The 144,179-nt window shown below is 42.5% G+C and overlaps 1 protein-coding gene and 1 long non-coding RNA gene across 7 annotated transcripts; one reads left to right on the top strand and one right to left on the bottom strand.

Annotated features, from left to right (window-relative positions):
• Positions 1-54,675: 54,675 nt before the first annotated feature.
• On the bottom strand, positions 54,676-96,406 carry LOC135447019 (uncharacterized). 2 transcript variants are annotated; one of them, XR_010439975.1, is made up of 7 exons: positions 96,319-96,406; positions 95,443-95,539; positions 88,822-88,954; positions 87,589-87,690; positions 58,067-58,144; positions 56,916-57,039; positions 54,676-54,858 (listed from the first exon to the last, which is right to left on the bottom strand). It is a non-coding gene; the product is annotated as an uncharacterized LOC135447019 (long non-coding RNA). The 2 variants fall into 2 exon arrangements; XR_010439974.1 differs by lacking the exons at positions 54,676-54,858; positions 56,916-57,039; positions 58,067-58,144 and adding an exon at positions 86,723-87,305.
• Positions 96,407-99,535: 3,129 nt separating this feature from the next.
• Positions 99,536-133,425, top strand: UGT8 (UDP glycosyltransferase 8). 5 transcript variants are annotated; one of them, XM_064711668.1, is made up of 7 exons: positions 111,785-111,985; positions 112,840-112,922; positions 114,456-115,279; positions 127,099-127,241; positions 128,794-128,870; positions 129,986-130,205; positions 131,141-133,425. In XM_064711668.1, exons 3-7 carry the CDS (start codon positions 114,458-114,460, stop codon positions 131,502-131,504), a joined length of 1,626 nt encoding a protein of 541 aa, XP_064567738.1. In that variant the 5' UTR covers positions 111,785-111,985; positions 112,840-112,922; positions 114,456-114,457; the 3' UTR covers positions 131,505-133,425. The 5 variants fall into 5 exon arrangements, with proteins under 5 accessions (XP_064567739.1, XP_064567736.1, XP_064567737.1 ...); XM_064711669.1 differs by lacking the exons at positions 111,785-111,985; positions 112,840-112,922 and adding an exon at positions 99,536-99,573; XM_064711666.1 differs by lacking the exons at positions 111,785-111,985; positions 112,840-112,922 and adding an exon at positions 99,698-100,062.
• The last annotated feature ends 10,754 nt before the right edge of the window (positions 133,426-144,179 follow it).

Below are 144,179 nucleotides of genomic sequence, written 5' to 3'. Positions count from 1 at the left end.
TTTGCTTTTCCCTGAGGCAGATCATCCTTGGACATGCGCTGGGAAGGAAATTGAACCCAAAAGCAAAGCAAAGCAGTAAAGCTGCCCTGAAGAAAAATAGTAACAGGTGCTGGCAATGCCAGAGAAAGAGGAAATGCCCTCTTGCAAGCAGCTCTTGGGCAAGACAGAGAATGATAGCAAGCAGAAAGCAATTCCCTGGCAGTTCCCTGACATAATTGTTCCTCTCAGGATTTCAGCAAACATCTCTTGGCTTCCTGCAACTGCTTGCAGAAACAGGAGCACTGCAGCACTTGAGCAGCTGCATGTCTACAGGATTGTAGGAAAGCTGGGTATAACCCTGAGCTTCCTCTTTTTGCTCTGTGCAAGGGAGAGTTTTGTGGGTAAAGGTCTTGTTTCTCTCAAGATCTATTCAAAATCACTTCTGTTTTTATTTCTAATAAAGCTGTTGGGGTTTGAACTGTAAAACCATCTTTGTCTCCTTTTAGGGAGTTGGTTTCAGTCTGTGAGTTTGCTTGTCACAGTGGATGACAATGGGAATTTAAAGAAATCCATGCAAGCATGGAGATTTTCCCTGTTCCTGTGTTCCCTGAATCCCCAGTGGTGTTGGTTTTCAGAAAAGCAACTGAGTGACTGAATGGAAATTGGTGGTTTCTTTTGGAAGTTTAGGACAAGAGTTAAGCAAATAAACAAATGCTGTAGACCAGAACATTTAAACTGGTGCCAAAATAAACCCAGACTAACGCTGGAGTGATTCAGTCTCTGGAATTGTACATACAAGAGTGTTCACAAATGTTTTCACTCTTTCACCAATAACAACAACAGAAAGTTACCACAGGCATGGAGTGAGCTATCTCAGAGTTACAATTTTCAAGTGGGAGCAGTGCCAGCCATGGCTGAGGTACCTTAGTGAGATGATGTGACACAGTCAGAGCAGAGCACATTCTCCAAGTGTGTCAGTCACACAGATAAAACAAAAGTCTCTACCTGGGCACAGCTTTGCTTCAAAGACCAGAAGTCCTTCCATCATAACAGATGCTTTTCCAACCCTCCTGGTGAGGAAACACCCTCATTTCTCTCCAAAACCTGAATGCCCAGCAACTCTTTGACATTCTGCATTTTTTCAAGGAAATACATTTACATTATGATTGTGAAAGTCTCTTTACTTTCTCCGTACCAGGCTAGAGATGAATTTCATATTCTCCCTTTTCTGCTTGTTTGGAGCCAAGTGTGGAGGAATAAACCCCTTGGGAATGACAATATGAGTGAGCTGTGGGAGACTGCCAGACTTTATTACAAATAAAATAAAAAGCCCACTCAGAGTGGGACAAGGTGCAATATAAACCAATCTGAAGTAACTCAAAAGGCAGCAATCAAATTTCTCTCAGATTCAAAACCTGTCTTGCCTTTTTTTCTCCCTCTCCTTTTGATTTTTCTGCACCTCTGTGTTTCTTAGGTCTGGTCATGTCTGAAAGCAAAATAGTGACTTTTGCCAAGAAACCTGTTGTCACAGGATTTCCAGTACATTTTGGCAGGTGCAAAAGATAGATCCCTGCATGTTTATCCAGTTACTGTGAAAACTCCAAGCCTTCAGAGATTCCTCCAGTGCAAGCTAGAATATAAGCCTAAAGCAATTTCCTTCCTTTTATATAAGTCAGGGTCACCTTTGAGTTAAACAGAATCCAGAAGGATTTTCAGCATGGGTTTATTTATTCTAATTTCTATTTCCTTAGTTCCCTTTCTGTGATTTAAGAATCCCAAAGGGAGCTACAGTTTACCGCAGCAGGAGGGCGCAGACAAATCTAAGAACCCATGTTAATAATAAAATTATTATGTGATCTGCTTTTTGTTGGAGGTGCCAGAAGAAATCAGTCTCATACATCTTCTCCAAGAACTGAGGATCATTAATCATAGCAATGCTTATTTTTCGCTCCTTTTGAATGTATGTGCTATTTCCCCAAGAACAGCAAAATGCACTCAGTTTTCCTGTGCTGTGGTGTTGCTATAGACTGAGTAAGCACCTGCATGCAGAAATATTCCTGAAAAAATACCACACTGAGTGAAAAAAAAAAAAAATTAAAGCAACTTGCAAAATGCATAATTTTATGGGAAACCCACAAGCCATGGATCCCACTTGACTTTAAAACAGTTATAAAACATTCTTTTAAAGGGGATTTTCCAAGCCATGATTTACTTGTTTTTGGGGTTTTTTAAATCTTATTTCCAATGGCAGAGCAATGCTTCAGAAATGTCCTATGAAGTTATAGTGATTGTCTTCCTGAACAAAAAAGGATATATGGTTTTTCAAATTTCAGTATGTCTCTGCTACTTCCAAGTGCTTTAGTAACCTTTTGAAGGACTCACAAAAGCAATCAATTTGTTAAGACGATCATCTACTGAAAAATAAATGACTCAACATTGCTGTCTTTGTTTTCATTCCTAAGAAGTCAGATTTTAGATATAATTTCTGGGTTTAGGTTCTATGCCTTGCCTAACTCAAAACAAAGATCTTAAATGTGTTATTAAGGGATGGAGTGAAGCACAACAGGACTATGTGTTGTGTGCTTTGCTATGAAATGAACCTGAAATGCTTTCACTGCCCTTTTTGGCTGGCTGTTGCCTATAATGTAACACTGTTTCAAATACCAATACCAGTCTATGTAAAATCATTTGAGAGATGCAAATGTAATTCCTGGAGGGTGCATGACAAAGTGTAAGTGTTACACTTGTCATCATTCAGAGCACAGAAGTTACACGAGGAATGCAATTGGGAACAATATTAGGTACTCCCTGTGAATCAGGGGTGTAGTAAAGCAAGGAAATAGGAAGGAGCATGATGGTTATTACATTGATTTTGTTCCATGAACAAAGATAGCTTTTTAGTCTCTGGGGATGGCAGCTGCCTAAAAGAACACAGATTGCTTGGGATGGCTTACACGGAACTGTATCACAGGGCAAACAATCATTTCACTGCAGTGGGTAGAGCAAGAAAGAGCGTGCATGCACCAGGAGTGTGGAAAAGGGAAGTTAAGCTGCAGAGCTGAGTGACCTTTGAAAGCAGCCCTGAAAGAGGCTCACAGCCTGCAAGTGCCAGAAACCTCTGAGGGTCCGGGAGCTTGATATGTCTGACTCCTCTGTGCTCAATCTTCCAGTCACCAAACCTGACCAAGAATGAAACCTGAGCTCCAGAGCCTCGTGGTTCTTTGCACCCTGATCACAGCTGATTTTATTTCTACCCTCTGCTAAGAAATCCATGCTAAGGACTACGCTTGCATTTGTGAAATAAAATTTCAGGTCTCTAAGTTTCATGCCCCAGCAATTTCCCTGAGCCCTAATGTGTTCAGGGATGTGGCAGAACCACACCCCTTAAAACACAAGTCAAAAAATGGTCAGAAAATTATTAGGAAAGCTTTTAGCTGCCCTGGAAGATTCCAGAAGAACCCTGGTAATTAAATGAGGAGGTTAATGAAGTAATAAAAATAACTGGTCTGTGTTGAAGCAGACTGCTAGCCCAGTGTGGTCTTTTGAAAATGACAGTGAACCTGCAAGTGGATCCAAACCCACCCTTCCCTTTGTGGCATCAGCTGGGTGGAGGCTTTTCTATTCAGACCTGAGCTCTGCCACTGTGCAGCCAGCAGAGTTTTTGTGAAAAGACAAAAGGAGAGGAAGAAAACAAACTGGGTGTAACTTCTTGGGGATTTGTATTTTTCTGGGTGGTAAAAAGCTGAGGGCAAAGTGTGGACAGTTGGGAAGCAAAGAGAAAGCTCAGCCAAGCTGTTCCTCTGCTTTTTAAAGGAGAAAAGAAGAAAGAAGAGTTTAAGCTACTGCTATGAAGCCAAATTGAAGTGTTCAGATGTTCTTCTTGAAGAGCTTTAGGGAAGGTCTCTGAAATGGCAGGGACAGTCAGAACTTCTGCCACCACAGATGGTGGCTTTCACACTGCCACCTTCTCCTGCATCAGATGGATGAATGTGCCAGTGCCAAACACGGAGGACAGGCACACGGTGGGGAGGAAGGAGAACTTCCCTGTCAGCAGCAAGGAACACTGAGATGAGCTCAGCAGCCACCTACAGAGTTCCTGCCTTGGTGGAAATCTCCCAGAGAAACGAAAATGCCTGTGTGCCTCCGACAATCCAGACCAAGCCTCAGGACTCCTCCTGCTTCCTGAAGAGCCATGTGAGAAAGTGTTAAGCTCAGCTGAAATCAGAAACAAATCTGCCTCAGAAACAGAGCAGGCTGACCCACACACAAGCATGGAAACTACACATAAAAAAGTGAATGGACCTGCAGAGCAGTTTAATAAAACATCTCGGGCTCCACTGATTCATAAGAGAGAGAGAGACAACTTACTCTGACACGTTACTGTACCTACTCCTCTCTGCTGTGAGAGAGGTTCAGAGAGGTTCAGAACAGTTGTACTTTATGCAAAGGTATTTTCCTTTATTTCAGTGGCAAGATATGCAGGGATTCTGGAAAGGGAACAGTGTTAGATTTTCACTCTTGGCCAGGACACACCAATTCAGAGTACCCAAAAGCAAAGGCTGTTCCTTCAGCAGAGACATCACATGTTGGTTTGGCACATATTTGAACAATTGATTTGAAATTCTCCTTCCCTGAAGAATCTAGGCTCCTCTCCTGCCCTGGAACCCCAAGGATTGTTTGCCATCACACAGCAGTCCCAGCCAAAATGAAGCACCTAGACAGATTTCTGATTTTCATATAGCAATGTGATCACTCTGTAGTCATTTCCTGACTCTGGTGCACCAAAAAGAAACTGTCCCAGTTGTTATAGAGTAATTTGAGCACTAGACATATTGTCAGGTTTGAAAGGCAAAATATGTGGCAAGACTCATGGGCAAAATTAAAGCTGGTGGCTAAATTTCCATTTTAGCAGAATGGCTTGCTGCCATGTCAGATGCAAAAAGTGCAATTATTTTCATCTTTGAAAAGAAAGACTTACCATTTAATTAACAGAGTGCATGCCCACTACACAGTCAATCCATGGGCAGTGAGATCCTTGCACAGGCAGAAATGGGGTGAGCTCTGAGAGACAGAGCCAGACCTTAATGACAGGAATGTTTCTGGAATGTTCACAGTGGCAAGTTGCTTATGAAAAAAGCAAACCACACTTTTCACAAGTTCATAAGTTTTTTCACTTTGTTGTATCAAATTGGATTTCCTTGGATTTGGAGCAATTGAGTCACATCACTGGGAGATTTTCAATAGAGCAAAAAATATGTTTGAATCAAAATCACAGGAAAGGGATTTTGGCTGAAATACTGACTTCAAGAGGTAGAAACAGTTTGCTACCATCTCAACATTTGTATAAGAACATTTGACATGCTCATGTTTGCCCTGTTCTGACCAGTAAGATCAAGCACAAAAAAGTCGGATCCATACATCCCAATTTGTTTCACCAACTATTTATTCATGAGCAGGGTGTAGTCCAAGGTAGAACAATGCCACAAGATTATCAAAAGCAGCATTTGCCTGGATCATCCATTGCAAATAATATTGTTTCTGGTTCTATCCCTCAGGCTAAGAGTTCTGCAACTTTTGGGAAGATTTTTAAACCCAAAAATATCACTAAAATATTTCAAGAATATCTTTTTGCTTTCAATCATCCCTGTTATGTACTTGTTCTTAAATATATCATCAAACAAAAATAAGCAGATTACGCCTACCTATGGCCCATGAATGTCTGGCAGTCAGACATTTATTTTAACTAGGAGTTTGTGATTGTTAGAAAGGTATTGCTGGAAGCAATGAACAATGAACAAATGTCTGGCTTTATTACAATAAATATCTATGAAACCTTTCTCAAAGGGTTTTCTCTGCTCTTCTCAGTGTACCCTTGCTCATATTTTTAAATAAGATTTTTTTGCTGAGATGTAGTTCATACCATGGAACTCGGATGAAATCATGCTCCTTACAGCCCTAGCTCTTTTCCAGTTCGTGACTGAGGCTGAATCACTATTATTATTATTAAAAGGCAGACATTTAAGACATAATCCAGCTTGGGCATTTCTGTAGAAGCACATTTCACTAGGAAGTTTTTACTTTCTTTTCTGCAGCCAACATTTAGTTAAAAACATCCCTATACTACTGATATTAACCAGCTTTTTCTTTATTACCACTGGCAAGCAGTAGCATCTTATATACCTCAGAAAGCACTGTGAGGCAGCAGGAAGAAAAACTCCCATGTGTGTGTTGAAGGGTGGCTGGGAGAGAAAAACAAAGCAGTGCAAGACAAACAGCACAGAAGGAAAAATTGTAAGGGAGATTATAAACTTTTGTGAAGCCTTGTAAGGACAGTGACATTAAAAGAGAAAGATTTTATGATTTTAAAGATTTTAAAGACTTCCTTTAACTTCAGATGACAGACTATGTGGTATCAGGAGAAATTTCCAGTGCCAGAAAATGGTCTCAAATGCTCTCCCATCTGAGCCAAGTATAGCCTTGAATAAGTGGTCCTGTGGGGTAAATGCTACAGACAAAGGCACCCTAGGAATGAGCAGCTCTGGGAATTCCTGCAGCTAAAAACACTGTGCAGAAATCTTACACATCTGTATGTCTGCTAAAACCAGCTGCTATTTGTCCTTTTTCATTTATGATGATAATGCACCTTAGAATAACTCATCATAAAATGTCATGGGGCTGGAAAGGACCTGGAAACTCATCCAGTCCCACTCCCTGCTGAGGGCAGGGACACTTTCCAGTCTCCCAGGTTGCTCCAAGCCCTGTCCAACCTGGCCAGGAACCATTCCAGGGATGGGGCATCCTGTGCCAGGGCTCCCTGGCTGTTAGGAAGGCAGAAGGAAACCTCGGCCAAGACGCTGGGGAAGCTGCTCTGCACACATCAGAATGAGGGGAATTGGCAAACCACTGGCAGGAAGCTCACGGTTGTGGCTGCCCACATGTGGCTGCGCTGTGGGAGCCTTGGGGCTCCCTTGCCCAGCCTTTTGCTGCTGGGTTCATGTTATGAGTAGAAAAGTCACCCATTTATTTAAAAGGTTGCAGAGTTCACATTTTGGGCCAATTGCTGCCAGGGTGGAGTTCTAACTGTTTGTTGTTGTAATGGCCTGTCGTTTCCATGAACTACACCTTGTTGCTGGTTAAGAATTCCCCCTTTTGTCGAGCGGCACCCTGCTGCTTCCTGGAGGAAGGCACCCGGATGGTGAAGAGGAGGGGACATCGGAGTTGCCATGCAAATAACGTTAAGGTTGGCATGCAAGTGAAGAAACCCCTTGCCAAACCTAGCAAAACCCCCTAAAAACAACAAGCCAACATGGAATTAACGAATTGAAGTGATGTCTAGACATGAGGAACAGAATCCAGTATACGTTGAGACCCTTTTTTACCCCTCACCCTAACCTCAAAGATGTTGGCCAGACAGAGGACCTTGAATGTCAAACCAAAAAAGGGGGAATGTGCTGGTGCTCTCCTGAGGACCTCTCCTGAACCCTGCCTGCAGACCAGCAGACAAAGCTGTACTTTTCCCCCTTCTCCTTGGCACTTCTGGAAGCAGCGGCGGTGTGAGCGCAGACCCATCGGTTCTTCCCACCTGGGCTGATTTTTAATAAAGGCATTAAAAAAGGAGAAAGATCTCCTGCCCTGTTGATTTCAGTTCAGGTCTGGGAGAGCTGGGGCCCTCCTGTGCTCCCAGTGCCAGCCCAGCATGGGGTGAATTCCCCCTCTTTTCCTCTGTGGGGAATCTGAACCACACTGACAGCGCTGTTCCCATTTCAGGGATGCACCACCTAAGGCACACACTGGGGCTGGGTACAGAGAGCTCTCAGAGAAGCCCAGTCCTCCTGCTCCTCCTTTTCTTAGCAGCAGCACCACTAAGATGTGTGCTCTGCTCTATGAAGCTGTTGTACTCAGTCTTTTTGACAGCAGGAATGGCACATTGAGTCAGACATTTTCTATTATGGGCTATCTAGCTCTTTTTGGAAAACTACTGGAAGCACTTGTGTTCTTTAGTGACTTCATCTTTTTCAGATAATAAATTACAGAAAATTAATTTCAAATTCACATTCTCATTACTAAGCTCTAAACCACCAAATACCAAAGAACATTTGTTTTTTACTCAGTTACTTCTAAGCATATATTCATGGCTTATGATTATCTGCTAATTAATTAGGCCTGGGTCCTACACCACCCACTGATTACTGCCTGATGTACAAGAGTAAGTCATTAAAAATCTTTAACTGAAGTCCTATCAATCATTCTACAATAGCTCTTCACCAACTTGTAATTTATGTTTCTGCATAAACAACTTGCATCTTGTGTTCCTAGGTAGGAAACTTGTAAGAAGTAGATTTTATTTCAGCACCAGTCTACTGTAAGGACTCAAGCTTACAGACTCCAGTCTTCAGCAAAAAGAATTGGACACAATCATTCTAACTTCTACTGTGTCTGAGGTGTTTTAGGAATTGCCAGACATGGAGCAGGACACATGTACCTTCTCCCAGAGTATATGTACAAGCAAAGAAAAATTAAATGTAAGTAAATATATGGTGATAGCTGTGAGATACAATCAGTTCCAAAGTTTTACCTACTGCTACCTGTCATTTAAAAAAAAATCTGGGATATTTTGTAGAAATTACAATGAGTGATGTTTCTCATTGCAGGGTGAGCAGCACTGTAGGTGGCTGCATTAAATCTCATTTTATAAATATAGCTCCAGCTTCCCAAAGTTCCAGATGGCACTGTAGGACCTCTGTGTCCTACCATTATTTCCCATTCCAATGTCCTTGGCCCATTTTATCAGCCATGGCTCAGTGCTCCCAGAGCATCGCTTGGCCTGGTGGCTGTTCCTGCCCACTTTGCATCCTGCACTGCCACAATTACCCTGCCTGAGCTGTTGAGTTGGAAGCTCGTTCTTGCCATTGTGTTTGTTTATTGGAACCAGGTTTCATTAGCATCTCTGCAAGACAGAAGATTGCATCAACAGATTTAAAAGCTGCCAAAACCTATAAAATCCAATCAAGAAAACAATCCCTAAGGGAGAAAATGATTGAGTGCCTCTAAAGGTACCAAGTTCTTTCACCCAGATGGATTTTTTTTTAATAGAACTCTGCTCTATGAAGGCACTTAGGGTGCAATTCTGGCACCATTGGGTGAGGCCTCATTATCTGGGAGATAACAGGACTGTTTACAAGGAGAAGGAGAGCCTAGGGCCACTGAGAGTGTTAGAAGAGAGTTCCATTTGAGAAATGTCAGGTCAAATTGCTTCCACTTCTTACTTTATCCAGCTGTGAAAAATATTAGTATGCATGCTAGGCAGAACAATGTGTCACAGACATCTTTTGTGAAAAATCCTTTCTTGGGATTTTTCCCCCTTCTGAGCAGCTGTGGCCTCAGCAACAAGATGTAAACAATGGTTATCTGCTGCTGCAGGATGCAACAGGTGGATCCGTGATTGGTCTCCTGTGGATGTTTGGATTTACTGACCACTCATGGCAGAGCTGCTCTCGCTCCCTGCCGAGACACAGATCTTTGTTATTAATTCTTTTCTATTCCTAGCTTAGCTAGCCTTCTGAGAACCTTTCTATTCTTTTTAGTATAGTCATAATGTAATATATATACCATAAAATAATAAATCAAGCCTTTTGAACATGGAATCAACATTCTCACCTCTCTCTTCACCCGCAAACCCTTGTGACCGCCATCACAACAATAGACTAAATAAATAAAATAAAAGTTCTCTTTCAAGCCTGGGCGGTTTTTGCAGTATTTGTGATTAGTAATTACAACAGAGAAGATACCTCTAGGAAAACCTTTCTCATTAAAAACCAGACTTAAAGCAAAGTTGGAATGAGTGAAGAAGGTATGTAGCTGTGGCCAGTCACGCTGTGCAAACACAGTGTGTTTGCAGGGTTGAGACAAATGAGAGGGAGAACAGGAATATTCTTGATAGTATTGTAAATATTTATGTTGCAGCAAAGTATCCTTGGCAGCTTAGGCAGAAGTTTATAAAATATGAAGATAGAAAAGTGCAACCTTCTACCAGATGGGGTTTGGCAGAACACGACCAAGTAATTTACAGATTTATATACAGATATAAAGAGATTACCTGACTCATTCTAGGAGCACAGCAATCTGTGGGCTGAGTAGAGGCAGCCCTAGAGATGCTGCAGGTTCTTTGGAAGAAAGGAAAGATTCACTTGGGGGGAAAAACATTGGTTAAGTGCTCCTCTCTTCTGTACAAAGTGCCCTGCAGGCTGTGTTCTGTTCCAGCCCCGCAGATCCCCAGCAAGGCAGGATGCAGACACAGGTACATGTTCTCACTGGCACCATATCCGGTGTGTGCTGCCCAGTCTGACTGCCCAGGTTACAAGGGGACAGCCTGAGTAAGGGGTCAGAGATGCCAAGGAGCTGCAGGATAGAGAGGGACACATCTTCCACTCCTCTCCACATGCAAGGAAATGCTGTCACTGCTTGTAAGTCAAAAATCTGCTATGGAATACCCACTTCTGTGAATAAAGCTATTTCTGAATGTTTACCTGTTGCCTTTGCTCATTTGAGCTGATGGTTCAAACTTACTCAATAAAAGAATGGAAGTTCTGTAGTGACCTCCTCTTGCTCCCTGGAAATTGCTTTGGTGAGCAAAACCTCTCTGGGGAAGCCTGACTCCTGATCTCCCCAGGAAATTAGCAGGGCAGGGAGCCAGTTATGGCTGCATTCATCGTGCCAGCACAGCACAACAAAAGTACACACAAAGGAGTTTAATAATGGTAATTGCAGTAAATCCACACTCTGGGGAGCAGGTATGTGCTTTTTGGATAAGCGAACCCCAGCGGGGAAGTCTCTGGCTGTAAAAGCCCAGGCCATTGCAAGCAGGTGAGAGGAGGAGCAGAGGAAGCTGTGGCAGTGGCTGCAATTTCCATTAGGAGCAGGGTCCGGTGTCCCAGGGGTGACCCCGTCCGTGGTCAGACTGAGAAGGCCACAGAACAGCCAATATTTTGCTGCTGTGTTAGCAGCTCTACCCAGGCTGGCTAGCTATGGAGAGCTCAAATAACTGGCCTGAGGCAGCAGCTTGGATCAAGGGTAAAGAAAAGATGATAATGGTTTCTGAAGACTGTGTGTATGTAAGGAAAAATACCCTCAATTTTTCTCAAACTTTTTGCTAGGGTAGATTCATTGTACCTGTCATTATTAGATTTTTATGACAACTCTTTACATTCTCCTTTTTTTGCTTGAAGCCACCAAATTATTCAGAATATATCAGCTTACTTATCTTGGGTTTGGTTCCTCATGATAAATATTTCAGAAAATTCTGATTTCTCATTATTATTATCACCTTTAAGCCTTGTCAATCCTTACTTTTTCTTTTGGCATAAGTGTGGGAAGCTGCCAAAAGGATGAATTTTGACAGCTCTAGCTCTTTTTTGTTTGTATTGATGAAAACTATCTGTGCAGAAGAGAAAACGTTCTTGTTTTGTAAATGATAATGAATATCTGGGTATGCAGATGAGCATGTGGGTACTGTGCTGCTGGAATAGAGAAAACAGGATGTTCTGTCACTCAGAGCTGAGCAGGAACTGCCTACCTGGCAAGGGGAACTAGCACACAAACAAGTGACAGTTTCTGTGTGATTACAGAGGTTGTACAATGTGAGAAATGGAAAGATAAAAACTACAGATACAGGAGGGATTGATCTGCAGCCTTGGGGAGCTTAGACTGATGTAAAAATAAAGCACACAGACATTAAGTAGAAAAATCATAAACTTATGTTTCTATAGTTGTAAGGAAGAATAAGCCTTAAGTAAGTGAGAAACTGTATTGATAAGATGGTGAAGGGTTTATAATGTAGGGGTGTGGTTATATAGATTAAGCTAAGAGTTTAGAAATTCTAATAGAAACATCTGTGTAGATGTGTAACAAAAATCCTTTAAGCAAAAGTATCTGCAATGCAACAAAAGTAAAGGTGATAGGTTAAAAAAGCAAAATAAGCCTTGTAGCAACAGTTTATTCAGTTAGAAAATTGTATATTGTCTTATAACAAAGAACTTGTTTAGCCTAAACTACTTTAGGCTATAACTGACTTACTCCTTTAAAATCTCACGACCTCTGAGACTGAAGTTTACCTGAGCAATAAATCGTTCTTAACCCAACGAGAGTCCCATTCCTTCATTAAAAAACAGTGATAATAGCACAGCAAGGTTTTATACTTCCCAAACTAAGCTCTCACTGCTGCACGACACAACCCCTCTCTGAAAATCCATTTGGTTTGGTATTTCTCCTCTCCAGGAGTTCAGAGAGCCATGCACTTATGTGTCACCACATTTCTCTTCACAGAGAAAAGCAAGGCACAATTCTTCCCAAGAATATTTCTGAGATTCACATTCTCTGAACCTCAGGGAAAGGAAAAACAATTCTCATCATTTGCTGTGCCTAATTTGTGCCAAAGTAGAATGCATTATGGAGATTGTTTATCCAAAGTGATGGGGTTTTGCTTCCTTGGCCTATCAGAGCCAGGTGTCTGTGTGTGTGTGTGTGTCAGGACTGTGGGCTGACAGTCACAAGATTCTGTGCAGTGTGTGCAGAGTTGAGTGCTTGGCAGATTCAGTTTAGATGTAATGTAATATAGTGTAATATAATACAGAATAATATGGTATAATAAAGTAATTAATTAGCCTTCTGATATCAATGGAGTCCTCCTCGCCATTCCTGCCTTTGTTGGGGATCCCTTCAAATTCAATACTTACGCCTGTTACCCTCACAAATGAACTGGTGTATTTGAAAAGTACCTTTTCCAAATCTTTTCATGAGCATAATGCAGCAAACTGCACAGATTTTAGAGACCTGATGACACACATTTCATGTTATCATCTCCATGAAGGAAACCCCCCCCATTGCTCTAAAACCTGAAGGCAAATCAGCCAACAGCAGCAGGTGTGCAATGCCAAAGTCAAGCTCCAGGGAATCAGGATGCCATGAGAGCTCTGCCAAACACAGGGAAACAAAACACAAGCTCCACAGAACAGAAGCAGTACAAATAATTCAAGCCAATGCAGTCTAAGGAGAAAAAAGTCACTAATAAGGCAGCTAGCTCTCAATCATACCATCTCTGGTTTGGATGTGGAGGTTGCCCTTCAGAAATGGGCAAGGGGAGGGAAACTGCTCTTGGGATTGATGTGCCAGTTCCGTGGGCCATGAGGCTCTCATGTGTACGTGAGAATCCTCTCATTTGTAATTCCCACTGCACACAAGGAACAAGCTCTCCTTTAAAAGCCTCTACATCATTTCAGCCTCAATTCTACCATTCTCTGGTTTACACTTAAAAGCCCTGGAAGGCCACCCAGCATTTTTGCCAGGGTACATACAGAGGGCTGCATTTTCTTCTTCCCCTATATTGACACAAATAAACAGCAGTGCTATTTAATACAGGGCTAAATAAAAAACAGAACAAACAGAACTTCCAAAACAAAAAGGAACAGCATACTTTGTGAGGGAAAAGAACCTCAAATCTAAGAATGGATAAGGAGGGACTCTGTTCAAGGGACAGAAAATTCATGCTAGCATGAATTTGTGAGGGAATAATTATGCCAATTCAATTTACTTGCAGAACAGTAAAACCTGGGATCACAAAGAGAACACAAGTTATCATTGAATTTATCATAGTATCACAGTGTTCATGAGACACATTAAAAAATCTTTGAAGCTAACACTGATTAAGCCTGCAGTAGAACATTATGATCAGTTCGGATGCTGTGTTTTAGTAAAAACTTGGAACAAGTGGATAAAGTTCAAAGGAAATCAGCAGAAATTGTAACAGGCCTGGAAGACATGGCCCAAAGGAAATAATAAATGCTGGATTAGGATTATGCAAATGTTAGTGCTTTCCTGCCCACCTAATAGAAGCAAGTGCTGTGAAATAGGAGAGAGTGTTTCTCTTTCTTCATGTATGTGTTGGATAAGACAAGGAAAAAAGGATTGAATTGGATCAAGGAAGATTTATGAAAATCTTCATATTATAAAAAGCCCTGCAACAGCAAGATTGGTTCAGGAGGTTTTGGAACATCAGCACTGGAAAATGAAGAAAAAGCCTGACAGCTGTGTCAGGAATGACAAATACATTTGGTACACTGTTGTGGGAGAAAGGGAATGGACTAAATGATCTCTTGAAGTTGCTTCCAGCCTTGTGATTCTCTGATTTCATGGTACATTCCTTTATACCACAGAGCTACATGTTTAACATTGTACTGTTTAGAGCATTTCTCTCAGGAATTATATAATTTTCTTTTATTATTTACACTTATTATAGTCCATTCACTTCATATTCAGTATAAATATTGTAACACTGCACTCTCCTAAGTGAGTTTTTTTATTTCATTAAACATTTCCCTCTGTGAAATACCCTCTTCAATAAAGCATGGCAGCAATAATAAATGACCCACAGCAAGAGGAGGAGTGGAATGGGAAAAGTCTAACAGGAGGAATTCTCCTGTTTCATAGACATTCCATTAATTTATTTCCAGCAGGAAAACTCCATTTCCCTCTCAGGAGTGTAAGCCCTGAACTGTGGCTCAGGAAACACTCTGATGCTGGAGGCTCAAATAAATGCCTCACAATTTTCTACTGACACCTCCTCAATAGTTCAAGTGGTTCCTCTGCCAAATGGGTAAAGGCACAAAGTTCACATTAAATATCACTATATCCATCAGCAAGAAAATGCAGAGTTTCAACATTCTGGGGTGTTGATGGAAACCAAAAATTTTTTGGTGAGATGTAGTGGCTGCAAGCTGAACAGGTGACACCAGTGCTGGAAATCCAAGGAACCACCCACTGCTGAGTCACCCCCAGGCACTGCCATCACTTCCTAACCTGGACAGCATTAATAACACAACATTAATCTCTTCCAAATGCTCTCAGTGTTTAGCTCTGCACCTCACTTCTGAGCTGCTTCACAGCCCCGCTTTCCACCACGGAAAGTCTCAGGCCCAGCCCCAAACCTGTTGGTCAGCACTGAAAAAGGGAAAGTCCTCCAATATTCTCCTTTTACAATTACAGTATCAACAGATCAGGGAGTGGAAAGTGCTTGACTAATATTTATGAATGAAGGCTTACAATGCTTTTTCCTTTTCCCCAGGCACAGATCACTGACAAGAGAAAAAATCCAAGAAGAGGTAAGTGATTTCTCAGAGTTATACAACCAGCTTGTGGGAACACAGTTTTAACCACTCTTTGCCCAAACTCTGCAATTCCTGCTACAGCCCCCACTAAACTCACTTCCCCAGGATTACCAAAATGTCTTTAGGATGCAAATCCTTTTACATTTGCCATTTTTAATGCAGATGTTGTTTGCCTTTACTGAAATACCACCTATGCTAAAATGTCTGAGTCCTTTCATGTCAGCCTGTTCCCTCATTGCTGGACTATGTTTTCAAGGAGAAACCTTTACCAGTCCCTACTGCAGAGTGTCTCTTTAAAAGGAGCTGCAAATACCTGTTTTCCATGGTCTTTTTGAACATGCTCTTTCATTCCAAATCCAATTTGGATTCTTTCAGATTCTGGAAAGATCCCTTGAATTTTATGCTAAACCCTTTATCGCAGTAGGGCTAAGGACTCCCACGGAAAGGAAGCACAAATAGTTTGCTGTAAAGAGGGAGCCTTTTACAGACCCATTTTCCAGGTGAATATTTATGTACAAAATACCAGTTCAAGACTCAGGCTTTCTTAGAGTGCTGTAGCAGAAAACCAGAAGTATTTTACTGTATTTCAGAACTTGGTGTCCAAAACTGGACAGATCTCAGGTGCACAGGTTCTTCTATACATTTGCCTTAAGATCCTCTCCTTGCAGAATTGAGTCCTTTTGTGTTTTTACACAACAATGTCTGTTTAGAATTTGGGTAATCTCAAAGCAATGAGCAATGAGCAATCAGTGTCTATTCTGGAAAATTAACTTGGGCAGAAAAGTGATGAAGATGTTGGCCTTTTTCCTCTATCAGGAGGTGCTCTCTGAGCCTGTCATTTTGCTGTCCACAGGGAAAAAGAGTGAGATCTCCATGTAAACTTAGATCTTGTGATTTTCATCAGCTACATCTCTGGTGCATCTATGAGGCATTTAAGACTCCATGTCAGCTTTGGTATATTTTTAAAAATCAGTGAAGTGGTAAGTTCAAAGCAGCTTCTGACCACACTGTGCTTCAGAACATTTAAGAAAGCCTAATAGACCATTGAGTCATTATCCTGATATTTATAACATTAAGAATAATAACATCCTGAGGGATGAAAGGCTACAGAGAGCATGTACAGTCATCCTCTAAGAGAACAGCTTCAGCAGAGGAAGATGCTGTTAGAATAATCTTCCTGATTGCAGTCAAGAAAGGACATAAATTGCAGAACACATTGCATTCTTCCCTCAGCCTTTTGGGAAAGTGCTGACAAATCCCACATGACAAGCCCTTTGCAAAATGTGAGCAAGAGATCCACAAGAAGATGTCGAGTTCAAATGAGAATGTCAATTATAGACAAGCACCCACTCAACGCTGAGACCTCAATTAGCAGATTCTGTATGGAGTAAGTAAAAGCAGCAAGTGAAAACCTGTGCAGGTTTATTTAGGTAGCCTGTGGTAATGGAGTTTCTAATGCATCTGTGTTATATTGTTTCTCTGAGCAGTCAGTGTTGCCTTACTGGTTCTTCATACTCAGCTTCACATTTCATTATCTCCTACTTGGACAGTGAAATTCTGTGTAAATGCATTTCTATTGCCATTCTCTGCACTGTGTGACACAGCTGACCCTGAGCTAGAGCATCAAGGGGCAAGTAATGCAAATTTGGAACCTTAGAAGGCTGTCTCAATCAGACACAGGAAATGCATGTTATTTCAATATTCAATAGTTTCCATCACTAAAGCTCTTCTGAGGCCACCATAGCATCCTCTGTCTGCTTTTCTTTTTAATTATATGTATACAGTTTATATCTCATTAGCCACATACCTGTCTCTGTTCAGAGACAGCAGCTCAGTTCCTGACTCTTTTCCTTAAAAGATGTGCCAGGAAAGGGCATTTAAAGTAACATTAGTACCACTGGAATTTCCCAGGCATTGTGTAAGGGGCCCTGGAAAAGAATTCCTGCCAGACAGCTCTGTTCTTTTGCTGCGTCTGCACAGATCTGCTCCTGGCAGTGTCACACTCAAGGATTCTTTATGTCAAGTGCCCTAACTGGGGAAGGGAGGGGGGGGGCAGCCAAAAGTTCTTGAAAAGCCTCTGTTCCCAGCACTTCACATCCCGTTTCCAAAACACTGAATTTAAATGTCACTTTGCTAATCCCTTCATACATAGTTATTCATCGTAGAGCCAAGAAAGCAATTCTAATCTTTGCTGGTAAAGAATGAAAAAAAGCACTCAGAGCTGACTGTTTACATGACAACAAAGGTTTCCCAAAGCAGCTGCCTTTCCCCAGGCTGCCTGAGCAATCCTCGCAGCAAGAGCAGCTGCGGATGTTACAGTTCCCAGCTCAGTAAAAGGAAGTCAAGATGAAGGAAGGAGAACAGCAATCTCCAGGATTGAAAAGCTGACTTTGGAGCGCAGGTAGAGGAAGTGTTAACACGACTGAGCTGAAGTCTGTTTTCCTGCTTGCTCTCCAGGACAGGAGACAGCGCCAGCATCCCCGCCGGCTCTGTGAGAGCCTCCCGAGCCCGGCGCAGAGACCTGGCCGGCCTGCAGGCAGCCAGGAAAATCCAGGAGCCCTCCAGCGGCCAGAGCTGCCTCAGCTCCTGTTCCGTTGCTTTCCCTCCCCCGTGCAGAATTTGAATGGAAAGATGTGCTATTTTTACCCGTTTTGACGTTGTTGATGGATGGAGTCCCTGACAGGAGGCAAAAGGCTGCTATTTTCTTGGGACTACTCCTTGGCTTTCAAACTGTCTTGTCCTGCTTTCAGATAACCCAAATCTTTTTACTAACCATGCATGTTGGAAAGTATTGGTTTCCAACAAACTAGGCTTTTGGGGAATAAGGGAAATGATTTATTCTCTCATTGTTTCAATAAGAAAAGAAATAAATTACATTGGCAGAAAACTTTAGTACCTTAGTAGGATTTTAAGTTTCAAACCAAGTAATTAATGAGGTTCACGTGTACTCTTGTAGCCACCAAACTACCTACTCAGAACATACTGTGCACTCTCTTTTTTGTGATATAAATGCAATTTTCTTCTACTGCAATGCAAATATCTTTATTCCATAGGTATAGACCTATTCCATAGAGGAACAGGTCTATAAGGAAGACTGAACACTTTGCAGTGTACCAATCTCTGTGGTGCTCAGGGATCAGGGTACCACTGACCTGCAATAACACATGGCCACTACTTGCGGGGCATTAATGGTCTCTCAATGTTCTTTTACACTTTGAATTGTGCTCTCCTCTGCAGTACCCTTGGATATTCCACCAGGTTACTTAGTAAGCAGAGCCCTACCCTTGGCAAGACAGAACTTGCTGAGACAACACACACAAAGCACAGAGATGAAAAGAATCCAGCTTCAGCAGATTTTATCAAGGCACGGGATAATCACCAAGTGAAGGAGGAGCTGTCACTTGTTCCCCTTTTCTAGAGCTCCAAGGGAAAGCAAATCTCATTCCTGCCAGCCAGCCTTTTCTGTGGCATCCTTATTGTCAAGTGGACACCCAGTAACGAGGAACAGAATTGCTGCCCAGGGTTTTGGCATGACAGTGACCAAACACTAAAGTCCCTGCATTTCTCTATGAAGACATGAAACTCCAAGGCAAGGTGTCATACTTCAGACAGCCTTCAACTGGTGATGATGCATATTCTTTGGAGAACTTAGGGAAAAGCAGAGGCAATGTTATGTTATTTTTTCCACATTTTGCTGCTGCATTACTTTCAGAAAAACACCCCACATACAGATTACAGATTATAGAGGCAACATCTGTGTTTTCCCCAGAACCACATGTGGCTGGTTAACTCTTCCAGAGGAGCTAACTGACTCAGACAACTTTATAAATGGCTGTAAAGATGCAGTTACACCTTTCCACCTAACTACACATCCCAGCTGCAGAACCCCAGTCTGGGACACTCTTAGGTCTCTTGAACACACTTTGGGCCAGGTTCTCAACTCACAGTGAATTTGCCCTGCTTTACCAAGCTATATACCCAAATTAGTGTATCCTGTTTAACAGGAGATGAGCTTTAGGAACTACAGTTGTTAAGTTTTTGAAACCAGAAAACTATTGCCATATTTTTGATATACACATCACTTATACGTTTCTTTTAGCTGAGAAGGAGTAATGGATCACTTTCACTCTCCTCACTTCAAATTCTAATTCAGCCTCATGAAAATCACTGATTTTATACCATTGCTGAATTTGCTCTGTCATAATTTGAGATAGTAGAGAGGCTGAAGAGGTATAACAGGTATTCTTCCTCAAAACAATCCACATCTGCCCTCCTTTTCTTGTTAATTACCATTTTATGAGATACTAATTCTTGGTCCAGATGACATATAGATACAACCACAAAGACTTGGAAGAATTGTTCCTGCTATAGAAAGACTGACTTGAGCATTTTTACTTGCTGAAATAATTTTTAAGCCCTCATTTCACAAAACCTGCAAAATGCTATTTCAATAATAGATCTTTTAGCTCTGCAGAAGAATGTGAGTGTGTTATAAATAAGCTCTAGCTCTCTCCTGCTTTATGGCATGTGAAGATTAGCTTTTTCCAGACATTACTTACTGTGAAGTAAATATATTGGTGTCCTGCTGATAAGACCATTATTTCCTTATAGCTGCAAATAAAGCCGGTTCCCCTTATAGATACCTCTGACAAGCTCCTGAAAATATGCCTCACACAGACACTGCCAGTGAGTCACCTACAGTAATGCTCCAAGGGTAGCTGAAGCCTCTGTACTTCCAAAAGTGTTCCCAAAAACTCAGCTCACCTCTGCTCTTCACAGCCTGCACCTGAGGAATAAAAAGTTTGATGGACAGTTCATAAACCTCTCCAGCTGTTGCCCAGCACTGGGAAGGGACTTCCAAAGGTGTGTGGCTCTTTCCAAGAGAGCCTTTCCCAACAATCTAATTTTAAATGAAATGTCTGTGGATCCCAACTGTGAGGGCAGTTCATGCAATGTGTCACTACTCTGGAACCCTGGGGAATGGCTGGTTCTGCTCCAGAGTTATGCACTTCAGCATGGACACAAGGAATTCTTTTTCATGGCCCCAGGTGCAGCTGGGAAAGAAACAAAGTTTGCCAAGAGTGCAAGAAATGTCAAGACAGCAAGTGCTGCAGGTGGCTCCTGACAGCAATTCAGCAGGGGCATCTCTGATTCAGGATCAGAGCTGCTGCGCCTGGAATTTGTCAGCAGACAGCCGACATACTCTGAAACAAAAGTGGGATAGATCTTTCCAAAGGTGAATGATGAAATTTATTTTACTTAATCAAGGGCTGCAAAAGAATTAAGCACACAGTGCCTAAAAGCCTGAGGAGTCTGTTGCAATGCTTGGGGGCTGGAAAGATCCTGTGATTTCGGCATGCAAAACCAGGACTCCAAAGAACAAGAGAAGTTTGCTGCATATTCCAGTGGCCAGCCTGGGGCTCTTCTGCTAACAGAGGAATTGTCATGCAAGGCATGGAGCTGACCAGATAATCTAAATTCCTGGGAACAGCAGTAAGTGACCAAAGGGGCTGCTGGAACTCCATGGCCCATGGATAGGTTATGATCTACTGACTGTCCTGGACAAGGATTCTGTGGGAAGAAGGTTCTGGGGCCTGGGGCTGCTGGCATCCAGGACCCCTGAAGTCCTGCTGTGTGAGGCTCTCAGGAGTACAAACAACAGAGCTGGTGGAGAGGAGCATTTTAGCCATCCTAGCCATGTGAGCCTTCACTACCCAGGCAGCCATTAACCACCTCTCCCACTGACATCAGCCATCCCTCAGCTCTCTCTGTACCTTCCAAATGGGATTTTTGACTCCAGCTCTTTGAGTAGTGTCCATATGCTGAAGGGAGAGGGAAGCTGTAAGTAAATGCAGTGATTTTTCACTTTTTCAACATGGAAAAGCATTGCATGCCAAGAAATGTCCTCTTTGTACTTGTTCAGACAAGTTGCTAATGTCTATATTGCAAGATTCAAGAGATAAAATAATCTCCCTTCTGTGTGCACATGTGGGAAGGAGAAGGGCTAGCAGAATGTAAATTTTGACTCTGTTGAAAGCACAACCCTGTGGGAATAACTCCCTACCATGCTCAGCTGCAGTGAGGAAACACTGCTGGAGAGAAGAAACAGGAGAATCTTCATGAGTGTTGCCTTTTCCCCTCTGTGCCTGGTGGTATTTAGCAAGTCTTTCCCCACAGTCTTATTGGTGGAGTTGGGAGTGATCTGCTCTCCAAAGGGGTGGGAAAGGATAGCTCTTTATTTTAAACACATGGCGAAAAAGCTGAATATAATGTTGGGAATTTGCAGCTGGGAACCGGAGAGCAAAAAGGATATGAATTAAAAAAAAAAAAATCCCAACAATTAAATCATAGCTCAAAAAGAAGTAAGCAAAATCTTTGCAGCTGGAAGAGGGCAGGAAGATAGAATGGATTTGCACATTCAGGTTATTTATTATTCCAAAATAAACTGAAAGGCTTAGAAGTACAAATGGGCAACCCAGCAGTGGAAGGGTGGGCCACGGTTGTACAGAACATTCTTTAAAGATTAGTCACTTCAATGTGCCCATATGTATCTTTGAAAAATGGACCAGATTCTCTGTGGGTGTAAAAGGCAGAAGTTCATAGAACTCAATTATTTATACTAGCAGATAATCTAGATAATGTTTCTACTCCTGGCAAACATCAAAGTATGAAAACTTGACAAAAATACACACAGAACAGCAAAGGGGGGAAGAGTAGACCTTGCAAAAAGTGCTTCTCTTCCTGCTAAAAATACACATTAGATTTTCCTTTTAGTTTAAAAAAGATTTTGCTCTAGAAGTCTACTTTCTCTAAGCTGTGCCGCTAATTTTAGTGGCTTCCACGCGTCACAACACTAAACAATTGTGCCAGCCTGCCCACTCCTAATGGGGGGCATTTATCTGTTTGCTTTTCAAGCAGTCACCAAGGTGAAGCTCATCTGGCAATATTCAGCACACTGAGAAGAGAAAACCAGCTCTGATGGCCATAGATCATCCTGGGTGCAACTTTTGGAGGGGAATGAACTCAGCCAGTTCCTGTTAAGAATATCTCTGAGAACTAAGCGTGTATTTGCAAACCCAGCTACCCTTGGGTTCTTGCGTCCATCTCTGAGAACTAAGCGTGTATTTGCAAACCCAGCTACCCTTGGGTTCTTGCGTCCATCTGTGTGGTGGTTCTGGCCTTTTCTCTGTTTTGTGACCCCTCCCTTGTTAGAATGATAATTAATTATCACAGTCAGAAAAGAGACTCAATCTAGGTTGTACTAAAAGCAAAAAAAATCAAAATGCCTCCCTACCAGACTGCAATTCTCTCTTGCGTTTTTGCTGACAGTGGCAATGACATTTAATCAGAGAAGGGGCAAGTTCAAGCTGAGGAGTAGTCATTGATGCAGAGCTGTGTGCAACTGGTGGGAAAAACTTTGGCATTATTCTTCACCATTTGGAATTTCACATTCCTGCTTTTAAACTCTCTGTTTAAAGATAACTAGTGCAATTCATTTATCAAGGGCTTTTTTAGCCCAGCTCACCATTTACCATTAATCCACCCGTCCTGGTATGAATCTTCTGCTCATCTACTTTTGGCATAACTCCCTGTTTTTCTTCAGTATTTTTTTAGAAAGAGGTTGAAAAGGTAAAGTACACATGTTATGCTTAATACACACAAGCTGTGACTAGAGTCTGACCCATTTTTGTGTTTTCCAAGAGGGCAAACAGGGAATTTTTAATCCATAATTTGATCAAACACAAAACTGTGAATTTTCTCTTTTATAACACACCAATACAAAACTGGAATCATACAAATGCCTGAGAAAACACTTCTCAAAAAAAACCCATTGTAAAGGACAATTCACATTTTGCAGTGGTATGAAGTAAACTTTTTACGGGACTTAGACCTTTTGTGCCAATATTTACCAAACAAACCATCACAAGCCACACAATGACCCAAATTCACTTGCCATTTACAGCCATGCAAATCCTACTCAATTATAAAGATCTATAGTATTTCAAAATAAATCTGGCATTAAATAAAGATGTGAGATTATCATCCTGCTTGAGAAATGAACATTATAACCTGAGAGAAAGAATTCTTCTAAGCAACTGTGACATGGTATTTGGACAGCTGTTTAATAACAACATAAAATCCTGCTAGCTGAATTCTATTCTAGTTTCTTCTTGTGCTTCCAGCTGGCCTCTGCCTGGTCTAAGGGGAACAGAGACCAGAGCCAAAGATACACATTGCTCTGTGCAAGAATCAGAGAAAGGAAAGGCTGGGAGCCAAATCAGCCCCTCTGCTGCTGGGTGCTTTGGGCTGGAATTCACACCAAGACCGGCCAGAACTGGCCTGGAATCCCATCAAGCAATGCAGACGCAGATGTCACACTTCCACACATGTGCTCCAAGGCCACTGCAGTCTTTCCACGGCTCCTGGGTCTGACACCCTGACCAGCCTCCTTCTGGGGATGAGGTTCTGACCCCTCTGGAAAACCCAGCTTTGCAAACTTGCCAGGCTTTCACCAGAGCAAACGGCTCCGACGTCCCCCATAGGAAAGCTGGGCCCCGAGCCCATGACAGCAAAGTGTAGCGATACATTAGAGCTCATTCATGCTTAGATACGTGTAATGTCATTGGGGAGGTGAAACCATCTGAACAGGAAACGTCAATTCATACAGCCTGCTGCAAAAACAGCACTGGAAGTGTGTTTTATCTGAATATGCCAACCTATTCAAATCAAAACTCTGAGAATGCATGGTTTTTGTCTTCTTTTGTTTCAGCAGAAAGCAGAACAATAGTTAAAATATGTCACTGCAAATATGAAGTGATTTTGTGTTTAAAATACCAAACATTTTTTCTTGGTAAAGGATTCTGAAATGCTAGCATTTTGTTCTACTCCCCAGTGTGACCAGACTTTGAAATTTATAAAACCTCCCCTGAAAGAAACTCTGGTTTTGCACAGCTCCAACATTTAGATTGCCAGCTCCTAAAGCCTTTTATGAACTGTGTCCTGCAACTATAATAGAGGAGAAACAAAGACTCTAAGGAAGCCTCTCTTATTTCTTGTCCCAGTCTGACAGCCTCTGATGGCTTTCATCCCTAAAACATTGCTACCACACCACAGAACTCAGTATCAGTGCAACTCCTCACTTCTTTTACATATAAACCCTCAGTACTGAGGATGCAGTGAGACAAGCAGCAGAGTCTTTAACTCCCCATGTTTTAATGTCATGTGTTAGCAGTCATGTAAAACCTCAAAGTAATTTTGCCCTAACCATGAATCAGGGTCTGTGCAGACTGAGGATGCCAAGCAGCTGATACAGGAGCTTTGTACACAAAACTTCCCTTTTCCCATTGCCCCCCCATACTGATTTATTCACAATTCTGCCTGAATGCATTTGCCTGATGTGAAGCCTCTGTGTGATGCCCTCATCTTTAATCAGTGTTCTACAGAACCTGCTTTCCTGCCTGGCCATCACCCAGAAATGGCTCTTGGGTAAAATGAGAAAAGATGCCAAATAAGCATTTAATATAGATCAGGTGGGATTTGATATGCTTCATATGGAAAGCTCCTCCTTGATTTAAATATGTGTCAGATCAAGTGTATTAAGTATTCTGCATCAGAAAGCAGGGAGCTGGGAATGAGTCCCTGAAGATCCTGCCCCAGCTGCAAATGCTTAGGAGCAGCCTCTCCTGGAATCACTCTGGGTGAATTAATTCATGCTGGGCAATGCACACTCACCATAACTGTGTGCCTACTCCTCCAGTTCAATGTTTTATACAGAGCACTTTCTGTTCATTTGCAGGAACATTCAAAGAAACATTTTGCTGAAGCAACTATTAGATTTGTCATGGGTTAGAAAAAAGTCATGGTGGTTCTCATTTTTTGTTCCTTCAAAGTTTTTTTTACTATTAATGGATGGATTTCCCAATCTACTCAATTGTGCCCACGAGCAATTTTTTACCTAACTAAACTGTTCCTAATATCCACATTTCAAAGTCCTGAGTTGCATATTTGCCTCAAGGTAGTGTAGATTAATATTAGCACCAAAAACCTCAACAGAACTGGAGGTACCAGGCATACAAAGGGATTGTTCCAATGTGTGTCACGTTCTGTGGGAAAGACACCAAGAAACTCTGCAAGCTGGGATGCAGCAAAGATTCCTATCCAGCTGTCAGTCCAGCCATTCAGATGTAGGTGCAGGAAAATTCACTACAACTTCACAACTCCCTCCTGAATTTAGTTCATTCTAATATATTAATATGCAATGTCCTGGATAGAAACTATATGATTAATTAATCACATTTCATTTTACCCTGTTAGCAAAAAGAAAAAAAAACAACCAAACTTAGTTTGGTTTGCAACACCACCTTGCAAGATAGAGAAACTAATACTCAATTTCATTTCATTCAAGACAAGAATTCCCATGGTTTTTCTGTGAAGCACCCTTGGTTTGCCCAGATCCCTATCACCCTGCAGCATAACTCCCTACTGTTATGCAGTTGAAATGAAATATGGCAAGCCAAATCTAATGCTTTTGTACTTTTAGAACACCTACTTCCTGCATTTATCTGCATCTGAAGAAATAGACTTATTTCTTACATATACAAAAAAGAGAAAGAAGAGAAAATGGAATTTTGGGATAGATTTAAAGTGACACCATAAGCATTTAAATTCCAGCAGTGGATGACTGCTAGCTTCCTCACCCAGCAGAAAGCAGTATTTAGGCCAGGAACCACTGGACAAAATCTCCAGTAAATTAAGCAAGACATCAGTTTAGAATATCCAAGAGGCTTCTGCCATCAAAACCCTCTAAGTCCATCTAAACCTTCCATTTTCTGCTTGCACTCAACACCTTTTCTAGTGCAGGCTAAGGTGGCACATTCAGGTAAGACCCTGTGGTTAAAAGGAAGAACACAATTGAGATAGTTTTGCTGTTTGCTCACACATATGGTGGCACCTTTCTGAGTAGTGAGTATCTAAATAAGAAATGTTAATGACACCTTTTGAAAGATCACAGTCAGGCCTGGACTGCTTGCAGGAAGGCTGTGATTTTTGCTGGGGAACAGAATTTGGTGTTCAGATGATGGAAAATTTCAGTGAAGTGGCAGGATAGGGGTATGAATTAAAACAACTGAGCTAATGCAGAAAGAAGGAAGTTTGAAGTCAGTAAGAATAATGGACACCACATGAGCTGACTGGTATGGTTATGTAATGAAATTAGAATATCTAGGTAGGAGAGAAGGATTTTTACATCACCATGAGATGATGAGATGATTAAGCCTGAAGGTCTGGGTGAATATCTGAGCATCACAGGTCACAGAATGACCTCTAAAACATTGGAACCCATTAATATACTCATGTCAGTACCAGAAGCTGAACAGTAAAGCCTGGAGTGTTCTTCTCTCTGCACAATTAGCAAAAGCTCTTGTGGGATAGAATCTTGTCTTGCATTTTGGTATTTTTATCTTAAGGTATGCATTGGCATGCTGGGCAGACTCTTCAGATGACAAAGGGAGAAACCAGGAAACTCCTTAGGGAGGCAACCTTACTCAGAAAGCTCATGTGCTCACCTGCCAACCCCTGGGCACAGTTATGAACTGGCAGGAGAAATGGATCTGTCCCACAAGGAACTGCAGGAGCTGGCTGAAGAGCAAGAGAAAAACACAGCTACAGGATAACAAGGTGATTGAGAATCTGGTGGTTCTCCAGGGTCTGTGTAACTAATACCCATGAAACAGTTTGCTTTGTCAGGGACCATGGCTGGCCAGGAACTCACATTTAATTGAAAAGGAGATCCTCTGCACTCTTGCATTTTTTTTATATCATTGGCAACATCATCTTGTTAAGCTGGTACCTGTGGAAAAATGCAACCCTGATTCTTGGCCTGTGGGGTTTTTTTTGCTATTTCACTCCAAAAAGAACTCAGCAGGCAAAACATGACACCTCCCTGGTAATTCTCACACCTCAAACAGGCAGCGATATTTTTCTAATACCATACATTTCTCTATTTGCACTTCACTCACCAAATGTTTCTGAGTCGAAGGTAGCAGATTCACATTTGTAATAAACTCACTGCAGTAAGGAATATTCTGTGATTCTGAAGGACAAGAACATCCCTGAGATTGGAAAAGTGCAAAGACAACCCAACCCACCACAGAGCCTGGTACTGAGCTATTTGTGAGGATGTGAGGAACTGAAGGTGAAAAAAGCTAAAAAGCACCTGCAAATTCCAGTGGTCTTTAAAGTCTATTTTTGGAGCATTTGAAAAAAATGCTTACTATTAGAGCAAGGCAGAGGATACTGAAATTACAACAGCAAACCTGAATGCAAGCTGGGCATTAATTGTTGCACCATTTCTTGCTGCCCTTGAAGTGAGCTGCACCAACACTTGCATTTACACAAGTTACTACCAAATAACCAAATCACACTGAATGAACAAAGCAGTGTCATTTATTGAAATAGGAAAGTGAAGCATCTTGACCTAAGCCATGGGACTCGGGTGTAGTCTCCACCCCATAGGTGCACATCCACACTTCAGCTGACACAGGTAATCAATCGTGCTATTTATTAATGGTTTCTATAATTCAAAGCTCTCTGGCACTCCAATCCCTTTTATTTTAGAAGACAGCATCTCTATTTTTTAGCAGACACTTTACTGGCTCTTTTCTCTCAATGCTTAAACAGATGCTTCATATTGTTTCTCCTATACTTCTCCATGTATTAATTTCAGCAGAAATTATTCAGGAGTTTAAAATCAGAATATATTAATTTCTCTTTTCTTTGAGCTGCATTCTGCCTTTGAAACAATCTGAAGATCTCTTTTGATTGAAGGCATTCTGCCATCATCTGACAGAACAAATTTATGTAGAACAGAAGGTGCTGAAGGTGGGTGTATTTGACTACTAAAGAAATTGGCAGATAATAGTGACATTCATGAAAGATTTGTCAAATTCCAGGTTGTACTTGTTAAAGTTTGTTGTTCCTGTGAACCTTCTGGAATAATGGAATACCTACTTGTCAAAAAAAAAATCTTTGTATTTAGATCCCTTGAAATCCAGGGAAAAAAGAATCAAAACATCACTCTTTTGCTTAGAAAGGTCTTTCCTACATGCACCAAAAAATTGCTTTTCCTTTCTAAGACAAGAAATCACAGTGGCTAATAATCAACACTGCTCAATTATTTACACCAAATCGTAATTTATTACTATGACTCAATGAGAGGGTAATTTAAGTTGTTTCACTACTGCCTCATGAATCGTCTTGACTTACATTGCTAATATGGCAGATAACTAATTTGCTTCATGTCATTAAAGAATTTTAACCTGGAACTGTATTTAGGATTTCACTTAATGCTTTTATATCAGAGTTCAAATAAGTAAAAGCAATAAACAGAGATGTAAATTGATTCTAGCCTGGTTGTGTTCACTGTATCCTGGGGTGTGTTTATATCTGATTTAAAACTGAAACAGTAACAAAATAACTGAAGCAGAGAAAAAATGAATTCTCCATGTCTGTAGTTCAGGAAAAAACAGACAGCTGTCAGCATGAATCTATCTTGTAATTTATAAAATAATCAAAGATTGTTTTCTGTGGTGGAAAGCAAAGGAAAAAAGGGCTAGTCCAGGGAAAGCTCTGACTGATATTTATCTGTGGAGAGGAAGCAGAGAAGGTTGGGGTGTCCTTACACCCTTGGGATTAGCAGTTTCTGGCTGTCCTTGCGTGCTCTTAGCTTCACATCTCTCCTCATCCCCATGCTGAGAGTTCCATGTTTTCCCTTTTAAAGACAATCCTTGTGCTTGGCAAGGAAACCTTTTAGGGACAGAGCACTAGAAAGGAAGTTTCAAATCTTTAAGAGAGCTGAGAGGAGTTTTTACCCATTCCCTAGGGATGGATGTGTCAGAAGCCAGGCTCCTGCTCCCAGGGGCTGCCATCCATCCCTACAGCACAGGCAGAATCTTCCCTTTGAGCTCCTACCCCACACCTGACCTCCAGCACAAAGGGACCAGAGGCAGAAAAACCTCCAGTGCTCCCACAGAGGTGGAAACCAGAGATTCCAAGGGCAGTGCCTATGTTCCTACAATAGCTCATGGTTATTTTAAGGACTAGGCTGGATTAAAGAAGCAAATTGAGCTGAAAAACCCATTAGTTAATTTCTACTAAATATACTCCAACAGAGAGGAAAACTCACTTTTAAGAGTGAGTTAGCTGGTTGCTGTCTGCTTAAAGCTTGACCCCAACTAAATTAAATGCTCTCCATTCACTGACTTGTAACTCAGTGCCAGAACTCCTGGAGCAATGAAACTTTTCCTGAGTCAAGAGTTCCTTTAAGGAACTCTTTGCACCACTCTTTGCACCAGCCATCCTTATCTGCTCAATTTATGAGCCCATTTGAAAAGCTCCTGCAAAACCCAGAGCATTCTCAATACTCAATTTGGAATGCTCATAACTCAATCCAATGAAAACCAATTTTCTCCAGAGAACTCAAAAGCCTTTCTTCTTGGTGAGTGCAATTTCCAAGCAGTATTTCAAGTTTCAGCTCCCATCGGTTTTGGCTGTAAAAGTGTTTAAAAAGAGTCTCTCTCTCTATAAATATAAATGCATATAAATATTACACTTCTATTTTACTTTGGTATAGATATTTTTTAACCTCTCAATTTCATCAGATACAGGAGCAGCTGAATGCCCTTCACTCAGGAGCTTCCAGGCAAACTAGGATTACCACAGGTTTCAGGAAGAGACAGGCTGAAATATTTAGGAACCAAAGGTGAAAATGCAGAAGAAAAACTCAAGAGTAACAGAAATCTTATAGTTGTTTGTCTTGCTTTCCATGGATCTCCAGAGTCCCCAGAATTCCTGCACTGAGCTCAAGACTCCTTGTACTTGTCCCTCTGCAGGAAAATGTATATTAAGAAATAATTATGCCTCAGTAAGAACCCAAATATACACTATTAATGGCAAGAGAAGGAACGGAACTGAAATCAAAATCCCAATAAACCATCCAACTCATGTAAGTCAACAGTTCAGCCACAAACTAAAGTCAAGCCTCCAGCCTAATTTTCCTGTATTTTAAATCAAGTTATTACTGTTAATCACTTATTTGTTTGCCTAGCAAAATTTCAGTTACTGCTAGTACACTGCAGGCTTTGTTGCCAGAGATCTGATGCTTCCATGCCTTACTCCTTCCATATTTGCCTGCTCTCTTTTCCAGTGTGCACTTGAATTGTTTCTATCCAGTAGGAACAGATTTCAGCCGATCTCTTGGGCAGCCAAGAGATTTAAAAACATCCCCTATTGCATTTCTGCAAAGGTTGAGAACTCAACTCCATTGCTTCTCCTATTGCAATAACTAGATGTGGAGATCCCACACAGATGAATCCTGGCTTTCATATACCCCATTAGAGTAGGAAGAGATGTAATTTTGTTATCTCTGAACATTACAGAAAAATTGGTTTTCTCACTTCTTGTGTGTGCAGAACACTGGAAATCTCAAACTGTTACAAGTCAAACTCCCATGCACTTTTGGAATAATTTGAAGATTTTCAGTTTGAATAAAACCACTGCAAACACATCACTATTTTTGTTATCATTACCTAACATTTCAAAACGAGGACTTACTCAAATAATAAAATAAACATCCCAGATTATTTTTCATACTGAAGACTGCAAATATTTTTTCTGATAAATTAAAAATCTTCTGATTGCAGAAACTTTCCCCCTTATTCCATTGCCTTTGCCTTAGTTTTTGCTTCAACAAATTTCAACAGTATCCAACCCATTGTGCCCTCACGGCACTGAGATTCTGCAATGCTGGTTCTCATCCTGCAATTAAATTTTTATGCAATCTAAATGTCCTTGCTCTGCCAGTTTAACAGATCCAGCATATTATTTCAGTGGATTTTGGATCTGATAAGCACTGCCACATGCAAACATGAAGTTAACAACCGAATCCTGATTTTATATCTGCAAAGCAATGGCGAGCATTCAGGAGTTTGATGTAATAAAGGTTGGGACAATATCAGAAGCCACAGCTTGGTTCACTTACTACTAAAATTTCCTACAGGAACTCTGGTCACTTTGACAGCTGATGAAATATGAGCCTAAGCAAAACACATCAGCATTTGTATATGTTTGAGAAGAGCAATTTATCAGAAATACAATAAACGCCAGCTGTAATTCTCTCAGAGGTCATTAGAACTAGGAAGTTAAAATTTACTTTTTTTTATCACAAGGAGAATTTACATTGGATTGAATTAATTTTTGGTATGTCCATGAATCATTCAGTTTTAATGGAGTTTTATCAATTTATAGCAGCAAATGATTTATGCCATTGGCATGAGGCCCTCATAGGTTTCAAAACTGCTGAAATTAAGTGTTGGAGCATTCACTTTGGTTATTGTATCATTTTGAAACCTTGCAATGTGTCTGGATCTCTTGGACAGAAAATCACGCAGCAGCATTTCTTGCAGCCAGGAGCCCAGGCTGGAGACAGACCTTGCAGAAAAATAGGTAGCCTAGCTGAAGTGTCTGGCATTGCAGCTGAAATGTCTGGCATTGCTCAGAGACCTACCTTTAGTGCACAAAAACAAACACGTCTGAGATGGTATTGCAGGATTCATTGGGTTCATTCCTCCACTACCACACTTACCTGTTCTTACAAACTGCAATAAAACATTGCCTTATAATAACACATTACACTGACAGCATTTTACATGGATTAACTTCCTAGAAAAAACTTCTAAAATACCTCACCAATTTTGTGGTTTTCAGCTCTGCTTTTCTATTTCTGATTATTTCTCAAGTTTTCACATGTTTTTGGTTCTAAATCTTCTTTAGAATATATTCAATAAAATGTTACACCGACATTAACACACTTCCTGTACACTGCAGACAATTATGTATGATTCAGCTTGAGTGGAAAAGAAAAGGGATACTGTAAGCATGATGATTTCATGTGCTTGCTAAAACTAAGGCTTGCTGGTATTTTCACCAACAAACTTGGCTTCTTCTTCCCAAGAGTGGGCTGGAAAGTTTTCCCAAATTCTACTGTGCAATACAGTTGATGAATACTTTTTTCTTAGCACTCAATATTCCATAGACAGCTAAGCTGGAGAATTATCCAGGGCGATGCTTTCCAAGGCAGCTTTCATTCACCTTGATTAAACTATTTTAGGAAAAGTTCTGCTCTCATGCCTAAAAGACTGGGCAGCAAAGTGTTGAACCTTGATTTTATAGAGGTAACTCCTTTTTGTTTCCAACATGTGGAGTTTCTCTGTCTACACACAAGCACCAATGAAAGGGAATGCTCAGGTGAGTAAGAACTGCAAGTCTTCTTTTTAATTAAAAAAGCTGTGCTACACATAGCACAAGATCATCCCACAAATTTTATCTCAACTGAAACCTCACACATGCATATAAAAATAACCGTAAATCCACCTAAACAAGCATGACTCCATAAAGCAGTGGGAAAACATCTTGACCTTTTCTAGACATCTCTTGAAAAGGTTTTCAAGGATTCCCAGGCAGGCCTTACCTAGGTGGTAGTGCCTCTGATGATATCCTAACTGTAGGAATGGTATTTACTGGCATAACTCTTGTGCATTATCTGAGCAGGGTTGTGTCTCTGCAGCAAACACTGCACAGACTGATCTCCCAGACCCTGCTAACTTGGAATCAATTGCAGCACACACTTAGTGACAACTTACTGTAGGAACACGGAGTTTGTTCCTGCTTCATTTTGATGGGTGAATGTGTCTGGTATTTTCTGCAACACTTGACAGCAAGATGAGATTGACACCATTGGAAATGACATGCCTTTATAAGCTTTGGAGTGTATTTCTCACCCAAGAGCACTTGCAGCTCTCAGAGTGCTCTCTAGGAGCACTTGCAGCACGAACCAGCTGCCCAGTGTAAATTGTAGAGGTGTTCTTATTGACCTAATCAATCCACACTGGTAGAAAGAGGCAGACCATGCTGAAAAAGCCTCCTCTCAGTGCACTTGTTAAGGAAAGATTAATGGGACTGACATCTGTGAGAGCAAAGATAAAGCTGAAAGCCCAAAAGAAACAGATCAAAACATGCAGCAGCAACCCAAAATATATCAAGTATTTTCCTCTATACTGCCTCATTCTCTGTCCAGAACTACAGATTTACATGAGACGTTACCTAAAACTCACTAAGACAGAAAAAAAGCAGAACCTCTAACAAATACTTTGACTTTTTGGGTTCAGAGTTGGGACTTCCTGCTGGCAGAGATCAGAAAAGAAAGAGTGGTACAGAAAGAGCAATTAAATTTCTCTGATTGAGTTTTGACACTCAAAACTGCTACTAACTTGTGGGTGACTGACAGCAAAGTGAGAACTGGCAGCATTTCCTCTAAAGAAAAATCACTGCATAGCCTAGTAAAGTAATATTTTAAGATATGACTTCTCTTATTTGAAAAACAGGATTGACGAATGCTATTTCTGTCCTGGATCCATTTTGAAGTGTTTCCACTTTTTAGCAGCAACTTCAGCTTCAATCAGAGTGCTTGCTGCTGGAGCACAGAGGCAAGCAATGGTCTCAGGAGTATGGCTGCTATTGGCCACTTCCTGTAAGCCAAATCCAAGTATTTTTTACTGATAAATCTAAAACTGGTTTTGAGGTCACTAGGATACCTTACTTAGATAAAGTTGGTGGGCCACAGATGCCTTTAGAAGAAATACCTGCTCCCACTGAAGTCAGCAGCATTACCACTAACATCAGCAAAAAATTCAAAATTTCCCTGTGGTATGAGCACCTGCTTTTCTGTACCTTGTAGGTTCTTACCTTAAATATCACTGAGCTGAAAAGAGCAGGGAAGTGTTTTAAAAACCTCTCTTCAAATGGGTGTCTTTGAATGGAAACACCATTCTCTATCCTTTGCCCTTGTAACATCACTAAACAGAGATGTTCCACAAAAATACTAAATAATAAATTAGTTCTCTTTTGCTAACAGATTAGATGAATTAATTAAAAAGCCCTTAAGCTTTGAGAAATGCATATACATTTTGCATAATCTCCTTGGATGTGTTTTAGCAAATTAATAAATGAAGGTTTATGATTTCCTTTCCCCTGTACTTCCCAACTAATGTGCTTATCTATAAAATTCAGCAGTGGGAAAGGATAATTATCCTTAATAGCTGGATGTGGAGAGCAAGACAGGCAGAAAAGCCAAATGTCTGTGTAGAGACTCTGCTGCAGATGGAACAGAGTTTGGTGTTCCTGAGCTACAAACCTGCCAAATATAAAGCACTTCCAGGCTGGGAATGCCACGGTTCCCCAGAAGTGCACAGCACACAGGACCTGGAGGTTGCTCACAGTAATCACAGCAAGGCCAAAAACACAAGCACCAAGTGAGTCAGCTTGGGTATCTGCAGGCCTCAAAAACACAGCCCAGGTTTTCAAGGAGTCAGAACAAAGAACTGATCCAGGTCACCCAGATCCCCAGCTTGTGCCATGAGCCTCAGAACAACTTACTTTATAGAGTTTAAAAGTTCACATCTCATTGGATTTTGGGTGGATAAGGGCAGTACTTACAGCACTTGGAACTTCTGCTCAGTACCACTTAGGAATTTACCATTAACCTAGGTTATTAAAAAGCATGATCCAGCAGGGAAGACTTTGAATCCAATATCTTTTTCATTTCAATATTATTAATTTTTAATAGGTGGCTTTTGAACACTGCAACAATCCATAAAAGAAAATCATTCATATTTTTAGTATCTTTAATTTAAACTGTTGTATCTTGAGACCTCTGATCCTGTGCAAAGAGCTTTTTGAGAGCAGTTTGTTTGGCTTAATGAAATTTCTGCTGAGGAATCAGCTGAGGAGTTCCTAATGTATCATTTTACTTAATGGTCCTTTTTTTAACACAAGAAGCAGCCAACTGGATTTCTCTTTGCTTTGGCAAGCTTTGAGCACCTAGCCTTTCATCATTCTTTCATCTTGAACTCTTTCTAGCTCTTTCCCCATATCATGCAACAAAAGCCTTTGATGTCCCAGAGCTGTGCCACAGAAGTCTCACCACAAGCTCATTAACCCACTGCAAACTGCACTGCTGTGCCATGTAAAAGTATACAGAGTATTTCCATTTTTGGGTAGCATTGCCCAAAAGACTGTAAAAAGGCATCACTACAAATTGGGGTAGACATCTCAATGTTCATTTTTAGTTTATGTGGCTTTGGTAGTTTCTCACATCCTTGTTAAAAACCATTAATACTATGTATAAATATATATCTACACATGCATACATGTTTTGTGAAAACTTTTACTTTTTAGATGCAGCGTAGTAGGGGAATATTATATCTTTAGCACAAAAAGTCCTGCAGCACTTTAGAAACCACTTTGAAGATGGAATGTAACAACCCATGATTTATCTGACAGATGTTTCATATTGTTTGATAGGGAGAAATACATCCAAGATTATAGCTTACATTTATAGCAAGATATTAGTGTAAACTCCTGGATGTAGTGCCAGCACACTCCTGGCAGCCAGCAGTCCATCTGGCCATGCCTAGTGCGAGCTAAGACCTCCACAGCCTCTCTGCTTGTCTCACTCACAAGGACATCACATGCCCTTACTGAAAGGTCCAGTAACCAAACAGTTGAGAAGTCACAAGGTTTGATTTTTATGTTTATGGACAGCCCCTCAAAACCCAGAAAGCATGACAATTCAATAAACGACTGTACCTGACAAATCACAGCATTAGCAGCAGACAACAGCAGCGGGCTGATGCAAATAAATCCCTTAGGAATTTCTGTCATTCGCCAGGGAATGGTAGCATAAAAGCCTCAAATAGAGATTAGCCAAAAGAGCTGACCCCAACAACTGAAGATTCAACAATTAATTGAAAGCTGCGTATTTGCTGATGGATCCAGCACAGTTGAATTTGTCCCATGATATCCCATGGCTAACAAAAAACTGAGAAGCCCAAAAGCAAAGCTGAAAAGCATTTTGTTTGCAAATAAACAGTATAAAAAGAAACATGCTGGCAAAATCATTCACTGAGGAGGAGAGAGCAAGCATGCTGGCAGCATACTCTCACCAAAATAAAAAGAAGACAATAATTCAAAATTATTTTTTAAAGGGAAAAGAATATTTCACCTGAATTTAGACTTTTGAAAGATTCTAGAAAACTGTGCAAATAAATTCAAATCCTGGATTCTTCTGAGAACACAAGATATCCTGGGAGGATCAGCAAACATATTTATTTCTGATTTCCCTCCTATGCTGTGCTCCCTTTCTTTCCTGCTTAAGTGACAATGCTCCCAATGTTATTTCCACTTAGTGGATCTTTAGTTGTTATGTAAAATGCTTTGAATGTATTTGTGGCAGATTTTAACTTAGCATACTTTGAAATGTGAGAATAAAAGTAAAAATCAATAAAATATGAAAAGCTGACTCTGGTGTGAAAGGGGAGATAAATGGCAGATACCTCCTCACTGCTAATTCTCTTCCCTGGACATCTGACAGGGCAAGCCCTAATTGTGTGCATTCCACATACCCGAACCAGGATATTCCAATAGCCAGAACTTCATTTTCCCTCTGAAAATTCTTGGAGAATCATTTTTAGTCTTCTTTTTCAGGCTTCAGTGAATTCTTAGTTCAATGGTTTCTGGAATTTTTAAAATACATCTATGTTAGCATTTATTGATAAGAGTCAGTGAAGTAATTTCTCTCCGTTATACTCTGAAAAGATAATTATCTGAAAACATAATTATGACCATGCACAGCAGAAAAACATTTTGCAGCTTTCTTAGTCTACCTGTAGACTTTTGAAATGTTTTCATATCCTACAAACTACTGTTATGCCTATTAGTAATTATGAAAGAAATTTAAAGTCAAATTAATGGGATTGGGTTCTTATACCTTCTGTAGTCTTGTACACCTTCATTGATGTTTATAAATTTTAAAAGTTACTCAAAAAAATACTTATGGCACATGAGGATTACTTTGTAACATCTAAATTTTTAAACACTTAAGGTGTTTCTATCTGCTAGCTGTAACTTTACCTACTTTTAGGCAAAATGACCAGGTTTCTAATAATTCAGTTGCTTTTAACATTTCTAAATGGTTTTAAAAGCAGTTTTATATTTTTATTGCCTTAGCCAATTTAGAAAGAAGTTTCTGGACCTCAACTTTATTAAACCTACCATTCACCATCATAGGAAATATAAAAAACACTGCTAAAAATTGCCCAGAAAAAGAGCTACAGCCTTACATAGTTTGTTACATGAGAACAAACATAAAATGCATTTTTTTTAAATAGTCAACACAAATGGTAAGGTTCCTGTTGCAGGCAACAGGAAAGTAGAGGGGTAAAATAAAATTTAGTCAATCAATGCCACCTAATATCTGGAGTTTAATTACAGAAATAAAGCAGAACACAGTCATGCCAATTTTCATCCCAACAGAGATATTTTAAAACACAAGCAGGCAGTTCTAAAGTGACCCACAGACACATTATTTCATTCCAAGGACTTTTACTTTTAATTGTGACACACAAGGGAAGTACAGGAGGATTGCAACCAGACAGAAAGTACACGAGTAGCTACATCTCCTACCGTGACTGAAATGAAGGGGTCAGTGCAGGATTTAATCAGGAGAATTCCTAATTAAAGGCAGCTGGACAAGACAGCCACACATACAGATCCCTGACTGCCAGCCATGGGCACATCCATTGACTGAGCTGAGAGGTGAAACACAAAGTCTGTAAGTCACAAAATGATTTGAACTGGAAGTGACCTTACAGCCCATCCAGTTCCATGGGCAGGAAGAAGTCACACAAGTAAACCTCTACTACATTTTTAAAAATATATTTTGATTGGAATTTCTAAGGGAGAAGCTCTACAGAAATTGCCATTGAAGCAACAAAACATTCAGAGAAGATTGAGAAACTAAAGTAAATGTAATAGCAAATCTGAAGTGCTGGGTGTTTTTAAAATAGCAATTTAGAACTGAAAATATGCTCAGATAATGGAAAGCCTACAGAAGAAACAAAAGCCTACAAGGTGCTTATGACTCTGCGCTACATTAATGGCCCTGCCAACCTAACAGTATTTTTGCCTTTAAAGATCTTGTCAGAACACTTCAGTGCATTTTTATTATGAGGTTTATATTATTCAGACCCTTTCTATTTCACTTGGTGAAATAACTTCCATTACAGACTTTCAAATCAAGGCAGGCAGGGATTTTGAATTGGAGCTGTAAGCACAAGAATCCATAATACTGAGAAAGTTTACTTAAATGAATTGGCCTTAGTCACTGTAATTCAATAAGAACTACATTTTTACAACAGAACTCTGCCTCTGGAAAGATGTGAAAGGTAAAGACAAGATCTATACTCACATAAAGGACAACTTTTCAGCTTATTTATGTTTTGTGAAGGATATGACTTCATCTCTTCCCATCATATATCTTCTAATCATGTTTGTGTGGTATAGGGCAGTACAAGCCCCCAGCGCTACATAAACAATGGATAATAACTGAATGCACAAAATCCGTCTCCAACAATTTTATTATGATTTCAGGAGTTACCTGGAAACCACCCTGAAAACATCTGTGCAGGAATACAGTGAAAGAGAGACATAGAAATTACATTTCCTTTTCTTCTAATTAGACCTATCAGAGCCCCATCTCTTTTCCAGAACATAATGAAGTATCATTAGCTGGAGTGGGATGCTATCTGACAGAACTGTTGAATTCCTTTTGATTTATAGCATAGACTGTCTGCTGCATTTATTGTGAGCCTGCCTGGTTTTGTCTGCCTGCCTTCAGAGCCAGGAGGAGCCCAGGAGGCTGGGCAAGCAGGGACAGCACTTCCAGTTGTGACACTTGAGGCACAGGAAGGAGCTCTCAGGATCCCTGGAGTCTTCTCTTGTCCAGGCTGAACCTCCCCAGCTCTCTCAGCCTTTCCTCATGGAAGACAACCTGCAGCCCTCAGGGCCTGCCCCTCAACTCACTCCAGCAGCTCCAACAACAAACCTTGCTTGGTTTACAGGGACATGACTGTGAAATGGCATTTCACAAGGCCAGATCCAACATCTAATTACCTGCTTTTACAACTGGATGGCAATTACCTAGTTTTTCAGTGCTCTGGCTGAAAGGGTGACTCAAACAACAGTTTAAATAGGCCCCAGCTCACTGGAGGAGCAATCTGAAGCCAGAGAGCAGCACAGTGCTGTGATGCCCCTGTTCAGGGATATCTGGGGTTGTGTGAGAACAGCAAGTCTCTGAGCAACACGGCCACATGTTCAAGTAAAAAGCAGTGTGCCAAGTCTTACTTATGTCACATACTCATTGACAGGGCCAAATCTAGTCCAAAAGTCTGGCTTTCTGATCACTTCTAAAATATTTCAGCCAGCTACAAACTGTCAAACACTTCCTCCGGGAAGCAGAGCTCCTGGAGACATGACTGAAATGTTCGTGCCTGTGGGTCATTCTGCCACTATGTGGCATTTACTACCACTGTGTGCTGCCATAAGAATCTCTCTCAGCTTGGGAGACCGCAGCACGTTTCCCCAAAGTTAGTAAGCATTCCAACAAATTTCCATGGATCAAGTTACTTGAGGCCAAATGTTTATATTTCACTGAAGACCAAATAAAACGTGCAACTGCGAGCAGAGTAGTAAGCAGTAGTAGGAATACGAGGCAAATACTTGACTTCTACATCAACCTGAGTCTAAGTTTATGCCAAAGTCCTTCTCCTGGAGTGAACTGATTGGGAATCACTCCAGACACAAGGAATTCTGTGTGAGCTCCACAGGCATTGCTCTCCTCACATGAAGGACAAGATGGCCATGGGGAGAGCAGCTCCCGGGCACCTTAGGAATAGCCCAGAGGTCAAACCACAAAATGCAGGTGCATAACCCTCATGAAGGCAAAATATGTACGAGTCCTGGGGCCATAGTGTCTCACCAGTACACTCCACACTTCCTTGGGTTTGGTTTAACCAATACACTCCACACTTCCTCCTAGGGTTTGGTTTAACCAACATCCTCCACACCTCCTTGCGTTTGGTTTAACCAATATCCTCCACACCTCCTTGGGTTTGGTTTAACCAACATCCTCCACAGCTCCTTGGGTTTGGTTTAACCAATATCTCCAAGCCTGTTGGTTTAACAATCCTCCACAGCTCCTTGGGTTTGGTTTAACACATCCTCACACCTTTGTTGTTTACCACATCCTCAGCCTGGTTGTTAACAACATTCCCTCTGGGTTTGGCTTAACCAATATCCTCCACACCTCCTTGGGTTTGGTTTAACCAATATCCTCGACACCACCTTGGGTTTGGTTTAGAGCTGCAGCAGTGGGTCCATAGCTCAGCCTGTGACAGCATCAGCCATGAAGCAAACAACTGGAGTGCTCTGCTTGTACTCATACAGCAGACCCAGCTTCATGGAGCCTGCTCATTAAACAATCATGTAAAATTACAGAAGTAAGGTAAGAGAACTCCATAGTATTTGGAAGACAGACTTGAATACATTTTGAAGTTACTTCTCCAATTTGCATACAATATTGCTGAGAATAAAGCAAAGGCTCTGAGTTGCATATTATTCCTCTGTCTCTGTACAACATTTCAATCCAGCCACACTACAAACCCAAGGACAATTAATTTCCAAACTGCTGATACTGCTACTCCCACAAAAGTTCATATTTTAAGGCAGCTCAGCTCATATCTATCCATAAACTCATATCTACCAAAGGCTAAGATTTTTAAAGCTCAATGTCAAGTCCTAAAAATATAGTCCCCTTCTGGTTTATTGCATTGGTGACACATGTGAAATCAGCCTTATAAGACAAGGATGAGACAAACTCCCAGGATTTTTGTGGAGGTCTGACAGGTAAGGACTTGCTGTGGTGTGTTCTTAAGTTCGTTAGCTTGCTCCCCCCATTTTCTGTATTACTTCCTGCTGCTATGGAAATGAAACTGCTCCTCCCTTGGTTTCTCTTATAAAGTGAAAGTTGTTTCCTCCTTGGGGTCAGTCAATCACTCTTTTTCTCCTCCCAGGTTTCGAGAATTTTCCTTTCTCTGGGAGGTATGGTTGGCTGTAGCCCCGGAGCCCCTCCTATGATTTATAACAGTTGGTTACTTTAGTGTATCAGTTATGTTTCGTACCTCCAAATATGTATTTCTATTGGATAGCCGGGTTTCCCTGCCTTCTTCCCCCCTTTTCCCTTAAAACCCTCTCCTGCCCCTTGTTCGGGGCCATTTGCTGGGTGTTTCCCCTCCTTTGTTGGTTCTTCTGTAATAAACCGACAGTTTACCCCCAGCAAGTGGTCGCCTCCTAATTCGTCTCTCACCGCGCTGCTCCGAGCTAACACCCAGCTCAGCCCGAGGCCAAAGCCGCCGAGGGGGGCTGTTTTCTGATGCGCAGGGGCCCTGGCCTTCGCCCCTCACCAGATAGCCGGATTCCAGGGCCGTTCACGCCCCCGCGCAAGGACTGAACATATTTAGGTTATTCTGCTCTCTGTTGCCCTTGAGGAACATGGGACACGCTGTCTCAATTATTACTGGTTTTATTATTATTCCTTTTGGCTTTTGTGATCTTGTTAGACTGTTCCTCCTTTATAAGGGCAAGTGTGCTTAGCAGAAAATGATGGCCTATAGTCCATTCACCTCCTAAACACCTGCTTTGGGTTAAATTGCCACTACTCATCGAGCTCAACACACTGAATTTACAGTATAAATAAACACAGCACAAGAGGAACAGAAGGGCATAAAAAACACAAGCAAAACAGTGGAGTTGTGTATTTATATTATATTTGTTACACCTGCTTTTATTACCTTTGTTATGTCTTCTATTTCAGTCCCCAATCCAGGTACTGAATTTTGAGAAACACTGGACTCAATTTTTGATGTACCAAATCAGACAGCTAAAAGATTAGCCAGTTGTGGAATGCCTCAACAGCATCCCCCTGCTTATCTAAAAAGCTGCCCCTCAGACTCTGGGGATGGATTTCCTCCCCTTACAGAGAATATCAAGCAAATGTAACAAATTCAGAGCCACCCCTGTTATTGTGGCCCAGCATTGCTGTGAATAAGGACAGGTGGGTTATGTTACCTAGGCTGTTTTTTCAGGTATTCAGGAGCTCACTGGATCTGAATGCAGAATAACAGCAGCCACTCTCCTGCAACTCCAAAGGCACAAAAGTCCCAGGGCACCTTTTCTCTGTCTGGGGACAGATCTTCCTTATTTCTATAGAAAATGGAGTTAGCTCTCAATTTTACACAATCACTCATACCTCAAGTGAACAGACAAAGCACTTCTACTTTCCTGGTCTATTGCTCCTGCAGCGTTCCAGCTCTGCAATCAGACTAATCAGGCTGCTAAGAACTTTCCAGGGAGCACAAATATCAATAATCCTTCTCTGGCTCCTCAGCTAAGAGAGCTCAGCAGCTCTCAGCCTGCACAGACACACTGCAAAGTACTAAACCTCCAAAAATGGCTCTGAAATGGGATGTGGCGCAGCACAACTAGCCCTCTGAGGCTTTTAGCAGCAATCTGTCTAATGCCAAGCTGTGTAAAATACAGTGGAATTCAGAGTGCTCCTTTACCAGAAAGAATAATTAATGCAAGCAGTTATTATGAAAGAACACAGCCAATCTCATTTGCATCAGTGGTACTCTGCCAGACTCTTTACATTTGTGATAAATCGTCATTTCCAGGCCATTTTAGAGTCCCTTTGCATGAGCAGTAGGAAGGGCAGAAGAATAAATAAAAAATGAGAAATATAAATTCATTTTAATGGGAGGATTTGGACATTTTTAGGTACATTAAGTTTCACATTGAGCATGAAAACACCAGAAGAACCTCTGAAATTTTGTTCTGGTATGATTACTGTGTAAACCTTGTCTCAGGAAAGGTCTAAAAATAATTGATGCTGCAGCTACTGAAGATTTGTCCATAACATAATGAAAACCATTTCATGAACTTTCAGTTTCTCACAGCTGTGTGATCAAAGTGAGCTAAATCATTAATCTGCTTTTGTAAGGAAATGTGTGAGACATCTGCTGGTAGCACATTCAAAAACCACCAATTTTTTCCCTACTAGTTAAGGCAAGGGCAAAGACTAAATCTAGTTCAAAACTCATTAAGGCTAGTAGAGTCAGTCCTATTAGCTTCAGTGGTTTTTTTAAAATCTGATTCCTGATATATAAAAAAAGTTTCAGAAGACAACAAATCTGCTTGTCCTTTTTTTGATTTTTTTTTCCTCTTTTTGGGAGGAAAAAAACCTCCTGCCCTCCTTGCTGTGCAGTGCTGAAATGCAAATTGCAGTGCTCTCAGAATGAGGCAAAGATAAACAGCTGAAGAACACAAAAGCAAACAATTTTCCAAAGGCACAAGCAAGAACTTGGAAAATATCTTTCCAATGTATATTTTAACTATCTTACCCTACAAAGCACACAAGATGCACATTTGGGCAAGGGACACTGGCAATATTGGCCCTTATGGATGACATATCATCAGGCTTCACCCAACAACCTCCAATTCTTGCGGTTTTCAAGTTTGTTTTTCTCTAACCCCCAGAAGCTATTACAGTGGAAAACAGAGCTGATCCACTGCTACTGTGGGGCACCATTCAACTTGAAATAAAAGATTGCCCAATTTTTATCTGCTCTCTACATCCATGCTCAGGTGGAGTGATGCTGACATATCTAGATGGAAGTAGAGAGAAATGGAAACAAACCACCCAGTTCTCCCCACACATTTCAGCTTTCTGGCACACTAATTTGAAATTAATTACTGTTTGCATAATAACAAATGAAAGGTTTCATTAATTCTTTCAAAACCACATCAAATTAAACACACTGTCTATAGTCTACATTCTGCATGTGAAAGGGATACACTGAGCACATGGAACAGGGTAGAGGAGCTTAAGTCTACCAGAAACTAGTCACTGAAATGCTGACCAGGTGTTTTACTGGAGCTGCCAGGTAAAAAGTTCATAAAGAGAATTTTTTCCTGTTGGCAAACAACGGAAAACCCTGCATGCAGCCACCTAGAATTATCTGCCAGAAGACTTCACCCTGAAATATTTTCTCTTAGGGTTTCTCACTCCTTGTCCTCTGTCCTTAAGATGCATTCGAGGCACATTTTCTCAGATTTATTAACACTATAGCAAATAAATTTGCTAAGTTTGAAAAGTTAAGGCTGACATAAGTGTTCTTGAAAGACAGAACCCAGGCATGTCTGTCAATATTAAACCTGCAGTGTTTCTTTCATAATTTCAGTGGAAACCCATCCTTCTTTCTAAAGAGATGCACTTCAGGAGCAACATCTCTTGGCAGCAGAAGATGACATTAAGTACTGACAGATCAAGATATGATAATAGCAACAATTGTGATGAGTAAAAAGGAAAAATAAAGCTAATGATCCCTACAACCTGCGTTTCTCTGTTGAGTTGCCACACAGGCCATGCCACTGGAAGGGTTGTCGTCACTGTGCTTTGCTTTTAAACGCAAGAGAAACGAGCAGTTCCTCCTCACCCTTTATATAATTCCCAGTAAATATCCACAGTTAAGTAAGGTTTGAGAGGCAGTGACACACAGAACACAATGAACTCCAGCTCTTCCAAAGGCCTTTCTGCAGAAATGGTGACTTTTTACAGCTGAATCAAGGGTGCAGCTTGGACAGGGTGAACAAAATACTCATGGAATATGATGATGTGCAAAGGCAACCTGTCAAGAGCCTCTGAGGAAAGAAACCACATCAGCTCAGAAAAGAGCTGTATTCCAAGGAGTAATTACAAGACCCTGAGTTTTCAGTTGTTCCAATTATATCTACAGCTGGAAAACTCTGATTTGCTTTCTGTTCAGAAAATAATTAACTGGCTTCACAGGACTGTTTAGAAGACTAGCAGAGGTCCATTAAACACAGACCTCCCTCAGGACCAAATGCAGACAGTGAACAGTCAGCTGCCAAGGGCACTGGCATCTGTATTATCAGTATTATGGGCAGCCTTGGACACTGAGAGTGCACAAAACCAAAAATCCCCACTTTCCCCACACTGAGAGCCACCACCACTGCCACTCATGCACACAGTGCTCACAGCCAAACACCTCAGGCACTTAAAAATATCACTTCCATAAAGAAAGTGATGTGAATGCTGCATTTTCTGGGGGAAAAAATAAAATCTAACATAGGTAAGATTTTTTCCACAACTGCCTAATGTGTACAACTTAAGGGTACACAGAAGGGTGAAAAGGAGTAGGGGATCAGGATGAACTACTTGAGACAGTTAATTTCAGTCCCAAACATGCCCTACTGGAAAAGGCTGACAGAACTCTTGGATGTTCCATAAAACAGAATATACACTGAGAACCTAAGTCAAACTCTTTCATATGTGATTGTAGAGTGTCATTTTTCCTTAATTTCCTGCTCCAATACCTATCTGTTTGTACAAAATAACTACTGTTTGATAAGAGGCTTACTTAAAATACTTCAGTTGCATTTGAATACACAACTCTGCTGTGCCTAAATGGCAGCAGAGCTGTAAGCACAGGCCTTTCCCATTTCAATTAAGAGTACATACCACCACACCAATGGAAATGCCACTTGTTGCCAACTCAGTCACAAGCTTTTCTCTCAGCTCCACTGCCTCCACCATTGTGCCTTTCAGCTCTCAGTACACATCTGCTGGAGCAGATCTTGCAGGCAGATACAATAATAAAGGATGATAAACCCTTTTAAGACAGGCTATCTTCATGGGTTTAGTGTATATGAACTGATTTGGATCATGTTCACCCTGGAGCAGCACATGGTCGTCATCATATCAAGACTGAAACCATTACAGAAAAGAACCATTCCAAATTCTTATACTTCAAACTCCTTCATAAAAGAGCACATAAAACTATCAGATTTGCCTCAGCTATTTTTTCATGCTGTGCACGCTTCGTGCTTTTTTTCAATCTGCCCTTCTAATTGAAGGAATTACATAATCATGACTGTGAAGAGCTTTTCCCACTTCAGCCAGATACAGCAAATGAGCGGGCAAGCAACAGGGCTTGAATTCCACAGGGTGGCTCCTCCAGGAGCCAGATGTGCTTCAAGGACAGCCCTCATGTTGGAGCCCTGCCTGCACACACCCTTGGTGTTTGAGCCTATGACCACTGTGCCAGCTCTCCTCACGCTGAGCACTTGAAAAGCCCTCCTGGATTTCACACATCACAGTAACAGCACCAGGAACAACTTCAAGCGGCTCTGCTGTAGACCAAGAACATTCCTATTAAGAAAGAAGTTTGCCAGCTAACTCCAGTGGGCTGGTGAGTAGAAGAGCTGAGCTGGGACTGACAGAGAGGTGTCCAGCCCTGCTGGCTGCTCTTCCACCTCAGCTCTGCAAGCAGTGACAGGAATGTTCGTGAGGCTTCAACTCTTGGCAAGCTCCTTGCTGCCTGCAGACAGGCCTAAAACTGCAACATAAGCAATTCTCACTTGTGCCTTCCTGCAAAGAGCCATCTAAAAGCACTGCCTCCAGATGTTCCAAGCAGTGTTTTCAATTTTCTCCTGCTCATAAACCAAACGTGTCTCAGGGATGACTCGTGCATCCCCTCTACGCTTTTACATATGACCTACTCCATACAGATTGCTATTGCGTGAGGAGTGCTTTGCCAAGAAGGTTACTCTCCACATCAGAAATTAAAAAACAGTATTCCAGGCCAATTTTGAACAACTTCTACCATAAAAACCCCATTTCCTAATTATTTTTTATACACAGAGTGCTGAGAAAGCCTCAAAAGCAGGTTTCCCAGGACACTATGCTGATAATCGGTTACATTTTTGTTTTAGCAAGTCATGTTCTCCACTGAGAAGCTGGACCAGTTCAGTCTCCTGTCCTGTCCCAAGGCTTTGGTGCAAAGAAAGCTTCCCAGATGTACCAACCTGCCTTTTCCAGCCCAGACAATGGTTAAACACAATCTATTTTACACCTATTTCTTCTCTAAGTAAAATCTGTATTTGTAGGTTTTAGTTAAGAATTTCAAGTTCTTAATTAAACACAAGGCATTACAGAACTCTTGACATCTAGTGATAGAGACTGAAAGTAGGAGATAAACAAAAATAAGAGATGAATTTGACTTTTCCTCAACTTGACAGCATCCTGACTTGTTTGAGAATGAATCTGTTCTCTAATTAAGGCTTGGGGATGCTCTGGGAAGATGGATTTTCCCAGAATCTTTGCTGACTAACAGACTAACCTCATCCCTCAGCTTTGACATGACACAAATTCTTGATGAGCTTTCCTGGCACACTCTGCCTTGTGCCAGACACTTCTGACTATGCAAGTGATGCTGGCTGCACACTGATGGACTCTTCGCCAGGCACTGAGGTAGCAGGGGAAGATGAAAGGCTCTAGGATGTGCCACTGGAACTTAGAAACCAACTCCCAGTCCAGAAAAACAAAGGGGATGGGACTTCATCCAGCCCAGCTGGGGAGCAGAGAGAAAACAAATTCAATGTGTAAGAAATAATAATTTTAAGAAGCAGATCCTAGGATCAAAGGGGCTGGTAAATTAAGGCCACTCCATAGCAGTGGAATAAATTAAGTATCATAATGCAACGATATTTATGAAGATTCCTGTAGCAGAAGATCTCTCTGTATCCCAAAACCTGAATCCAAATCATTAAGAGTTAATATTAATCATTCTTTTTCAGAGCTACTGTTATGCTGCTGCAGGATTTTGGCACACATATCAACAATCCTATTTCATCTGCATGGCCACAGACCTCTTACTGGGACACAGACCAGGCATGCTTTTGGGTGCTGGGCAAGTTAGAGCTTTCAGTAACAGCCACAATCTTCTCTGATGACAATTCTGAGCTTCCCACACCTGAGATGAAGACCAAGGCAGGTTTATGCGGGAAGCCTCACTGATTTTACCTAGACATGAAAACCGTCAGCTTCTTCAGGCTGAGAAGCCAGAGACAGCCCATAATGGCTACCTTTCTTTTAGGAATAGGTGGAACATTGCTCCTGAAAGCGAAGTCAGAAGTGAGCTATCTTTCTCAAGTTTCAGAATTAATTCCTACCTCAGCATTGCTCAGCCCTACAGGGTGGATCCATACACCCTGATAAACTGCTGAGATTGCCAAGGATTTCATGCAGTCAAACAAAACACTACCAGGGATGCAGTTGCTACAAACATTCTATACTTTTTTTTGCTTTTTATCTTGAACTGGGATTTTTTCCTCTTTCAAACTCTAACAGTTTAACACCAGGTACAACCTCATGTGGATCTCGTTATCACAAACAGGCAATCAAGATCATTATCTAAAACAAGGAAGTAGCTGTCAGGTCCTCATTTTTCCCCCCTTTCCTAAACAGGTTTTAGTTTTCTTATACCAAAATATTGCCTGGAAACATGACCAACTTTTGAGTGCTTTGTGTCTTATTAGGGATAAGAATACTGACTAAAGAGAAGGGAATAAAGCAATAAAATATTTAGCCAACTTATGAGCTTTGCATGACTCAACTTCATTGGCACTGTCCCTGAGTTTTCCTCACTTGAAGGATTAATTGTATTCACTTTCTCTCCCTTCAGTTACTTAATATAAATGGAAGAGGAATAAAATAATTTGAATTAAAATGTTATTCCAACAGCCTTTAAACTGAAGGGGTGGAAAGACAAAGTCCCATTTTCTTTCACGTGCTTGAATCAGAGTTGCTATTGAGGCCCACAGATACTGGCAAACTTGCATATTGTAGTTTTATTCCTTCAACTCCACACACATTCTGGACACCCTTGTCCAGTATTTTATATGTGTAAATCCAGAGATATGGCACGAATGTTGAAGTACCAGTAGAGCCTGGTGTGAGAGACCAGAGTAGTAAAGATGTGCTAAGTCAAGGCAATATCTTATACCAGCAGCTAAATTTGCCCAGTCTCACCTTCCTATCACACTCATTTATGACATTTGGTAGTAAAACAGCAGGGAGAAAAATCAAATGCCTCCTACTGCTGACAGGGATGATGTTGTGGTTGTGCCCCATAAAAGATTTAAACCAACTACCTTTTGGGAAGGAAGCACCACATATCTGGTGTTACCCAGGAAATCCCAGGTAAACCATAAGGCTCCCAAGTGCTACGTACTTGAAGCACTTGAGGAATGGGATGCCATCTTTTCTTCCAACAGATTTCTGAAGCAGCTTGTATTTGAAGAGCAGATGTCTATTTTCCCTCACTTTCAGACCTGCAATTTTGATTCCTGTTACACAGCTGCCACTTTGAATTCATTTCTTGTACCTGACAGAGCTACTCTGAGGTCAGTGATACATTGACTGTGGTTCTGCCAACTCTTCCAGCAGCAAACCAGGAACTTGCCATGCCTTGTTCCTGTCATGAGAAGCTAAAAGGAAGGAAACTTGAAATGGGCTGCAGTTGATATTGATTTTCAGCATCAAGCTGAGAGGACACAAGACCACTTTCTCACCAATTCACTACAGGCAGAGTGTGTAAAACATGCTCTAAAAAAATGCAGATGCAAGGAGAAATAATTATCAATTGACCCTTGATAAGTTTAGCCTGGAAATTAGGAAATATGAAATTATTCAATACATGAAAATTTTTATTAAGCTTTCACAAAGTTTCATCGGAGTTCAGAGAACAAAAGCAGACAGCCAGTTCAGGTACAGGTAAAAATATAATAATCTTCTAATAAAAGTATTCTGAGGGTCTTCCACAGAGTTTAGCACTGTTCTCAATCCCTTAGCTACTAAATGGAATAGTGGTAAGGGTAGTTTATAAAGTTGATCATTACGTGACTTAATATATATAATAAAAAATAATTTTGCATTAAGAAATTGTATTCTGGTGGGTAATTAAGATATAAATAGCGCATTTCTCAATGAGCATTCCATTTCGAAAGCGCCCCGAGTCCCCCGCACGGTAAGGAAGGAGGGTAAGGAAGCTTTGCCTCTGTCCGCGCTGCTGGTGCGCCGCCTTGTGGGCACTCCCTGCAAGTGCACCCGCATCGGCTCTACGGCTCTGCACTGAACAGCCAGGGCGCAAAGGGAAAACACCAACTCCACCCATTTCTTGTCTTCGTGAGAACAAAACGGCACTTCGAATTTTTACGTTGAAGGCGGGAGTCCCTCCGTGATCTTAAATCAACTTTCACATCTGTGATTGCACCTGCAATGTCCAGCTTTCAGCACAATTACATGAAAGCTCACGCTCACCTCACTGTTTGATCTCCTTAGGACATGAAAGCCAGATCATGTACTTGGTCAAAATGAGCTGCTGCACATTTTGACACAAAGTCTCTGCTACGTCTCCTCAGCAAACCAAAGAGCCTGCAAACACAACTTGAGAACAAAAGCCCTCCTTTAGTTTAGCAGGACTGACCCAGGACTTGCCCACGGCGACCCTACCTTGGCCTTTTCTGTGACTCTGAATAGCTGTGATGCCTACACACAAATTACACGCTTCTTTTTCTTCTTTTACAAGACTGAATGCCCAAGAATAGAAATCACATAATTTGCACCCTGCATCACCAACAAAAATAATTACATCACTAGATCTCAATAAATTTCTTTTCAAATAAATATTAAATGAGAGGAACCTGGATTGTCTGTGGTCTCCCATTTCTCCATCAATACACCTGCTCAACTGTAACATGACATGTCCTAGCAAAGGGACAAGGCACTTGGCAGCTGATTGCCTGCTAGAACCTGACTGCTTTCACAAATGAAGTGATAGCAGCTGCCCATATTTGCTTCTTAGCCTCCTCTTCTTCTATTATTTCAGATTATCAGTTACTTACCAAATACAAAATATTCCCAGTTGTGCTTTCTAGAGCTCAACTCAAATCTTCAACAGGCAATTAAATAGCCATGGAAAACATGTAAGAAGCGCAACCAAAGAAGACTCACTTAGAAATAGTTGATTTCTTTGTCAGTAACATAGTCCTACAAGAGTATTAGATACTTACTCTGACAAGAATAATTTGCAGACTTTAATTATCTATTTCAGTAGGGTTTGGCTTAATAGCTGTAGAACACTGACATCTTCAGGTGGAAGAGCTACTGAAGTACATAAATAATAGGACAGGTTGAATATAAACCATTCAAATATGAAATAATTCTTGAAACAGGTTTCCCTTCCAAGATCTACTAATTTGGCTCTTTTCTCTTTGAAAGAGTTACATGGCTCCAGAGACAGTTCCATCACGTTAGCATAGACATGAAAATACCTGCAGCCTTTCCAATATGTGATTTAAGTAATGCTTGAAAAATGTCAAAAGATATGAGGGTTCCTCACAAAATATCCTATTAAGTTTCAATGAAACCTACAGTTCTTTGAGACATTTTCCCAAGGATTTCATTATTATGGGAAAGCCAACAATTTCTAATCAATTTATAGTCTCGGTACAAGGGAGCAAAACACAGCTTCCTTTTAGTTTCTTCATTTGTTTCTAGCAGCCCTTTTGCATCACACGGACTCTCAATATCTGGATTAATTTGACTCAAGGCAAATAATTAAGCTAATTCTGAACTTACAATCATGACAAAAAGTACTGAAGTTCTGTGGTCCTGTTGATAACTTCACTATATCCATGGAACAGTTAATCTACTTTTGGCACTACTCAGCACACATATGACATTTTGAGCAGTTGTTAGTAAAGAAAAATGATTTTTCCTAAAAAGGGCTTTTGCTGATTTTTATTCTGGAGTTGAAGGCTATAATTTTATTGGTTATTATATGATGGTTCTCAGATGTTGCAGTAACAGGTGATTCAAGCAATGTTAATCTATTTGAGAAATTAACTTACCATGCCAAAGACTCTTATGAAGTCCTTGTAATTTTAAACATTTTACTATTTAATCTGTTTCTCTCCAAGTCAAAGTTAGAGCACAAACAATTTTTATTAAAAAACTCATCGAGCAAGTGCTCATTTCTCTGAATAAAACCACCCCAACCCAAACACAGGAACATAAGGATAAAGATATTGCAACTACCTGGTTAAGCAAAAAACTGTTAGTGAGGACCTCAAACACTCTCCCTGTCTGCAATCAGTTCAGCTGAAATTATACCTTTACTCATGTCATGGTTTGACCCGGAAGGAGTGGGAATTCTGGGGAAACTGTGGTCAAACCAATGAAGGTTTTGGGTTTCATACTGACACCTGGTGTAGCCAGTGGGGTTTGGACACACCTCCGAGAATACACAGGGGTTAAAAGCAGGGCACTGCCCTGGCATTTCCTCTTTGGACCTCGTCGGCCGAGGAGTTCAGACCTCTCTCCTCGCCCGGCCCGCTGCTGCTGGGCGGGGGAGGGGCCAGCCACGTGGTAGGCCCGGGGCCTGGACAGAAATGGGGTTGAGGGGGCTTCGGGGGGGGCTTCGAGGATGGAAGGGTGGAAGGTCCCAGAGAGTCAGCCCTCGGGCAGCCAGCCCCCCTCTCTCCCCCCCCCAGGAGAGCAGCCAGCGAGAAGGGGGAGGAAGACTGCCCGGCCGCAGCGGCAGCGTGTGGGCAGCATGCGTGGGAGCCGCTCCGGGACCGACAGACAGAGACTGAAAACTTTTAACCCTTTCTTGCATGATTGGGGCCTTGCAAAAATGCTAATCCTCCTCGAAGCTGAATAAGAAGGGAGATGAGAGATAAGGACTTTGGCCCGGAGATTGTGGAGATGATTGGATGGGGAGAGATGATTTGGAGTGGCCTTTTAGCTGGACTTTTCTTGTAGCCATGGACTCAGTTGTTCCTGTGACACAGACTGCATTTAGGGGGAGGCAGTGCCTCAAAACCAGGAGGGTTCATTTGTGAGGACCCCCCGGCCCCAGGGGGTTGGAAATATATGGGGGGGACAGTTGTCCCAAAAGCAGAGACTGTGCCTTTTTGGAGTGAGACAAGGCATCCTTGAAAAGACCACCCTAAAAGCAGCTCTGGCCATGTCTTGGTGGTGAGAGCACTGAGCATGGAAGGAACATGTCACAAGCGGCAAATGGACTTTCCGGGCGGTGCCGAAGTGACAAGGAAGCATCCGGGATTTCAGTGTGTTTTCCAGAAGCCTATGGAACAAGAAAGACTCCTTTTCCTCTTCATGAACTGCAGTTTGAGTATACTAAAGTGTCGTGCCGGGCTGGGCAGTTGGTATTTTTAAGAGAATGTATTGGATTGGGAAAGTTAGGGAGTGGGGAGGAGGAAAAGTGGTTTTTTTTGTAAGGTTTTCAATTTTTTTTTTCCTTTTTCTTATAGTCTTTCCCTCTTTTTTCCTGTAGTTTTAGGTAATAAAGTGTTATTTATGTTTAAGTTGGAGCCTGTTTTGCTTATTCCTGGTCACATCTCACAGCAGACACCTGGGTGAGGCATTTTCATGGGGGCACTGGCTCTGTGCCAGGCTCAAACCATGACAACTCATCATGAATGAGACAAAAGGAATAAAATGGCAGAAAAAATATTTTTAAAAAGCAATAAAAAGCATATGCATGTAACCAGTGCCCCTACTGTAAAATGAAGGAGTAGAAAAAAGCATGTTAAAGACCAAGAAGGAAAGTCTATATAAGCATTGCTGATCCTCTGTGCAATGCAGCAGCTCCTACTCCTGGGCATTCTGCACAAATGAATCCTTCTTAAACCCCAAGGCTGCAACAAAGGCTGGCATGTTATTAAATGACACATGCACTTAGGTGAGAATGGCTATTATGAGTTGCAACTTGACCAAAATCAGGTATTTACTGACAAGACAGTACATTTTAGTCATATGTGAAGATGGATTTCAAACACCAGTGCAGGTTGTCTAGCACCCAAACTCTTGGATAATCACTGTATCAAGGAAAATTATTACCTGTGTGCGCAGACACTTCCATAATTAGAAAATAAACGGAAAGTTCCTGTAAACCCCTAAACTGTAAAAGTCAGGTTTTCACAAGAAGACTAAACTGATGTAAATACAAAGCCTTTGAGCACCTATCGATTTCTTGCAGGGATATTGCTGTGCATGCTGACCCAGTGCTACAGGAACTCAGGACAGCAAGGAATGACCATTTACTGCTTTGGCTCTCTAGAGGTCCTCCACGAGCTGTAAATGCCTTATCCGCAGCTTCTGCAGGCTCCCTGCTGCTGAGCGGCGTCGGGACCTGCAGCCTGGATTCTCTGAATAACCAAAACACCGCCCCTCTCTGCTTTAACCTAACAGCTGCTCACACTGCATTTAAATCAGTGGCAGCTCCAGGAATGTGGTGGCAGTGACTGCCACAAGCATGTCCCAAACTAGCAGTTGTCACTGATACAGAGGAGTTAATTAAGCTTGAACAGTGAGAGGAGCTTTCTGGGCCTGCCATGCATCTTCATTTTTGGCAATGACAGCACAAAGCAGCCTCTGCTTCTGTCAGCCTGAAAGCACAGCCCCGAGCCAGGATGCCCATGGAAATGCCTGAATGCAGATTGTGGTGCTACCTTACATCTACTGAGGGAGGAAAAAACCATGGTAAAATGGAAGTTTTACTGGATTAATTTCAGCAGGACTACTCGAGAGTACATGCAGGAAAGACAAGGGGTAAAGCGTGCATTGGGCAATTTTATTCTCCCTAAGACTGTAAAGCAGAATATGGGAAATACCTCCAAGATATCATCAGGTAACTGCACTTACTTGGTTATCAGCAGATGACAAATCCCTTTTCTGCCACTAAAACGCAAGAACTAGAACAGTACCATGGGCATGCTGCAGCAGCCATCTTTTCAACTTCCTTGGCTTTGTTGCAGACCTCTTTCCCTAAGTGGAAATGAATAATCATTATGAATGCAGCTCCATTAACTTATGTCTGCTGATTTAAAAAGGTCATATATCCAACAAGATGAGGAGAAAAAAATTAAATGTGGGAAAGCAAGGCTTTATGTATGTGGACATTCCTGAGCAGTACTAATTTAAAGTAGCATTTTCCACTCCAATTCTCTGGAGTTCCAACCTCAAAGTTCTCTTCCTTCCTCACTGAAAGGCTTGCCTCTCTCACAGCTGCAGGGCAGGAGTCCCAGTGCAGACCTTCGAGTGCCACTTCTGAACTGCCATCAGAGCTCCTGCTCAGCAGTACAGCTCTATGTCCCCAGGAGTAAGAATATGGGATCTCCTTCCTGCCATCTGCCTGAGAAACAGCAGCCTTGGAGGAGCAGTGAAGTCCTCCTTGGTCAGCTGGTGGCCTTTGCATCAGACCCTGCTTGGTGGCTGGTGGGACAGACCTTGCTGGGCCTGTGTTTGCCAACACTGCTGATAACTGCAGGCTTGGCACCAGGGTAGCCCAGCTGGATGGTGCTGCCAATTACCCTTATCCTCCATCTCACCTTCCCCACCTGCACTGCATCACTGCCAATTAGCTGGGTGGGACCTGAAGGCAGGCACCAACTTTCTCATGCACATGAACCTGCACACCAGGGACCATTTGTGGGTGTCACTGCAACACAAATGATAACCTTGGCTTCTGATTACTCTACAAAACACAGCCCCTGCTTAACAAAGGTTAATGAAATGCTGTTTACTCCATGTCAAAGCATGTTCATACAAAGAGTTTGATTTTCTTTCTTTAAACAGATAACTATCAGATTCTCACAGCTTTTTACTTCCAAGGGATACACAACTAGTTAATGAAGGACTGAAAGTGATAAAATATTACTCAAATAATAGATATTATTTCCTAATCTTGTTTCCTTTTCTACTCAATTCTAATATATCCTCCACTGTTACACTAGAAGATTCTAGTCATAAGAACAATTGCTACAAGACAGTTCAGTATAGCCCAAATGCCTTAATGAACATGCCCACAAGGACTCAATTCTGCATTGCATCCTTATTACAGCACTTCTCCAAGAGCCTTATTCCAGTTTACCTGTGTTAACAACGCTCCCCTCCCTGTTTGTGGACCCCCCTAAAGAACACCACCACAGTACAAAAACAACTCCAGAAACAGAAGGCAGGATTGTTTTTTCATCATTTCATCATTCATTCAAGATTTCTTTCCCTTTTCTTTGCCATCTGGTTGACTTCCAGCTCGATCAGGGAAAGTAGCTGAGCTGTGTTTTTCTGAAGCTGTTCTATTGACAAGAGCACCAATGTATATTCAACTGAACCTCTAAGTATATAAATAAATAATAAAATAAATACACCAAGTGTTGACTGTAGCATGCCAAAGCACAGTAATTCAGATGATAACATTGATAGATTGAAAGATTAGACCCCATAGATGCAGAAGTGTGTGAAGGCCATGTTTTATATTATCTTCAAGTTTTCTAATTGTCTGGCCCACACTGCCCTGAGCTGCAGTATTCTGTAACAACAGAGAATTGTGAGTTACTTCCCTCAATAAATACTCGGAAATCTCTTTTAACTGTCCAACATACTCAGTTGCTATCTAAAAGCAACTCTGACAAAGAATTCTGATCCAGTTTTCACTTGTTCTCTTGGGAGCTTCACTTGCACTCAGAGTTAACCTCGAGGACACGCCTCTCTTACCTAATCAGCGCACAAAGGAGCCAGAACCTCATTCTATATTCCTTTGAAGTTCATTATCCCTACTACTTCTAAGAACAAAACTTTAGTTTACTAGAAGTCTTTGTTATCCTGGAATATTTTGACTTGCTCAATTATTTCTGAATTACAGAATACCTAAAACATTCCGAGACACAAATGGTAAGACAAAACCAGTTCTCCTCACAAAGAGCCATTTTTTTCCCATAGCATGGGGGCGTAGAATATTTGTGATGTTGACATTTGTGACTTGGTAAATACCAGAACGTATACTTTGTACCAGACAAGCCTACTCAGCAAGAACTCATACATACCTGACTGTTCACAGGGAGCTGTAAAAGGAGCCATCCCATGTCAGAACTGAAAACTGAAATCAGGGCAGGGCAGCTGAATCCAGATCTTCAGGAGTAACCTGAGTAATGGGGTTGTACAAGAGAGCTGTAAAAAATAGCAACAGAAAACAATTAGAAGTGATTTTCCATTAATTACAGATGAGGACTTGGATTTTACATATAGATTTTAATGCCAGAAAACAAAGTGCTCTGAAACATTGACTTGCACATGTCAAGCATTTAAACAGTTCTGATTAACTGACCAATCAAAACTTGTATTATTTAAAACCCTGTCCAGAAGTTACCTTAGGGAAAAGCCTAGTATCTTCAAAAATACAAATATTCCTTTTAGTCCAGAACTTATCCCATGCCTAAAAGAGTATAATTATACCCATTTTCCCAGATAATCTGGGAGATTGCATCTTCATGCATTAAAGGAACACAAATTTCTATATTTGTTTCTTCCCTGTGAAATCAGTAAGCAGAGAAAGCAATAAAGCTACTAAATTAACATAATTTTTGTTATAACTCCAAAAGTCACATCTGAGGAGTGCCTGTGCATTTGAGACAACACTCATCTGCTCTTGCATGTAAGGCAGAGTTGTACTTCAACCAAATCCACAGATGTCTGAGGTTTCTGTTCAAGCCTATTCTTCAATACTGTGTAAACTGGCACACATTCAACAGTGCTACTGCAGATGAATATGATAGTCATACATTCCTCTTTCTGGAAATCCAGGAAAAGGTATTCAAAACAAGCACTTAAATAAATGAAAAGGAAAACACTAGATAAAACCAGTTTCCGCATGTTTTCAGGATTTTTCATTAACAGTTCAGGATCTAATCTGCCTTGGCCAGTGGTGGGTTCAGGAAGGTCTATTCCCTGACATACAGCTGCAGGCCAGAACCTTTCCTCATACATATAATGCTTTTGGGATGGTTTATCACCAATTTTACAACACTCACGTGGGATAGTGTTAGTACATTGGGTGCTTCTACCCTTGTCCCACCTGTACATAAATCAATCTTTACTCATGGGCAGACACAGCTGTCCCCATTCCTTCAGGCTGCTCCCTGACACAAGCTCTCCTGCTCTGACATCTGCAAACGCCCAAGACCTTCTGATACCTCACCCATGACTTGCTGGTCTGCGTCACCTGAGCACACCCATGGAGCACGTACACATTTCTGGCACTTCCAGCAACTTTCTTCTAAAAGGAAAAAACATCCAGGTTAAATGTGCATTGGGAGGTCTCTTAGTCAGTAACATACAGAACATTAAACACATGGTAATTTGTTTTGGTGACTTAACACCATTTTTGAGGCCTGTCATTCCTTTTCTATGACACCATTTAGATAAGGGAATTTGGGAGGGCTTGCAGATCCCGGATGCTGGATGCACACCCTTACTTGGTGGTGTAATCTGACCTCATCAATTATTCTGTGCAAACAAATGAGCACCTCTCCAGACATGCAAAATAATGGAAGAAACAGCCCTTGGCAAGTGTGAGATGTGGATGAGCTGGGAACTAGAACGTGGTTCTACCACAGAGCACCCCTGTGGACAAAGGCTGATAGACCCTAACCTCTCTCAAGAGCCATTCAACACTGCAGGTTGCAGCCCATAAAAAAAGAAATCAAAAGATAGAGAGCAGCAGTGCTATTACGTGATGATTTTAATTCTTATGTAGATGCTGGTCATGGATTATGACTGGGTTTGATTCAGCCACTCCCTACTTAGATCTAAAGGTATTGCTTGTCATTTCCTCAAGTGTTTGCAGTAAAACTGACATCCCAACCAGGAGAGACAGCATGCCAAACTACAAACTGGTGTTTTACTGCAACCTACTCTTTGATCCTGTCAGCACACTTGTACTTATTTTCTTAATATGCACTTAACATGGGGCTTGCTATGCAAGTTGCATGGTTTTTTTTCATGAAGCAGCAGAACCAGCTGATGATCTTACTGACTGGTGAGCTAAGTGATAAAAGATGCTAAAGATCAATACAAATACTTGATTTGTATATTGTATTTGTTCCTGTTGTAATTAGTTTAAGACCAGCTGTCTCAGAATTCAGACCAAATCACTGCTAGTAAAACCTTGGCCTTTGTTTGACAAGGCAGGAGAGTATGAAGGACAGAACAGAAACCACAATTTAGTATGGCACTACTGGGTCCTTGGGGCCACTAGTCAGGGTCCCTAAACAAATAATCAACATCTAGCATTTTTTCTTTCTGCCCCTATTTCTTGTGGGTTTTTAAGGCACAATCAGCCTCCGTCAAGGGACAGAAGTAATAAACTTGATAAGCAGGCTCATAAAAGAAAGCAGAGGACAGACACCACTGGCTCCATGTCACCCAGCCAGGGTGACAGCAAAGGTTATTTCCAGCAATGCAGGAACTGGGCAGCTGCAGAAACAAGCTGCCCTACCTCACCATAGTGAGGTATGCAGAGGCAGGTGTCCTCCACTTGTTGAAGGACTAGATAGGCACAGACTGCCAAGATTCAGATTTTCCCAGGGAAATAGCAGGAATATTTATCTCCTCCCCTTTGCCTCTCCCTCCTTCCCCCCCATCCCCTTTACCCATTTCAGCTCCCTTGCCATTCTTATCACTTGATTTCTTAATTCTCTAATCTTAGAGAAGCAAATGGAATCTAATAAAAATGTTCATTAAATCAGTGGTTCAGAATATTCCACCCTGCTGACAGAAGAACAACTTATCACTTTATGTAGACAACAAAGCAACACAAAAGGACTAAGAAAACCAAAACAAAACCTCAGATGACCATGTGGCCTACACACATTTTTTTGAGTTCATTTGCTCCACTCTGGACACTAGCAGAGAGCTGTTTTCCAGAACACCCACTCATTTTTTTGTATGGTGGAACTAAACAATTAGCTCAACCTCCACCATATTTAACATTTGTTTCAATAAGCAGAAGAAGCCTTTCACAAATGGTTAATACTGACTAGCATTGAGCTTCCCTTCTACAACTACAGTCAATTCCTTTCTTTCTTCCTATCTCTTCCCCCTTTTTTATTTCCAAGTTCAAACAAACACCTTGAGCATACAGGCAGCTGTTTCTGGCAACTATAGCTACTAAAAGGCATTTTGAACAGCACCAGAGAACACTGTCCAACACTTGTGACTTATGGATCAATAAGTCTGTCAAGATACCACAGAGCATACCTGTTCATGGTCTTAGAGGAAACTATCAAGTACTGAAGAGAAAAACACTCCCTCCATAAAAGCAAAACTGCCTGATTATGCAAGTTGTCCCCAAAGTGGACATTGTGTACTGTTTGGAGGGTAAGGCAGCAGGGGAGGTCCACCGACATTCCTATAAAAGCCCACTCCCACTGGCTGGGAGGGAATGTGTGTTGCTAGGACATTCTTCAGGCTTCTGAGAGTCAGCATCATCTGCAGCCTACTGCAATGAAGTGCAGAAGAATGACAAGCATCTCAGTAGAAGCCTGTGTGTGCGTGTGTGTATGCACGCCTGAATCTGGAAATGCCAGTGTGGTCAGCCCGATGGTATTGGAGATCCTGACCAGAGCTTCCAAAACATTCAGGACCCATTTCTTTTTCTTAGGGATAGAATCATACATGGCATGGATGCAGAAAGAGTAGAGAAAATAATTTCTGTACATGCACAGTCAGCTGGTTACAGTCTCACATAGGTCATGGGAGCCTAAATTCACAGACTGGAGTTTTCTGCAGAAATAGAGACCCACTTCACAGCACAAATAATTTCAATACCTTTCCCCAAAGGTATTTCATTTGGTACTTGTGTTATGGAGAGCACTAACCAACTCCCAGAGCTAGAACCACAGTGACTGTTCAGATGCTGTGGCGACCCTACAAGCTCTGCAGAACCGAGCATGCCGCGGGACCTCGGAGCTGTTTGTATCGCGAACCCAACGCGGGCGAGCCCTGTCATTTCACATTAAGTGCAAGCGCTGCTTTCTGCTCCAGGAAATGCTTTCTGCAGAAAGAGGACAGGAGTGCAATGTAAATGCCACAGAGTCCCATCCTTTACACAATAAGACTTCTCCAGAATGAGTGGAAAGAGACAACATACAAACAGAAAATCAGTGACTGCTCCCGAGCATCCCATTTACATCCCGGCAGGATCAGATCTGTGCTGTTACCCCATGAGCACCCGGTAACAGCACAAATCGTGCCACTCCGTTCTGAGCGGGCAGGGTCTCACTGGCACCACGGCTGCTCAGTGACCCGCGCAGAGCAACACCCCTACAGCAAGGGCGATTCCAGCAGCCTTTCATCACAAGCCCAGGCTCCCTCTTGGCACAGCAGCCCCAACTACTGCTGCCAATGACAGCGTGTCATCCACAGAGGGCATCAAGTCTATCAGCCCCTGCTCACCCTGGTTTTGGCTGAGCATCGCGGGGGGTGTGAATCACCGACCTGTCGCAATTGCCCATCACAGTTAATGAGCTGGGAAGAAAAGACCTTGCAACAAATCTCTTTGCTGAACGCAGCACCTTGTTCATGGTCTGAGACAGCTCTGAAGGCTCAGACTGACAATGCAATTACAGCATATAGAAATTTGCTCTACATTTTTGCTTGGCCTAAGCACATGAATACAATTTGGCTGCAGCCTTTCCAACCCATCTTTAAGTGTTTATCCCTTTCCCATGTTTTCTCACCTCCATGCTGGTTTTGACACACAAACTTACAACATACAACTTCTGGAGTTTCACCATCATCAATTCTGGCACTGTACTTGACATTTCGTAAAACAACTCTGCAAACAGGACATGCTGCAAGAAGGATTTCAAGCTGAGCAACGAACAAGCTCGTCATGAACTATATTCTCCCTGTGAATGACTTATGGCTGGAAGAGGGTATATTCCTATAAACCATGGCTGCTATTTCTCTTAAATTCAAGTAACTAACAAACTTGTCTTTTGTTTTTTTTTTAATCAGTGCTTCTTAAGGCATAACTAGCATCCCAAAATAATTAAAGCAAATGACACACAAGGCTTAAGGAGCATACATGCAACTCATTTTTATACAACATACTCGTGCATTGTAGGGGCTTTTCATAATCTTTTCAGTGTACACAGTAGCTAAGAAATCACCCCAAATTCTTGTTGCAAAGCTGCTGAGTTATGAATGACAAATGCCATAGCTCCCATCTCCCATGACTGTACCACAGAGCACCAAGAACTTGGATCACTGCACAGGAACAGGAAGGGCTATCTTCAAGTCTTCTCCCCAGGCCACGTTGGGAATCCATACAGACCTCCGTGCTGGGATGTGATTTCACAGCCCACATGATAGGACAAGTCTGTGTGGAGGTACATGACGCAGAATTTCCTTGGCAAATTCTCTCACCATGACATCAATGAGGGCAGCAACTGCAACTCCACAACAGGGAGTTGATGACAATCAAGTCTAAATACTCATGTGCTGCAGCAACAGCAACCACAAGGTTTGACTTCTCCCACCCAGGGTACTCAGACATGACTGGAATATCTGGCACACACGGCAGCAAGAGAAGTGTGATAAGTGTGATACTCTGTGATAAGTGACATGTCATAGCTCAATAAGCTCATGGCTCAATCACGAGTGGTGTTCACCTGATATCGAATCAATCTGTGGCTTACAGAAACACCCAGCTATCCCATCCCTAGCTGTGACACATACCCCAAATCAGGCACATCACCTCGGGTGCAGCATTACAAACAGCAGAATTGTCCCAGCCCACCTGTAAACGTCAAGCATTGGTTCATTTCCCCATTCACACATACCCCTCCAATGTGCATTACAATATTCAAACATTCCCAGTCATGGGGACAACTCCCTCTCTTGGTCACTGAAGCTGCTATTCAGACCATGAGAGGAAGCACACTTGGGTGGCTCTGCATTGCTAAGGGCAGGCCAGCAGCCCAGGCCGTGTTCTCCACACCCCACTCTCAAGGGTGACTGTGGCAGTGCTCCACTGCTCTGGCTGCCATCGTGGCTCGGCAGCAGCTCGTGCATTTCCGACATCTCCCTTGCTGATATACAAGGAGCGGTCACAGATCTGCATAATGCATTCCAGCAAGTTCAACGGGACACAACAGTGTAACAGAACACCATGGAGGGTGGTAAGACAGGGACACAAAAGAGCCACATACCTCTCAGAAGAACAATTCCAATTCTTTTGGTAGCTACAAAAAAAAAATTTAAATAGTGTATATATGTTTCCAGGTGATGACCACATAAAGCTAACACTGTCAGTGCCAATGTAAAGATGTGCCCTGCACTACCTTTATCCACCACTCCACTATTCTGACTTAGAGATTTCATTCTCGTGTCCTTGGGAGCATCTTGCAGCTTTTCTTGCATCTGCCCAATTCATGACGCCATTTTCTGCCTTGTTTTTAATAAAATTGTCTTTAATTCAAAGGCAATCAAAGTAACTCAAGCAGTCTTATTCCCTACACTGTAACTTCTCACCAGATAAGCATAGCTGGAAACTCAGTTTTCCATGCTAAGTGCACACTTCAGCTGTGGATGTGGCTAGCTTCATAACGTTCCTTAATTTTTATCATCTGAGTCTACTGGACATAATCCTTACTCTAATTTTCAATTCTTGCTGTCCCCTCTTGTCATCCAGGTGTCAGGAGCAAAGGTGCAGTATAACCTCCCAAAAACTATATAAAATCTCTTACAAGAGCACCACACTACTTTTATATCTTAGACATTGACACCAATCTCAGAAGAAAAAAAAAAACTCTCCATGCAGTATTTCAGTGGTAAACTTCAGCCACAATTAAAAATACAGCACTTCATTCATACTTGGAATTTCTAACATTCCCAGTTGATTATTCCTACAAGCTTTGTCTGGTAAGACCATGGTGGGATACAATTACTGGGCATAGATGGTGAGTGTTTGGAGGATCCTCATAATTTCAAGGAGATGACTTTCTGTTCAGTGTACCAGCTTTGGAACATGAAGTCCCCAGGTAGTTAATACAGAGAAATCTTGGACCTTGTACATTCAGGAACTTGACTTGCTACTGGATTAGTTGGGATTTGGAACATCACAGCACACAGGCCTGTAGGGAACAGCACCAGAGCTGCAGACAGTGCAGCAGCAACAAGAACAATCATTAAGTGTCACCCATTATATGCTGTGACACACCCTACAGAGAAGATTTTCCTTAGTTAAACCACGTCCAATAAAATCCTCTCTCAGAAGCAGTGACAAATCCCTGTGACAGGCTCACTCCATAATTGCCTTCTTGTTTCTCCATTTGGAAAAGAAAAGGTTTTTGGCACTAGTTTCCTGAAGATAATTGTGCCAATTTATCAGTAAGAAAAGCAACAACACCAATAATAACAGGGAAATACCACAACCCCTTCAAGTTCTTCTGTTTTTTTCCCCCAACAACTCCCTCATTTTCTTGGAATCACTTTCCTCAGTAAACTAATGAGAGAGCAGAACCCTAACCCTAACCTGAGAGCAAACAAGTATTTCTGCCACAAACTAGTTAAAGGAATGTTTTACAAAGCCAAAGATGAATAATAGAGCAGTGAAGTTCATTTTGTTCCCTCATATGCAAAAGGCACAGCAGAGTCTTCATTTACAGGCAGAAACTGATTCCAGGGGATCTGTGTTCCAGAAGCAATCAGTGCCACAATCACCTCTGCCTGTCAGGGGATCCAATTGCAGGAAAGGGTTTTTTAGTGACTGCAGTCCTAGGTGTGGTGAATACAGCACCCAGTCCCAACAGAGTTTAGCTTCCACACTCTCCAAGTCTCTCCTTGGGCACTTTTACATCTACATGGCAAAAATCTGTCAAGTTGGACAGATATATTGATATTTTTTCATTAAACTATTTCATTATCACAGAACAAATTCCTGCCTTCCAGAACAGAGGTAGTAAAGCTTGACTGATTCTCAACATCTCAAACCTACACTTTGGCAAAGCAGGATATTTTTCCTGATCCCTCTTTTCAAGTGGCCTTCATATCATATCCAAAATCATGTCATTACAACACTGAAAGAGCATGGAAAAAATCCCTATTCAAGCTCAAGAGAGAAAATACTATAACATGCTCTAAGACAGAATTTTAGAATACAAAGCAGTTATAACAACAGATGGCACCATCACTTTCCTCTGTAACTAATACTTATGATTTACATATATTTATGATAACATTCAGGACAAAAATATTTAGATTTTTCATACACTTATAAATTTTATCTTGCAACACAAAACACCTACACCATCTTTGATAAAGGATTACAGAGTTTACTTAAACATAGCTTAAGAAAACAATTTTATGAAACAATTATTTTGAAAACCAACTGGTGCTGAACAGTATAAATCAGCATCAGAGAGAAAATGCAGCAGAACAGTTTTCAACAGCCAAGCACAGCGAAGGCAAAAAGACAGTCAAAACATTTCATGTTTGACTGATATTGAAGTGAAAAGGAGCTTAAGTTACAGCATTCACCTAAGTGATCAAGCAGCCTTCCTGGCACAAGCCCAAAGCGAAGTCAGAATCACCTGACACGGAGCTGGAAGGCTTTGCCTCTCCTCATTAAGGACTCACATTTCCTGTTCTACTGAAAGCAGCACCCAAAAGTGCATTCCTCAGTGCAGATGTTAGAGATAGGAGTTGGCATTGCTTTGGCGAACATCCCTAAAAACATAAATCTAACTGACACATTAAAATATGAGGGAAGAATTGCAAGTTGCAGAATTTAGTTTGGGAAATAAAGTGCCAAGCACCGGAGAACACCGCCCAGTGACAGGACAGAGTGGCAGGGTATGGAGGAGACCCATACAGGTCACAGGTTTGCAGTGGGTGTAACAATACAGGTCCCAATAACCAGACACATCATGCTTGATTTCAGACCAAATTCACAAAAGTCATCAAGAATTATAAAATACCCTTAAACACACTTCTTTTCTTCATTGCTCCTTAAAAACAAAATAAATGCACACTCCTCATTCCCTAAAAAGCCACTAACCTGATTCTCACCCACTTTACCTGATGTAATTTCACAGATAATTTCTTGCATTTCTTCTGCTGGTGCATTTTTAACAATACCTGATGTATCTTGTCATTGGGTTCTTTTTCTCTAAAACTGTGACTGTGCTAGTTTGAATTTGAAAAAAAATAACTTCATCAGAACACAAGCTCTTTGCTAACTTCCTCCTGAATGATTTTAAAATGCACCTGTGCTCAAACAGAACCACAGCAGTACCATGGCACCTCTGTTCTCCAGAGGCAAGCTGTAGCTCACGAGCTAGTTGGCAAATCTGAAAGCAGCCCACAACCACAGCACAAGTGCTCGTGGAATCCAGTGATGAGGCATCATTCCATGAAGTAAGAAACGCTCATGACAAAAAGTCTCAGATCCCATGAACTGTAAAGCCAAGTGCCTGTGGAAGTGCCTCTGACTCTTCTTTCAATCAACTCAGTATTTCTTTATAAGCAATCCAATCAGTCTTTTGATATTTATGCTGTCCTGCTGCTTTGGGATCACCCAGCTTGGCATCATCTGCCCTGAGACAGGAGAAGCAGGCATTTTGCACACCAACCAAAGTAATTCCTCTTCTTATGTTCTTCCCATTTGGTAATGTAAACTACTTCCTGAGCTGGTTGCTCTCACTGGGGCCCTGCCAGTTCTGTCCCAGGTATAAAGGACTCTCCATATGCAGGTGTGTCCAAGGTAGGGCTCCACAGACCAAGGCAGGTGTCCCTAAGCTGTTTCCAACGGCAAGTGAGTGAGAACTGTTCTGTTAGCCATAGCAGAGGTCAGTCACCAGGTTAAGAGCATCCTCACCATCACTGTGGTCACCACTTCCCCTTCTCACTGCAACACTCAGCAAAGGTTCTAGAGGCTCACAGCTTCAAATTTATTTTCCTCCTCTGTCAAATCAAATCCATCAGTGATCTTTAAACTCCACAGCCCCTTTCATTCTACAAGCTGAATTTTGTTTGTCCTTACCCTGTTGGCCTCTTGAAGCCTTTTCCCCAATACTTCCATTATGAAAACAACAAAAACCAAAGGTCACATGATACATGTGTCTATTGCATTTCCCAGGGCAAAAGTACACTAGGAAACCTACTCCAGTATATAATTTGGTCTTGAACCAAAAGTTGATAATCTTAATGAAAAGCTAACCCTAGTAAGAGCAAAGGAACCAGCCAGGAGAGGTGAACTAATTGACTCCAAAGTTATATCATCAGATGGAGTTATTCCATTTCTACCCCACTGACTCACACTACAGAAACTCGAAAACGCACAGCCTTTCTTGAAAATCACTCAGCAAACAGAACTAGCAAGTCACCATCATCTTGATTCTTCTGTTTTCCTATTACTAGGTATCAAAAGCTCCATAATGTGGCAGCACCAAGCCTACTGGCTGCAAGTTCAAACCTGCTTTTTGTCTGCATTCACAGCTGGAAAAAAACATCAGCTGTGCACCTTCACCTGTGCCAAATATCTTTTGTAAGCAAGCCAGACAAAATGCAAGGCACAACCATGGAAGTTTGGTAGCCTAATTACTAGAGCAAATCTCTCCTTGTGCCTCGCTGCAGAAAAAAGAAATGGAAAAATTCAACCAATAGAACCACATCAACTTAAAAAAAAAAAAAATCAAAAATTCAATCATAAGCCCCACTAGTCCCAGTGACAGTGGCTTACTAAAATAAAAGTAAGTAAAACTTTACTTAAAGTAAAACTTTACTTCTAAGTAAAAATTACTTAGAGGGTGAACATGAATGTGTAGATATGTAGCAAAAGATCCATCTCAAGGCAGTGTAATAAAATAAGGGGGGGAATATCAAAGTAATCTTAAAGCTTTTCAAGAAATAATAAAAAAAAAAAGAATTCCATTACCTAGTCCTTTAACTCAGATACAGCCTAAATTTAACTTTTGCCCATTAAAGTAAATGTAGTTACAGGCTGGGAAATTTAAACTGTATTACCCTAAGAGAGCAGAACATCAGCAATAAGCACCAACATCTCATGTGTTCCATTGGCTCATTTCATGACAGAAACTGGGCTTCAGACATACACATCACATTTACAATTTGGTCCCCATTAGCAACATAACACAGCCCAGGTATAAGGCAATAATTTAACCTCAGTGCACAATTCTCTGTCTCTCATGGATACACACAAGAAAGAGGGATGTACTACAGCAATAGGCTCTTAAGTAACTCATAACTTGTGTGACTGATGCCTAAATAACAAATAACACTTCTGTCCTCCTTGCATCAACTCTACTGCTTCAAGCCTGATTTGCAGACTGAATCCCATTAGGCAAAGAGTAGCAAACAAATGCAGACTGTCATGGGGGAAGAAAGCTACCCAGTGCCACAAAGCTGTGCTAGTGCTCACACCAGAGGGAATGCAGTAATTCCACTAGAATAGGACACGTCCAACTACTTCAAAATGTTTAGGCAAACACTATCAACATGGAAATTGATGTTAATTACATTACCCTATGTATTCCACAATTTTTAGTGCATTAAAGGATTGCAAAGAAAAGAGCTATAAGAAAACTCTTTTTGGCAATGAGTTGCACTATTTTTAACAACTAACAAGAAAATCCTTGCTGTAGGGGAACAGCACAAGAAGTTCATCCATCTGCAGGGTTAGGTACACACCTCACTGATCTACAGTGCTGCATTCCCCACTTCCCACCTCAGCAGTGCTCCTTTTTTCCATTTATAACAAGTAGCACACTGGTAAAGCCCATTTGAGACAAACTCAAGTGTTTCTTATGGCATTGATTTCATACCAGACAATACAAGCACACAGGAATGTCATGGTCACCTCTCCCTCAGCAGTACCCACATGGCAGGAACTGCTACTGTGCTTGCTCACCACAGCTTCCTGAGAGACAGATGATGGTCATTCACAAAGGAAGTTGCATCCACTTCTGCTCCACTGTTATGCTCATCTATTGCCTGTTACTCAGGAATTGTTCAAAGGACATGCTTACCTGTCACACTTGCACTCGCTGATCCCAAAGAAGCACCCTACAGCAGTGTTACCTCTCTTCCTGTACTTAAGTTCACATTTGTAACGTGTGAATTGCAGCAAGTTACAAATGAAAAGGCTTTCAATCAAACTTCTCCAGAAAACAGCTGTAGGTGAAATCCAGCACATGAGCTCAGACCAGAAAGGGATTTAAGAGGATCATCTTCTGAGATGTAAGCTGTCATGCTTTTATTTGCAGTGATGAATGACATCCGAACTGGATTGTCTATTGCTGCAGTTGCCATAGGGAAGGGACCTGCTCACACATAGCTTTGTTTGAATTACAGCACACCAAGCAGAGCATACAACACCAACAACAACGCAGCCCTGTAAATAAAAAAGTTAAGTGTGAAAGGGAGAAGGAAAGAATAAAAGAAAACTATCATTTCACGTTCAGTCTGTTTCTACCCTTCAGTGGAGGGCATGGATCTCTGTGCTACTTGAATGCTCAGCTACCATTTTCCAAAAGCAATTGAATGAATGCTGAAGGACAAAGGTGTCGTTCTGGAAGACACAGCTTTTTGCAGCACAGTAGCCCTGAAATGTTGATTCAGTGTCTCTTCAGCTCAGATGAGTGATAGGAAATCCATCTGTCAGCAACTCTGTGACTTCATCTGTACTGCCAAAGCAAGGAAGGGAGGTCGACAGCATCTGAGTGGAACCCATGGACAGTCCACATCCTCGCTACTGAGGGTACAACCAGAACAGGATACACTACTAAATGAGGTAAAAAGCTCTCATACCCAAATTCACAGGCTGCAGTCTGCTTTTGCTTGCTAAATTGTGCTTTTGAAGGAAAACTAGAGGCTGACTTCCAGCTGCTTTATTGTTTAGATGACCCAGATTGTGTTTTTAAACATTTGCTCAGCTGAGCTATGAACTGGTTTCTTTGGGAAACAAGAATTATGCAGAGCATTAAGACCGATTATAAGACACCTCCTTTCATTTCAGAATTCAGAGAAGTCCCACAATGTTAAGAAAAACTGGTCATGAAGATCAAAGGAGAAATGAAGGCAATTAACAGATTGTTTCTTTTGAAGAGGGATAAGTGCCAGTTTCCCAGCTTTTGTTGATAAGAACAAGCAACAGCCATATTTCAAGGGGCTCATAGGAAACCTCTGCAAATCACAGGGACATCCGTTTGAGGACTGTGAAAAATTTCTGCATACTCTAAAATCTGAATTTGTGTGAAATATTTGCCTATTATAGCGAGGCAAGAAACTCAATATTCTAATGAACATATACAATGCAAAAACATCAAAAGGGCAGTTCAGTCTGCACAGACTGAGTTTGGAAGGCTGACACTAAAGAAAGGACATAGTAGGCATTGACTGCTACTTTCCACTGAAAGTAAACCAAATATAGTGAATTCCATACCCAGTCCATCTTGCTTGCAGTACAGATAAATATGTTTGATATTGAGGATTGCACTTATGCCTGAAGATGCATTTGGCAATGAGTCAGACAAGGAGGGCTTACCTGATTTTATACATTCTATAAAGCAGCAAAAGCACTCCAGTTGTTACTGGAAGAGAGAAGAGCTGCAAAGGCATGTAGTGATTAAACACAGGTATTACAGAATGATAAACCAGGACAAGGTGCAGAACCAGAAACAGCTGATAAGAAAAGTCTTGTTTGAAACATCAAGCACCAAGTTGTGGCCAAGGGTGTTGGAGGTAAAGAACACCAAGACATGACTGGGTATCCCACAGGGAAGTTTTCTGGGTGCAGGAAATCCCAGCTAAAAGGGAACAGGACAGTTGTAGCTTGTGCTGTTTCTGCACTCTCTCCTCAGCACCATCAGATGAATGACACCACAGCCAGGAGGAAATCTTGGCTGACTTTTAGGCTATACTCAAAGGATTTAAAAATGTATTCAGCCAAGCTAAAATACAGCTGATTCTGTAAGACAATATGCAAACTGAAGCAGAAATGCAACTACCCCTTAGTAGCTAAGTGCTCGATCTTCAAACATATGGACAGAAATGAAGTTCCTAATTATCTTTTTGACTTTTGTCTCCAAGAAGAAACTTGTGGATATACTGGATTGAAAAACAGTAAGAAAATAGGTGAATTCATTATGCAGGAAAGGAAAAGGCCATGTGGAATACAAAGCTGAAGTTGGCACTTGCTATCTCAGGCACTGAAAAACATCATACATAGGAGAAGACTTTTGGATTTCAGTTAAACATATATCTATGTAACAGAAAAGCAGATAATAGAATTTGTGACACTATGTGAGATAGAGAAGAGTACTAACTTCTGAAAAACGTTATCAACACAAAGCTAGAGTTAATAGACATCAATGGCTAACTTTCAAAGTAACAAATTCACCTACAACTAAAGCACAAAAAAAGATCACAAAGGCTATGGGAGATGCACTCCAAGTGTTTGATCCAGGGTTTCTCAGAAAGGATCCCTAACAAATTGTCAAAAAGCTCCAAAAAACCAACTAGCTACCCAACACAGGAACTCACTCCAAAAATCCTCAAACCAACAAAACCAGTCCAATTCCAGCCACACTGCTCTTTTGTCCATGAAGTTGTAAATCAGGGCACAGTCCTTCCTTATTTATTTGTATAGACTTTTAATGCACCCTGATGAACAGCAGCTTTTCCATTGGGTCACCAGCAGAGCAGCTTGTGCTGTCACATGACAAAAAGCACTGCTGCATCCACTAGGATGACAGATCTAACACTGTGCTCCCAGATTATCTGTGTAATGCAAAGGGCAGCACCAAACCAGGGGATCATACAACAGAGTAACCACTGTGGGACAGGTGAGGTGCCAGGGCCAGGTTTTTTGACTTTGATTTTTGACTTTGACTTGTGAGAAAAGTTAAAAATCGAGAGGATGTTTATTTTCACGTCTTTACCTTAGCAATGGCCAGCAGCCTTTGCAGCAAGAGAATTACATGCAAGGGTAGAAAAGGGCCCAGTCATTGATGTCTGAGACTGATTCTGACTACTTGACTGGCTTCAAAGATCACAGCCTTCAAGCTGCTGTTCTCTTCACTCCCACTGTTCTCCCAAACTGTCACAGTTCTGCCAAAACCATCTGAGGTACAAACACATACGTTTTTTGTTTAATATGAAAAGTCACACAGGCTCAGTTTGGGCAAACAATCTATACTGTCACAAAAAAAAAAAAGGTCATGTAACTTGTTCCCAGCAGCGCTTCTCTCCTCTTTCCACGCAGTAACTGTGGAAAGCGTGCAGAGTCATAAATCAAGGACTCTTCCAACTTGGCACAGCAGACTCACAACACAAGCACAATATCCCACAGCACTGAAAGCAAACAGGTGATGTTCCATGGGGTTTGAACATGAAATACATTATCTGTATGATGTTTCACTCAAATAACTCCATCAAAACACCTCAACCACATTACTGGTAACCAAGAACAACACTTGCATTTTGTTGCTTTGAGGCATTAGTAGCAACATGGCTGAAAATGCACCTAAAACTCCCAGTTTATGGAAAACAAATAAGGTCTCCAACTCCTGGCCTATTCTAGGCAAAGTGCATTTGACAGGGGAAATCCAAATAAATATATTGATGGACAACTGGCCAACATGCAGTTGTTAATCCAGCTTCATTTCAGGTGTTACCTTCTCATCACAAATGAGTTCAGAGCAAATTTAGGTTTGGAGGCCCACACTAGAACTGCCCAGATATGAAAGCTACAATACATAATAAAAAATTTAGCACCCCACTTATGTCGTAGGGCCCACACACCTACAGGATCCATATAATTTGCATGTGTTGCTGAAAGTGGTCTTTTCAGTTTAGGTATCTGGTTTAAGGATCAGGAGACAATTAACAATTGATGAGCAGCTCAAATAGCTCACTTGATATCTCTGTCTCTGAGCACACTCCCACACTGTCAGTGTCTCAGTTCACTCTCTCAGCTACACTGAACAATAACTCCAAATCAAAACAGAGGCAGCTGCACCAACAATGTCAATAAGAAAACTGCTTCAGTACTGCCTTAAAAAACACAAGCAAATAAATCAGCATTTATTGGCTACATTTCCATTAACCTTGAAGCCTTAAACACATACTCTTATAAACAAGTTATTAGCAGTAGATGGTGTTCTGCAATGCTTGTGAAATGCTGCTTAAATGCATTTTAATAATTGAGAATGGAAAATTTTGTCACTTGTCAGGATGTAATGCTGAGGAGCCAAAATTTGCTTTAGTTTGGTGTTTTATTTTAGAATAAGAAAGAATTCTAGACCTTTAGTTTCTTCTAATTGAATTATTTAAACTAGCTAATAGGCTTTTTAATTTTTTAAGGGCAATGCACAAGGTAAGCAACTTGTTAAAAAAAGGCCAAGTCGGTTGCCACAGAAATGACATCAGGGACAAATGCAAAGGCAATGTGTACATCCATCGGAGGCACAGCTCAGGAAACAGCAGACTGCAGTGTGCCAAGCAGCTTGGAGGCCATGGCATCTCCTGCATACACCTCTTCCCTCCTCCATGGCAATCAGTGTGTCTCACTTACTGAAAGGATGCAGCTTTGTGGAACCTGAGCACCACATTTCTAGAGGAGAGGTTCAGAACCAGCTCTCCCAATGGACAGAGGTAAAGCACACAAACTGCCCCTGCTGTACAATTTTTCTCTCTTCACCCGTCATCACTCAATAAAATTAAAACACAAGTAGTATTGATGTCAGTGATCAAAAAGAATTTAAAAACACAACCTGCTCTGATAATTAAAATTCCTCTAAACACATACCCACTTGGCATCTCCCATTTGTTTTCCCTTCTGCAAGCCGCAGATACCTTCCCTATGAGTCTTCCTATTTGATAAGGCAAGAGTCATCCCTTTTAGGAAATAAATTACAAATAAGAAATGCTTGGATTAACCAGGCCTTACTGACCTTCCTTCATGAATAAACAATGAGTTTTTCCAGAACTGTGAGAGAAATGCATTCCATAAAATGAATGTGTTTCTTTGTTGTCAGACAAAAAAATAAATCCAGCACAGAACCAAAGCACTTTGTTCTAGGCTACTTGCACTTAGCATGGGTTTTAAATCCTGAACTTCTGGAGAGAGGAATTAACCCTGCCACACAAAGAAGCCTCCACACTCATCACACAGGAGTCTCAAAAATGACACTGAAATCAGCTACATGGAGCCAATTTACCTTGCTGGAGCTCTGAAATGCAGTGGATTTAACCAAAAGAGGAGTACACTTATTTTTTCTCTCCTAGCTTTGGAGATTTTCAAGAAAGCTCAGAGCCTTTTGCCTTTTTTTCCCCACCTGAATTAAAGTGGGAAGGTGTTAAAACTAAACAACCCAATTATATTCATGACTCAGAACCTTGGATACAAGTAATGCAAAACCCAGTAAAAAGAAAACACAAGAGTGCTTTGGCTGCTTCTGTCATTAATAGGTTTTAGGCTATTTTCTAGTGTAAATGAAGTTGCTTATTAATTTTCTTCTCCTCTAGAGTATTTAGAAAAAATTGTTGAAATCAACTTCTCGCACAACTGCAAACAATTTTTTCTCTGAATATTTCTCTTTCAAAATAAAACTGTGGTAGAGAGGCACTACCTTCTCTGAAGTAAAAAAAAAAAAAATCACTGCTTAGCAGAAGGTGCTTTTCATGAAACAGTGAAACAAGAAGTGGCCAGCTCTTTCTCTATCAAGTCCCATGGCTACAAACCAGCTGTGATTCATGGAGCAGCACTGACTTGCAGTGAGGATTTAGTCCCAAAGGACACAAGAAGGCCCACCTCAAGGACACCCAGCAGGATATGCAGAAACACCCCAGGGTTAGTCAATGGTACAGCTTCCATAGCCTCACCCTCTACCTCCATGCTTGACATGGATTTTGAGGAGTCCTTTTTGGGGAGGTGTAGTTGGGGGGTGGCAGAAGGAGTAATGAACAAGTACCATCCTGTTCTACCAGCACCTTCTGTTACTCAGATATTCCCATCATCATCTAAGGAGCAGAAACCAAAATCCCAGCCTATACTTAGTGCTTGAATCACAAGCATCACTCAAATGATTAGACAGAGAGAACTGCATCAGGGAATATCAGGATGAACCAGCTTCTTGCAGAATTCATCTTCTATTTAATTCATATTATTCAGAGCTTGACACATTTTTACTCCTAATAAAGTAGTACTGCTGACATGCCACGCTTCATGAAACTCTTCTTCCATAATTACATGGTTGTGATAAATACAACAGGGAAAGAAGACCAACTGATTTTGTATCAGTAATTTGAAATGTATTCATAAGCAGTGCTGTAAAAAATAGATTCTGCAAGTTCCAGGGACTAAGTACATAATTCTATACATAACAGTTCTTCAGTTAATAAGCTATTTTTGGACTATGCTGGTCCAAGTTACAACAGGCATAAAAGGCAGAAAAGGACAATCTATACCAAGATATGACTGATTAGAAATCTGTTTGTCAAATCAAAGTAGAATGACAGGCAGCACATGTGCCAGAAAAACTGCACACCAGAAAGCCTACCTCAGGTACCCCCCATAAGTAACAGCAAATCTAATCCCCAATTTCTATGGCAACAAACATGCAGCTTTCCTTTCCCATTTCTATCTGCAGGTTTTCTTTCCCAGGGCCATTCACTACACGTTTCATCTTAGGACTCCAATTTCCTCTTGACGGATCATGAACCATGAAGAACAATTCTTGGGTCCTGGCCACTGACCATTCTTAAGTGCACAGTTAAAAACAGCACTGGGAAATCATTGGGAACTAAGGTTACAGCTGATTCACTTCCCCATTACACAGGGGCATCTATCAGCAATGGGCTGAGACTCTGGCTGGGAATTCCAGGCTGATGCTGAGCACACTGAAGCTGGGTTCAGTACTTCAGTGCTTATGGTATAATGGCATTGTTGCCAGAACACACTTGCACAATTTCAACTATTGCTATGGCCTGTACACAATTAGCAAGAGACCATGAATTATCTTGGATGGAATATGAGTCAGAAGAACACAAGTGGGCTTCCATTACAGCTCAAGTAACTTATCAGTTCAAGAAGTAACTATTGCATAATTTTATCTATGGTTGTCTAGTTTTAAATGTGTGATGCCCAGCAGATTATGCTTTTCCTTATAGAAATAGCAGCTTAACATCTTCATTCCTGTCTTAGCTTCCTTTTAGAATGTACAGACCATGTTCTATATGATGTATTGTTATCTCTAATATTTTGTGTACACAGACAGAGAAGTACTTGTGCATACAACATTACCAGAACACAGCCCCTTTGGAATGACAGTCATTTTCCTATCCAAGAGGCAAAAGCCATAGAAATGACAAGCTGTTATTTTTAACTACAATGCTAACTCCTATTCCCCAGCAGCCTCTATTCCATCTGAGTTAGGCTGGAACAGATTGCATCTTAAAAATGTAGTTAACGCACGTTTGCTGTGGAGCACTAACAGTGCAACAAGCTCTTTGGGCCTCCTTGACTTGCTGACTCTTCCACTGCCAGAAGAGAAGGTAGACAATACAGAGCATCACTTTTTATCAGCATGTCAGACATTGTGTTAAACAGCAAGAAAATCTGAGGAGATGCCGGGTTTTCTCCTTTTCACAGCCACATAACTTGCAGTTGGACACCCCCATAAGGATGGAGAATTATGGAAACAACATTTGCACAGGAGCACACAGCAGTTTTAGCTCTGGAATGACCACATACTTTTAGGAAATAAGAACTGTACCTGCTATTAGTGCAATGACAACATTAATAAGATGCAAGCCCAAGAAACATGCTACAGAAAAAAATAAACCAAACAGCTAGTAAAAATAATTAAGTCTTGAACGTTTACATTGATCAAGTACTTTGTATCCTAATAACTTGATCATATTGCCTCAAGCCTTCAAGTCTTAAATGTGAACTAAGTATGTTTATTCCTCAAATAACATCTTTTGCTGAAAAAGGAAATTAAGACAAACATCATACCTTTGCTTCTCTAAAATGGATTAGTTATTGCTCTCATTTGCGTTTTCAGACACTCCCAGAACCCAGATACTGCTTTGCTAAGATACAAAAACACAGTTGAGAAGAAATGCTTCTATTTTAGGGTTCAAATTCTACTTAATAGTGCAATACTGGCTACTTAATGACAGGAAAAACAACTTCCATGTAATTGTTACTTTGCAACATTCTAAGTCCTTAATACCACATAATAGCAGAAATAATTAAATGCAATTATGTCAGTGATTGTTGCTGATAGATACAAATCACACAATCACAATTGTGACCAATCCCAAGTACCTCACCCTGGACACCACGGCAAAGTTTATAATTAAAAGAGAAAATCCAATTGCAGAAAGGCAGCCCAGAGGCTGCACAGAACAACTTGAGGTCCTTGGAATCACAGAATGGTTTGGGTAGGAAGGGACCTTTAAAGATCATCTCATTCCAAGCCCCTGTCCCGTGCAGGGACGTCTCTGACCAGATCAGGCTGCCCCAAAACCCATCCAACATGGCCTTGCACACTTCCAGGGATGGGGTATTGACAGCTTATCTAGGCAACATGTCTCATCACCTTCATAATGAAAAGTTCCTCCTCATATCCCACCTAAAACTATTCTCATGAGTTTAAAACCATTGTTCCTCCTCCCCATTCCCACAGCCAGCCTCTTTCTGCTCTGGAACCACTGATACACAACCCTCAAGGAAGAATTCAATTTTCTGTATAAACAGTTTTTCTGAAAACTAATAAATTTCTCAATTGCTATTAATACAGACAGTACAGAAAAGCTTGCATACACATCATAACTCCTCGGAAGAAAAAGCCCAACCACACAAATGGTGCTGTGAGACCTTGAGGAGTGACCTCGAGGCTGCTGCAATGCTGTGAGCAATTGTGCTACTCAGGCTGTTCAAATTAGGCTCTTCTTGCTGTGACAGCAGTTCCCAGGGCATGCCTGACTGAGCTTTCAGAAGGCATCTATTTGTTGTTTCAGTGTGGACCCTTTGGAAACATCCAGGACTTCCAAATCCAAAATGCATCATTTTTTCACTAATCTGCACATTGCTGCTGGTGCTTGGAACCAGAGTGCAGCTGTACCTGTAATTTCCTAATAACTGACCTACACTGGTTTTATAGTAACTCTGCAATAGTAAGAAAAATTTCTGAACCATAAATCAAGGACCACAGCTCAGAAGTTGACCAACTCACAACAGAGAAAATAAGGCATTTTTTAGTATTTCTGTCTGGGATAAGACAACAATTTCTCACATATGATAATTTAATATATTCCACAGAAAGCGCTTCTCTTTCTTTCCCCAAACTAACCAGTAACAAAATACAGCACAGCACACACAGGGCGTACATTCTGTGATGTGATCACCTGGATCTGCCATGTTCCTCAGGCTACTCTTCCAAACAAGAGCAAACACCTGCATCCCCTTGTACCAACACAATATCTGTATATGGAACAGTGACCTCTGTCACTATCAACTGAATTCTGGTTGGAGACTGAGGTTCCCCAAAACTGAACATGCTAGGCATCTGTGACTGTAGAAAAAGATAACACTTCTGTACAGTTATTTTGCCATTCAGAAACCTGTTTTGGACGAACACAGAAGTAACTAAGCTGATCAATAAAACTAGTATCAGATCAGAGACTCAGAGCTGCCATACATAAAACCAGGAACTGTATTTTGATTTTTAACTGAGAGATTATTCTCTGCTGATAACCATAAAGTGTACAATAAATTACTCACTAAAATGAGATCTTACATCTCAGGTGTAATAACATCTCTACTCAACTTCTAAGCACTAACATGGCTGGGAATGCAAACATCCCTCTGCTAATAACCATAAAGTGTACAATAAATTACTCACTAAAATGTGATCTTACATCTCAGGTGTAATAACATCTCTACTCAACTTCTAAGCACTTACATGGCTGGGAATGCAAACACCCCAAACTCAGCAAGTACCAGAAAAAAAAAATCCAACATTAAACTAACAAAGTAGAAACAGTTTAGTTGTGTCCCAATAAGTCACCTTTAAGGTTATCTTGTCCTTTTACTTACCCTTACACATGACCTCCCAAAACCACCCCATCCAATTCCCCTAACCCCAAGGAAAAAGTTGACAACTAAATCTATGCAGTTCATCAAACAGATAAAATGCCTTTCGATAGCTGTATGGGCACCTGCCTGAAGCACTGCATCACTTCACTGCATCACTTTCTACCCCGTGATTACAACCTTGATTTTTTTCCCCATTTGGCTGAAACGAAGCTAAACACATGGCTTCCCCTGTGGAATAAAACTCCCTTTTAGGAGGAGGCTGTCTTTGATCTGCCGATAGCAGGAGTGCAGCAGCAGTGCCTGCAGGCATCTCTAGAGTCTCATGCCCGTTTCTCCCAGGACAGCCCAGAGGGCAGCTCTCGCCCTCAGCCGGTGCCGGCGGCTCAGGCGGATGCAGGGATTGCCCAGGCTGCATTTCCGTGCCCTGGAGCCCCGGGTAACACTTGCTGCTCCGTACAGACTGCAGAGTGTATTGCAAGCGCCATTGGCTCACGCATAAGAAATGAACTGGTTTTTTTCTCAGCCTCACCTTCTGCACTGTTGTAGCGTTGGAATCAGCCTTGCCTCATCTGACAGCAAGCACAAGATAGCACCCAGGTAGTGACAGGGCAAGCCAAGCTTCATACCACAGTATTCTGACATTTTTAAAAGCAGCTTGTGGTCCCAGGAGGGGTCACTACGGTTTTAACAATGGACCCTATTCACAGGAAATAGACCCAAATCTGGTTACTCTCCATGGACAGGGAAAGGTAGGACTTGCTGTCATCCTTGCTTATTTAATTCTACACCTCTATTTCCCACAAAATGATGCCTAAAAGGGGTACTTGCCAACAGCTTGGGACTCTCAGTGAGGCATCAGCACCTCCTTGGCCACTGTGGGAATTGTGTAGAGGGGACATATTCATACTTCCCAATAGCAATAGCAGACAAGGAAATTACTTCTATTGCACAAATAGTACCTTTTGTTTGCGTGGGGCAAAGATGCAAAGTGGAGGTATATTATTCAGAAGAATCCCATGTTTATAGTGCAACTTCTTTTACTAGATGTGACTGCCCTGCTCATCAGAGCAACACTTTTTATAAACATCTTTTCAGGACCACATCAAAGGACAACAAGCTGATAATATTATTGGTACTTAGAGGTCTAGCAGCAAAACACTTCAAGCCAAGAGCACGTTAAACTTTTCTGCTTAATTGAAATCTTATTCTGCTAATTGAATTCTAAGACAATCTAATTTACTTCATAGCAAAGCAGGAGCACAGGAAAGCTCTGTACAACTTGGGGCAATACCAAAACTTCTAACAATGTGCGTGGATCTAGCATCACCAATATCTACATTCCCATCTTTATGTTACTATATTTTGGTAATTTTTAAAAACGATTTTTTTAACCATTGGGACAACTCCTCATCACAGCTACCTATATTCCCAGGTTGGTGTTTTTACTTCCAACTTAGTATCCCCCAAGCCTGTTACTCTTTTAAGAGGAATGTGGGCATGCTACAAAACTTTTTCCTGAACATCTGTAATACTTGAATTACAAGGAGACATGATCATAAAGACCTCATAAGAAATCAACTTGCTGGGGAAAAATAAACATTTTCTTATTTTTAAACTAACCTGTCAAATAATTTGAAATTCAACAGTCATTCAGTTACAAAAACCATTTTACTGATTTTCCTTTAGTGGATTCAGAGTATTTGAGACTAGAGTAGCGAAATCTGTATCTATAGAGGGAGAGAAAACCTTAATATCAACGTTCTTAGAAGCTTCTCCATACCACAATGTTCAAACAATATTTAATGCAAGGCCAGAGACACAGAGCTGTGAAAAATCACACAGCATAGGCCTAAAGAAACCAAAATCTTCAAGATGATTTAACACCTTTGCCCCTGATGAGTTGCTGCTAAAACTGTGTCTAGAACAAATGTGCTTGTGGTCTTGTGGGCACTGTACACCAGTCAACTAAAACCAGGCAGGCTGCCACTAAATATCCTGAAAGAAGGGGAACTCAGTGTAATAAGGAAAATAGATGACAAAGTCTCAGTACATTATGTGGCCAGTTTTGTGGTCATAAACTCTCTTCATAAACCTGATTTCCCCATTGCGTAGATAACAAGTCACCACTACCAAAGCAGCCAATGGCTTAAGTTGCTTGAATCTCACCATCATAATTCACTTCAGTTTGCACTGGAACCTCCTGGCAAGCTCAGAAACAAGGAGAAAGTAGCAATTTCAAGTACTCGATCTCTGTTTTAATTATTCGTCCTCCCACTATGTGTGCCTTTCCAACTGAAAAAATTGAGGTGCTGCTACCTCATCTGTATTTACATCCATTTGGAAATCTTCAGGGCTGCTACTTTACAGATATTACACAGAAAGATTTTATTGGATCAGCTGAATGACTTGTCACTAATAATTTCCTAAGGTGACAAAAAAAGCCAGAAAAGAAACCTCGTTTTTTCCCATGCTATCTGGATGACATAGTGCTATATAGTCTCTCCTTTGCAGAAGAGATTAAATCACCATCAGTTTGGGATCTGTGCAAATATGAAGCACCTCCTGTAAGCAATGTGCAAATAAAGCTCCTTGACTTCCCAAGTTGGTAACATACAACAGAGAAATCTACTACATAAGAGGCAATATGAGAATGAAATCACGAAGCCAGGCACCTAAGGCAGCACCACCACAACCCTCCTCAGACAATAATTGCCCTAAGAAAAACTAAACAGCAGTCTTCATTACCTACAAACAGCCTGACTAAATAGCCCATTCTGAGGGGTTTCTGATCAGAGTAATGATAATATCTATTATTTCACCTAATTAATATGTATTATTTCCTATGTTTGCAAACATACTCAAGGTTGTAGTCTTTATGTAATAACCTGTCCCTTGCCAGGCACAAACACCAAGAGACTGCTCTGTAGAGCCCTAGCTAAGGTAAATTCAAGTTTCTTAGAGTCCTGCTTAGGAGAAGTAGTGCTGGGAAAACGGCAAGTGGCCTTTTAATGGCTCATAGGACTGGTTAATGAGTGACATTTGAACACATCTGTTGTTTGGAAAACCTTGAGCAGTGCTATTTCCTTGTATCTAGTAAGGAATGCAGTGTTCAACAACATAGTGAAGAGACCAGACAGATACAACAAAAGCCTTTCAACTAAACTAAAAAAAATCCCATTGAGTAGAAAAATACGAAATAGTATGACAGATGGAATTTTAGATTTTGATTGCACATTGGATTATACTACTCTTACAATTATTCTTCATAGGCCTAAAGACTACATACAATTAACAGCAGCAAAAAGAACAAAGAAGTCTCACAAGTTAAGAAAAAGATTGCAGACCTCCAGACACAAGTCCTTTGGAATCCCCTAACAACAGCCCTCTTCACCCAAAAGAACTTCATTTTTTGTCTGATAAGCATCATTAGAAGTGTGTTTCCATAAACATACAACATAACTGGGTGACAGATTCACAGAAGTGAGCCAACTTGACCACACATTCCCAGTCCTAGTACCATTTTAGCTATAGGTAGTAGCTAGGTCACAATTTCCTACACTAATGCATCAACTTAGCAGAGCTATGGCAGAGTCAGATCTCAAACCTTCAAAGCATAACTGATTTGGTCCTGTGATGCCCCTGTTCATGAATCATTAACACCATCACAGGCTGAAGCTGGAAGGGAACTCCTAGAGTTATGCTCTGATGCCTTTGGAAGGCACCTGCTGCTGTCCCAGCCTTGCTCTCAGATCTGGCTGTGACTTAGTGGATGCCATGCCTCTCTGGCCAACCTGCGCTGGTGCTCGATCACCCTCACTGCAAAACAAATTTCCTCACATTCAGAGGAAAACTCTCCTGTTTCATTTTGTGCCCAGTGGCTCCGGTTCCAGCACCAGGCAGCAGAAGTGGCCAAGTTCTGTCTCCTCTGTACCCTCCCCCTCCAGCTGTTTATCCACTGATGAGATGTCCTGGAGCCTTCTGTTCTGAGATACAGAAGCACAGTGCTCCCAGCTGCTCCCTGCAGACAGGATGGTGCTTTTCTTTGAATACCTTCCTGGCCCTAGGCTGCACACTGCTGTACCTCCCTATCTCTCCTGTGCTGAGGAGCCCACATTATCCAATGCATGGTCCCACCAGTGCTTACCACCTTGAAAAAACTGCTACAAGGTCAGGAACAGCTCTGCACAGGAAGTGTGCAAAACTAATCCAACTTCTCTTAAAGCATACCAGCACACAGAAGGTTTCCTGATACTAAAGATTACCATTGTCTGACATAGTTTTACGATTTCAACCACATTCCAGATTTTAAATTAGAAAAAAAAAAATCTATCCTTAACGTTATAGTTCAATAGAGAAAGCCCAAGATGTAATATTTTAGCATCAAGTTGCTTTCCAATAAAAGAGTTCTGAAAACACCCTGGATTCTTAGCTTTGGCCACCTTACATTTTAAACAAATGTCATTTAGCACAGAAAACATGAAGTTACTACATATTTAGAATCTCCTGATGTTGAAAGCAGACCTCCAAAAGGTCTATTCCATAAAGTTTACATAGCCTTTGATTTCTGGGGATCTCTTCCTGTTGCACACTGACAAGAATAACTATGCAATACACAGATGATGATACAATCTCTACTTTTGGCATTTGTCTCCTCAGTAACTTTTCTGAATGACACCACAAAGTTAATAGCACTCCTTCCCAATCCTACTAAAGAGAACATCTGAAATTAGTCATTATCTTTTATGCCTCCACAATGGCTGGAAAAAGTTTAGGGAAGAAATAGGTGGGTTTATGTTAAATTCCAAGGCAGTAAATTGAGACAGTGAAAGATCAAGTAATCTGAATGAGTCACAAAAATGAGGCAAAGGAAGAAATTAGAACTTCATTTCCTGAGTTATGACCTGAAGCCTTTTGAACTTAAGCTACAAGCTTGTTGATTTTACCATCTGTATTCCAAATGCAACACACACAAAGACATGGAGTCAGCAATTTGAATTGTGCATAATAATGTAGCTTCTACCAGAAACACATTAATGCTTTCCCAAGCTATGATTGTACTGCAGCAGCACTTCAGGCTTTTCTCTAAGTCCTCACCACGCTCTGGCACACAGACAAGCGGCTTCCAGAGCTGACCTGTGCACGAAGAGGTGCAGATGCAGGCACACACTGCTGACCCTTGCCCTGCAGCTGGGCTATGAATGCAGCAGAGGTGCCAATTGCTGCACTGACATCCCCACACCCATCTGGGGCACAACCAGCGCAGGCACTGTGGCCACATGGGCACTCAGTGCCAAGGCAATTGCCAGCCTTTGACACAACCCAGCAGTTCTGCCCAAGAGGAGGCACCTCAAGCGTGAAGATGAACAGAACCACATTTAGCATGCTTCTGTTCCCATACCATAAATGAAAGAAACAAATATTTGTCCAGAACTTCCTTGTGATGCACAGTGAGTTTCCCCAGCAGACTGGGTGACAGTTACTGAAAAGCCAGAGCAATGTCTGTGGTACCCAGTGCCTGATGTCCTGGAACATGGATTGTACAGGCAATCTGAACACCCAGCATGGCTCACAGGAGCTTGTTGCTGTAGTGTTCATTACACAGTGTCACATATCAGCCCTTGCCTTCCCCTGCAGAGCCTGAGAGATTTAAAACAATGGATTAAGGCAGTAAGTTTGCCTCTGGCCCAAACCAGAGTTAAGCCCACATTTAACCCTCACTGAAGCCCTTGTGGGATCTCACAAAAAAGTCACCATCAATTTTAGGATTCTGTGTTGCAATTCTCATCCTAATTTCACTCACCAGAAGGTTTCAGAATGAAGGGAGAAAAAGACTGAACGTTTGTGTCCAGATTTTCTTAAATATATACATATACTGATTCTTACAAATAATTATAATTTGTAACTGATAGATAACTTATAAATTAAAATGGAAGCAGTAGCAAGATGGGGTGAGCTGGAAGAAGAACAAACAGACCAAGTAAAAAGCAAGTGGCACAGAGATATCTTATAATAAAGGGGTATCTTTATTACCACAGAGAAGAATAAAAAGAGGAATTACATAGGAATGGAGAAACCCCATAGATAATGCTTCACACATTTCACAGCATTCCTCTTAAGGAGGAAAAGAACAGATGAAGATATTTTTCTCATTTACACCAGGATATTATCAACAACTCTGACTGGAGAACTTGTGAAAAGAACCATTTAGCATTTCTTTAGTACATCTAAAAACATGTGAGAGAATCACATACTAAAGACAATGACCATGGACCTACAAGCTTACCCTGAAGAATTACACGCCGGAAACTCCTGCACTAATGAATCCATTGTAGAGTTCTGTTCCTCAAATTACTGTAAAGAGCAAAGTGCATTCCCAAAAACCAAACCAATTTATGCTGCCCCAAATCCCTTGGTTGAACCTAATAAAATTTCCAAGTTAATTTTTGCGTTCTCCTTAATTGCCATGAACTTGTAAGGCAGTGTCTCAGACAGCTAATGGAATCTTCAGATCAAGATGTGCAGAAACATGTCCCAAAAGCTGTGCCAGTCAAGGATTTTCACAATAAATTGAGATAGTAATCCATAGCTGTGATGATCTGAGAGAGGTCAGGCTCATAGGGACAGGCAGTCTGCTTAGGCAAACCCTTGGGCACACAGTCACAGAAAATTCAGTGAAAGGTCACCTTGGTGAACTCAACTGAACACACTGAAAATCAGCAGAATAAGATGACTGAGCATGCAATGAATTCTTGCCTAATGTGAAACTTAGTAGTAGGGCCACTTGTGAAGTCTGCTCTGTATGTAAAAAAGAGTATTCATGTCCCATCAGCATTACAATAAAACTACAGATGCAAATGTTCTGGAAGCTGGAAAATGAAACCCTTTGCATACAATGACACACATGCAAGATATCATCTATCAGATGTGGCTTTTGGGTACAAAACCTGAGACTGCTTCAGGAGCCCACAACTCAAATGATACTTTGCTTACCAATTAACTTCTCATGGCACAAACGCTGCTTTCTTGCTGCTCACGTGTTTTCAGTGCATTACATAGCAAATAGCCCCAAGCTATTTCTAGAATTCACCCATTTCTGAATAGAAATGTATAGATATATTGCATGACTGTGCTTTGAAATATCAATACATGCACTTTTTATGTCACTCCAAACACAACCACGACTAAAAACTACATTTGGGAAGCCCTTTGCCAATAAATCCACTGTTCCAAAAGCTGTCAGGTCCTACAGCCAGATTAGTGGACAGTCAAGACTTCTCTTAGTCCAGCTGCATTGTAGTGGAACAAATCAGGGGCACGTGTCACATCTTCCCTTCCAAAAGGAGATGAGCAGCATTATGCAAAGAAAATAATTTGACAGCCATTACACAGAACAGTCCAAGAAAGGAGATGAAAAAAAACCCAATACACTGTTGTCATCATATTGCAAAAGTTCCACACCTTCTCTGTGGTTTCTCACGGACAGCTCCTGGCAGCACTGGTTCCTCCTTCACAGCACAGCCAACCAACTCCAACTCTCCCCTCACCCAGCTAAGCCACCCTTTTGTAGCACCCATCTTCTTATTGGACACAGCTGTGGCCTGTTAAGGGCAGGCCTGCTCCTGATCTTTGGGGATTGGTACAGCCACAACTCCTCAGGGTGAGCACTATTCTTTTACATTCCATCTCTCCACAACACACTAATACAAGTATGATTGGGAAACTCATTTATTCATCAACTACAATACCATGGCCAGTGAGATACTGAAAATTCCACCACACAGATGAAATTCAACTCAGACTAAAAAAATGAAAAAAAAAATCATTGATTGACTTGCAAAGAGACATAACCAAAGACAGCAGCAGTGATTGCTTCACCTTATTGGCATAAAAGGCCTTAAAATTACTTGTTTTATTTAGTCTTTAACCTGGTCAGAATCAGCAAATAGATCAATTGTTAGCTAGAAAAAGTAATTCCACCTTACAAAGCAAGTTTTTCTGGTATCTTTGGTGGGTTTTTTTTGGTTTTTTTGTTTGTTTTGGGGTTTTTTGATTAATTGGTGGTAGGTTTTTCAGTTTGGGTGTTTTTGGAGTTTTTTTGGGTAGTGTTTGGGTTTGTTGGTTGGTGGGTTGTTTGGTTTTTTTGTTTGCATTTTTCTTATTTAGGATTGGAGTGTTTGTTGTTTAGAGTTTCTGCATGTATGTGGTGTACCAAGAGCAAAATACCAGTAGAGGTCCTTGGTTTTCAGGGCTAACCTGCACTGCTCCAGGCCCCAGATGTTCTCATGCTTGACCAGGTAAATATAACCTGTATATAACAGGAAGTCCCAAGTATGAACTGTAACTTCTCATCTCACGCAGTTGGTATCTAAATCAATACATTTTCTCACACATAACTTGACACTGCATTATTCCATGACCCTTTCATTAATGTAAATTGAATCCCACCATATCTCCCAGCTTTTAGCATGCATTTCTTTCTAGTTGTGTCACTATTTACAAAATGCTTTATCTACCAGGATGTTGCAATTTTGGAATAGGAGCTGGTAACTTTTATTTTGGCAAGCTTCACATGCTTCAAATTCACTTACCTCAGCAACCTTCTAGGAGCGAAGCATTTCCACAATTTGCCCACTGTCCTTGCTGTTCCAGTATGTAGAATTTCTCCTCCTGTGTTTCCTTCTGGGCATATACTGTCACAATATGGAGTAAAACAGGATGTAATTTATGTTGCTAATGCCATGCATTAAGTGGTGGTACTGCTATGTACCACAGACACAAAAAATTAGTTCTGTTTCACCTTCATTATCAGTCTGTAGTCATTCCCTCTATAGTCAAAACAGCTGGTCCCTCTTGCTTATTAAGTGTATCTTTGAAGCTAAGCTGCCTGTTTAAAAACCATCTCAGCTCTCTTGTAACCAGGAGCTTCATAGGGAAGCCTAACTCTGACAAGCAGCTTGTTTCCTTTCATTTCTAATGGTGGATTTTATCACAAACCTCATATCAATTCGTTGAAAACTGAATGAAGTTAGGCCAAAAATATTTCTAGAATCAAAAACATTAAAGGCATTTCCATCTTGGTAGTTATAGGTCATTTTCATGGGCCAAAAACCACAGGACTTCAAACCCCTTTCTATTTAAAGATACTCAAATTCAGATTTTGCTCTCAAAATGCTCAAACAAGCAGGCTGTACCACCCTACAGGGCAAGTCTTTTATGATGGATCTGTAAAGATGCCACCCTTACATATTCACATATTTACTGGGCATCAATAAACACTTTTTCCTTGATACTTTTAAGGAAATTCAAAGATGCCTCTGCTGCTCTATACTGGGACACTAAAAAGGGCAGGTAGTGTTAATCTGAGAGGGAAAAATAAATTTTCTAAGATTTTCCCATTATTAGTCACAAAGTGTTTAATCCAGGCAAGACAGCAAGGTGTGACACCATCTGCCCATCACTGTGGTTGTCAATGGTAATGAAATTTAGCTGTTCATGAACATTTCTTCTGTTTTCTAGAATGAAATATGAATCATTTTACAGCGCTGCATGTATTTGTGTTTTGTTCAGTGACCAGAACAAATAAGTTATTGGCACAATGATGTCCATCCTGTTCAACCCAGGCTGTCATATGGACACAACACAGCAACTACTGCCAGCCCTGTCACCAACACATGCAAGTCATTTCACAAATTCTTTGATGACTTATCCTGACTTCTCAATGGATTCTTCACACTGTTGTATTCACTGACTTCTCACTCAGATTCTCCATGATTTACTGCTCCTTCAGTTCCTCAATTTCCAGCTCCTGGTCACTTGCATACCTGTATCCCATGGCATTGCCTGCTCTGCAATGGGTGGCAAAAGCTGTCTGTCTCTCTGCAGCTGCCTTCCTTGTCCTTGTTTCACACCCTGCTTAAGCGTGCACTCCTTGTTCCTTCAATGCCATCCTTCTTCCTGCAGAGAGGGCAATATCCTCCTTACTACCTGGCTGTATCCAAAATATGCATAAACCCCTGGGGGAAAACCCCAAACAGCTGGAAGAACAGCAGCTCTCCTCCACCGACCCCTCCTGCAGACTCATCTCTGCCTCTAGAGCAGACCACAGTGCAGTACCACCTGTTTCTCTCATACAGCAACCATCTCTTTTACTTATCATTGATCACTTCTTGGAGATCAATCCATTTGATTTAAGCTCCTGTCAAAAAAGTTTTTAAAAAGGCACCATAAAGGTGGAAGGATGCAGCCAAATTTTTCCAAAAGTGAACTAGGCTGGAAGGCAATCTGGAGAAATGTGCTTGAGCTTTATTTTTAGCAAAGGCAAAACAAGAGACCGATTTACCCCAGAAGGAAGCTACATAACCTATTCCTTAAGGAGTTTGTACCACTAGATGGTGCTTTCTAGAGAACCAAACAAATCAAGTCAAAGCAGCAGACAAGCTCAACACACCAGAATGGAGAGAAAAAAGCACAGCAAATCAAACTACAAACATTGCCTTATGGTATTAAACTTGTGTTCTAGGCCAGGCTGTGGTTCCCTGGCAGAGAAAGGGAGCCTGCACACACCCTGCCATCACAACAGGGACATGACGAGCAATGACATAGTAATAAATATTCCGAGCTCCCAACTGCTTCCAGCAGAGGATACCAGGGCATGGAGAGAAGAAAATAGACTGGAGCACCCTCTGGGCAAGCAGATGTCCTTTTCAGAAAAGAGATGAATTACACTCAAAGTGACCTGAAGCCATCTCACTTACCACCTGTCACAGTCCCTCCAAGCGTAAGACTGGATCACTGGGCTCAGCAGCCCGAGAAAAAAAAAAAAGGAAAAAATGTTGGTGTTTGTCCTTAAGGATAGGCATGAATTGAGAACTTTTCTGATGATTTCCACCATTCAGAAGCTCATTAAACAAACCATAAGAAGAGCTTGGCAACTGCCTTGTTAATCATGTTTTAAAACACATGTAACATTGCTTTACAGATGCACAGCTCAGCCAGCTGGAAGCTTCAAGAGGTTTTGTTTTGCCTCATGCTCCAATCAGGTAATGAATAGAACATGGCATAGAACAAATATATACATTTTAATTTCAGCCGTTGCACTGTTTTATTGTTTGTTTAAGCCAGCCCAACTGAGACTCCTTGCACTATACGCCCCTGGTTGCATTCCATTGGAAACAAAGGCATATTTGAGGGAAGTACCTCTCACAAAGAGGTATTGATGAACCAGAAATCAGAGTCTGGACAAATAACCATTTTTCTATAAACACAGCTCTATTGTTTCAGCTGTTCTTCTCCAAGGGAATAAATATTTCATTATTCAAAGCAGTGGCTGAAAAAGAAGAACAACTCCTCCCCCTTCAACCAATAATCTTCCCCTCTACACTCTAGGAAAACCAAACTCCATGATATCCATGATGCTCCTCTTGCAATATTTGTACTCATTTTTTCGCTCTTAACTTGCCCACAGGCATTACTGTGATATTAAAAAGAGAAAGTCTGAGCCAATTAAGGCAGTAGTGTCTGCAATCCCTTGCCCACCACAATTCCAACTTTCTCTTTGCATCTGCACCACCTACATTTAACTCTTGGTTTTGCTATTACCAATGCCCTCATTTTCATTAATCCTCTTTTTTTTGGCTTTACTCTGTCAAACTGCCACTTCTGCAATGAGTTTCTTCCCAAGTGTGCTCTCAGCCATCTCACAGATAGAATCAGTTCCTCCCTTTGGTTTTGTGTCTTCCCTCCAGCCCTAGCAGACTCCGAGATCTAATCCCAATCAGGAACACTTTCTTTCTGGGAATCACTGTTTCTGATCCACACAAACCCCACAGCACCAGAGTTACAAAACACGCCAAGATTTCAGTAGGTGTAGAGGGATATCTCCATACTCTCACAGAAAATCCCCACTCTGGCAAGACTGAAAAAATGCAGGTGAATAAATTCTTTAGTGTCCTATATCTCAAGAGAGCTGAGATGAGAACTCATTACCATCCTCAGCTTTCCAGTGGAGTTGGGTAAAGGAACAGCAAGGCTTTTTGGGAAGTGCTCAGTGATAGCATGAAGGGCAGTGGACACAAAGACCAAGAAGAGCTGCCTAGATACTTGAAAAAACCAACATAGTTGTCAAACACCAAAAAAGGTTGCCCAGATAGGCTGTGGAACCCTGATACTCCAATGTTCCAGACTGAGCAGAGCAGGCCCTAAGCACTCAAAACTACTATGATCAATTCCTGCCAGGGGTGGGACTAGACCTCCAGACAACTTCCAACCTGGATTATTTTAGGATTCCTATGCTCAAGGATAGCTGTATCTCCAAAACTGCGCTCCCAAATTTCTACAAGGGCAACATGAAGCAGCAGACTTCTACAGAAGGAAGATGAATTAAGGCTTCACCTCTACATATGACAGTTCCGTAACGGATATTAGCACATCACTCCATTCACAACACACAAAATCAAAAATCTAAGTCTCGGTTAAAAATCACATCTAGAAAATATCTAAACTCTCCCTCAACCACAACAAAAGGAGAAAATTACATTAACTGCAAATTGATCAAGATTTATCATGCATTATCAATAAAAGAATCAACTTTCAAAACTGCAGGTAAAACAAGAGTGTAAGGGGAGAGGTTAATCGTGAAATGGCAGATTTTTACTTCCCCAGACATACACTTGGATCAGCTGCAGTTCAGCCACTACAGTTAGAGTAACAGGAAAATGGGACAAAGGGAAGTGTAACAGTTCACTGCTCCAAACATTCTCATGCTTTTGCATATGTTGAACACACTCTCGATATGAAATAGGATTCAAACCCTTCAATGCATTATTTAATGTTCCTGCAAGGGCATTAACATGGATGTACTCAGCAAGAGACAATAGCATCAATGAAATCACTGAGGGCTGAGTAAAGGACGAGGTCCTGCCGAGGAAGACCATTGATACAGGAGACAAACAGAAGAAACACATCAAAGATCACTGATATGAGGAGACAACCACAGGAAACACATCATTATGTGATGGTATCAGCCCCAGGCTGCAGGGAGACGGAAGAGCTCTGTACTGGGACACAGCATCTGCTCTGCCCCACATCACAAGCTGGGCCAACACATCTGTCTGCAATTACATTTTTCCTAGCCAATTTTGGTGTACCTGGCACATCGGAAGCACAGATGGGGTTACACAGATACCCACAGATACAAGACACAAGCTAGTTAGCTCCATTTTCACACAACTATATGAGAAGGTAGTAATGAAAAAACAAAGCAACAAAAATAAACAGTGGATTTAACAGAAGGCAAATTTCCCTGCCAAGAGAAAAGAAAAGTTTGCTAGAAAATAAAAGCTGAAAAAAAGGTTTATTTGAAAAGGAGAGAACAGATTTTCAGTGATAAAAAATATTAGTTTCCTTTTTCTGCAGTTGTTTAAAACTGACTTCCTAGAGTTGGTATAAATCACGTTGCTGATATTCTGTGCAAACTTGCTACTTGCTTAAAGATATTTCCCCTGTTCTATTTAACACTGTTATTAGAATGCAGCCTTTAATGTTACATTATTCAGAATTACATCAAAATTGTTAAATGTGCTAAAAGTCCAAAAGTCAATACATAAACTCATTAAGAACTTGGACAAATATACATATGATGACTCATTTGAGACCTTTGACTTGAAAGAAACTAGTATGTCACCAGGGGTACGACATGGCACACCAATAGATTTCTAATATCTACACATATAATTAGAAATTTCTTTTCAGCTTGTTGGAGCATTAATTTGTTAAGGCTATTCTTTTCCCTAGTTTTGGGAGGAATAGAAATGGGTTCTTGACATTCTTAGAAATGCCTTTCCCATCCTTCTCTTGATATTTAGCCCATCTTCTAAATAAAAGGGAAGAAGAAAGGCTACACTGGGAACTAAATTAACAAGAGAAGTTTTGAGAGAAAATGACTTTCAATTTGTTCTCTCTTCCAAAGCTGATCGCCTGCCCTAAATGATTCATTCTGCACTTCAGGCCTCCAAGCTCTCTGGGTGCCTTAAGCACAAGGGCAGCATGAATTAATTGAAACCAACCAAAAAGGAAAAACTTGACATTGTAGGAAATGGTACTGGACATACTCCTTAAAAACAGATAAACCAGTAAGAAATGGTAAGGCCACAAAAGGGACAATGTAAAACGACCCAGGTATTTAGGTACTGTAAAAGGTGTAGCTATGAAAACAAGACAACTTCAGCTGCAAAAGGCTGTGATCTCTTAGACTTTCATGGTGGAATTGCACAGAAGGGATACATTTCTTAGGGCTGAGCAGAAGGGACACCTAAGTGAAGAAGGCTTCTGCAGCATTCAGGAAACAGCTTGTCAGAACATTTTTATTACTAGGGCTACTTAAAAAGCACAGAAGAAGGAAAACAATTTGTAAGGCAGACAGAAATGCATAAAGATGAAAGTCTTACTGTAAGGATCAAATATAAAACCAGAAGATGTTCCTGGGAAGCCTGCTTCTCCACCTGAAGCACAAAGAGGTCCTCTGATATGGGGTGCAATGGTTTCAGTATGACAGTCTCAGTATCATAATGCTTGCAAAACAAAACACAGACACGCAGGCGAGGAACTAGTTTGGAAGATCTGGCATGAGGATGTGGTGGTGGCTACCCAAACATTGGGAAACAGCTCCTTGGCATGTGGTAGGTACATAGAGTGACTTTAGCATGCTTCCCCATCACCCCCAACAGCAGAGCTACAAACAAGATGAACCAGCACTGCTGCTGAGGGCCCACAGCTGCGCCATGAGTTCCATAGCCCAAGTTCCTGCCTTCCCAAAGCACTGCAGAGCTGAGCCATGCTTGTGGCAGCTGCAATGTCATATTCTGTCCCTTCTCTCCAGACTCACATCAGGGGCCACACTTGATCCCCACAGCAGGTTGCATTCACCAGACTTGGGTTGTTCTGCTTCTTACCCATTGCTGGAAGTCACTGTCCCCAACCCCTCCCAGCTTTATATCCAAGTGCGTTTACATCAGTCACCTGGCACTGGAGCTTAAACTCAGCACCTCTGCCCTGCTCCCAAACATCCCAAAAAGAAGGCTGGAGAGCCCTGTTCCAGTTCTTAATCTCTCACTTCTAAATATCTGATCAGCAATTCAGGACTGAAAGGGACCTCCTGGGCTGGGACTATTAATCATAGAACCCAGCTCTACAATGGCTTTCACAGAGCCATCAAATTGATCTTAAAATCAGAGAAGATTTCTGACAAAGAAACTGGTCGAACAGGTTAGGGTCATAATTAATTTACCAAGTAGAACTTAGCACTACTTGAGGAGACAGAACACATCCAATGAAGGAAGGACATGATGTCTTTTCAGCAGACATTTAATACTGTTTAACAAGTATTTTCATACTGCTGCTTAGTGTCACCTTTGACTAAAAAGGCTTCAAAATGCCAAGGCCAGTAGGGCTTGACAACAGGAGGAGGAAAAGGACAAAAGAAGGAAAAAGAGAAAAGGAGCCAATTGCATAAGACACAAAGGAAATGCAGAACTTCATTTGAAGAGTTTCACAATTATCTTTTGTCAAGCTTTTACCGTGCTATAGCCAAGGCTGTGAAGACTGTCCTACAATAATTTATGAATCAGAAAGCCAAACATGCACACACCATGCCACACCCCTATCACCTGTGTCACTGTGGGATTACCAAGCACATCTCAGTTCATTTAACTATTCCCCTGGAGCCATTTTGAAGTGCCACCCTCTCACTCTGCCCCTTACTGCCCAGATGGGCTAAGGAGAGCAAACAAGATGCACAGAGCTTCGGCATTTGGTGTTTTGTTAAGAGGTGCGGCAAGAGCCCTTTTATCAATGAGAAATGGTTCAAGAGCCAAATACAATACACTACTGCTGGAGCAATACATTTGTTTGCTCTACTGCTCTTTTTATTCCTTTCAGTCAAACAGCAACACCTTTCAGTAGAGTATCCAGGCACTATTAATTATTTTACTTTTATACACAAACTAACCTTTTCTGCTTACCCAGGAAAGATACACAAACTATGGCTCATTATCATGGATGATTTAAGTCAGAACCACAGATGCAAAACTAAGCAGTGCTTCCTGAAGCCGCTCACAGGGAAGTGTAGAGACAGAAATAAGCATCTTGTTGGATTGGCTCACTTCTCTGCAGTCAGGTTTTGAATGCAGTACTGGCTCAAAGATATACATAATGTCAGTAGGGTCTGAAAAAGCCTCTTGCAAAGCTAGGCATAAAATTAGTACTAGCTCCAAGCTCGGGTATTTCAGCAACTTTTTTGCCTTGTGAAATAAGACTATTGCAGTAGCGTTTTGTAATTACTTCTTCCTGTCTAATGAACTAATTAGAACAAGCAACCTCCACCAGGTAACAGACTTGGAACACCTTTTGGTATCTTAAGCTGAAAAAAGACTACCTCCAATACCTACTTCATGTTGTTTTCATCAAATTTAAAGAGATGAAGTCCTAGTGCCTCTTTGAAGGATGATGAAGAAAGCTCATCATGTTATTTGCTGAGATAAAAACCTATAAAAGAGCAAGCCACATGTGCAAACATTTCTAACAGCAACTAAGAGAACACTGATCTCACATGCAGGGTTTTTACACACTTAATGACTCATTTTATGAAACTGAATTTAAAACAGTTTTCACCAAAGCATGAACAGAAACATTAATATTTCTATTTCCATATTCCTTTTTAGAAGCACACTGAGGAATATGTTACCACACAATTCAAGAAGTGACTAAGCAATTGGGGAGAAACAGTATTGAAACACAGGACTGAAACAGGGAGTGGCACAGGTTTTGAACCTCCTTCACTAAATCACCATTAAGCATAGGAACAAAACCAAGTGAACAAAAAGTCTCAAGAACAGCTGACATAAACAAATACATTCAACTAAGAAGCATCTACCCCATACCTAATACTTCCTGCCTACTTGTGTTTCAGGAGTACCTAGAACTTGAAAGGGTTCTGGGATAAACACAGCCTAAGTTTCCAGAATCAGCTTTTGTAAAAACATGTTATCACCACTTACTAACAGGAAAGCTACCTAAAAGGTCTTTCCATTTTCTGGCTATATTTGCACATTTAGAAAAAGTCCTCTGCTTAAAGCAGTAAAAAATTACAAAATAATAACTTTTTGAGAGTACCTACTCCTTGGACTATGGTTCTCAACACAAGAACTTGTATGAGGATTAATAAAGTTCTGACAAGCCACTAATCAGCTTCTAACAGTAGGAAAAGAAGACACTCTCAAAAAACAGCACAACCCCTTCTGCTAACCCACTCCCTTGCTACTCACCCACAATGCTCAATTATTGCATTTGTACCACCACAGGGTCAAAGGCAACCTCCAGAGCTGAAAGAGAGCAACCACAAACTGCTCACCCAGTCTGCCTTTTTAACTTCTTGGGGTAATCAAGGAAATCAAGGTCAGCTGCTTGTCATTAAAATCTTCCTCTCCTCTCTTCAACCTGCTTTGGTGCTCACTGCCCTGTTCTTGAATCACAGCTTCTAGTGAAAAGCAGCCGTGTTAGCTGTCATCTCTATCCCCTTCATGCTTTTGCAGATCTTGAGCAAATCCCCTCTCAGCTATTCAGTTTCCACACAGAAGAGTTCCACCTTCTTTAGTCTTTCCTCAAAGGAGAGATGCTTGATCTGCTCAAATGCTTGAAGTGCTCCTCCCTGTGCCTTCTCTAACCACAGAACATGCCTTGCAACAAGGCAGAGCAAAGTGGGATTTTATGGTTTTAACATTTTTCTATATTAAAGCCTCCTGACCCCATGGTCAACAAACCTACTCAGAAACTTATGCCAAGCAAGGAATAAACAAGACACGAGGTCTCACCTAAATTTGTCCATAAAGGATTCTTTCTTCCGTTGTTCAAATGTTTGCCCCAGGAAATAGAACGTTGTGCTTTGTAATTACACGGGCTGCACTGAAAGAACAACTGCAGGTGCATCACAAATTTCTCACCTAGGAGAAAAGCTGTCTGCTGCTACCCAAATGGCATCGGCCAAGTAGAAATTACCATTTCACACCTCCACGAGCCTCAGAGCATGGGGTGGTCGCTTTAGCTCTCTGTTGGGAGCCGCCGTTTACAGCTGTAGCACACAGTTAAGGGCTCACCCTTTGTGAGATTTAACCTCAGGCAGAATTAACTCGTGTGTTAGTGCCACGTGTGGCAGACAATAAGGCCAACACTTGCCTACTGCAAAGGCAGACTCATTTGTACATTTTTCCCGCTTTTGTGGGGATCTGGGAGCAGGTTCCAAAGACCTGACAGGCAGACCCAGAAGTGCTGGTTGTCTGGTGACACTGCAGTTAAATTGGCTACTATGCATTTCGGAAAATCAGTTCCTTCTGGCATATTGGGAAGGCTAAAGAACTACAAGCCCTATTTAAATAAATAAAGAGGCTGCTTGTGGTTTTGGCTGCTTGTGACTGCATACCAAGTAGGCAGCAAAGGCAGCTAACAGTGCCTTGGGATCTGAGTTACAAGGAGGGCGATAGTTGTACTTTGCTCTGTAAAAAGGTGTGTGCATGTATAGCCAAAACAATCAAGGCTGAGGACAAAACACTTGAAGAACACCGTGTGAATCATCGTGATGCAGCAATCTACTGCAGAAATTCCTTCCTCTTTGGCCAGACCTGTACAAATCAGCAGAAAGGCACGAGGGACATAATCTTCAGTATACCCTACACATATTGTCCAGTTCGATGAACTGGATTTGCAGAATCACAAATCAGGAATTAACAGTGTAGCATTTCTTGATTCTTATGAGCATGATAAAATCTTCACCAGGACAAAAACATGACAGGGAGCCATTGTCTTCCTCCAACACAAGTTCCAACCTCATTCTCTTGGATGAAGGCACTCTACAACCTCAGAGAAATATGTCACATCAAGAGGCATTTCTTGCTCCTCAGCGAGTAAAAATAGCTTTGATGACATCACTGTCCAAATTAAAAGCAAATTAATTAAATTCCTCCCTTGAAATATAATATGAAGGTGTCCCTTTGGATAACAATTGAAGGTTCTTCAAAAATGCTTTGAAGTGTTTATTAACTCTGTAAAACTTTACCAAAAATTAGGAATGCTTCATATTTATAGCATTTTGTGATTTTAATTTTTTTTATTTGAATCTGATTTCTGTATTACAATTTCAAATTTCAAGACTCCAAAACTTTTGCAACACAGAATTTCTTTGACAGGGTCTGGAAGCCTGGAGAGCAAAACATCCCTGTTTCAGTATTTTGCTGGATGCCTTATACACCTTAGAGTTGTAATCATACCTTAGCTAAGAATGAATGCCTCATATTTATTTTGAAAGAAATACAAAATTATACATGTGTCTGGAGTTGGAAATAAAATCAATTTGGCAATAGCATGGAACCATAACAGGTAGAGACAGGACACTATGATGTACATGTACCTAGAGTTGATGGAAACTCAAGGCAAGTTGCCATTAGAAGGCAAGGAAAGATGTCATTACAATAAGTGTAGGATGTTATGAGAAAATCATTAGCTCTTGAACACTTTAATTTTTGGTAAAACATTGTGTCTGACCTATTCTCATCTGCTCAAGACAGGAAACTGGGAAGGCAGAACAATGACAAAATCGAGCAAGTCTGATGTACTGACAGAAGAGTGGGTGGGAAATAATACAAAAGATTTTAGAAGTAACATTCACTCCTGAGAATTAAATAGCACTCAGTAATTAAATTCAATATGCTACCAGCACTGTGAGACATCTTCAGTACAATATTCTATGAAGAAACCTTTAATTTTTTACCAAAGTCTGGTAAATAATTGTAATAGAATTCCCCAGGTACCTGCACCAATTGCCACTTTTAGAGATTTGAGAAACTTTAATGATTTGTTCCATGTGTAAGAAACAGAATAGCTCTTAAAAAGCTGTATAACGAATATAGAGGAAAACTATATGCCCCAAATAAATTGGATTAATTTGAATGAAAGTTGAGTTTCATTTTCTTTTGTGAGCCATCTTGACTGAAACGGAAATCAATTTAAAGCTTATGCTCATTTTGCTTATCATGATGTTTCATTAACCTATCATTCCAATTTCATTAACTTTTTTGTTTTGTCTAATGAAACTTAAACCTTCACTTTTATTAAAGGAGTAACCTGATCTGTCAAATCAGGAAGACAATCTGACACTTCTTGTCCTTTAAAGCTCATTGCAAAAACTGCAGGGAACGTGAAAGTGAAAAGAAACAGGGAAAGTTTGAACTTTGGAGTGTGTGAGAGGTGAGGGGTAACTCTTGTTGTTTTTTAAGACCTTTACTGTCTGTCAGCTATGCGATAACAGCTTTATTATATTTTGACATATCATTATCAGATAACGAACAAATAACACGGGAAAAAACCCCAAATCCGCATCCACCCAAACCACACAGACGTGAAACTAACTGGGTAATTAGTGCTTGTATTTAAAGACGGTCGGGGAAGCGAAATCGCGATAACTACATTAAGTTGGTGCTTCGTTGGCTGAATAGTTAAACGTGACTTGGAGCAACCTGGTCCGGTAGAAGGTATCTCTGCCCCCGGTGAAGGGCTGGATCTGAAGAGCAGCCGCGCTGGGGCCGATTGGTGGGGGCGGTCCCGGTCCCGCCCGCCAGAGGCGGGCCCAGGGGAGCTGCCCTGTGCCGGGAGCTGCCCGCCGTCCCGGCAGCGGGGCAGTGCATGGGGCGGGAGGGCAGCCGAGCCTTTCCCCGGACGCGGGGGCGAGCGGCAGCGCCGGTGCATGCGGTGGGGCGGAGCGGGGGCAGCCCGGAGTGATGCGAAGTTGAGGGAGGACGGAGCGAGGGAGCCTCCTCTGCTCGCAGGGCAGCCCAGCCCCGCAGCAGGTGCAGCAGAGCCCGGGCGGAGGCACCGGCGGGCCCGGCGCTCTCGGCGCCGCAGCAGCGCCGCAGCCCGGGCCGGGCGGACCCGGCTGAAGGACAAGAGCCCCGAGCGGAGCTGCGCTCGTCGGCCCCTTACCAGAGGCAGCGACGCGGAGGAGCGGCCCTGAAGGGAGAGCGGTGAGGGGCCTCGGCGGTACCGAGGGGGCCCAGGGGTCCCGGCTGCGGTGCGGAGCGGAGGGTCCGGGTGGGGAGGTGGAGAGGCAATGTCGTTCTACGTCGCTGCTTGTCCTAGTCTACCTTCGCCCTCTTCCCTTCCCGCAAGGGGAAGGGTGCCTGCGGTGGAGGGTCTGGTGTAGCGGGAGGAGGGAAAGCCATTCAAGGGGATGGGGTGGGTGAGAGTCGAGGGGCTGAGCGAAAGAGCTGTGGAAGGGGGCGGAGGGCTGAGGGGAACAGCCATGGAAGTCGGGGTGAGAAGTGGGGAGCTGAGGTGAAGGGCCGTGCCGTGGGGTGAGAGCTGAGAGAAGGAGACGCAGGGGAGCCGCGTCGATGCGGTGCCTCCGAGCGAGGGGACGGTGTGACCTGAGGAGGGAGCTGGGGGGTGAGGGGGAGCGCCATGTCCTGAGGGGCGCCAGAAGGACGCGTCCCTTCCCGCCCTTTTCGTGAGGGGCGCTCGGGCGGGGACACGAGAGGGGCCCGGGGGCGGCGCGCAGCTACCTGTGCGGCGCGGCAGGCGGGCGCTCATCAGCCGGGCTCTGGCGTGGTCCTCGTCCGGCGCCGCAGCGGCGAGTGCGGGGAAGCCCGGCAGGTGCTGCCGCTGCTCCTTGAGGGAGTTGCAGCGCCGTGAGGGAAGAGGGAGCCGGGGGGGGGCCTGAGGGGGCGCCCGCCTGCCCGGGGGTCTCTCAGCGGCGGCTCCGCAGCCCTGAGGGGAGGCGCGCGCGAGGGGCTCGGCGCGCGCGGGGCGCTGAGGGCGGGAGCGGGGCCAGGGGGGGACGCGGGCAGGCGCCGCTTTTCGGACGCCGAATTCGGGCCGGTCTCGGCGGGTCCCCGTTTACTCTTTGGTGTCGCCGTGAGGGGCTGTCGCCGACAGCGGCCCCGCGGTGGTGTCAGCGCGGGCAGCACCGCGCAGAGCCCCCCCCCCCCCCCCCCTTGCTAGGTTGCTACCCGGCTTGGGGACGCGGTGTGAGGGACAGCGGGGACCTGGGATGGCTCCCAGAGCGCCTGGGATGCAGTGCCCTCGCTGGATATTCCCTCAGTTTCCATCCCAGCCGCCTCGGAAGGAACGGCGTTGCGTAATTGCTGCTGCGCCTCCCGCTTGGGCTCAGAAAGGAGGAAAACGGTGAAGCGTGAACTTTTTGGGCGACACGTCGCTGAAGTTGTGGTATTTAAGCGGGTATCGAGTGGCATCTTGTCTCTTATTCTCTAAATAACCTACTCGTTTGAGCCCTGGCTGTGGAACAACAGGGAATTTTTGGGAATTGCGCAGCCCTTTTTGCGTGCTGTTCAGAGTTCCCTGGGGATGGACAGCAGGGAGCAACTCTAGTAGTAGGCATCCTTGAAGATCTTCTCCTCCAAAGCAAACACCTTGAAATAAATGGTTTTTTATGTCTTTTTCATGTTATGGCCAAATTACTTAGTTTTGGGAATAATTCACGTGATATTACTTATTTCCAGACTTTTATGCCAACATTTTCTTAGTTAGTGTTTCCAGTCTGAAGCTGCCTGCTTTTCCAAGCAATTATCACACAAGGTCACTTAGATTTTTAGCTGAGCTAGTTTTAAAGCACTGACACTACCTAGTGTGCAGTTAACCTTTGCTTCACATTTCCTTGTTTTTGTTCGCTTGTTTCAGTCATTGATCCAGGCCGAACACTGGATACTGCAGTGGCTTTTCTTTTCCAAAAGACCAACCAGTTTGTGCTGGAGTCTTGTGCTGAGAGACAGCTTTCATGCTGTTGTGAAAATATTTCAGCTAAAGTACAGGGAAATGATTATTTAGCACAAAATACTTGTGACTTATTTTTCCTTTTTTGTGTGTGTGTATTTCCTGTTAACAGAAACTGTTTATAGAACCTGAGAAAAGAAAATATTTGTTTGGTGATGTGTCTGTTAAATATTGAGACTCAGAGGTGAGAATCATGTCATCGTTTGATAAACAGTAGATTTTATTTTCTTAGGATGCTTCTAAACAGTTGGGTTGCTCTAAAGCAGCATTTGGGTGGAGAAACCCATGAGATTAACCAGGACTGGAGGAGAGGACATCTGAAATGATCCTGCATCCTTCTTCTGTGCAGGGTGATGTCACCTGAGCTCTGAGTCCTCTCCTTGCCCGTGTGAGTGACTTGCTGAGTAAGTGCTGGTGGAGCAGTGGGCTGGTTTTGGGCGATTTACCTTGATTTGTTCCTTATTGGTCAATTCTCTTGTCTTTTACTCACCAGAGAAATCCCACTGCAGTATTAAAGCCTATTGGGTTGTTTGTGGTGAGATCAAATTCATGAGATGATTAGCAAATGAATTAACTTTTTTCCTCCAGCTCTAGACTTTCAACAAATATTTTTATTTCTTTTTGATTATTACAAAGTCATATTTGTGAAGGGAACAGAAGTGTGTTTGAGAAATGCTGACACATGAGAAGCATTTGACATCATTCACCTCCTTTGTTGGTATTTCTAGTCCTCAGAAAAATTTCAGCATGGATTGACTTCTTATTGTTGTTTCAGAAAGTATCTTTGGGCTGAAAACTGACTTTCTGATACAGCTCCAAGTGTTTGTGAATAGGTATTGTGGAGGGCTCTTCTCCCTGTTTTCCAGGAAGTAAAATCCACTGGAAGCATTTAATAGAATTCTCTGTCCTTCCTCCAGGACAGCTTTGCTGGGAGGAAATTTCCAAGACTTGTGACATAAGGTTTCTTGAACCTTTTGATGAATTGTTTTTGATCTTTTATGACACTTGGATGTATGTCTGTTAAAGTGCTCAGGGTGTGAGGTCCTGCTATTCTGTACAAGAAATAAGCATTTAAATGATTTGTAGCCCAAACTGTGCCTATAAACTGATTTGTCATGCCCATAACTTTATTTGTATAGGGAAACAAGCATAGCTTTCTTCTCTGCTCTGTGCTCTTCTTTCCTCCTATGAATGATTCAGCTGCACAAAAATTAAGCAACTTAAGACTATTTTCCCTTCTTACTCAGTAACTAAAGAGAGTTAATGGGAAGTCTTGAGTCAGCTTCACATTCTGAGCTGGAAGTGAGCCTTGATGCCCTGCAGAAACAGCATGCTTTAAAAAAAATGAAATATTGAAGCTGTGTCTTACACTTACAAGGCAGTAACAGTGTGAGTGTAGAAGTTTGAGGACCTTTCGAGTTTCTTAAGTCAAGACTATATTGCATTAGAGAAATTATTTTCAGCACCAGTCTGGAAAAAGTTGTTTATTTCTTATAACTGAAGATGGAGTGCATAAGTGTAACCAAAACTTTCAAACATTGATTTTAGATGTCCAGGATTTAATCTAAACTGCATTAGATTAAGATGCAGTTACATCTTTTGTATTTTGTTTTAGTTTTTTTTGGCAGCCCCCATCTGGTTTGAAAGTTATTTGACTTAAGTCAAATGAATAAGGTGCTTTAGTGCCAGAAGTACCAATTCATGAAATTGATGTTTTTAAAAGTATTGAAAAAACTTTCAACAAAAATTAAGTAGTCTTTAAAAAAAAAAATCACAAAAAAGCTAGCACAAAGCAAAGAAAGCTAGCACTTCATCTAGTAGCTGCTTCAGATTTGTGAGTGCTAGGGATTTTTAAAATGAGATAGTTGTTAGAGATCATAGCTGCTGTTTGCAAGGAACTAGATTTTTTCTTTTTTTTTTTTTGCTTGGGAGGCCGCTTGTACCAATTGATCAAAATGCAACCATGTGTTCAGCAGTAATTCTTTTCAGCAGCATGGTATCCTGAGGTGGACCTTGCAGCAGTGTCCTGCTCTGGAGTGTTCTGGGGGGCTGCCCCTGGAGAGCTGGCTCTGGCGTGGCCCAGAGTCCCCACAGCTCATTCCCACCTGTACATCAGTGTGCTGTGAATGCCAGCAAGGCCTTACTGAAGGATTGCACCCCTGATGAAGCCTTGCTGGTCCTTAGGAGAAAATTATTTCTGGAAACTGAGCTTTGAGGGGGGTGTGGTGATGGGTGTGGTGATTGGTCCCTGGACACAAAACTGTATCACTTTAATCAGGCTTAAGGTGTTCATGTGAAGCTTTGTCCACACACATTTTGCTTCCCAGCAGCACAAAGTGGAAAATTCACGTGTATTATTTCAGTAACATGTCTGGATAGGCCAGTCTAGTGCTTGGGGCATCCATGACTTGTGGGGCTAAAAGGAAACGGGAGCTGTTGCTGTCAGTCCTGTGAGGACTTGTGTGGAAACTTGCCCAAGGACAGTTGATGATTATCTGGGGTTGTGTTTTTTTTTTAAGTTGAGAATATTGAGAAACAGATCTGAGTGTGTAAAATATAGGAGTGAAGCTGTCATATTTCTTTAACCACTCCTAATAAGTCATTAACTACTGCTCTTTGTGACAGTTTGGTAATTATTTGCTTGTTTATCAATTAGCTTTATTTTTATGGCAGTACACTTGAGGATTGGAATATTCCAAATAATTTTGTTGCAGACAATACTTTTATTAGATAAGTCTTGCCTTAAACTCCTTACCAATGAAATAACTACAGATACAGACTATGAAGTTATTTCTGTTTTAAACCCCCATCAGGTATTTATTGTTCTGTAGTGTTCATGTTGAGAAAGGTTTAGTTGCTTTCCAGAAGTGGAGGAATACCTGGCAAGTGCCATTTTGGTGGGTAGGAACAGACATATGCGTGTGTAGAACCCCTTAGGGTGTACCTGGATGGATTATTGTTCATTTGTTTTGGTTTTACACCCAGGTTATTCTGGGAATTGTGGTCTTGGAGATGGGAATCATCTTTGTTTGACCCTGTGTAATCTTTGGATTTATTTTCTCTTTGCCCTAGTGTTTGTGAATTAACAGATTGTACTTAAGTGTCAGACTGTCTTGGAAAATCGGCAAACCTTGTCTTTACATTTTGAATTATACTCTAGATTTTCCTTTCTTGAATTATACTCTAGTCTTACTCAACTACTAGTGCTAGAAATTCACAGGAAGCTTGTGTGTTTAAAAATTTTTGTAGAGCTGCAGAAACATAAAAAGTCCCAGCCCTTACTGGAGTGTGTGTTGTTCCTTCTAGAAGATTCCCAAGTTGGTTTCTGTCCCCTGTAGCTCTGGTAAGTGATGTGGTTTTGCTCTTAAAATCAGAATCTCAGGATTAAACTCTACAGGAAAGCTGTTACACTACCCTTTTATCCTTACTCTAGGCCCAGATTCTACCAGGAGATAGTTGAAAGAAGGCACTCAAAATACAAATCTGAAAGCAACACACGACAAGTGAATTTGAAGAAAACCGACCCGTAAATTTCGAAACAGAAGCTGTTAATTAACAGACTGAATAAGCTAAATGTTTTTGGCATGTGTGGTGGTGTTGCAATTATTTTAATGGAGATGAATAAGAGCAAAGCATGATGAAATGCAGTGTTTTTATTTTATTCCAGGTTGTATTTCCCACTGCTGAAACAAACCTGTGATAGTTTCCTTTGTGATTGTGTTTGTGTGGCTTGTTAAAAATGTGCTTATTTGCTATAGGATGAAGTCAGAAAAGGAACAAAGAAATTCATTGAGTGCTTCTGGGTGTCATGTGATGGCGTGACCAGGGAGAGCTTGTACCAAGCTGAAGCCAGCTGGAGTGAAAAGCAAAGCATCCCCCCAATAATTATTGAAGTTAAGTGAAAATCCCAGTAAAATGGGTTTCAGTTTAAAACTAATGTTGTCTCAGGGCCTGGGGCTTGTTTGTGAGCCAAAATTCATGCTTGGGTGATGGTAGCACATAACTACAGGCACCAAGGAATTAGGCTCACAGCAAAGTGCACTGCAATTCTTCCAGCCCCTTCTTCAGAGGGTTGTTACAGCAAGGGAGATCCAGCCACTAATTCGAGTATTGAAAATCAGAGTGAGGTTTTTTTCTTTTTTCCTTTTTCCATCTCTTTGGCACTTCGTTCATCTGCTCTTTGAGCCTGTCTTTTGATGCCAGTGTGAGAGCAAAGACACCATGGGCAGCTTTGACCCTTCAGTGGAGGCATCTTTGTCTCCATCAACTCCAGTGGCACTTATGCCTTGCCCTCTCTGCAGGTAGAAAGTTTCCTTTTATTTTCAGCACTTAATCCTGTGGTGAGTTATTCTGTTCCTGGGCTCTTCAGGGCACAGTGGTCACACAGCAGGAACAGGGATGGTAAAAAATGTCTTCACCAGCACTGGTGTCCCCTGGAAATGTGGAATAAGCTGTTGGCTCCTCTCTGTTGATCTCTCCAGCCCTGATGTCACAGGAATATTTCTGGTTCTTTCTAGTGCAAAATGGCTGCAGCAGGTGGAGGAATTTAGGGTTTCAGGTCTGGGTACTTGGAGGGAAGCTCTCCAAGGAGCTGAGGAGACTTTGTCAAGGGACTTGGGTGTTGTTGCCAAAACACAGTGAGTTCCCAGGAGCTGCGAAGGAATGGGTGCAGTTTGTGAGGGAAGGTTCTCCTGTTGTGCTGGTGAAGCAGAGAAGTCTCTCCCCCAGGAGTGTGTGTGTCCCTCACAAGCAGATGGCTCTGGGCTGTGTGCAGGCAGCAGGTGTCTTTGCCAGGTGCCAGGGCTGGGATAGCCGTGGGCAGCACGGAGCAGAGCTGTGTCACAGAGCGCCAATGCGGAGAAATCTGAGCTGCTGCTGCACCCACTCAGGCTGCCCTGCTGGAAGGCTCCTGGTTTTGGAGCAGTGTGTGAGTGCTTGGCTTTGCTAATCCTCGCTTTGGAAAGTGCTACCAATTATGGGGATCTTGAAATGCCCTGTTTGGGATGCCCGGTGCAAAACAGGGCAAAAAGAACTGGCTGTTCTTGCTCTATTTGCTTTTATTTGGGTTATTGAAATGACTCAAGAATGTGTTTTGATTTGTTTTGATTACCCTACCTGGTAGGTCTACAGAGGTTAATGTTTCACAGGTTTTAAAATCTTGATGAAACTCAATTCCATGCACTTAGTTGGGCTGAACTTGGAAAATGGATGCTCGTACAATGCTGACCTTCTGTAAAGTTTATAATTTTTGCTGTGCGTTGTTTGCTCAGTTTTAGTGCGTGGAGTGTTAAGGAATGTAGGACATGTGGAGTGGAAGGTGCCTTGGCCCTGTTGCAACTTAGTTCACCTTATGAAAATATTTAATTAAACTTGAATCCTTTACTCTCAGGGAAATCAGATTTTGACTGATACAGTCACTAATGCAGCATTATGACTCCAAAGCATGCACGTTATAAGGGTCTTGATTAAAAGATCAAATTGTTGCTCTTAATAGATTTGGAAATCCTGAGTAGATTTAGAACAGAACCATTATAAAGATAATATTTGTAAGTATTTAATCTTTTTAGATATGATCAGTGTTTTCAGAAGTTTGGGGCAGTTTTCCATAGCCATGAAGAACCACAGAGCACTTCTTTCCAAAAGCCAGTGGTGGAGTGTTACCAGGAGTGTTATACTTTGGTCACTTGCTATAAAGTTATTTCAGTAGGACAGAATGCTTTGCATAGGAGTTCTGTTCCCATGTGACTTCTGAAAGATCCATCTACTGGCATGCTTTTTAAAAATATGTTATGTATAAACTGTAGAACCTTTATTTTGAAGAAGTGCCTCTTCTGCTATGCTACCTGTGAAGTGAGGATTTCTAAAATCCTTTTTCTACCATGGTTGAGTACAAAAGCTTAGGTAAAACCCTTCCATGTTTGATAAAACCTGTTGCACATACAGTAAGTGGTTACTGAAAGGGGTTTCATAAATTGCATATCCTTTTGACTCCCTCTTAACAGCTCCTTTGCTGTTTGCATAGCTGACACAGTAAGTCTGACATTGTAATGCCTATAAATCTTCCTCTTTTGTCTGAGGATGAGATGTTCTTGTACGCATTGAAGTGCTTCAGCCATCAGATAGGAGCTGTTGTTTGGGAGACTCTACAAAGCAAATGCAAAAACCTGCTCTTGTTGATACACGTGTCTTACTAATTTCTTAATTTATTCATTTCGTTGAAAAAAGGAGCCTGTGGTTGGAAGCCAGATCACACCACTCATCTAAAACATTGCAACACAGAATAGCAATCACAGCATACACTGTGCCCCAGCAATTAGTAACAGGATGTGTGATAGGGAAAATCTAAGGACATAAACCCAAAGGCTGTACAATGCCTTGTGCCAGAGTCTCTTCCCAGATGATTTCCTGATTTGTTGCTCCCAGGCTCTGCACGTTTCTGCATTTCTGGTGCTTTTTTGCTGCTTTTCAGCACGCAGGTCACTTAGTGCCAAGAGCTTCCTAATCTTAAACTGCAGTTTGCTGCCTCAAGTCAGCTTGTGCAATGCTGACTGTAATGTTGTAATGCTCCTAAAGGATTAGGATATTTCGGATTGCCTGTGGAATATGTACAGCACAGCAAACAGTATTATGGGCTAAGAACATGTTTTACATATCCCTGCCTAAAGGAATGGTTAGGAGGCAAGGTTTTGCTTGAAGATAATGGTCTTCCTTACTGTTGTCTGTTATGCCATTAATTAAAATCTTCCTATCTCCACGATAAAATTATCTTCTGAGATGTGCTGTCTGACATAATGTGGTCAGTGTGTTTCCTCACATCGGTACCATTTCTGGGTGCTCAGCAAAAAAAAAAAAAAAAGCTGATGTGGAGTGCTGTTAAATCTTAAAATGTTTGAGGGAAATGTGGAAAATCAGACACGTTGAGGGATGCGCAAAAGGGAGGAGTTTTTGTTTTCTCTGGTCACTCCTTTGGTTTGGAATCAATGCACTTCATGCATATTTGTGTGTATTTGTATTTTGCCTTTATTATCAACTGCGTGTATTTGACTGGCACAGCTAAGATTTGGGTCGAGTACTGCATTTTTAGCATAGAATCATCCTGTATCAGGACTAGTGAAACCTTTGCTTTGTCTTGAAGTATTTTATTTGTCTTTCAGCATTATACCTAACTGCAAATGCCTACTGTTACTCATTCCTGCCTATCTGGGGCTTGATAAAAGGCTTTGCTTACAGGGCCTTTGGTCAGGCAGCCTGGGTTGTAGGGCTTGGCTCTGTGTTTGTATAAGTGAGGTGTTCACAAGCCTCTGGAGGATGGGTATCATGTTTTACCTGTAAAACTGTTTTTAATAGCAGCTAAAGCAAACAGAACTGCACACAAAGTACACTCATGTCAATGGAGTTTGGAGTGGGCAGGGCTGGAGTGGCACTCCATTGGGTAATGTCAGGCAACAATTGGGATCAGTGGTTGTTTCTTTCCCTGTTTTAATGCTTCCTTTCTATTGAGAACAGTAGTAAACTATAATCAGCTAATGCTTATGAGTGTTTTTGGTTTTTTCCCAGAGGCAGTTTGTAGTGCTCTCTGTGACCAGTTCTTCTGCAGCTTCCCTCAGCGTTTCTCTTGCTGTGCTTTCAACCACGTGTCTCCTACAGCTACAGTACATCTGATCTTGAGAGGAATGAACACCCTGCTTGTGTTTATCTGTGCTGAAGGCTGCAGTTGGGCGTGGTGGGGTGGGATTGGCTCCCCAGGTGACACTGCCCTGCTCATGATTCCAGTTTTTTGACCTCAGGTGGGATAACTAAGGCCAAACAGGCCTCACTGGGAGAAAACCACCCTGGCATGGGTGGTTGCTGTATTTAACTGAAAACTGGTCAAGGTCCTTCTACCTGTGTGAAAACTGCATCAGATCTGCAGCTTTTAATGCAAGTTGGTTGCTGATTAAATACACTTTTCTTTTGGAAAAAAGGTAAGATGAAAAAATGGTGTTTCTGCCTTTTTGTTCCAATTGGCTCAGACAGTAATGTCAAGTTTTAGGGAGTTTACAGCTCCAAGAGCGGTTTGTGTTCTTCCTTCTAAAATAAGGAGTTTTGTGTAGTGAGCTGTAGTAAAGGGAGGGGGACAATACCGAGACCAAGATGAGGGAATAAATCTATATGTTAGCACCACAACTGTGGCAATTGCTGGTTTGCTGAATTACAGGAAAATCTCACATTTCCCTTCTTTAAAAAATAATAATACTCCTGGGATGCACACATTAGCTTTCCATTTGGGCATAGTCATTTCATTGCTAATCAGCTCCCAGATTGGGGCTTGCAGAGGTGGCAGCCTGTTCCTTTAACCTGTGCTGTCTCTGTGCAATGGTAATGAGTAATTTGAGCCCTTTGGGTAAGGTGAGTGCTCAGCAGCTCGGAGATTGCTCCTTTGCTGTCAGAGAGCGCTGCTCTTTGGGATGAAGGGCACCTTTCCCAGAAGAGGTCCTGCTCAAACTGCCCAGGTAAGCCTAGCAAACCTTAACAGATCTAAAAAAAGGCTGAATGGGAGGGAGGAACTCAAAAAAGCAGATTGAATCGCTGAACTGAAGCTCTGTCAAACTTCCTTTGCTGCTTTTGAAGTCAGGAGTGTTCTTGGTTAGTGAATAAAAAGGACTCTTTATGTCCTTATGCATAAGAACTGTTTAATCTTGTGAGCAGTGATAAATGTGGGTGCAGTTTGCGTTCAGGCTGTGCTAGATGGAGGTGAGTGAGAGGCTCTTCTGCTTCTGGATCTCTCTGCCATGGAGGAAAATGTGGATAATGATATTGCTGGCATGAAAATAGCTATTTCTGTGTTTCAGAAAGAGCAGGTAGGCAGCCAGGAGTGTAAAGCAGGAGAAAGCCCTCAAACATGCCAAAAAGTTCTATTAGCAGTGATTAGCAGATTATTAAGGATTGGCAGCAAATCTAAATGTAATCTTGGGTACGTGTTCTAGGACTGTAATTGACTGTTATACCAATTATTACTTGGAATTCATCTAAAATAATTTAGGATTGATGTTTATATAAATGACATTAAGTCTTAATGTTTAAATTAGCATTCTACAAGTCAGCTAGCACTACACTTACACTTACACTTACAAAGTCTTTACTTCATTTCCACATTGCCCAGCCTTCAAGTATCAAACTTTGTGACAAAGGGGGGAGAAGATCCTCCCTCCTATATTTTAATTCTGAAAGTCATTATTTTCTGTGTAGTCACACTTCTTGTTGTAGGTTCTGCTTGGTTCTTCTGGGTGAATGGAAAAATAGTTCCTTGAAAAAAAAAACAGTTGTGATTTAGAAGTGTTTTGGTCAGCTGAAAACTGCTCCAACAGTCTGACTGTTCGGGAGTGTGCTTGATTTTCTGTAACACTTTAAAACTCATGCTTCCTCTTTCATTTGAAAACCCCCACACAGAAGTCATTAAACTTACTCCAACAGCTGCTCATAAAGTTAAGGGCATATCAAGAAGTTAAACATTAACTTTTTCTTGTTATGCTCCAATAGGAAAACCCTTTACAATGAGTAGTTGGTTTCACTACTGTAATGCCGCTCTGCATCTGGCCTTTCTCCATATCTTTGTTTTTGGGCCTTTTTGGCTGAAAGGAATGGCTTCAATTCAGTGATGATTTTATGGATGTTGTTTGGTTGGGCGTTATGTTTTGGGGTTTTTTTTAAGTGTTAGCAAGTTTGGATTTTCCTTTTCACCCTCTGTGATAAAATAATGTTGCATGCCAGCTCAGATGCCAAAACAGTCACCTTTAATGGAGGCAAATCCTAAGAAGAAGGACTTAAGATAGAAATACAAAATGGCTTTATATTGTCAACCATCTTAGAGAAATGCATCGTTCTGTGTCTCTGGGCTTTTTTTTCCTGTTTTCTCTCAGGACACCTGACAGTTGCTTTCGTGCTTCTGGTGTGCAGAAAGAGAACGCAGTTGCATTGGATGTTGATCCTGTTTATTTTTTCTGGCCAGTGATTTGTTCTGGGAGTTAGTAGGAAGAATCCCTGAGCTCTGGTTTTTACTAGCTGGCTTCAGCTGAGCACCACCTCGGCCTCATCCTGACACTTGGTAAAGACTTCTGTGCCTGGGCGCTGCCTGCTGCTTGGGGAGATGGGCTGAAGCAGCAATTCCCACTGGAATAGGCAAGTGTCCCAGGGAATAGCTGCTGTGCTGGGGGAGCTCACTGCTGAGGGCCCTTGGAGTGGGGGAGTGTCTGGGAGAGAGCCTGGAGCTGAGCTTGGGTGCTTGTGTGTTGGTTCCGTGCTGGTGGCACCAGGCACCCGCCCGCTCCCCAGTCCCGGCCTGCCCGGTCTCCCAGGCTGCTGATGGATTGGCTTACAGAATGCTGGGACTATTGCCCTTGTTCCTGCAGGATTCAAACCTGAGCTCCCTGCTTCGCTCTGGCCAGGGTATGAAATGATGAGGCTGCAGGTTCCTGCCAGAAGTTCAATAGAAGGTCAATGCAATTTTCCCCAGTAAAAATGTCACTTAATCGGCCTTGCTCTAATAGCATCATGTGTTTAATATTGCTATGGCTTGGCAGGTCCTGTACATATATTTTCCAGCTCCTGTGGCAGCAGGTGCTTATGTTGAAAAGGGGAGTTGCATAATAGGTTTTTGAGAAGTGGTGATTGTTTTACCAGTTCTGAAGATATCACAAGGTAGAGACTGCCAGGGAAGTGTGTTGTGTCATCTCTTGACAGTGATACACTGCAAGAGGATAAAAAATAATGTTTGGTAAATGGTTTTAGTTATATGGCCAGGTTTTCATGTTAGTATTTATAATACCTTCACAAGGAGCAGCATGTGCCACGTGGTTCCTGTTGAAAACTTGGCTGCCAGGTAAGTGTGGGGACAGGAAGCAGTGGGGAAGCACTGTTGACATCCTAGGGGAAGGATAGCTGTAGTTCCCCTGGCTTTTGGTGACACGGGTGTCACCCCAGCCATGGAAACTATGCCTTAGGGCTAAGGATTGTCTCTCTGTGCTGTGCTCTAGGCCTTGCATCAGGACATGGAAGTGGAGCTGGCCTGCGGCAGCGTGTTGGATCCTCAAGAGCCCTCAGGCTCCTGGAACCTTTGGTTTGTGCTGCTGATAAAACATAACTGAGTTTCCCAGTCCTGCGCCTCCGTCCGTGCTTTTGTAATATCGCTCTTGTTGACAGGAGCAGTAACTCAATACCGTGGGAACGCTTCTAGCATGGGGACATGGAATCAATATTGGGGTTTTTCTGAGTTTGAGTCATCATTTTTCTTGGATGTTTCATTGGTGAACTGTGTGCACTTCCTTTTCCTAACACCTTTCTTAGCTAAGGAGCATTACCCTCCAGCAGGGTCCTGCTGAGCATGGGCCAGGGCAGTGATTCTCCATCTGTGCTTGGCCCTTTGAGACCACACCTTGAGTGCTGTGTCCAGTCTGGGCCTCTCACCTCATGAACCATGTGGAGGTGCTGGAGCACATCCTGACAAGGGCAGTGAAGCTGGTGAAGGATCTGGAGAGTAATTCCTGTGAGGAGTAACTGAGGGAGCTGGGGGGAAAAAGAAGCTCAGGTGAGATCTAACTGCTGCCTACAGCTACCTGAAAGGGACATCCTTCAGAAAACTCACTACAGAGTAATAGAACTCAAAAAAACCCCTTAAAATGTTTACATAATAAGCATATAGGAATGTAGTAATTTATAAATAGCTATATAAAATGCTCTATTTGTTAGCTGGTAACCCGTGTAACATTAACTAAGAGAAAGTCCTGAGCAATCTCAGGAGGGAGGAGGGTTGTAGGAGGGTTATATGGCTATACCATAAGGAGATAAGAAGGACTGAGTAGCAGTGTTATCTGTTGTTTTTATTTAGAAAGGACACTGCAACAGACTCAGGCTTCCACCTGGATTGGTTTGGCACGAGGCACGAGCAGATTGTTTGGTTTGGCTTGTACTCATTTCTCTGTCCTAGGAGGGTGATGGTGACTGAGGATTTTTTGACATGTCCTTGTTGTGCTTCTGAGGCACTTTGCTTTCCTCTGCTGCATACAGCATTTTAAATCACCCAGCCATGTGTGAAAAGTATTTTCCCTTTCCCCAGCAGTGTGCTGCTGTCAGGAGCAGTGCTCTCAGGATGGCAGTGGGGTTTTTCAGCTGGTGTTCAAGTGCTGATTTAAGCAGGTTGAGCATCAAGTGCTTCAGTGGAAGTTGCCGTGTTCACGTGTGCAGTACTAACTCCTGTTATTACACTTGTTCTTGTAAGCAGAGTGTCATATTTGGAGGCTCAAAGTTGGTTCTTACTCAGTGGTAGCATCTTCCTGCCTGGTTTTTTTGCTTTCCACTCCTATGTATCTGATCATCATTGATACTAAAGAAAAACATGGCAGGAATTTGCATGTCCTTTTATAAGGAAAAAAGTCCTCCATCTTCTCTGACCTGTTAGCTTATGTGAAAACAAAACCCCAGATAATGTTATGCTAAAATCAGAGTAAAGTTGCAGCTTGAAGGAGAACAACTTGAAGCCTGTGGGTAACTATCAGAGAAGAACTTTTAACCATGCAGACTGAAGGGTGGTGTGCCTAAGCAGCAAAGTGCAGGGCTGTTGTCTGTGATGTAATGCTCTGCTTTCTCCTTGCAGCTATGAAGCCGTACGCTCCAGCCTTCATTCTCCTGTGGAGTGCTGTTGGGATAGCGAGGGCTGCCAAAATCGTTGTCGTGCCGCCAATTATGTTTGAAAGCCATCTTTATATTTTCAAGACTCTGGCCTCAGCCTTGCATGACCAAGGTCACCAGACAGTGTTTCTCCTCTCTGAGGGCAGAGAGATTCCTCCGTCTAATCACTACAGACTGCAGCGCTACCCAGGGATCTTTAACAGCAGCACCTCGGATGATTTCCTCCAGTCCAAGATGAGGAGCATCTTCTCGGGGAGGCTGACCGCCCTCGAGCTCTTCGACATCCTGGACCACTACTCCAAGAACTGCGACATGATTGTCGGCAACCGCAACCTCTTGCGTGCCCTCAAACAGGAGAACTTCGACCTGCTCCTGGTAGATCCCAACGAGATGTGTGGATTTGTTATAGCCCATCTTTTGGGGGTCAAGTACGCCGTGTTTTCCACTGGCCTCTGGTATCCAGCAGAAGTGGGTGCTCCGGCTCCCCTGTCCTACGTTCCAGAATTTAACTCGCTGCTCACGGATCACATGAACCTATTCGAGAGGATTAAAAATACTGTTGTTTATCTTATTTCAAGATTTGGAGTCAGTTTTTTGGTTCTGCCAAAATATGAAAGGATAATGCAGAAACACAAGGTCCTTCCAGAGCGGTCCATGTATGACTTGGTCCATGGATCCAGCCTGTGGATGCTTTGTACTGATGTAGCGCTGGAGTTTCCGAGACCTACGCTACCCAACGTTGTTTATGTGGGAGGAATCCTAACGAAGCCGGCCAGCCCTCTGCCAGAAGTAAGGTTTGCTGAGTTTTACAGTAATTCCTGTGCTTTCTGCTTGACTTCATGTCAGTGATTTTTCAGATGGGACCTGTTCTTGCTGCTTGGTGAAATATGAAATTGGTGCAAGTCACTTCCTGTGGTGGTGAGGGGAACCATTGGTTGCAAATCCAACAGAATGAATCATTTTTGGATGCAGGAAGTACTTTGCTTTTGAGTGAGGTGTTTAATGCTGCACTAGAGGTGAGAAACAGTGCACTCTGCCTTGGAAATCACATCAGTAGCTTTTAACCAGACATGGTTTAAAATGAACCTGAGGGAGAATGTTTGAATACTGTTTATGCTTAAAGAAGCCTGCTGATAGTTTATGCTAGGTAACTTCATGGTATGGGTGTTTTTAGGGTATTTGTTTTTGTACCTCCCTTAGGTTTGATAATGACTCTAAGACTAGGAATACATGAGCCTGGAAAGACTGTACCAAGTGAGAAATGGAGCTAAGAGCTGGCCAGAATAGCACCAAGGCTGCACTCAGATATGAGTTGTTACTGTGCACGTGCACAACATCAGGCTCAGAACTTCAGACTGAAACAGTGATAGTGACTGGACTGGCTCCAGAAATCCTGGCTGCACAGATTAATTATTAAGTTTGATTAGTTCAGTGATCTGTGATATGTTGTACCTAAGAATGCCTCTGTTGAGCAATACAGTGGTGAGTGACAGAACAATCTCACTGAAAACAATGCCATTTGCACTTTGGTTTATGTGTCCATAAACTAATAGATCTTGAATGGGAGGGGATTTTTAATGGCTGCTTTTGGCTGGATGACACAAAGGGCTAGGTAGACCTGCAGTGCTCAACAATTTGCTGCTTAAAATGGCTGTTTCAGCCTTTGGTTATTGTATGAAAATATGCAACTGTCTGTTCTCCAGGGTGTCATCAGAGATGACCATAGCAGTGCTGCTTCTAAGTGGCTGTTTCCACATGTGCTTCAGTGTGTTTGTGTTAAGGAAGGGTCAGGTATCCTGAGAAAGCAGACTGAAGGTACCCTTGTGCTATCTAAATTTCATCCCTATTTTCCCTCCAGGAAAACTTTGCTGGCTGGATTTTTTCCTTTGTTTTCCAGGCTGATATTTCCTTTTCCTGTAAGAGAAAAAGGGTATTTGAGTAATTGATTTGGGTAATGAGGTTAGTGCTGTCTGTTTTGTGTCTTTTGATGTTCAGGGTAACAGGAGTGACAGTGACCTTGAAACAGACCTGTAGCGTCTGTTTCAAGTAAATGGTGGGAAATATTTGTTACAGAGGGGGAAAGTGAGCTGAGACCTTATTAACTTTCTCAGTTTTATCAGGCAATTCTTTCTTAGTGTGTGAAGCTTGAGTTTTCATTGAGTGAGAGAGGGACAAAGTGAGCACATTGCTTTTTGATCCTGTCATTTGTCCATGCCTAGGCTGTTACACATCCCCCCGTGGTGTGTATGGCAGGTAAATGACCGGGCAATAGTTGCTGTTTGCTGAGCAATTGGATGCAGTCCCCGAGTGTCCCTCTGTCCTGGCTGCTGTGGCTGCTCTCTGCTCCTGCTGCATCTCCAGGGCAGCAGCCTTGGCTAATTTATTTTCTGCAGCTTCTAGTTTGGTGCATTAAGGTGAGCCAGAAGCAGAGTTCGTGTTTCTGGCCTGGAACTGGTGATGCTTCAGCAGCTCTCTCAAGTCATTTTCTTGTCCATGGACAATGATTAGAAAAGGGGAGCATGTAGCAGGACACAGCAGCTAAAATGTGCCCACTGAAGCTGTTACTAAAAGTCTTTCAGGTGTCTTGAATTCACCAAAACTGCAGGTAAGTAGCCTAACTTTGTCGGCTAGGGAAGTGTTGGGAAAAAATCAGGAGTGTTCTTTCAAGTCCAAAATACCTGCTCAGACTACCTGGGCACCTCAGTAGTGGCATCCCTGAGTCGTCAACAGTTTTTTCTTTCTTTTTCCTCCCTCACCAAAAATAACCAAGTAGTTTGTTTAATCATAAGGAATGCCTACATGTAAGTTAAAAGTTCTACCTTTCTGCTCATAAGCAGCATCTTAAAAATAGGAGGCAGGTAGTAACAAGAAGTCAATGAGGAGATAAAGGTCAAGATCTTTTAAGGTGTTACATGGCAGCCATTCTTTCATTCCAGGGGATGGGGTAGCTCTGGTTTTTTTTTCTCAAATTCTGCACCTGTTTCCTGAACTTCTTGAAAAGAAAGTTGGAAAAGCACAGATTTAAAGGTAGCATGTAGCAGTGGGTGCTGAATATTCATGTCGTGTAACAGTGTGAGGGGAAAGAAACCTCATGCAGCTTTGCTGGTCGTCTGTGTTAATATTATATATGTAAAAATACATAACCTGACCCAGCTTTGCTGTCCCATCTGCATTCATATTTCGATCCTGGGGCACACGGTCGCTGCTGCTCCTGCAGTAGGCGTGTGCCAAGCACGATTTGCAGCCGCCGCCGAGCTCTGTAGCGATGACGCTGCAGCCCTGGGCTGTGGCACACGAGCTGCGAGCGCGCCTTTGGGCTGCCGCTTGCCCGGACGCCTCGGGACGGCTCCGATGCCGCTCGCTTCTCCCTCCCGGGCAGCCAGTGGCCGGTGTCGGGCTGCGCTTGGCGCAGTGTCCCTCGGCGAGTCGCAGTGCTCGGCGTGCCAAGGAGGGGGAGCCAGCGGCGAGAGCAGCGGCTCCTTTGGAGGTGACCGCTGTGCCCGCTCCCTGCGGCGCCCTGGGCAGGGCGGGGGCTGCAGTGCCCGGGCACGGCGCATCGCCCCTGGGATCCCGCTGCGGGCACGGAGTGAGCGCGCCCTGCCGCTCTGCTCTGCCCTGCTGGGAGGGCCCGTGGTGCCTTTGCCGAGCTCTGCGTGGGCGGTTGTGGTTGGGTTCTGTGAGAGCCAGTGTGACATTTTCAGTGGTTACGCTGCTTCTTGCACCAAGTGTGCTGTGCTGCTCAGTAAAAGACCGGGAGATGGTAGAGGTGACTTATCCCACGTGCCTGTGAAATTGTATTTTGCTTATCGGTGGTGGGTGCAGAGTCCATGATTTGTGTACATATCTCATGAAACCATCTGCTGAATTATTTAGAGGAAAGTGTGAACAGAACCAGCCTCAAAGGATGAGAAGCTAGAAACAGACTGGCTATCAAGTCCATAAGGTCATCAGTGCCTTAAACTATTTGAGGGTATGCTGTTCCCTGGCAGCATTTTGCAGATAACTGTCACTGGCCATTAGGAAAATCACAGGCTCCTCTGCCTCTTCCTCACTACACTTCTCCAGAGGGACCTGAATGAAGCTGGCTTTTTAAAGGGACACTCTTTTGGGAAGCCTCTTCTCTGGCATTTCTACCTCGTGACCAGGTTGGTGCATACCAGGCATTAATCAGCCTGCTGAGTCCCTGAATCAGGAAGCTGAGGGGTGCTCCAGGCAGCTGCCTTGGGAAGTACTGAGTCCATGAGGAAACTGAATTTATGCTGCAGAGGAGGGTGCTCTCATTTTGGAGTAATAACTTGTCCTTACAGCTGCAGCTGTCAACAGATAATTACAGGAACTTCCTCACTCCTCCATGGACATCTCTTATCTGAGCTCGTTATTATACAGATCAAAGTCTATGCAGCAATTTGTGCCTTTGAAATATCTTCACTAAAAAGTATTTTGGTTTTTTTGGTTTGTTTTCTTGGGTTTTTTCCCCTCTCTGAGCCTTGCTGACAGTGGTATGTTTACTTGGTGTGTTAGCTGATACTGATATGTCTTGAACAAGGGGTGAGCGAATCAAGAGGTGTTTTATTCCTTAAACCTGGCTTTTCTCCTTCATTCAGATTCAAGCCACATCTATAAGCCCTTGCAGACTGTAGCAGTGGATTGTTGTGCATGGCATAGCACCATCACTTTAGTATTATTTTTCAAGTCCAGGGACTGGTTCTTACAGACCTGTTTGGACAGTAAATTCCTGGTGATGTAAAGCAATTCCAGAACTGTTCGGAAATGCACGTGTTTGTCAGCTGGGGAGGCAAAAAGTCTGTTAAGGATGGTGGAGATGATGCAGCACTGTGTGAATTCTGTACTGAAATGTATGATCATGTCTTTGGGCTCTGAAATTTGTTTTAGATAAAGCTTCTTCCCCCCGGAATTTGATGTTCCACAATAAAGAGTTGTACCCACCGTCCTAAAACTGTGGTGTCCAGTCTCAGCTGCTCCAGCAGAACTGGGTTGGTGAACCATGTCTGGTCTGCTGTACTACTGCATTTTCAATTTGGAAAGAAAAGTGACTCAGCATCTGTTTAGTGCAAGACACGGGGAAAAGGACACAAGGCTGACTTTGGAGCTTGGTTGTGTCTCCAGTTAAATTTGTGAGGAAGGCAGGTAGGTTCTCCAGGTGCGTGTGCCAGGCATGAAGCTGGCATCCCATGAGCTGACCAAACCTGCAGTGAGCCTGTGCTGTCCCTCAAAAAGTGAGTTTGCTTGGTTCATGGATTGCAGTCCAGGATGGTGATTTGTTGAGTTCAAGCAGTTGTTTGTATTGGGAATGGAAAGTAGAAGTTGCAGACCTTCGATGTTGGATAGGTCAGATGGTGAAAGCTGAAAGCTAAAACCAAGAGAAGTGACTTTGGTTTTTTTCATTCATACAAAAAAAAAAAAAAGCCCCTAGCAACCCAACACTTTATTAAGCTACTGCTGTAAATAGGCTTTGTGGTTTGAAATATTCTAGTTTATCGTGTTCATATTGGAACTCACAAACTAACAAGATTTATTCATCTTGGGAATGCGCAGCGATTTAACTGAGCATCTCTTGGAAATTTTGAGGCATGACCTCCGTTGAGGACAAATAACAAGCCAGTGTTTTCCTCATATTCCTCCCATTTATAACATAAAACAGAAGATAGGAATTTATTTGAAAGGGTTTTCTTTTTTTTCTGGGGTATTTGTAATATCCTTGAGTTAGGGTACCATATTCCTATAATTTGGCAAGTTGGGATGTGCTCAAAACTTGACATTTACAAAGTAGCAAACCTAATTATTGATATTACTGACTTGAAAAAAAAAATCATTAATCAAGACAGATTTTCAGATGTCCTAGTTGCTTAAAGGTGAAGTGGATAATTTGTTTATGGCTAATACCTTGCTTTGGGGGATGAGGTTTCTCCAGCTTTGTGAGGAGACCTCTTCCTGAGCCTTGCCAAGGGGATTCTGCAGGCAGCATGTTCTGCTGCTTCCCCTGAGCAAGGGGAGTCTGGCTGCAAGATGTGGCTTTTACACAGGCTCAGAAGGCAGCTGACCCAAACATTTTCAGAGAAACTGGGGGGACTGATGGCTTTTTAATGTAAATATAATATAAATATATATGGGTTTGTATATGCATATTTATATATACACACTTTACATGTATTTGTAAGGCTGTTAAGAAAAAAGAGAAGGGAGGAGGTAAACCCCAGGAAGAACAAAAAGCTGTTTTATCCAAAGAGGAAAATGAAGAAGAAATTGGAATTATTAGATTAAAGGATTTAAGGCTCCAGTTTAGAGTTCTTATGTCCTACCATCCACAGAGCACAGGTGCCATACTAGAACAATGACAGACAAAATTTCTCAGTTAAATGAGATTATCATGTGGATTTATGGGTTGGGGTGTATGTCAGTAGCTGTAGTACAGAGGTCTGTATTTATAATTTAGCTTCTTGTCAATTTCCTTCTTACCTGTATTTTCACCAGTTTAATTTGACTTTATGTAAGCAGAATAAGTAAAAACAGTCTCCATACTTGGTACTGTTTTTTCTTAACGCCTGTAGAGTTTTCCTCCATATGGAGCAGCTCAGAGGGTCGGTAAGACCTTGGTTTGCATTTCCATTTGATAATCAAGTTTTCCATTGCTGCTTAGGAAGGTGGCTGTGGGGGTGTTTTTAACAGAATGCTGCCTGTGGGGTAATGCCAGCAGGGTTTTCCATTGGAACCCTGGGTGTGAGGATCCCTCTGCAGTGACTTTAGTAACCTCTCCTGAAGGGCAAGCTCCTTGTTTTCCACTCCTCCCATTCATTTGAAAGGCAAGCTTGCTTTCCAGCGTGCTTGCCAGAGCTCTGGTGAGTAATGGATTTGTGCACCAGGGAAGTCCTTGCGCGGCACTTTCCTGCTTGACCTCTAGCTCTGGGGAGAGCCTGTTCCCAGAGCTTCAGGATATTCCTGCAGCTCCAGAGGGGGCTCAGGTGAGGTAGCAAAGGCTTGAGAGACTGCATTTCCTCACTCTGGTTTGGAGTGTGAATTACATTCCTCTTTAAAGTTAAATGGACTTAAACTTGCTGTCTCTCTTGGGTGCTAAATGGGAAAAGGCAGTTAAGGTCTGGGATCAGAAAATACAACATTCTAGGCACTGGAAAGCTTTGTAGGATTTTAAAGCTTTTTTTTCTTTTAAATCTAATTTTATACCTCATATGTTTTGGAGAAGGCAGATGCACAGTGTATATATAAAACCAGCAAGTAATTAGTTAAAATATATGGCAGGAAAATGTCTGTATTTCAGCAGGACTCAATCTGTGTCTAATATTGGAAAGGTTAGTATGTGGTGACTGTACTTAGCAATGTTTGGGGTTCTGATAGGAAACAGTTCAGATTTTAAGAGTTTGTTTCCCAACAGGCAGCAAAAAACCAGATTTAATCTTCTTAGCCGGCAAGAAAGCGGAGATTTAGTGTAATGCCACAGCCTGGGTACGCTTCTTCAGTGGGCACAAGATAGTCAAGGTTGTATAGGTGCCCCTGTATGACCTTAGACCACCTGTTCTGATATGTTGAGTTAGTAAAATCTGAAATAAAAATGTATTAATACAGAATTGAATTATGACACTACTCAGAGGACAGCAGAAAAATTTAGGCACTCAAGAAAAATGATCTTTATACCTTTCTGTTAATTTATCAGTATCTCCCTTCTAAAGATGGCTTAATGTGGCTTCTTAATTTAAAATAGATCTGGTTTTGTCTGCTCTAAGCAGCATTTTGTAGAAGTTGCATAGGATGCCTGTGCTCTGCCTTGGGGAAAGGGTGGTTTGCAACCATATCCGAAGAACAGGCGTTTGTGCTATTGCACATTTGAATGGAGCAGCTGAACAGGGGGAGCTTCGGATATTACACCCGGTTATGTTTGTATTTGTGCACTTTGTTTATCTGCAACAAAGCTCAGTATTAGGCACCACTGGTTACTGCCAGCTGGGCCCTCGCTCGCTGCTCACAGCTGTGTGCTCAGCGCTGGGGCCTGCAGAGAATGGCTAATCAGACAGGCAGGCAGAACAAAGCCCACACAGTGGGGCTGGCACAATGGCATTCCTGTCTCACACTGGTCAAAAGATGGATTTGATCTCTTTATTCCTCCCCCCTCGCTCCTATAGTACAGCACGGATCAATAAGTGCTCCTTGTCCCTGTGCAAGCACAGAGTCCTGTTCTGCTTCTCCCAAAGGACACGGGTTTGCACAGAACTTGCATGGAAACAAGCAGAGACCTGGCAGGGTTGGGCACAGTGTTTTGAGTAGAGGCCCTTTAAGCTTTTTATACATTAGTATGCAGTTTTTATTAATTTTTAAAGTAACCTTGGAGAAAATGGTAATTAATATAGGTATTGGGTGATATTTGCATTATTTATTATTTTTTTAAACTGTTTAAGTGAAAATTTGAATTGGTTATAATATGTGTATTAAGTGGTCCTTTATTATGAATGTGTATAAAGCTGTAACTGCATGAAAGGCAATATGGAGCTGGAAAATATAGTTTACAGTTCAATTCAGAATGTGAATGTGCTGTATTAGGTTTGCCAGGCCTACACTTTCAATGGACATGATGTACTCAAGCTCTGGGAGTCTGTTCTGATTGTTCATTGTACATTTCTATTGGCAGCTTTGTGTCAAGTTCATCCAGGTTTGGGGGTTATAATTCCTTCAGGTTTGATTGCTGGTTTGGAAGGGAAGAGCCTGATCCCTGTTTCTAAGTCACTGCTGGCTTTGTCAGGTTGGCAGTGTAGCCTCAGCGAGGCAATGCTGTCTCTTGTCTGTGCTAGGACTTGGAAAGGAAAACCCTTGCCTCACTTTTAAGAAAACCTGAAAATGAGAAAATGACTTATATTTCTGTGTGAGGGAGAGGGTTAGGTGTTCTCTTCCAGTCACTGAAAGAAAGAGCCATATAAAGAAGTGCATGTCCTGATGACGGATATCTTAATTTTGCGTTAACTTCTCACTTCTGTGCTCAGTTGAAGTTTGAATCAGAGTTTGAGGAAGGCTCAAAGCAGCTCATCCTGTAACAAACTCCCTCCCCCGACTTTTTTCTCCAAAATGGTCATTTCCTTTCCTTGTGTTAAAAGAAAACCATCGTGAGTTTATAGGAAACCTAGAAATCCTTTCAAGTGAGCAGAAGGAGGCGGGTGTGCTGCCCAACCAGGGAATGCTGATTTTAATGAGGGTGGCTCTAATGACTCATCCTGACTCAGTGCCTTTTCATACAGACAGTAATTAGATCGCAGGGCAGCATGTGCTGGAGGTCAAAAGTGTAAGTGGATTTAAGGGGAAGAAAGGGGTGAGTTCAGGGGGATGAACTTGGCTGTCTCTCAGGGCTTTTTGTGGGTTCTTCGAGGCTGCTCTGGGGGATGGCAGGGCTGATCTGGCCCTGGAGAGTGGAAAGGCAGGAAGGTGACTGAAGGCTGCTGAAATTGTAGGCAGAAAAAACTGTTCTGCAGCATCAGTGTGTGCTTTTGCCAGTGCTCAGGTTCTGTGAGCCTTGCTCCCAGCTTCTCTCAGGTGATCATTAGGGGTGTACATGCAAGAATGGAGTGACATTCACAGCCACAGTCACAGTGCTGCTGAAGTATTCAATCCCTTTCAGAGATGTGCCAGGAGCACAGTCTGCCCTTTATCTGCTGTGGGTATCACAGCTACAGCTTGTATACTGCACAAAGAACAGGCAAAATACAAGCAAATACTGAGGCTTTGTGCCATGGCCTGGCTGATTGTACCAGGACACTCAGATGTGTCTGAAAGCCAAAGGCCTGGCAATGCCACTCACTTGGATTCAGTTTCACTTGATCCTCTGTGGAGAGACTCCATGCTGAGGAGCTGTCACAGAGATCATTGCAGTCAGTTTAAGGAGCTGGGAATAATGGACTCATCCAGATCACAAACTCGAGGAGCCCTAAGAGGATGCAGTGTAAGTTTCCTCTTTTCCATAGCCTAATTTTTACCCAGCTCCCTACATTTGTAGTGATCCCCTTGAATCAGGGCTGTGTTATGCCAGGAATGGCACAGATGTTTGCAGGAAAAACCTTCATCCTGACAAGTCTGCAGCAGTGATGTCTGGCAGCCTGGGAAGGGACTGCAGGTCAGGGGGCAGGGAAGCAATTCCTCTTGCTAACAGCACCGTGTAAAACACAGATAAAAGCTGGGGTAGGAAAGAACTTTCCAGCTGATGTCAAAACACACCAAGCTGAGATCAAACTCTCTGGGTCTTCTTGAGGTTGGCACTGGGCAGTTTTGACCCTGAGGAATAAATTGCATTCTTTCTAATATAGCATTCTAAAGGATACTCCATTAGGTTCCTCTGCTTCAGCTTTGGCCAGGCATCATCCAGCTCTGGTCTGAATATTAAGATTCTGTTGATAAAAACTATTTTATTTTCAGTATTCCAGCTTTTTTTTTTTTAATGTAATCACATTTTATATGGCAAACAAATCCCATTCCATGCTTTTGGCCTGATGGTAGGATCTTGTCTTGCCAAGACCAATCTTGTCAAGATTTTGAATTCACCTTTGTCCGTGTGATGTTCCACTGAAGCAGTGGGATTACCTTCAAAGGGAAGGATTACAGAGGCTTGGCTATGAAACCACCATAACAACACTGGGCAGGTTGCTTTCGTGTTGCACAGCAAAATGCAAAAGTCTGTAGGTGATGAAATTCCTTTTTTAAAAGTTATTATTCTTCTACACAAAATTATAAATGCTTAGCAGCTATTTGTATTATATGAGGTGACTTTTTGAATGCTATTTCAGAAATTCCATTACAGGGAATATTTATACTTCCTCTATGCTTCTGTAATGAAGTGTGATTGTTACTGTGTGAATACGTGGGCTCTGTGAATTCTCCCAGAGTTTCTCATTAAGCACAGAGGAGCAGGGGCATGGGGAGCCAGTTCTCAGCTAGAGCAGGCTCCTCTCCAGCAGCACAAATCGAGTGTCTGGCCAAGGAGAGGTAGCCACAGGTAGGACCTTCTGATGTCAGGATGGTCCAGGATTCTTTCCCATCACTTTCTAGGGATCAGAATGGGGCTTAGTAGACTGCTCCATGGATTTTCCTCTACAAAAGCACAAGTGACACTTGCTATTTTTCCTGTTTCCTCACCCATTCCACACCAGTTTCCGGGCACCTGGCATTTCTGGGTTCATCCTATCAGGCCCTGTGTGAGCAGTCTATGTCCAGTTTATTTAAACTTGCCCTCTGCTCTGAGGGGCCTGGCATTGCCAAAGGTCAAACCAATAAAGGCTGAAGTGAGGAAAGCAGGAAGCACTTGGAGCTTCTTGACATCAGGTCCTTAGTCCCATTCACCTTTGGCTGGGTGAGGGCCTTGTGAAGACCAGGACCTGTGAATATTGAGCTTTTCAGGATGGTTTGTCCTAGAGCCCACAAAAGGTTCGTTTCTCTTTAGTTTAAACAGCTGATGGGAAAGACTTGAAGATGTAACTAGCTGAAGCACTACAGTGACTAATATAACGACATTTGCAGTGTGCCTTAGGTCCTGAAGTAAGATTCAAGGACGAGCTTTAAATAAATCACAAAACCACTTGGAAACTTTGGTGTCAGAAGTTCAGGCCCTAATAAATGATTCAGCTTCGAGGCAGGTCAGAGCCACTTCCCCTCCTTTGCCTTCTCTCTCCCCCTCCACATGAATAAAAAAAAAAGGAAAAGAGTGCATTGGAGAAGGACAAGCAGTGGATTTAAAGAAAATGGAAATTATTTTGCTTTACAGCAGAGAGCAGTACACAGCCCCCAGTGCAGTGTGCTGGATTTTGTGCTGGGATACGACAGCACGGCGTTCCTCCATTACTGTCTGCCCTCCTATTTATTACCAGGACAAGAGGCACATTGTGAGCAGGGCTCTTCACTTTCTCTTTGCTCATTTCCTATTGCTGCACTGGTGTTGAGCAGGCTTGTGCTTAAACTTGACGAGACCAGAATTAAACCATATCCTGAGATATTCTTCTTCCGGCTGATATGTGTTAGGAAAAACCCAGAATTTAAATCTATGCTTTAAAAAGTACAAGGTATGTTTTCTTTACTCCTTGTGCAGTAGGAACTGACAGTGTTTTTAGAAGCTCTGCCTTCTTTCAAGTGGTGTTAATTCTTTTTATATAGATGAAAGCAAAACGAGGCTTTTGAAGCACTCTGCCATGGCTGAAGGCTGGAAATCATGCAGCTGAGTCCCGGCTTCATTCGCGCTTCTCCTGTGTGGGGCTGCCAGGCTGATACTATGAGATGGATCTGTTTAAGCCTTGCTGAGTTCAAATGCAGCCTGGTAACTTGTGAATGTGTGTCCCCTGCTCGTTTAAGGAGGGACAAATTGTCTGAAGCTGCTGGTGGTTAATAGTGCAGCTAAAACAAACAGGGAAGGGTTTTGCTTTTCGTGGTCTCTGCTCTGGATTCTGAATCTCGAGATTCAGGTTTCATTGTTCCCAGTGACTTCTAGGATGTTTGGGATTTGTGGACCGAGGCTCCCGAAGCATCAAATGCACCACCACCTGCTCCTTCACGTTTCCTCATTGTTCCTGTGCTTTGCCTGTAGCGCTCAGTGTGAACTTTGTTTCCCGCAGGATCTGCAGGCGTGGGTGAGCGGCGCTCACGAGAGCGGCTTTGTCCTCGTCTCCTTCGGCGCTGGAGTCAAGTACCTGTCAGAAGACATCGCCAATAAGTTGGCACACGCGCTGGCAAGGCTGCCCCAGAGGGTCATCTGGAGGTAAAGGCACTGTTGGAGAGCCTGGGGGGGTTTGGAGAGGGCTTGTTTCCCACTGGAGTTGGGGCTGCCTGGGTGGCACAGACAATGTGACACTCCTGAAAAACACTTGACGTGAAAATACTGCAATATCCTGGTAACAAGGAGAAGCAGTTACTGTTGTGGCAGAATAAGGCGTGGTTACACTCCTAGGCTGAGTTCATGTCCTTGGAAGGATTAGGGACAGTGAAAACAAGCTAAGCTTATACCATTAAGGACATACTGTCTCTATTTTTGATGAAGGAACTACCCCAGGGCTCAAGAATGAATTCTGATGATGAAAAGCCTCCATTTTCTTTCTTCTTCCCCTTTTCTCTCGCTCTTTTAGGCCGTTTTCCTCTTTTATGTGTAAACACAGCCTTTCATTATTGATTTTCCCACTTGCTTGTTCTCTGTGAGAAATGGAAGGAAGAGAAATTTTCCAAAGTCAGAGTCAGTAAGAAGCATTCTTAGTTCTAAAAACATCTTGAGTGGTGCTCACAACTCCCTGTAAAAATCCAAAAACTGTTTAGTCAGTTCTGCTTGGTGTCAAGCATCTCTGATATGATTTGGTGGAGTTCATGTGAGCTATTTCTTTTTTTTCAAATATGCAGTGTCTTAGACTTCATGTAGGTGTCTCACAACCCTGCCACACTCTTGGAGTTGTATTAATAGTTTTGGTGGCCTGTTCTCCACAATATTTTAGGGAATGTCCTTGCTGCTGTCTGTAGTTCAAGGATCAAATCCCACTAATGAACAGGAAAAATGGAATTTTTTTCAGGCTCTGGCACAGAATCTGTGGTAGTGAAGGTAACATCAGTTTTTGTTAGGAGTAGAGCCATTGTTTTCTTACGAATCCCACAACACTTCTTGGCTTCTAATTAATAATCCCAGTTTATCTTACTGCTTTTCTTCTGTCCTTTTACTGTGTTTTCCCTGGAATATGCCTCTTTAGGAAGCATCCGTGTTTTGTAGTAAATAAATCTGGAGGATTTTTCATAAGGACAGTTTTTTTTTTAATGCTGACACAACAATTTCATTTAAAGCCTTCTATTAAAATTTAGGTATTTGTAGATCAGTCAAGTGTAACTTGGAATTTTTGGGGATTTGGGGTTTGGTTTTGTTCCTTAGATCATGGACCTGTGTGTTGGACAGAAAAATAGTGAGTACTACTTGGCAGTCTTAATGTCATAGTGTTAAATCAAGGGATTTTTGTAGTTTTTTATGCTCTTCTAGTTAGGGCATTAAAAAACTATTTATCTAGTTAACATAATTAATTGCTCTTATATAACTCAGCATAAATAAATTTAGGCTTTTTTCAACGTACAGAAGTGCAAGCCACTTACAAAGATGTGTTGTGGATTCTTTGTTCAGTAACCAGAGTTCCAACAATGTACGTTTTGCTTCATTGGGAAAGTGTAGCTGGTTCTTTCTGAAGTTGCAGTTCCAGTCCTCTGTAATGAACAAAACAACCCTATCCTTTGGTAGTTACCTGGGAGGGTTTGATAACTGTTTCCATTTCATGTTACTGGTTTAGGTTTTCAGGAAACAAACCGAGGAATTTAGGCAACAATACCAAGCTGATCGAATGGTTGCCACAAAATGACCTCCTTGGTGAGTATCTGTTGCCATTATTTATTGCTTATTCTCTCTTGAGTTCACTTTGTTCTTCCCAAAATACTCTACTGAATTAGCAGTTATTACAAAGCCAGGATAATTTCTGACATGGAGCAAGAATATGAAATTAGGATCTGAAGAGAGATCAACACCTCTCTGTTAATTGTCTTTTTCCCTGATGCAAATTGCATGTTTTCCCTAAGTTCAAGCGCTGTTCAAGGAGTCCTGAAACTGAGCAGCAGAGTAAGTTTTAGGAGTGTGTAAATACTGTTTTATAAAGGCAAGAAAGCTCTAGCAGAACCTGGGTATGTGATGCAAGCTGATAACCTTTCTGTTGAACTGCAGTGCTTCAGGTTCTCAGGGGAAAATTAAACTGGATATTTTATTTTTCTTTCTCTTCCCTGTCAAAGGGTGCCTGAGCCCCTTGTAGATCTGAGAGGCTGCTGAGTATTTGACTGCTTCTGGTACACCTGGATGTCTGTGTGTTCCCCAAACAGCTCTGATGGGAGCTGATGAGTGCATGGAGCATCAGTGTGTGTGAGCTGCAGAAGGCAGTGAGTAGGCAGCTGACTCCTAGAGCAGGTAGATTTGTTTTGGTTACAGGGTTGCTCTGAGGCAGCCAGGCTGCTTTTCCCATCACACAAGGCTGTTGCTGTGATTGTCAGGTCTTGCTAAGCTCAAGTAAGGCATGTGAGACTTCAGGGAGAGTGTGACTTCAGTTGTCCTGCCATTTACAAAAATGATATTCCATACAAAAGTGTGCTCCCCCTTGCTCAAATGTACTGCTGGACCTGCTGGAGTCACCACCTGCAGCTCCTCAGGAGTGGGCAATGCATATGAATTACTCCATTAATCATTTTACACTACTCATACACATAAGAATTTTCTTTCTTTACTTTGGCTGTTCTCTCTCTTAGTGTGTAAGGAAATGATTTAATGCATGAGGAATTTCAGCAGAGTGAGTTTAGGTAGAACTTCAGAACAAGCTGCAGTAATTTTAATCTGCCCGAGTTGCAGTTATAGAAACATGGTGATCAATTTGTTGTACCCAGGTGCTTCAGCAACAGGAGATAAAGTGCCTTTTGTAACCTTCATGCCTCTTGTGGTTCCAGGTCACTCTAACATCAAAGCTTTCCTCAGTCACGGAGGCTTGAACAGCATTTTTGAGACCATGTACCACGGGGTGCCGGTGGTGGGCATCCCCCTCTTCGGAGACCACTACGACACCATGACCCGTGTGCAGGCCAAAGGGATGGGAATTCTGCTCAACTGGAAGACCATGACTGAGAGTGAGCTCTATGAAGCCCTAGTAAAAGTTATTAATGACCCCAGGTATGGAATGAGCCATTGTGTTTGTGTGTGAATGGATAGGAAACCGTTGTGCAGTGGAAAAAAACTGCCTTGTATGATTTGTGTGTGCGGTTGGGGCAAGTCTGGGTGTTTGTCCTATTTCCCAGGATTACCCAACAGCTGAAGTTTCTGTGTGGGTGCTGGGCTAGTTGCTCAGCACCAAAACTCAATTGTCTTGCTTGCTCTTTGTAGCAGTTGCCATGTGGAGGGCACAGAGGTTATGGAAACAAACCTGTCCCAACTTATTCCGTGTTGCAGACCAAGCTCCCTTTGTGTCTGTTTTGATTACTCCACACGAGCAGTCTGGCTGTGGTGCTGCCTGGAGCAAGATTCATGTACATGGTTTGGGTTTTAGCTAAAATGCAGAGATATTCAGGAAGAGTGACTCTTAGTTCTGTGATTTTATTATTTAAAAAATTATACTTAGTGTTATTTTCATGTTCTGGCTGGTAATACCGTTCATATCCAGATAAAAATGAGTGAGGGGTTATCTGGCAGTATATTGTATTGGGATAACCCTAACTTTGGAGCCTGGTGCTACTGATGCTTCTTGCTTTCATGGCAGCTGAGTCTTTCTGGGAAAGGAGATTGCTGTCAGGAGCAAGCAGCAGAGAGGGGGAATGTTGACAGCAACCTCGATAACATCAGTTGCATCACCTTCCCCTTGTGCAATTATCCTTGGTGTGAAAGCAAGTCCTGTGTAAATAAGCTGCAGACAGGAGAGGAAGAAATTGGCGGGGTCAGCTGCTGGGGTGAAAACCCAAAAGTTTTGGGCGAAACTCCGGACCTGGGCAGAACTGGTTTTTTGCAAAATCAACCCCAGGTTTCTCACTGTTGTCCATTTCTCTGGTGGTTCAGTAGCACAATGAGATGACAGCTTTTCCTTTCTTCCTTGTTTGCTTCCCTCCCTCCCCCAGCTATCGGCAGCGGGCACGGCGGCTGTCGGAGATCCACAGGGACCAGCCTGGGCACCCGGTGAACCGGACTGTGTACTGGATCAACTACATCCTGCGCCACAACGGAGCCCAGCACCTGCGTGCTGCTGTTTACAGCATCTCCCTCTTTCAGTATTTCTTACTGGATATTGCCTTGGTCCTCCTAGTGGGTGCTGCCTTACTTTACTATGTTTTGGCCAGGATGGCCAAGTTAATCTGCAAGCAGAGCAAACATCTCTGGTCCAATGACAAACATAGTGCTGTTAATGGACACTACCAGAACGGGATCCCCAATGGCAAGTATAGAAGGAACGGCCACATTAAGCATGAAAAAAAGGTGAAATGAGCCAACAGCCCCATGTAAAGTAGTAATGAATCAGATCAGTAATCGAATTTTATCGCTGTAACTTAGTCTAACAACTACTTAAAACCTCAATAAGCAGTTCTAACACTCCCCTTCAGTATGTAATATTATGTGACAAAATTCTACGGAACTAAGAGAGGTCTTTAAAAAACAAAACAAAAAAAAAAAAGGCAAGCACAACCTAAAATGGGAAATATTTTATTCTTAATACTGATATGCAGAGAGGTTATTTTGGCACTGAAGTTTTTAGAAGCCTTAATTCTCTAAAGTTCTATACAATGACCGTATTTATGAATTTTCAGCTTTTAAAAGCTCAGTGTGTGTGTCCTAAATGAGGAGAGGTTTCTTTTTATTTGCAGAGGTGTTCTCCTTTTATTTTTCTATTTTAATATCTCCATCCTTTTAGCTGAGAGAACTCTCTAGTGCTAGTTCTGTGTTTCCTTTGTGGAAGGTTCAACCTGTTGTGTAAGAATGCTGTTTAAAACACAAGTGATTTCCCCCAGTCTTTATGTGAGAAATAGCAAGTTGTGGACTGAGAAAACAAACGTTAAAAAAATAGGAATAATCTTAAAGAGCACTGAAGAAAAATGGCAAAAATATGTACTCGTTTTACTGATAAAGCTGCATGACTCTTCTGCTCGCTACCAGTACTTTGGAGAAAAGGGTCCTGAGTGAGTCTACGGTGTGTCCTAACTTTAACTGAGACAAAATGTTGTCGCCTTTCTCTGCATACAGATTTTATGCCACAAAAATATTAGGGAGTCTTATTTCAGTTCCAAATACGGCTGTGTGGGAAGTAGATTCGCATAATTAAGAAAAATAAGTGAAACAACAGCAACAGAAAAAAAAAAAAAACTTACAAAAATCTAGCTCTGTGCTTAGTGCAGGAGGTTTTGTGATGGCCCAGAGCTGTGCAAGACTCTATCCACTCCTTGGGGTTTGTTTAAAGGGAACGACCCCCACACAGCGCTCCCCCAGAGTTGAATGTCTTTCCTGTTAATTCTCATTAAGTTCTTTCTGAATCGCAATGTTTGTAGATGTTCTCTTTCAACAGTTGTCTCTGGAGAAACAGAAACATTACCTTCTATTAGTCTGGGCCACGCAATCCATGTTCCACCGAGTTGCCAATAGGAATTCTGTGCCGCGGGCTGTGTCCGGCCGTCCTGCCTGGGGCTGGTGGCATGCGTGGGGTGAGGCCTGGTCACCTGGCTGTGGAGGTGGCCCCGTGTCCCCCTGCCCCCAGCAGCCTCCTTCAATCATTGTCGCCGACACGGGGGGAGTGCCGGGCGCGGGGTCCTTGCTGCCCTGCTGAACCAAAGTTGGCAACTCTGAGTTTTATGTCTGCGTCATTCTGTTTACTTGGAATTTGCACTACACACGTTGTGAGTGTACGCTTTATTTATTTGTAGTTCGAGGTCCCGTGGCTGGGAGGGAAAGGAGGGAGGTCCAGAGGTTTTACCTTGTGTCACTCACTAACATGGGAGGAGTTGGGATGATGACGGGATGCTGAGCTCATCTTCATACACAGTGATGCAAAATTTCATCACCATTCCATCAGGAGCCTCGGTCCTACAGCAATAAATAACAGTGCAGATATGTTTCTAATACGCAGGGCGGCTCCTCGTGCTGCTCTCTGAATACTTGAACACAAAAATGGTATTATAAATATAAGCCTCTTAGCTATACCTTTTTACAATCTCGCAGCCCGTGGCAACTACAGGAGCACACAGAGGCGATGAATGGTGGGATGGTGAGAAGACTTCGAGTGTATGAATGACTTGGTTTAAAATGTGGGGGTTTTTTGGCATTAAAGAAGGTACAAAAGCACTGACCGGATGATTAAGCATAATTTAATCTCCACTGTGATAAAACTTAAGCAATAAACATGGATTTAATAGAGAAATTCTGTTGTTGGAAGTATATTTTTGTTCAGCTGGATGCTGGTTGTCTCCAAGTACCCACTGTATGTGTGTACTTAAACGTGGATGCTTACTGGGATACACACAACTTTTCAGTGTTTACTGTGGTGCATGTTATATATTTGAAATCAAAAATATTGCTGGTTTTTGTGAGTGTAGGTCCATTTCCTGTAGGAGCTTTGAACTGAAAGAGAAAATGGTTAATTACGTTTCTTGAAAGCAATTCAAATTTTTTGAGGTTGGTGGACATAGCTGGCACAGTGGTTTCTGTTTTGTTTTTTTCCTGTACTTGGTAAAATCTTCACTTCAAAAGCAGGGCTGAAAAGTTTTTCACAGTGATGTTAGCTGAGATGATGGATTGGTTTCTTGAGTAGTCTCTGTAGGTACAAACATGCTGCAATTCTTTTGCAGGAGGAGGCAGTTGCTGTGTTCATTGTATTGCCAAATTCCTGACGAGGCTGATCCACCTCATGTCTGGAAATACCTGTTGTGTTTCAACTTCCTTCTAAGTTCAGGCACAAGCTGTTACTGTGGTTATTTCAATCCCCTCTTTGCCACAGCAAGCAAATTGTTCCTGTGTTTCAGAGACAGAATGGAGCAGGGATTGCTGTTGGAATCAGCCAGTGTTGGAATCAGCCAGATGGCTGAAGGAATGTTAAAGCAAGGGTTTAAAACACATGTGTATCTCCAGAGTGCATCACAGTGTCAGGGCTGAAGCTTTAGTCACCCCTCTGATCAATATTAGTTGCTAGGCATTGAACAGAGAAGATCCTTAAAAGAAACTGAGTTCATCTTCCAAGACAGTGCTCTGCCACCAATTGGAAAATACCACAGTTGGGCCTTACTTATCCTAATGAAAACCACACCTTTTGGAAGCTATAAACCTGATTTATTTATGGGTATGTTTGTGTTTTCTCAAACAGAGGCCAGCAAATGCTGAATCTCATTTCACTGTAAAATGAAGAAGCACACTGTGTTGGGCAGTCCTGGTTATCCTGTAATGAAAGAAAAATTAGATAGAAAAAACTGAGTTCCTCATAGATGGAGAGGATGGAAGGCTGAATAGTATTTAGGGAAAGCTTGGAAATTCCTGTTCTGCGATTTACTATTAGAGTAGGGGACAGAATGATGAGCTGCAGTGGGCATAGGGATGTTCAGCATTCTCTGTGATGTCTCTGTGTTATTTGTGCTCCTCAAAACTCACCTGGTCACTTTCCAAGCTCTCTGCAAAAAGATGCACTGAATTCCTGTGGCAACCTGATGGGAAGGAATTGTTCTCATTCTCAACACAAACAGCTCTTTGCTTCTTGAATTGAAGCAGCAGATATGTGATCATCTCAGAGACTTTAAATACATTCCTAATTTCTGCTCCTGTGAGATTTGTGGCAAGGATAGGAGTTTTCAGCTCCTGGAGATGACCACTGAGGAAAACTTACCGAGACAGTAAATGTATATGTAGAGAAAATAAGAGTTCTGTGAGGAATTAACACGTGTGCCTGTTTTTGTAAGAGGTTCTACGGTGTTGTGCCCTGCTTTTTTGTGCATTTATGCATCTTTTTTGAATGTTTCTGTATTTTCCCTTTTTGGTTCAGCAGCATTTTTACTGTGTGTTAGTTTCTGAGCTTGCCAAGTTCTGATTTGCCATTTTCCCAAAGCCCCCTTGGTATTTCCCTGCCTTCCAGGGTAACTCACCTGGAGACACCTTAACTCTGCCAGAAGCTGTTCCAGTAGCTCCATCCCAGCTCTGCTGGTCTGGAGAGCTCCTGTGGATCCTGGATGTCCTCCCTGGGCTCTATTGGCTCTCGGGTCGGGGCGGCCTCGCCCCAGGGAGCGTTTCCAAGCTGAGGTTTAAGTTTGGACATTGGATATCACTGCAGATAAGACCTTTCAACGCTTCAGGCCTCACCCATGAGCTTCTTGATGAAAGAAATGTTTATTTAGCTTTTTCTCTTTGTTGTTTTTGGCTCTGCAGCCGCTGGTCTGGGAAAAGGTGCAGTGCTGGGTCCTTTGGTGGCGCTGAGAAAAGCGTGACAAGGAGACGGGTGATTAAAATCTGCATTGCTTTTACTGGAAGAAAATGCTGGAATTTGCTTTTTCAGATTAAATGATAGGAACTTGGAGTGATTGATGGCTGGGCACAGCAAGGGGAATAGTTTATTCCCTGGATCCCATTGCTTGAACTACTCAGGTACAAGAACGTAATCCATTCTATTTAAGGACTCATTCCTACTGGCCACCTCTCCTGCTGTGGGCTGCAAGTGGCTCCTTGTTTTTGCAGACATATCTCCTTTGTGTGGAGCTGCACCACAAACGAACACGGTGAGAAGATCCAGGTTAAAAATAAGCCAAGGGAATAAACCCCAGGTTTGTTTGTCTCTTTCAGAGCAGCCTCACACCACAGATGGAGCAGTGAAGAAACCAGGGGGTGAGGAGTGGCATGTAATGAGGGGCAGGACTCTGTGACTCCATCCTTTTCCAAAAAAGGCAAATGAATCCCACCTGTGCATGAATCTTGGGATTCCTCAAAGATTCATCAGCTTCTTTAATTTTTGTTTTTTTGTGTTTTAGTGGATGTAAAGAGAAGAGTATCTCAAGGTAACAATAGGAAACATGCCAGTCTATCCATGGGAGCCTGATGGGATTGCTGTATCAAATTAAGGGGGAGGGGGGTGTATAAAAAAAAACCTTTTAGTTAAGAGGGTTAAAGTAACGTTATAGGTAAAACAACTTTTCAGAAGTAACAAATTGTCATCACTGAACAAATAATGTAAGAGCAACTTTAGGGCAGGTTACCATTCCCAGACCAGTGACCAATTTTCTTGCTACTACTTTCTTAGATAATTTCTTCATCTTCAGGAAATGTCCCAGAGACCTAAACCATTTCACCAGATGTATTGTTATGGATGGGTTCTGGGCAGTCCTGCTGTTCCTGGGTGTGGGAGGAAAGGCTGGGAAAGCTGGACACTCCTTGTATATAGGAGTCACCTCATGTCCACCTGGGTGGCTTTCCTGGTGAGCTGGCGGAGAGAAAACACAGAGGGAATCCTTGAGGGGTGGGAGAGGAATGGCAGGAGTGTGACCTTCTCCTTGATTTATCCATCCTGTGGCATGAGGAATTTGTTTGTGGAATCTCTCAGGAGCTCATGTCAGGACTGTCGCCCTTTGCTGTGTCACTTCTGCCTCATGCTCCTGCTGTGTCCTTGCACCTTTTTCAGGTCATTGCCCTGCCCCTGTGTGACCCCTGTGGCCCTCCTCTGGCTGGGCTGTTCAGTGGTTGTCTCCAGTGCTCTGAGTTTTCCCCATTCTGTTCCAGGACAGGAAGGATTATTCCCAGCACTTGCTGGTTGATCTTGGGTGATCTGTGTAGGGGCTCCTCATCTCCTGCCCTCTGTGCTCCTGGCTGGGATGCAGGAGAAGGCAGCTGCCCTGGGCCATGCAGGAGCCCTCAAGGGATGAGAGCTCCCTTTTCTCACACCACAGCTGGGAACATGGTCTACATCCCAGTTTTGGGAGTGGGGAATAAAGGAGCTGTGTGGGTGGCAGCCAGAGGGCCGATGTCCAGGCCAAGTTCAAATATCAGTGTTCAGGCTGGAGGGATTTAAGCCATGTATAGTTCTGGTCACTCTTTAAAGGCTGATTTCTCAAGACTCAATTTGGGCTATATTTGAGGCTGAATTACCTGAGCCACCATGATCTGTGTAAAATGGAGGCCGGGTTGTAGCTCCCCTTCAGTGTCCAGGGACAGTCTAGGTGCCAAGGGAGAGTTCCTTCAGCCTCCTGAGTGTGCACGGTTCAGGAGCTTCATGGCAGAGAACAATTGCTTCTCAGGGCTGGAGCCATGGAAAAGTATGTCAGGTGTGGTGGGAGAGATCATTATCCACGGCAAGGGACCAGTCATGCGAGCCACAACAGCTCTTATTGACATTTTTGGGGAAGTTCACTTGAGCTGAACATCAATATTCCTGTAACTACTGAAGCATTGCTGCCCCCTCACTCTCCTCACTGCCTTTATTTGCATGTTCTCCTAATGCTTTGCCTCACTCTGTGAGAAATATGAAGACACAACCACCTCCCAGAAAAATCCCTACTCGACAGGAGTTGCTCTCCCCAGGGCATCATGTCCAGAAGGGGTTGAATATTCCAGGGAAGGAGTCTCCCCAGCCCCTCTCTGGACAGGCTGCTCCAGCACTCGGTCGTTGGAGCTGCTCTTTGCTCTCAGCATCCCTGAACCCCTGGGTTTGTTTGCACCAGATTTCAAGGAAGGAAAAGCCAATTCCCAGCTTGTTCTGTCCCACAGAGGACAGACAAAGGCTGGGAGGAGCTGAGGTTACACAGCAAGGAGTGTGGAAAAGGGCCTGGGAAGGGAGTTTAGCCAAATAACTCTTCTGTGAGGCAAGACCAGAAAGGTAAAGGGAAAGTTGGGCAGGAGAATATGGAAGTGTCCAAGGCCGGGTTGGATGGGGCTTGGAGCAGCTTGGTGTAGTGGAAGGGGTTGGAATCAGATGGGCTGTATGGTCTCTTCCCACCCAAACTGTTCAGTAGTTCATGATTCATTCTGTGATCTAGGCTGGTGGTTTTCTGATTGTACCACAGGAAGAAAATGCAGCTTAGTTTCACCCTGGAGCTTGATGAACTTGCAGCCATCCCCTTCTAGCACACATGCAGACTGGAAAACCCTTTCCATTTCACTTCTGGGCATTTCTGGGCTGGGAAATATCTGTGTTTCCCAGCATCACCTTGGCTTCTCACTCTCTGATTCAAAGGATGGCTTTCCTCAGGAGGTGTGCTCTTTTGCATTTAAAAGGGAGTTTAACAGGCCTAAACCAATCCAAAATCTGCTTCTCACCCTGGCTGATATTTGAACTTGAGATTTGAAATCCCAGTTCATGGCATTATTTGAAATTTACAGTACTTTGTGTTTCTGGTTAAAAATAAGTGGGGTTTTTTTGTTGTTTTTTGAGGGGTTGAGGAAGAATAACAAATGTGTGCAGCCATGTACACGTGCCAACATCCTACAACTGTGTCCATGTATCCCTGCCCTCCGTGCCAGCCCTTTAGCACCTTGGGCTGCTTTTTCCCGGGGTTGGAAGCTGGAGCATCCCACTGAAGGTATTCCCACAGTGGAGCGGCTTTCCCTGCAGACACCCTGTTAGACATCTGCCGCTTTTTTTCCTTTTTATTTCTCTCCCTGCCATTTTCCAATCCCCGCGCTGTTCTCCATAGGTGGGGCTGTGCTGCCACCTGGCGTCACGTTCCCGCAAGCCGGGAAGGAGCCTCCTGCTTCTCGGGAAAAATGTTTTTCTGCTGTCCCTTGGGGCTGTGCGACCTTCAGAAAACGCCCAGCAACAAACAAATATCATCCCCCCCCGGTCCTCCTCCCAAAAAAACCCAAACAAAAAAAAACCCAAACAAAAAAAAACCCAAAACCAACAACAAAAGAAGGGAAGCACAGAGACATTTTTTTCCATTTGTCCCATAGAGCTGCAGCTTCCTCCCTAGGAAGGGGTTTTTTTGGATGTTATGTGCTCTTTATTCTAAGTTTTGATTAGATAATGCTGTTGGGATTTGAGCCCTTCTGCAGTATCCTTTTTCTTATCCCCATTCCTTGATCTCTATAATAAGTCAAGTAGAGTCTTTCAGATGTTGCTCTTGTCCCAGAGGATCCCTGTGGTTCAGGAGATGTGCTTTCCCACTAGTTTCCCATGTTTACACCTCCTGGGTTGTGCAGGGCTCTGAGGGCAGAGCCAGGTGTCAGGAGCAAAAGTCACAGCCATGAACATGCCAGGCTTAGGGGTTGAAGGCTGGGGAAACAGAAAGGTAATGTTTATTTTTCCTTAGGACAATGGGAAATTACCATTTAACAGGGAATCTCCCTGGCAAATACTAATTGCAGGCTTGAAGGATGCCACCACTGCCCAAGTGGAATTTGGGGGACTCAACTCTGGGTGGATCCTGCTCCAGCCCTGCCCTTGCTGTCCTTCCCAGTGCCTTTGGATTTGTGAGGAGCTGGATAGCAGCGCCAAGCGCGGTCTGTGCCTGAACACAAGGGGGTGATTCAGGGATTGGGAGAGGCTCCCATTGGTGCCCCCAGCACAAAGGCAGGATTGAGGTGGAGCAGCCCCATCCCAGGATGAAATTGCAGCCCCTGCACTGTGCCGAGGATGGGCCTTGTTTCCCTAATCTGCTGCTGCTCCCCAGCTTTAAAGCTGAGGGAAAGAAAATCTGGATGTAAGTGCAGCTGTGAAAGGAGTCAGTGATGGCTGGGAAATGTGAGATAAGATTATAACCAGAATGGGCAGGTAGGGATTTATTTTCGATGTGGGAATAACATCCATGCATGTACTCATAACCCCAAGGCAGCAGTTTGTCTCATCTCAGCCTTGCCAAACACGGGTCACCTCAGGCAGGAATAATTTTAAGGTCTACAAGGTCATATCTTACCCCTTCGTTCTGCTGCATCCTTTCTCTCAAAGATGAATTTGAGAATTGGTAATGTTTTTAAACCCCTGTTTTTTAACAGAGGGGTTTCTCACCTTCCTGGGTGGGAAATGAACACATTTTCTCCACACATTTTACCTTTCCAGATTCACGTCGATTGTATGGAGTAAATTACATAATCAGTTCCTAAGTACAGAAGAATAGTTGCTAGTTTAAGATTTAACTGTATTCCATTCCTCAGTGCATCCCTAACTCAGGGAAGGTGGGAATGAGTCACAGAGTGGAAATCAGCAGATATCACAAGTAATGTTGTTCCTGATGAATTAACACCCTGACCTCCTCAAGACGACTTTGGAGGTTGTTCAGAGCATCCTTGGCATTGTTTAATGGCTTTGCTCTGACATCCATCTTCAACCCAAATGGATTCTGCAATAGCTTAAAAAAGAAATTAAAAAGCAAGTTAGTGCTTGAAAGGTTGAAAAGGAATTCTGCTTGGCTTGACCTTGCTGGTCATGGGAACGATTCTTCTGAGATTTCAGGTGCGTTTCAATCCACAAATCAGGGGAAAGACACTCCAAGTTTTATAGCTTGAGCACCTCAGGTCTTTCTTCATCAGCAGAGATGAATCAGCCCCTCAGAGAAGTGAAGGAGCTGAATTCCAACTTCTGTTTCCATATAAGCCTTGTACAATCCTTGGTGCCATATCAGTGCAGTATATGGTGGGATGATTCCTGTGATTCCCCACAGGACCCATTTCCTCCTGATTCTGTTGGTAAATATGTGGCTTTGTTCCAGGAATGCTTTTTGCTTCAGGCCTCCTTAATACAGTGGGATATTTACCTGTATTTACCTGTGTTATTTGACTGCTTATATGTATATAGGAAAAATTATTGCAAAGGAGATGGAAATATATCCTTGGGGATAGCCTGAAGCTCCAGGGGCTGGCTTCCTCTCACAGCAGCATTCAGCTTGTTAGAAAAGCTGCCCTGTCAAGGCAGGAGCTGTGAAGCTGCAGGTCTGTGGTGGCAGCTGGGAGAGGACAGAAACACAGGGAACTCTCCTGCTGCAGCTGCTTCCAGAAATTCCTCAAATCCTCACCCTTCTGAAGCGAATCCCAAGTGTTTTGGGGGCAGGTACGGTGTGTGTATTAAAGCACTGTTACAGGATGTTGTTTACCTGCCGTGACAAAGGCGGGGTTCAGAGCTTTAAATAACTTCTGTATTGTCTGTTGGTGTTTTCATAGGCTCCAGGCTGGAAGTGTAATGCACAAAAACGTGTGTCAGGTGGTTGATGAATATAAATTGCTGAGCGCCGTAGGGCTGCGGGGCTGGAGGATGCACGAGGGGCTGTGACATTCAGCACGTGGCTCTGCAGCCTTGTCATGCTGTGTTTGCTGGAGTTCCACTGCTGCAGACACAGCCAGTTTGTGGAGATGCACAAAGAGGTAAGAAATCCCCTGTGGCACAGACACAAATCCTGGAAAAGTTACAGGGAGGAGGTTAGAGAGTGCAGGAGCTGGTGTAGCTGGAGAAAAGCCTTGGAGAAGTCTAGGTGTTACCCAAGTGGCACAGGGAATGGTGCCACTTCTTCATCTTCAGGAAGGGTAAATACATGAAATAGCCTGCTCCAAGTCTTTTGGTCTGCAGGCTGCAGGAGAGATAGTACAAGACCCAAAGTTTTAAGGGAAGCGAGGCAAGGATAGCCCAAACGGAATGATGTGGATAGGGATGAAGGATGTGCTTCTGACAAGCCAAATTTGCCTTGCCTGTAGGGAAATGTGGCTTTCACAGATTTTGAACTTGGGTTCAGTAATAGCTGTAGATCAGAGTAAATGAGGTATAATAAACAGCAATGCAGAGGGGCTGTGCTGGCCATTGCTCTGGGCTGGAGAAAAAAGCCTTTCTTACCCTGCTTGACTGAAATCCTGATGTCTTAAATCATTTTACCAGCCAGAAGCTTGGGGAGGAACGATTTGTCAGAATTCCCGATTATAGCAAAGAAGTAGAATGGACTGTGCTCCTCAATTACAGCAGCCATTCCAATCGCTCTTCCTCCCACACAAGGTGTACCAGGAAGGGCAGTTGGCACATAAATAAACAAATAAATCCAAACACAGATCTTGTGCTGCTCCAGGAAAGGGAGCCTGGGGGTGTTGGTGGCTGAGGGAATGGGGGAGTTTGACTGTGGGGGGATGGTTTTGGTCACGTCCCCGTTTACAAAATATTCTGCCACAGCCTGGAGCCAGAGCAGATGGATTGTAGGAACAAGATCCATTTACTCAGGATGGATGGCACTCTGGAAAAAAAAACACCGACAGGGATTTTTCTCTGCCACAGGTGCTGCCTTGTAGACAAGGCCTTCCCGATGGATGCGGCGGGAGCTCTGAGCCGGAGCGCTCTGCCAGGTCTCCCAAGGTGACTGGAATTCCAGATATTGCAGCTGTTTTCCTGCTGCTTTAGCACATTCCACAGCCACTCCATGGCCTCCAGGGGGCTCTGGTGCCCTCACAGTTTGTTTGGGGCAAAGTACCCAGTGGTTTTTGGGGAGGATGGGTGAAAACATCAGGAGGTGTGTGCCCTTTGTGGGGAATACTTACATGCCTGAACTCATTTCAGTTCTTCCTGGAATAGGGTCTAAAGCTTTTTCTTTAGGTAAGATCCTAAAATCTTGGAATGGTACGGGTTGGAAGGGATTTTAAAGCTCATCTTGTTCCAACCCTTGCCATGGTCAGGGACACCTTCCACTCTAGGCCACGTTGCTCCAAGCCTCATCCAGCCTGCTCTTGAAGCCCATGGCAGTGGTCACTGCTGGGATTGTACTGTGGAGTAGCTGTTGGACAGTCAGCATTGACACCTGCAGAGTGCCCTTAGTGCCTTTATTTGCAGAGAAATGAAGTGGCCAAAACCCAAAGTCAAAGCTTGTGTACAAATGAGGACAAACATGCCCTGTGCACTGACCCACAGCTCATTGCCCAGCCTGCCACCACCCTCTGGAGTGTCACCGCCTCCCCCTGCTCCCGGATCGCTGCCTGCATGACAGCGACGCCTCTGACGGGGACAATCCAGCGGAGCTGGGGATTTGCTGTCAGGCAGGAGGGGGTGCTGCTGGCTGCTGAGAGCCGTGCTTTCCGTCTGATTCCCATTCCCCAGGGCCAGCTGACAGAGACAGCAGTGACAGGAAGATGACAAAGATGACAGGCTGCCTTATTGCCAGGGGCTCAGCGTGCCTGGAAACGGGAATTGCAGAGAGAGCCAGGGCCTGGGCTGTGGGATGCTTCCCACTGCTCTCCCTTCAGAGCCTGTTTGCTTGTCAGGGGGGCAGGGAAAGCCTGGCAGAGCATCCCTCTGGAATAAACGGGATAGGAGCAGGACTGCCCTGATGGCAAACATCAGTGCCCATGGTAAAAGCCTGTTGGATACTTCCAGCAGTGCCCAGAGTAGCTTAGGGAACACTCAGCACCCACAGGGCTGCATGTCCTGGGGTGAAGCCGTGCTGTTGGCTTAGGGTAAACAGAAATCCCTCTGCTTCCCAGGGTGTTATCCTGCTTAATCAGGGCTCTTCCAGCTGAACTCAGCAAGGGTGCTCTCCATCAGATCAGTGCCTGAATTCTGGATGTCTTTACTGGAGGTTCCAGAGCAGGGCAAACAGTTCTGAGTGAGGCTTTTCCCTCCTGCCCTGCCTCCGAGGGCACTGGGAGCAGCGTGGTGAGCCTGTGAGTTGGGAGTTCTGAGCTGAGCAGACAGGACAGAGCCTGACCAGCCCCAGGGATGAGACCTGGGGCAAAAACAGGGTTATCCCCTCTGGTGTTCCCTCTGTGCCCCATCCCTTGAAGTGTCCAAGGCCAAGTTGAATGGAGCTTGGAGCAATCTGGGATAGTGGAAACTGGATGGTCTGGAAGGTCCCTTCCAACACAAACCATTTTGGGATTCTCTCTCTGAAGAGATTTTCTTTTTAATAGTGGCTGCACAAATGAGGGAAAGTAATTACTTTGTCCTAATGGATAGCCAAATCACCATCTCTAAGAATAAATATTTACAGAAATGAATAGCAATTCAAAACACAGAGTAATTGCAAAGAAAAATTTATAAATATTTTCAAAATTAATTGCTGTTGCTTCCCAGCAGAGCAGATGGAAAAAATTCTGTTAAAATGTTCCTTCGTTGCTCTCTAAATATGTTAATAACTTAGTCAAGTCTAGGGTTAATGAAGGCTTAACACAGGTTACTGGTTTTCCCCTTTTCCTGTGTGCCCTGAAGATTAAACCAGAATCAATCTTTACGTTTGAACTCAATCCCCAGGA

This window comes from Zonotrichia leucophrys, chromosome 4 (genome assembly GCF_028769735.1).
Source record: "Zonotrichia leucophrys gambelii isolate GWCS_2022_RI chromosome 4, RI_Zleu_2.0, whole genome shotgun sequence".
Lineage (NCBI taxonomy): Eukaryota > Metazoa > Chordata > Aves > Passeriformes > Passerellidae > Zonotrichia > Zonotrichia leucophrys.
The sequence above is the reverse complement of the archived record's forward strand: the minus strand, read 5'-3'. Positions and strand labels throughout refer to the sequence as shown.

Coding starts and splice junctions, on each gene's coding strand:
- UGT8 (XM_064711669.1), top strand. CDS start 114,458: ATGAAGCCGTACGCTCCAGCCTTCATTCTCCTGTGGAGTGCTGTTGGG. Junction 127,242..128,793: donor CCCCAGAGGGTCATCTGGAG/GTAAAGGCACTG, acceptor TTACTGGTTTAG/GTTTTCAGGAAACAAACCGA. Junction 128,871..129,985: donor GCCACAAAATGACCTCCTTG/GTGAGTATCTGT, acceptor TTGTGGTTCCAG/GTCACTCTAACATCAAAGCT.